This window comes from Dipodomys spectabilis, unplaced genomic scaffold (assembly GCF_019054845.1).
Source record: "Dipodomys spectabilis isolate Male_0828 unplaced genomic scaffold, ASM1905484v1 ptg000157l, whole genome shotgun sequence".
Taxonomy (NCBI): Eukaryota; Metazoa; Chordata; class Mammalia; order Rodentia; family Heteromyidae; genus Dipodomys; species Dipodomys spectabilis.
In genome coordinates, this window is record NW_024870834.1 from 24123778 (window position 1) to 24266060 (window position 142283).

General features: G+C 48.3%; 1 protein-coding gene across 4 annotated transcripts; it reads left to right on the plus strand.

Annotated features, from left to right (window-relative positions):
* Nucleotides 1–4377: 4377 nt before the first annotated feature.
* Nucleotides 4378–107804, plus strand: Actn1 (actinin alpha 1). Of its 4 annotated transcripts, none has more exons than XM_042692546.1 (22): nucleotides 4379–4716; nucleotides 58502–58616; nucleotides 65197–65316; nucleotides 72838–72924; nucleotides 74674–74761; nucleotides 75301–75379; nucleotides 78486–78567; nucleotides 81172–81257; nucleotides 88905–88997; nucleotides 90468–90698; nucleotides 92698–92845; nucleotides 96841–96991; nucleotides 97566–97674; nucleotides 98164–98304; nucleotides 99245–99427; nucleotides 99712–99846; nucleotides 101247–101426; nucleotides 102303–102449; nucleotides 103297–103377; nucleotides 103751–103816; nucleotides 105018–105176; nucleotides 107103–107804. In XM_042692546.1, the coding sequence occupies exons 1-22, from the start codon at nucleotides 4612–4614 to the stop codon at nucleotides 107259–107261; spliced, it is 2745 nt and encodes a 914-aa protein (XP_042548480.1). In that variant the 5' UTR covers nucleotides 4379–4611; the 3' UTR covers nucleotides 107262–107804. The 4 variants fall into 4 exon arrangements, with proteins under 4 accessions (XP_042548479.1, XP_042548480.1, XP_042548478.1 ...); XM_042692544.1 differs by lacking the exon at nucleotides 103751–103816 and having other exon boundaries at nucleotides 4383–4716; nucleotides 107103–107307; nucleotides 107346–107804; XM_042692545.1 differs by lacking the exon at nucleotides 103297–103377 and having other exon boundaries at nucleotides 4378–4716.
* The last annotated feature ends 34479 nt before the right edge of the window (nucleotides 107805–142283 follow it).

The window sequence follows — 142283 nt, forward strand, 5'->3', positions numbered from 1 at the left end:
ACCCCACATGTATATCCAGTCCCCTCCCTAGTGCTGAGGATTAAACTCAGGATCTTATGTATGTAGTCTATCATTCTTCAAGGTGGCCATAACACCCATATGATGTCTATGACATCTGTTCCCATGAAATCAATGCAGTTAAACTTTTTGCTGAATAATGGAATCTGGACGTTTGAAGGGCACTTCAAGATCAGTGTGTTCAGACTCTCATACCTTTCTTTCTGTTCCATCTCAATTGGTTGTACTTTCACTGTTCACCAGATTGCCCAAATTATAAATCCATAAATAAAGCAGTTTTTCAACCTCAGCAGAGAAGATGTATGATTTTCTCTCTGATATTGGTCTTGATCCTCATTGTTTGTTTGTTTGTTTGTTTTTTTGCCAGTTCTGGGGCTTGAACTCAGGGCCTGGGCACTGTCCCTGAGCTGCTGGTTTTTCTTTTTTCTTTTCTTTTTTGTCAGTCATGGGGCTTGAACTCTGGGCCTGGGCACTGTACCTAAGCTCTTTCTTTAGCTCAAAGCTAGCACTCTTACCATTTGAGCCACAGCTCCACTTCCAATTTTCTGGTAGCTAATGGAGATAAGAGTCTCACAGACTTTCCTGCCCGGGCTGGCTTTGAGTAAATAGGATCACAGGTGTGAGCCACCAGCACCTGGCTTCCCTGAGCTTCTTTTGCTCAATGCTAGCCCTCTACCACTTGAGACACAGTGCCACTTCTGGCTTTTTCTGTTTATGTGGTATTGAGGAATCAAACCATCAAACCCAGGGCTTCATGCATGCTAGGCAAGCACTCTACTAATAAGCCACATCCTCAGCCCCACCCACTTCATTGATAGATATTATTGATAGCATATGGATGGGCCATCCATATGATATTTCAGGGCATCTATCTTCCTGTTGTGGGGAGTCTATACTGTTCATTGTGGGATGCCAAACATCATTCTCAATCTCTATGTCTCTCAATTTTATCTCCTAAGAACATCTTTTCCACTCATCTCCATTCCTAAATGGACGGTTGCAACAGTTTTGCAACCTACCATGCACCTTCCAGCCAGCCTGGTCCCTTATCCTCCTTTTCCTGCCCCCATGATGCTCACTTTATTTAGCACAGGCCACCTCTGCAGCCCCATCTCTTGCCCTTCCCAGCCTTGGATTTCTGGTTCAGCCACATGGAGATGCTAGGCATTTTTCTGTATACCACACAGTTTCCTGCCCCTGTTGTTTCATTCCGCCTGGAATATCCTCCCACTCCTTCTCTCTCTGACTCTCATTCCTTAAGGCTCACTCAAGTTTCACCTCCTTCTTTCCCATGCAGCTCAGTGCCCTTTTGTGGCTTAAGATACTCCAGCATCATCCTGCTTTTGTGTCATTGGCTCACATTTTCTTTCTGTGTCTTTCTCTGTATGGGGCAGGGTTTGTGGCTATCTCTTTTCTTTTCCTCCTTTCTGTCTTCCTTCCTTTTTTTCTTTTTCTTTCTTTCTCCTTCTTCTTCCTCTCCTCTTCCTCCTCCTCTTCTTCTGCTGGTCCTGGAGTCTGGGCATGGACTCTGTCCCTGAGCTTCTTTTCTTCAAGGCTAACACGCTACTACTTGAGACTCGGCACCACTTCCAGCCTTTTCTGAGTAGTTTAAGAGTTTCATTGACTTTCCTGCCTAGGCTGGCTTTGAACAGCCATCCTCAGATCTCAGACTCGTGAGTAACTAAGATTATGGGCATGAACCACCAGAGCCTGGCTGCTTTTTTTTTTTTTTTGTCGGTCATGGGGCTTGAACTCTGGGCCTGAATGCTGTCCCTCAGCTCTTCAGCTCAAGGCGATTGCTCTACCACTTGAGCTACAGCACCACTTCCGGTTTTTCTGGTGGTTTATTGGAGATAAGAGTTTCACGGACTTTCCTGCCCAGGCTGGCTTTGAACCTCGATCCTCAGATCTCAGCCTCTTGAGTAACTAGGATTACAGGCGTGAGCCACCAGCGCCCGGCTCCTGGCTGCTTTTTCATCTCTATATTCATAATACCTAGCACCATTCCCTGACACACAGATGGTGCTCAGAAAATATTTATTGAGTGAATGAATAGATACAGCACCATCATTACCCTTTATGTTCGGTTTAGAGCCATAGTTCAGCAGTGGTTATAAAAGAGTCCATAAATCTGCTGTCTCTGGCTCAGAAGCGGTGCTTCCTCAGCCAGGGACTTGTGGAAGGCACAGTGCTGATGTGACACTTGCATAAACGTGTGTGGGTGACTAATGATGCGTGGACCAACACTGCTGATATCTGCTTACACCAGCAGCAGCTGCCTTCTCTTTCCAATCAGAGGCACTCCCCCCCGCCCCCCCCCCCCACACTTTGTCCATCTTGGCCTTTCAAGTGTCCTAATTCACGGCCCTTCATGTCAGTGAACATCTTCCTCTAACTCCTTCACTCACACTGACTGCTGGATGGACAGCTTTCTGGTTTATTTCCCCCTTTACCCAGCCATTCATCCTACAAATACAGTTAGAATCTCCATTTTCACATTTTAGAATCTGCAATTCAAACCCACTAGGGTTAGAAAAATATCCAAGGCTGGAGGAATGTGTTCCTGAACATGTGCACTTCTTCTTCTTGTCCTTATTCACTAAAAGATTAGAGTATAATGAATGGTTCACATGGTATTTATATAACATTGGTATTCTTTTTATGCGTGTATACTGGTACTGTTTCTTTTGGGGGGAGGACTGGAACTCTACTACTTGAGTCACAACTCCCTTCTCTACTTTTAGTTTTGGTGGTTAATTAGTGGTAGGAGTCTTATCACTTTCCTGCCTGGGCTGGCTTTTGAACAGTGATCCTCAGATCTCAGTCTCCTGAGTAGTTCGGATTATCAGTGTGGACACTAGCACCCAGCAACATTAATGATTATAAGTAATCTAGAGATGATAAAGGTACATGCCTATATCCCTATTTTGTGCCATTTTGTATGGGGTATTAACATCTGCAGATTTTATTATCTATGGGGCTCCTAGAACCAATCCTCCTGGATAGCATAGGATGACTATAAATTAAGCTGTACTGTGCTAGGTGTTGAGGACCAAACTGACATATCTATTGTTCATAACATAGTCACTGTTCACGTGTTATGGATCTTCAGGCTCCGTCCCCCACAGAAAAGCCAACCCACACGTGAAGCCTTTCCAGGATCCATCACTGCTAAGCCAACAGGTTTCCACTCTCCTTTTACTAAACCCAAGGAAGTACCAGTTCTGTCAATTTCTCTTCTGATGACCATAGAGGCTTCGTTAGGCCGCGGAGTTCTGAGCCTGCTGTTTCTCGTGGAGTTCAGGTCTTTGTGCCTCAGTTTCTCCATGTGTTAGGTGTATGCAAATGGGAAGGGACTGTGATGTAGGTAGATCACTCAGGGCCTCTCGAGGTTCTGTTTTCTGGATGGTGTCAGTATCTGTAGGAGGGGGAGGAAGGTCATGACCATCCTCCCGAAGGTAGTTCTAGCTGAGCCAGTGGGGACACCGGGAGTCCCCCAGCATAGCCGCCACCACGGAAGCCCTTGGCAGAGCAGTCCCCTAAAACCCAGACAGCTGGCCATAAAGGACCCTGTGGTGGGGCCTCTGAGAACCTTTTGCATCTGCAAGGGCAGGGATCAGCTGGGTCAAGCCGGGCGGGCAGGCGGGGCAGGGGGTGGTGGCAGAGCCAGGAAATTCTCAGGAAATTCCTTTCCACAGCTGCCCTCCCCACCGTGTGTGTGTGTGTGTGTGTGTGTGTGTGTGTGTGTGTGTGTGTGTGTGTGTGTGTGTGTGTGTGTGTGTGTGTTGCCTACCAGGTTCCCTGGGAAAGAAAAAAATAAAATAAAAAAGGAATGATCCTGGGGTCTCCTGAGTCCCTTCCCAGCCGGGCCCAGGGTGTGGGGCGCACGTCGGAACGCAGCCACGCCGGTGGCACCCGAGTTCGGGGCCTTCCCGCCGGTCAGGAGTAGGTCCAATCCCCGGTGAGCGCGCTGCGGCTCGGTCCCCAAGCTCTGGGAGGCGTCCCCCGTCTTTGGTCCCCGTTCAGCTTAAGCCGGTGTCACATGAGCGGCGGGGGAGTGGGAACCCGGGGAGGGGTGGGGGCGTGCGCACCGGGGAGGGGTCCCGCCCCCCGTCCACCTCGATGCACCGCGGCCCGCCTGACGGATGCCAGGAATTCCCAATGAGAGGCGAAGGGGGGGAAGTTTGGGCAACTCGGCCTGGCCAATGGAGAACCTCGGGAGGGCTCTGCCCCTTCCCCCGCCCCGCCCGCCCGCCTGCCCGCCCGCCTCGGCTCCCGCAGCGCCGCGCGCGAGTGGGTCCTCCTCAGTCGCTCAGTGTGCGTGGAGATTAGGTCGGAGCGCCCGCCCCGAGGCCGGCAGCCGTCCCCGAGCTCCCGCCGTCCGCGTCGCCGCCTGCAGCGGCCTCGGCGAGCAGCAGCAGCGGCAGCAGCAGCAGCAGCACCGCGGCGGAACCGGGCGCGGGGGAGCCAGCCCGGCGCCGCCAGCCCAGCCCTGCCCGGCCGACTCCCTGCGCACGCCTGGGCAGCCGCCGCCACTATCGCCCGGAAAGAAGGTGGAGGAGGAAATCCAGTCCCTGGCACGCCAGCACCATCATGGACCATTATGATTCTCAGCAAACCAACGACTACATGCAGCCCGAAGAGGACTGGGACCGGGATCTGCTCCTGGACCCGGCCTGGGAGAAGCAGCAGAGAAAGGTTAGCCAGCGGCTCCCCCTCGGCGCCCGAGCCCCCAGCCGGCTCCCGCGTCGCCCGCGTCGCCCTGGGGCTCCGGGCTCTGAACGGGTTCGGGGCGCGCACGGGCGGAGGCGGGGACGGCGAGGCCACTGAGAGGTGGGGTGTTGGGTTACCGGCGCGGGGAGGAAGGGGAGGGGGCGCCCCAGCCCGCAGCCCGCGAACTGCGAGCCCACGGGGAGGCAGGTTGCCTGGGTGTGTGTGTGGGGGGGGGGCGCCCCACAGGCCGTCCCGGGGTTGCCGCCACCATCCCGGCGCGGGCCGGGATCGGAGGTGGTGCTCTGAGACCCCCCCCCCCCCCCCGGCCTGGTGGCTGCTGGGGATCTATTTCCCCTCCCTTCCCCGCCCCCCTGGCCGCCTCCAGATGGCACACGGCACGGCTGTGCGCTTCCGGGGCCGCCCCGGGCTCTACCTGAGGGGCAGCCACGGGGGACTCTGCCCAGCAGCCCGGATCCCCGGGTGTCCAGAGATCGGGTGTTGGAGGGATTGGCTCCTGCCCATGGGTCTGCCTGAGTGTGGCCGGGGCCCAGAAAGCTAAGGGGGAGGGGGGCCATGGGGGCGGGGTCAGGACAGTGAACCGTTTTTTATTGCTTAATTCAGTGGGTTGCTCGCCGGGAGCTTTGAGTCTGCGTCCCGCTCCACCGACCCCCCTCGCTCTTTTTCCTGGAGAATAGCGAGTTTGGGCAGCTTGGTTGGAGTTGAGGGGCTCTGGAGTGAGGGACGGACTCCGGAGATCTTCGGGGTCCGTCGCTGGGGATATCGGCTTAGCCATAGAGCTGTGCCCCCGGCTCTGTGCGCAGGGTTGGCGCTTCACTACCGGGGCTGGGCTGGGGACCTTGGCGTAGTGGACCGGGCATAGTGGCTAGTGGCAGGAAGAGGCCAGAAACCATCTGATTGGGGAGGGAGGTTGCCCCAATCTTGCCGCGGCTTCCTGCCTGCCTGCTCAGTGAGCCCTTGCCCCAGGCAGCCACGTACCCCGGACCCCCCCCTCCTCGCTCCCATCCGGTTCCTCCCCGTTTCATTACCCCCCCTTCATTTGGAAATGGGGGGGGGGGACAGGATGGCGCGTCCCTCTGGATAGTGCGGTTAGGGCTGGGCTTGAGGGAGAATGCTCATGTCCAAAAATGGTAACATTCATTCCCCTTTTTAAACTTAAAAGGGGGGGAGTTTGAGAGCCGACTGAAGTTTTTTTTTTTTTCCCCATCCTGTATTAGCTCACTCAGGAATCCTAAGGCCTGAAACGATGCCCTTTTTACTCACTTCATCAGACTAGCCTAGGTAATTTAAAACATACGGACAATGGGCTTCCTTAAAGTGGCGACCCAGACCCCTCGACTTCTGCTCTGCCCAGAGGAACACAGCCACATCCACATCTTCAAAGAACTGAATAATTTGTAATGTGGCACTTGTTTAAGCTCACCCTCCTCTTTCTTTTGACCCAGTCTGGTAGAACTAGGGGGACCCTATTGCCACTAGCCCCTCACTGGCTGAATTTATTTCCTAGACCCATTGGACTGTTGGAGAAACTAAAAACTGAGCAATTGGGAGATTCCCAGGGAAGACAAGCAGGAGCTCTTTTATTATGATGATTATGATTATTATTAATTTTTAATTTTAAGGTGAAAATAGCTTTTAAATTAGGTAGGAGGAGTTGGATTAGAATCTGGAAGTCTCCAGACCTCTCATTGGGAGTAGAAGAGACATGCTGGTGGAGAGCCTAACTGTGCCCAGGAAGGCAGGACTGTTGAAGTTGCCCAAGAACCAAACCCCAGGAAGGGCAGTGAGATTCAGCTCCTGGGAAACAGACCTGAGTCCCAGCCTACAAGTAGTTCCCAGCATTACAGAATGAATGAATACACACATGCACTAAATGTATTTGGGAGAACTCTGACTTGGTGGAAACAGGTCATATGGGAAACTTGGCCATCTAGGGGGCAAAATCTAACCGTGAAAAGAGCTGACCATGGCTGATGTGTGCCAGGCTCTGTTCTGATCACGTCTCCTTGATTGTCGCAGTTGTTACTCTCACGGCTCTGTGAGCCAGGCACGGCAAGAAGATGAGGAAACCAGGGCCAGAGAGGGGAAAGTAGCCACCCCTGAGTCCCTGGCTGTGTGTAGTTAGGCTGGTATGAAGCTAGGGGTAGGTGACTTCCACTCACTTGGCCCTCCTTGGTAAAGGAGGCAGCCGAGGCTTGGGCCTGCTATCCTAAGCCAGAGCTTCTTGGGATTGGAGCAACCTACAACTGGTTTTGATAGCAAAGATTGATGTCAACCCCTACACCAGGCTTGACAGCAGAGGGACTGGCAGGCGGCCCTGTGGTTCTGAATTGGAAAATATGATCCAGTTTTTCCCCCTGTTATTCTCTGTTACTTTTTGTGGGCCTCAATTTCTTCATCTCCAGAATTTCTGCCTTTCCTTATTATGTAAGACTTAAAGCAACTTATCATTTTGGGCATTCTCCCTACTGACCAGAAGAGTTGAGTGGACTCAATGGGACTAGGGCAGGAAAGTGGGCAGAGCTGGTCATTTCCAAGGGCAGGGGGAACAGGGGAGAAATGAGGGAGATGGGGAGAAGGATACAGTGTAGCCTTTTTCATGGGGGGTGGGGAGGAGAAGAGCTTACTTTTAACTCTGGTATAACCATGGCTATTTATGGGACTTGCAGCAAGTCATTTACTTCTCTGAGCTTTTAAAAATTAGATGATTTCACAAATGCTTTGTGAGCCGGGACTGAGCCAGGTCCACGTTGTAGGTGTTATAAGAAGGGCACTGAGCAAGATAGACCCTATTCTTAGGTCACTTTCCTTAATTTTCCTTATCTATAAGTGGAATGCATTTCTGCCTTGCCAGTCCCCTAGGGCACTTACAGGTTCCAATCAAATGATGCAGTAGGAAATGCTTCTTTGGTGGAGATAGAGCCTGATGCGGATACAGGTAGAAGTCTGAGCAGGCAGGAGGCATGACTCAAGATGCTGTGTGGGGGTGGCCATGGCTTGTCCCTCTTCAGAGAATGCTTCAGTGCAGAGTTCTTGGAGCTGGTTCCTATGCCTCTAGAGGCAGATGCAGTTATCAGGTGGGTGGGGCATGTGGAGTAAAGGAGACACCTGTTCTTTGCCAGTGTTCACAGGTCAGCCGCTCTTTCCAGGATGATCATAGCTGCCGTTTCATTCCCTCACATAGATCTCACTCACACCTTTACCTATATGTGTATGGATATGAAGGCATCAGGCAGGCTGGAAAGAACATTGACTCGGAGTAGGATCCTGCCTCTATACTTTTTTTCCTCCAGACATGTGATCTCTTTGAGCCATAAATCCTTAGCTATGAAAATGACCTGAGATGTGTAAAATGGTGCTTCTGATGTCGAGTTGTATTTTCTGTCTTTCTTTTCCTGGACATTCTGGTTGAATGTGTATTCCCACAGGTGTCAGTCCTTAGACTTTTTTTTTTTTTTAACATGGAGAAGCTTAATCAATATTTGTTAAGTGAATGGCTGCTGACACAGAGAGCAGCCTTGGCGGGTGAGTGAAGGTGGCTGTGGATAAGTTCCAGATCCTAATTCTGTACCTTTGTCAGACTATGTCCCATGAAGATACCCTGCCTTGTTTATACTCCATTGAGGACGGTGAAACAATTGCTGGAGTTAACCAAGGACCCTGGGCAAGGCGGAGGACTGTAATGTGAGGAGGGCCCACCATGGAAAGCTTATCTGGAAAGGATGCTTTTAAAGCCAGAATGATGAAACTGGAAGGAGGAAAGCATTGGCTCTCCTTTTCTCAGATCCCTCTCTATTCTATACTCCTGCCTGCCTTATCTCAGGCCAAGTGTCAACAGAACTAGGGACCCATTATATCCTGTTTTCTCTCCTGAATTCTTGGTGCGTAGCACACAGCAGGACTGTTTTAGGTGGCCTGGCTAAGAAGTGTCACTGAAAATGGGGTGAATGGAATCATGCATAGTTTGATCCCAACCCTAGGCTGTGGGAAGGAATAGAGGTGATATGCTTAATGCTCCAGATAAGGCACCTGGTCTAGGGGCTGGCTATATCCTGGCTCTAACTTCTGTAGCTAAACATGCCCAGGCACACAAGGGATCAAATCTTGGCTTCCCTGTTGACTGGTTGTGGTGTTTTGGGCAAATCACATTCCCTCTCTGTGCCTGATAATAGCATCAGGAAAATGGGGAGAGTGTTTCCTGCTTGGTATAGGTATGTGGTGTAAATGAAGTACTGTATGAAAAGATAAGACATACCAACTAGCACATGTTTAATGTTCAATAAATGTCAACTGTTTTGGAAGAGCTGGAGTTTCTGTGGCATTTACCCAGTAGGCTTTCAGATAAGACATAATGAGTATGTCAACTCATCTTGGAACAAGCCAGGGTTGTCTAGGGGGTTAGGGGAATTGTGTTGTCCTTGGCCTGTGATTGAGTTCATTTCTGGTTCATTCTGTCATTAACCTCGGATTATTCAGTCTCTGCCTATGCAATGATGTGGACTCCATCATCTACCCTTTCCCTACTTCCTCACTCTCTGGGACCAAAGGAGAGATGTTAAAAGTGCTTAAAAATGGGTCAGCTTGATCCAGGCACTGGAGGCTGACACCTGTAATCCTAGCTACTCAGGAGGCTGAGATCTGAGGATTATGGTTTCAGATCAGGGCAGGAAAGTCCGTGAGACTTTATCTTCAGGAAACTGGAAGTTGTACTGTGGCTTAAAGTGGTAGAGTGCTAGCCTTAAACAAAAAAGCCCCGGCACAGTGCCCAGGCCCTGAGTTCAAGCCCCAGAACAAGCACCCCCCCCAAAAAAAAAAAAAAGAAAAAGAAAAAAAAGGGTCCGCTTGTTATGGTCCAGGGAAAGTATTTATGCAGTGTGAATGGCTCCAAGAGCCAATTACTTTAGGAGTGTCTTCAGCCCCTGATGTTTAGCTGCCCACACTTCCATCAGCTTCCCTCGCCCCACTATACTTGATACAGCTCCTTCCTCTTAAAACCCTGCGCCATGTGGGGGTGTTAAGAACAGGTGCCCACCGCTTGATAAGTGATTGGCCAAGCCTGAGTGAGAAATTGACAAGGAGGGGGAATGCTGAGGCCTTCAGACTGCATGCAGAGACCAGCTGACTCCCGACTAGGCAGGTCTGAGAAGCCTGCCTTGAGATATGAAACAGATTTTCCAGTTTTGAGGAATGTATAGGATCGCCAGGGGCTACCACTGTCCTCAACTGGAGGTGGGTTTGTGGGAGTAAGGGGCTGGCAGGCTCCTGCCTGCTGTGAAGTCACCTTCCTCCTCAAGGTTTGCTGGAGGCTGTTTTCAGGGAGCTGCTGCAAGGCTGCTTCTCCTCCATCTTTTCAAGGAAGGCCTGGGGCTGGGTCCCGGGCCATTGGGCCACAAACCATCCATGTGGCTTGAGGACTTGTCACATAAGCCTTGGTGCTTCCTGTGGGTTTGGACCTAGGATGGGGCAGCTGGAGCCTGAGGCACGAGCTGGCATGGGAAAGCTGCTGGGCAGTTCTAGGAGAGAAGGCTGCTCTTGAGAGTGTAGGAATGTTGAGATGCCCACTGTGAAGCCAGTTGGGCTGTTAATTGAATCCCCTCTTCACCACCACATGCTCTGTTCTCAGTGGGGTCTTGATTACAGGGAGAGTAGATGGATTGAGGACCAGAGTCATACCAGGCTGGATGAGCAATGATCAGGACAATGAGCAAACAGCCAAGGCGGATGCATGCTATAGCTTGTGTAAGGGCAGCAGCAAGCACATGGCCTTGGTAGAGAAGGTGATGCTCCTTCAGTTTGAGCAGAATCTGAAAGGACATTGGGAGGCAGCTCTGCCCGGTGAGGGCAAGACACAGGAGGGTGAGGGGAGAAGCGGGCGGGGAGGTGGGGGCAGAGGGAGGGCAGGACAAAGCCACTGTGAGTCATCGGCTGGGGATGTCCATTGTTCTGTCATTGTGCTTTTTTCTCCTTCATTTGGCTTCTGCTCCTTCTGCATTTTTTTATTTATTTATTTATTTTGTAGGTCGTGGGGCCTGAACTCTGGGCCTGGGCGCTGTCCCTCAGCTCTTCAGCTCAAGGCTAGGGCTCTACCACATGAGCCACAGTGCCACTTCAGGCTTTTTCTGCTTATGTGGTGTTGAGGAATTGAACCCAGGGCCTCACGCATGAGAGGCAAGCACTTTACTACTGAGCCACCTTCCCAGCCCCTATTATTATTATTATTATTACCATTATACTCATAATGGGGCTTGAACTCAGGGCCTGGACACTGTCCCATAACTTTTTTGCTCAAGGATGGCACTTTACCACTACTTCCAGCTCTTTGGTGGTTAGAGATAAGAGTCTCATGGACTCTTCTCTCCAGTCTGGCTTCAAATTGTGATCCTCAGATCTCAGCCTCCTGCGTAGCTAGGATGAACAATATGAACCACCAGTGCCCAGCTTGGCTTCTTCACCCCTTTCTGAGAGGGATGGTCCGTTTATGAGGCAGGTCAGATTCTCAAGGCCCACACTTCTACAGGTATTGTTGGTGTCATCCTAGCTAGTTAGCCCCTCTGAGCTGCCCCCTGGCCCTATCAGCCCTGCTTTTGTCACCGTTTGAGAATGGCCAGTGGCCAAACTTCTCTGCAGGAGAGTTATTCATCAGGGGTCCTGCAGCCCACCAGCTGGTGGTGCTTTGGAGAATTCTAACATATAGTTAGTTTCCCATGGAGGTCACAGGCAAAGGCAGCAGGCAGAGGAAAACCCCTTTAACCTGATTCCCTGGTACTGTTTAGATGGGTCAACTCCAATCTGACTCATTGTTCAGCCCAGGTTTCTGTGTCTCCTGCCTAAGAGCCAGCACCTATCGCTCTAAGCACTTCACCACACCTGGCCCTGGGAGCTGGGCAAGAGCATGGGCATTGGAGGAGGGACCCAGTGCACCATCGAGACTTCCTACCTCTTCCTAGCATAGATATCAAGTCCAAGCTCCCCTAATCCTTCTTTCCCAGCAGTTAGAGGGCTGCTCAGGCCCCCTCTCTCCTCTGCCTTCTATCACGTCCTGCCCTGCCTGGGGCTTATATGGTAAGCTGACTGTGAGTTCAGCCTAGTAATGTGTAGGCCCCCTGGGCCATGTGTGGCAACTTTATGACCCTAACCTGCCCTCACCATGTGTACTATTCATTTAACCCCAGGTGGCTGTAGAGGGGATGGACCAGTGTGTGTACTCAATACTCTCCCAGAAAACTGGCTGTCTTGGTTGTGTGTGTGTGTGTGTGTGTGTGTGTGCGCGCACACGTGTCCTGGGACTTGAACTCAGTGCTTGGGTGCTGTCCCTGAGCTTCTTGGCTCAAGACTAGTATTCTATTACTTGAACTCTATTCCTTTTTTTTTTTGTCATCATGGGGCCTGAACTCTGGGCCTAGGAGCTGTCCCTCAGCTCTTCAGCTCAAGGCTAGTGCCCTACCACTCGAGCCACAGAGCTACTTCTGGCTTTTTCTGCTTATGTGGTGCTGAGGGATCAAATCCAGGGCCTCATGTAAGCGAGGCAAGTGCTCTACCACGGAGCTACCTTCCTAGCCCCTCCATTCCTTTTTTGGGGGGGGGAAGTAATTAACTGGGTATAAGAGACTCATGGACTTTCCTGCTGGCTTTGAACTGGTTTTGAAATTCTCAGATCTCAGCTTCCTGAGTAGCTAGGATTACAGCTATGAGCCCCTGGTATCTGGCCTATTTTTAAGTTTATAACAAAAATAATTCCTCTTCTAATTAAGACGACTCACCCTTTGTGAGCATGTTCTGAGTGCCAGTGGCTGTCCTGAGCGTGGGGATTGGGTGCATGAGCATATCTAACACACTGAGGTGGGCACCAGCGCAGGTCCAGCGCCTGGCAGGACAGGAGGTTTCCAGGATCACACAGCCAGCATGTCGTGGTGCTGGGATCTGAAGCCAGGCCGTCTGGCTCTGACATTTGCACTTCTCACAACTTTTGCTCTGCTGCTTATAAAAACAAATGCCTGTGTGGGTAGGAACATTGAACCAAAGACAAATGTATGCAAACAAAACTCCAGCAATGGAGACGTTCTAGAATTAGATAGTGGAGATGATTGCACAACCTTGCAAATATATTCACAAACCACTGGATTGTATACTTTAAAATGGTGACACTGATGGTATAAGAACACAATTTTGAAAAACTGAAGGTAAGCGTACATCATATAAAGAAGGTGACAATTGCCTGTCATCCCACCTGCCACGCATGAATACTGCTCAGGTGATTTGATGGCACCTGCCATTCCTGCCCTCATTAAGTGTTTTCCCCCTTGTTCCTCTTGCTCACTGTTTAAAGCTAAGGGCCTGGGGTCACTGTGACAGAGGAAAGCTGAGAAGGAAAGTCATTAGGAAGGCAGCTTTCATGAAAATCCTGGTGTCTGATGTGGCCCTTTTCTTGGAAGCTGACTAAGAATAGATGACAGATAAGCACAAGGAACAGAAGGCTGGGGAGGGCGGGGGAGGCGCGCGTGGCTTTCTTCATCTCCCCAAGTCTCAGTTCCTAGGGGAAAGTCCTGGTGACCAAACAGCTAAACTCTGTGGTCCGGGATTGCTTCCCTTCCTGTTCTCCTCAAGGATGGCATTCTTTAGGGTCCAAGGCAGGCATCCAGTGGGGAGGCAGTGGCACCTCTCCCAGCAGGTTGCCTAGCAATAGCAAGAAGGTGACTTAGCCTACTACAGAGGCGGGAGGAGAATAAAAGGCAGCGAGGATGGCAACTGGGTGTAGATACGGAGGATGCTGTTCCCCTGGAAACTGCTGAAACAGCCCGCTTGGTCCTTGGCTACCACGGACCACTTCTGGAGCTGGGATCTGCTGTGCACTGAGAGGGAGTTGGTCAGGGTGGTGGATGCACAGTGTGTCAGCTATGTTCTGGTAGTGACCTCAGTTGACATCACAGCACTCTGGTGAGGGATGTGGGATGATGAACCTTCTTCATAGATCAGAGATACGGAGTAACCTCTTCACAGCAGCACTGAGAAAGAGCTGGAAATGAAGGCAGCTGGTGTACTCCTTTTTTTTTTTTTTGCCAGTCCTGGGGCTTGAACTCAGGGCCTAGGCACTGTCCCTGAGCTGCTTTTGCTCAAGGCTAGTACTCGACCACTTGAGCCACAGTGCTACTTCTGGCTTTTTCTGTTTATGTGGTTCTGAGGAATGGAACCCAGGGCTTCATGCATGCTAGGCAAGCACTACTACTAAGCCACATTCCCAGCCCAGGTGTATTCCTTCCTTAAAAGGAAATGTTGGTTTTAGTTGAGAGCATTTCTAAACTAAGTTACCAAGAGGTAAAGGTAAATGTTTATCTCTGGGAAGGGAAGAGATAAGTCAAGGCAGGCTGGCCAGGAGAGAGATCTATTTTCTATCAACCAATCAGTATTTATTAACAATATCTTGGTTTTTCAAATAAGTAAAAAGACTAATAGTTTTCACACTGATTGGAGGTTAATTGGTTTGGATTACTTTTGTCTGTCCAGTGACTTTATGTGGAAGGACCTTTTAGTTTTTTGTTATTAGAGAGGGAAATTAATACCCAGAGATATATATAATACCCAACTTACCTGGGAGTGACCAGCTAGTACACCTGGGTTATGAATGAAATTAGTCAGATTGACTTCAGAATCCTATTTTTAACCAGAAGTACAAACACAATCATTAAGGAGTTATGATTTTTTTTCTTGACAGTTTAAAATTCTTATTTGCCAACTTTGTGTTTTTCACCAACTCAGAGAGCAGAAACTGCCAAAGGTTTTACAGTCTTTTGCTCTGGTGCTGCTGTCATAGCAGCCAATGTTGGCTCTGTGTGTGTGTGTGTGTGTGTGTGTGTGTGTGTGTGTGTGTGTATGCACGCGTGTGCGTACATGTGTGTGTGCACACGCATATATGTATGTATGTCTGTCGGTACTAGGGGCTTGAACTCAGGGCCTCATGTTCTTGTTTGGCCTTTGTTTTTATTTTTGTTTTTGTTTTTTTTGGGTCCGGTCGTGGGGCCTGAACTCTGGGCCTGGGCACTGTCCCTCAGCTCTTCAGCTCAAGGCTAGCGATCTATCACTTGAGCACAGCGCCACTTCCAGCTTTTTTCTTTTTGCTTATGTGGTGCTGAGGAATCGAACCCAGGGCCTCAGGCATGCAAGGCAAGCGCTCTACCACTGAGCCAACTTCCCAGCCCTGTTTTTGTTTTTTGTTTGCTGGTCTTAAGCAAACTCTGAGCCTGGCACTGTCCCTAAGCTCCTTTTGCTCATGGCTAGCTAGCACTCTCTCACTTGAGCCCTAGCTCCATTTTCAGCTTTTTCTGTGAGTTAGTCTGGCTTTGAACTGCAATCCTTAGATCTTAGCCTCCTGAGTAGTTAGGATTATAGGCATGAGCTAGCAGCACCCAACTCCTTGTTTGGCTTTTTTACTCAAAGTTGGTGATCTACTACTTGAACCATATCTCCACTTCTGGCATTTTGTTGGTTAAGTAGAAATAAGAGTCTCTTGGATTTATCTCCCTAGCCTGGCTTAGAACTTTAATCCTCAGTGTAGCTAGGATAACAGGTATGAGCCCCAGAAGATAGATGCCTCTGTGTGTGTGTGTGTGTGTGTGTGTGTGTGTGTGTGTGGTGTATGTGTACAGTGACTAGGGCTTAAACTTAGAGTTTCATGTTCATGCTCAGCTTTTCACTCAAGGCTGTCGCTCTACCACTTGAGCCATACCTCTGGTTCCCTCTTTTTGTCTTGTTAGATGCTCACTCGGTCCTCTGTGCTTTCCTAGCAGTCCTGATAGCTTACTGTCACTGAAGCTTTCCAACTTCTGGTTTTTGAATACTCTTGCTCTTATATTGGCTGGACACACAACCTGAGATCTTGTTTCATGTTGACTTTTAAATTTCTTATGTCTGCCAGGTGCCAGTAGCTTGTGCCTGTAATCCTAGCTACTCAGGAGGCTGAGATCTGAGGATCACCGTTTGAAGCCAGTCTGGGCAGAAAAGTCCATGAGACTCTTTTCTCCAATAAACTACTTAGAAAAAGCCAGAAGTGGTGCTGTGGCTCAAGTGATAGAGTGCTAGCCTTGAGCACAAAGAGGCTTAGGGACAGCACTCAGGCCCTGAGTTCAAGCTCCAGAACAGGAAAAACAAAAACAACAAACACAATTTTTTTTCTGTCACTTTAATTTTTTTTTTTTTTTGTCGGTCGTGGGGCTTGAACTCTGGGCCTGAGCGCTGTCCCTCAGCTCTTTAGCTCAAGGCTAGCGCTCTACCACTTGAGCTACAGCGCCACTTTCTTTCTGTCACTTAAAAAAAAAATTGGGATAAAACTTGTACCTGCTAAAACTGCCTGCCCAGCTCTACTATCATGGCAGTGGCTGGCTTCTGGGGGAGAGGAAAGATGGAGAGAGTTTAACTGAACGACAAGTCTTAAATATAAGTGAAGCAATAAGAACAACTCAAGATGGTGTATAATCAAGTACTCATTTTGTGATTCATGGTTTTTAGCATTTATGATTTCACATTGATCATTATGTGATTTCTCTCCATTACTCATAATGAGCAAACCTGAGAAGTGGTATGTAAGGTTCAGAAAGGAGACTTGTCAGGGTCTTGGCCACAGTAGAATGGCTTGGAGTTGGTTTGGGCCCATGCCTTTGACTGGGGCTGGAGGGGTGGGGGGGTCTGGAGGCTAAGCCTTTTCAAAGCCACCTTTCTTGCTTGAAAAATGTGGGGAATGGCAATTAGGTTTCTCAGCATTTTTCAATTTGAGGCATCACTGTCAGGAATAGACTTGGATCCCCTGTACATGGAAGAGTCCCTTTGCCCCTGGTGGCTTCTTCCTGGAGGACTCTGCTGCTTTCTTGTTCTCACGTTACTTGCTTCATCCTCTGCTTGGAGAGCCTTCCTTTGTGGTCATCAGGGGAACCAAATAGGCTTTGAACCCCGGCAGCTGGGCTCAGGTTTATTTGGATTTAAAAATCCTGTGCACATGAAAACCACCAAGCTCGTGATTAAGCCTCGAGACTCTTAAGAATGAAAGTAGTGGGGGACAATGGGGCTTTGCTTGGCTTTTTGACACTATGGGGCTAGTCATTTGGGGGCGTACCTGGAGAATAGCCCAGGATGGTCTTGTGAGAGGACGTTCTTGTGTCTTGTCCCCCAACGTTGTGCCAAATGCCAAAGGAAGCAAGCGGCAGGGTGTGAAACCCAAAGACCTCAAAGGTCAGCTGTGGGTAGGAAAGCAGTCAGGTGGGGGAAGGGATCCTTCTTGTCTCTGCTACCTTGTTGTTCCTGTTTCTTGATGATTGGAAGTTATGGGGCTGTTTGGAGCTTGGCCACAGGTCACAGGATTGTCGTTGGAATCCAGGCCAGGACTTGGGAGAGGAACATTTTTATGGGTCTAAAGATTTATTTTTTAAAAGCCATCTGCGAAGCTGGTTATAGTGGATGGGAGTAAGATGGACTGGTGCTTGAGCTCTATTTTCAAGACGTCTGTAGATGAAATGACAGGAGAGGAGGGAACTTCGAGGTGGGTGGCCTTCCTCAGGCGGGTCTCTTGCTGGAACCTGGCTTTCTGTGTTAGACAAGGCACCTCAGGGAGCCTGGGTTGTGGGTGGGAGGGGGTGTGGAAGTCAGGCTCTGCCTCTTCTTCTTGAATCCCATGTGGAGATGTCCACGCATAACAGCTTGTGGGTAGGGGGTAGATAGAGAAGTAGACCTTTTAGTTCTTCTCAGTCCGGGCCCAGCCTGGATAAACAGGATCCCTGCCTCCCCTGTCAGCATGACTGCAGGCCTGCCTGTGTGCCTGCTGCTCCCAGAAGCCCCTCTATTGTTTTTGGCTATGGCCTTAACTTTGGCAGAGGAGCAGTTCCCTTTAAACACTGCAGACGTCCTCCAGATAATACATAATGGCACTTTCCAGTCAAGTTCCCGATATTTCGGAAGGGCCTTTCTTTCCAGGAACCCAAAGTGCTTTTCCAGACTCCTCACTGGGAGTTGGGACGTGGGGGAGGCGGCTTATGAATATGTTTTCCGGGAGGCCGGGAACTGGGGCCAGACCCTGGTTTCCTGCCCTTCATCTGGGTTGCTACTAGCCAGGACTGTTTGGAGGTATCTTTATGCATACAAGGCCCTGAGGCCTCTTTGAGAAATTTAGATTGTTTTTTTCCAGACATAGGTCCAAACCAAAGACCTATCTTCTCTTTTCTCCTTATCTTTTCCTTTCTTTATCCCTCCCCGCCCACCCCGCTACCTCTTTTTCTTTCTTTTATATTATGATGCTGAAGATACAACCTAGGATCCTATATGTACTAGACAAGGGAATGACCACAGAACTCTACTTTAGCCATCTTCTTGCTTTTTTTTTTTTAAGTTAAGCAAACATAAATTTAGAGATTAATCATACATAGTACCCCCGGCCTCCCCCCCACAAATGAAGAATTCTGTTGGGGACTGAGTTTGAGTCTGTCACCTATCCTGACTGAAACTGTTTGTCATAGACAGGGAGACCATGTTGGCATCTGAGGATGCCCAGCTGGGGATCTACCCCTGAGCCTCTTTCCATGGAAGCTACAATTGGGAAGAAGGCTTAGCTTAGGCCTGTCTTGCTAGACCAGGAGCCCTGGCCAGGAATGTGCCAGGGAATGTGCACTGAGCATCCTTTCTTCCCCTGTGCAGCTCCGGTACTGTGCTAGGCCAGGCATACTTTACAGATAGTCCTTCATTCAGTGATCACATCTGTCTGAGACAGCTGGCAAGAGCTGAAGGGCATTTAAGGATGTTTGGAAAGACCTCGAAGGCTCAGGTGGTTACAGCAGGTATCTCTAGACTTTCTGATTTATTTATTTATTTAGTCAGAATCCAGTTACAGCCCAGGCTGGCCTTGAACTCATGTTCCTTCCTGAGGCTGCCATTATAGGCATGCATCACCACCACCACCACCCACTCTTTTCTTTTCTCTTAGCCTTTTTTTTTGTTTGTTTGTTTGTTTTTGGTCAGTTGTGGGGCCTGGGCACTGTCCCTGAGTTTTTTGCTCAAGGCTGGTACTCTACCACTTGAGCCACACCTCTGCTACCAGCTATTTGGTGGCTAATTAGAGATAGGAGTCTCATGGACTTTTCTGCCTGGGCTAGCTTTGAAGTGTGATCCTCAGATTTCATCCTCCTGAATAGCTAGGATTAGAGGTGTGAGTCTCTAGTGCCCAATTTTATGACTTCTTGAAGAAGCAACTATGTAATGACAGCACTACTGTGAGTTTGGGAATGCTTTTGAGTGAATTTATAGTTTATATTTCACAGTGGATTCTTGGAACATTTTGGGAGCTACTGGTAGTCTGCAGGACAGAAGCTGTGCTCTGGCTGTAGGTAGAGTTTAGATGAGGTCAGAGGTGAGAGCCATGGTAAGCCCTCTTGGCCAGTCCCATTCCCAGCAAGGGAGCCAGTGGGGTCACAGCCTTGTCACCCTTGGCCCAGCCTGCTTTCCTTACTCCTGCCTCTTCTTCTCCTGGCTCTTTGCCACTCAGCCATCGCTATTGCCAAATTAGTGCCTGAGCCAGAGGATTGCTGGCGAGAGAGCTGCAAAGGACAGCTGTGTTGGCAAGGCTGCTGGCAGGCCTGGTACAGCCTCTGGGGCACCTCCATGAAGCTCTGAGCACATTTGGAGGAGTCTCAGGGGGCTGTCACTGACCAGTGACCTGAGGCTGCTTGGATGATGTAAGGTGGGCTTTGGGTCCACTGGGCACCTGACGTATTCAGTCCAACTTCCTGGAGACCAGGCCTACTCAGTGGGTATATCCAGCCACAAGTGTAGGCAGTTACAGGTCAGCAGGAGGGGCTTGGCAGGAGCAGTGGAGCTAGGTATCAGTGGTTTGAGTCCTCAAGGGCCACTCTGGAGCGTTCCCAGGCAGAAGTACGGCTGGCTTCATAGATTCAGGAAGGAAGCCAGAGGCAGGGATGAGGCAGACCTTCTCTGATGACCTCAGGCCCTGCCACACTGTGTGGCACCCTTTCCTTGGATATGTGATGTGCAGTGGAGGGAGCCAGCTCCCTTGTAGACAGTCCTGTTTTCTTCTGGCCAGCCCCCTCCTTCAGAGCCCTCTGTTGGGGGGCTGGACATACTGGCCTGTCCCTTACACCCTGACCTTCTCTCCCTGCACAGGGAGATCTTTGCATTTGGTTGGGAGCCCTGCTTCAAAGAACCTTGTAGATTTGGGGATTTCAAAGGAAGTGAAGCCTAGATCTCAGTTTTCCTTCTTCCTCTAGTCTCCCGGCAAGAAATGAGGTTCTCTCCTGAGGGTGGACATTAGTAGCCCTACTTCTTTTTTTTTTTTTAAATTTTTATTATTGTTATAAAGGTGATGTACAGAGGGATTACAGTTACATACATCAGGTAAAGAGTATATTTAGTTTTGGATCCTGTCACCCCTTCCCTTCCTCTCTCCCAGTTTTTCCCTCCCACTCCCATGCACAAGTTGTGTAGTTCATTTTCATTGTATAGAGTTCAGTGATTACCATTGAAGAAGTGTCTCTTTAATTCACAAATTGAGCCAGCATAGTGCATTGTGCATATTGCTGTAGAAATAGCCTAAGCAAAACAAGGGATTCCAGTGAACGCCTCTCCTTTTAGGATGCTCTTCCATGACAGGGATATTTCAAAACCTATTTACTACTGGGTGCCGGTGGCTCACTGCTGTAATTCTAGCTACTCAGGAGGCTGATATCTGAGGACCACAGTTCAAAGCCAACCTCGGCAGGTAAGTCCAGATTCTTTATCTCTAATAAACTACTGAGAAAGCTAGAAGTAAAACTGGGTGCATGATAGCTCATGCCTATAATCCTACCTACTCAAGAGGCTGAGATCTGAGGATCATTGTTCAAAGCCAGATGAGGCAGGAAAGTAAATGAGACTCTTATCTCCAATTAATCACACACAAAAAAGCCAGAAGTGGTACTGTAGCTCAAGTGGTAGAGTGCTAATTTTGAACAAAAGGAACTTAGGGACAATGCTCAGGCCCAGAGTTCTAGGCCCAGGACCTGAAAAAAAAATACAAAACTAGAAGTGGGGATGTGGTTTAAGTGGTAGAGCACTAGCCTTAAGCAAAAGAAGCTTAGGAACAGTGCCTAGTCCTTGAGTTCAAACCCCAGGACTGGACCCCTCTGCCAAAAAAAAAAAAAAGACATCAACTTTCCTATCACCCTAGAGATTAACAAAACCTTCAGCATTTCAAATGATAAAAACCCATAAATACCTTCAAAATGCACTTAGTATATATCTTTAGCTCCCTGCCATGTTAAATATTCTAGAGATGGCATTTCCATGCTTCTCATGAGAGTGGCTCTCCGTTAGCCATCTCATCCTGGGTGGTGTACATCTAGTCAGAATCAGAATCATGGTGTCTCTAGCAGGGCCTTAGTTTATCTGCCTCCTCCTCTCTTTCTCTTGGTACACTGGGGATGGCATTTGGGAGAAGAGTGGCAAGGCTACCCCTTTTAAATGATTAGGGCAGATAGCTGCTTGGCAGAAACTGGTTCTGCTCTCTGGAAACAGTAACTGGTCCTAGATGATGTCCTAGGGCCTCAGGAGACCCCCAGCTCTAGTGTGAGTGCTGTCTATGGCTGCTGTGTTGGTGGATAATTCATATCTTAAGCTGGATCATAGGATGGTAGCAGGATGGAGAAGGGTGACAGGATGATTCTGTCAAGGAGATCGTCTCCAAGGTCGAGTGGGGCCAGTGCTCTAAATACCAGCAGACCCAGACACATTTCCAGGTGACCTTGAGGTTGACCTCTGGGCTTCCCAGCCTGCCTTTGAAGCTAAGTCTTATGTAGGGAGTCTGCAGTATCCTCAGCTTTCAGGAATTTGCTCCCACTCTCTAGGGAGGGCGTGGGTAGGGCCAGGTGAGTGTACTTCCCTTCTAGTGTCTTTGGCCTTGCCTTTTCTGACTCTGGAAATGCCAGCCTTGGGTGTGGCTCTGAGTGGGAAGGCAGGTGTCCCTGGAGGGCAGCACTAGGGAAGGCCTTATTTGGAGTTTGAGAGGCTGCCTAGCTCCACCCCTAAGCCTGGGTGCTCCAGGTGTGGTCTGGGGTGGCTCAGGAAGAGTGGGAGAATATCCTTTTCCCCTGCAAAGTGGATTGCTCATAATTGGCCCTTTGTGTTGGTTTGGCTGAAATCCCAACACTCCCCTAACCCCTCCCACACTGGCCAGGGAATGAAGGTGGCCACCTGCCCTGTGAGCTCAGTAGGTCTGGGGAACTGTGGCCAGAGTCCTGGAGCAACTTTAATCCTGGAATTTGCCTAAGGGTCTGGTGTCAGTAAGCGGCCTGTTTACTTTCAGGGGCCAGCTTTTGTACTTCTCTCCTTTGCACCTATTTGAAACCATCAGATCATAGTATTCCAAGCCACAAGGAACGTCCACCATCATCTAACCCCTACTCTTCCAATGGAGGGACTGAGGTGTATAGTGACACTTAGAGTTGGCTGAGGACACTGCTCCAAGTTCCTTCTTTGTGAGGCTGGCTTTGTAAGGGTCTTTACTCTGCATACACAAAATCCCATTTTCTGAAGTCATTCTGCAGGTGAGTTCTGAAACACCTTTGTGTAGACACATACCTGGCCACTGTGCTGTGAGGGCAGATAAAACCACCTGGCTTCTGGCCAGTGTGTGGGTAGTCCATTTCAGGTGACTTTCCCAGGTAGAAAGTAATGATGGGCAGGTAGACCTCAACACTCTCACCTGCCCTGGGCTGGTTCCCCAGCTTTCCACTGGGGAGGGCAGCAGGGATAGGTAGAAGCAGTGTAGTGCTGAGGCTGTTTGTACACTCTGTTCGTGAATCATAGGAACTACCCTTTGAAGAAAACACTACTTTTGATAATTTTACCTTCACTATACAAAAGCAGTTGGGTGATGAAGTAACTCGCCCCCAAGTCACACAGCTCTTGGTAGGAGCTGGGTGTGGTTCCCAGGGCTGCCCTGCCCAAGCCCGCATAGCTGCCCGCTACCCTGACTGCCTCCCTCTACCAGCTTCTTCCAGCTGGCACTGATCACCAGCTGTCAGCCCTAGCTGGAGCAGGCTCCATTACCCATAGAAGCAAGTTTCCACCCTCCCTGGGCGCCACATACTTCTCTCCTGACTTGCACATTCCAGCACATTCCTGAGGAACCAGGAAGTGGCCTTCTCTGGTTATGGAGACTTAAGTCCCAGCACTGTGTCAGTGGTAGAAGGGTGACTCAGGATCAGCTTAGGGCTTTTTAATTTATCTTTCTGGACTAGAGTCCAGTCTGTTGTTCCAGTGGCAGCCCAACACCACCATCCCCAAGTGTGGTCTGGGAAGTGAGACTCTGCTGGGCCCTCCCTCGAAGCAAGAACAGCTCTCTTTTTTTTCTTCCTGGGAGCTCAGGGCTGGCGCTGCCTTCATTGGCTGCCCTGAGCTGGGCACTTTCCTGGCTGATCCTGGGCCTCCACCGTCTGAAACAGCTGTGGTCTTGTTGCAGGCTGTGTTAGTTACTATTCTACCTTACTCATTTCATCCTACCGTGAGCCAGGGGATTCACCCTGTTCACAGGTGCAGGAATCAAAACCTTGAAAAGTTAAATAGATCAGGGAAGTCATGGGGGACACCATGACGTCCAGAGTGATTGGAAAGCAGCAGCTGGCTCAAAAACCAAAACCCAACTTGCCAGACACCACCATCAATATCCAACATACTTCTCAGCCTCGCCATAGCATCCTGGAGCTGGGAGGGCTGGCTGCTATGTCTCTTTGATGAAGGTGCCTCATGGCCTTTTTGAGAAGAGGTCAGATGGAAAGTGTTCACCAGGCTTTTGGGACCTCTTACATGTGACAGCATGGCTGGGGTTGGAGCTGGGTCAGAAAAGCTCAGGCACGTGGACACTGTGATATAAGAAGGGGAGACAGAAGCCAGCCAGCCCTCTGGGGTATCCAGCCTTACTTCTGTGATTCCTTCAAGTGAGGTTCCAATCCCTGTCATCACTGGACTTGACAGGGACTGGATCTGCTATAGATTACTAACTGGTAATACGCAGTCAGGTGCTGCTGCATGTTTATGTTAATGGTCCAATTGGATTATAATGGAACTAAGAAAATTCCTATTGCCTAGTATTCGTGTGTGTGTGTGTGTGTGTGTGTGTGTGTGTGTGTGTGTGTTCCTATTGCCTAGTATTTGTGTGCGTGTGTGTGTGTGTGTGTGTGTGTGTGTGTGTGTGATTTGTTTGTGTGCACATGTATGCCAGTCCTGGAGCTTGAACTTGGCTTGAACTTGCTGTCCCTCAACATTGAAGCTAAAGCTCCAGTTTGGGTTGTTTGGTGGTTAATTGGACATAAGAGTCTCATGGACATTCTTGCCTAGGCTGACACTGAACCAGATCCTTAGATCTCAGCTTCCTGAGTAGCTAGGATTACAGGCGTGAGCCACTGGTGCCTGGCTTTGCCTAGTATTTATACTGTACCTTTTCTTTTTTTTTTGTCGGTCGTGGGGCTTGAACTCTGGGCCTGAGCGCTGTCCCTCAGCTCTTCAGCTCAAAGCGAGTGCTCTACCACTTGAGCTACAGCGCCACTTCCGGTTTTCTGGTGGTTTATTGGAGATAGGAGTCTCACAGTCTCTCCTGCCCGGGCTGGCTTTGAACTGCGATCCTCAGATCTCAGCCTCCTGAGTAGCTAGGATTACAGGCGTGAGCCACCAGCGCCCGGCAATATACTGTACCTTTTCTGTACACGAATACTTACTGATGTTTTCCAGTTGCCTACAGTATTCAGTACAGTAATATGTGATACAGGTTTGTTACCTGGGAGCAATAATCTTGTACCACCTAGATTTGTGTATGTACACTCTATGAGCCATCTGACAATGCAGGGCTCAATATATCTCCACTGAGATATAGTATAGCTATAGTATGTACATATAGATATAGTATGTGTGTATAGTAGGTATGTATATACATATGGTATATGCTATATAAAGTATGTATATGTAGCTGTATATATTATAGATATAGTATATATATGAGATATAGTATATATATAGGAGATATAGATAATGGATATTTTGATATCTATATTTGTATATCTGTTTATAGATACATTTATATATCTATAAATGTAGATATACATCAGTCTCCACTGCCTGACAATAATAATAATAATAATAATAATGATTCTACTAGCATTCTGGTGCTGTGTGCCTGGTATTGTTCTTAGCCTTTTACAGATAAGCACAGGGGCATGTGCTTTTCACTCAGGAACCCACATAACCCTCACAGCAACTCTAGGAAGTGGAAACTTGTCATTGTGGAACATTGTGGGGAATTAAAAGCGCAGAGAAGTTTAGTTAGTATCTTGCCTAAGATCTTGCAGGTAGTAAGTGACAGGGCTAGGATTTGAATCCATGGTCAATAGGACCATGATTCTCATGAAGACAAGGATCTCAGCCCCGGTCTTCTATTTCTGTCCCCAATGCTGGCATGGTACTGGGTACCTAGTGGACTCTTAGAACAGGGTCTTGGATCCTGCTTCTTGAAGGGAAGTGGGCTGTAAGTTGGAGGGATCCCATCATGGTTCCTGGTGGAGTATGAGGTCCCTTGGGGTAAAGTTCCTTCCTTGTCTTCCTGTAGTTACTTCCTATTTGAAGGGGGAACAGCATGGCTAGTTTGGGGGCTGGGTCATTGCTCAGAAAAGCTCAAGCAGATAGACTCAAATATATAAGTGTAGACAGAAGCCAGTCAGTCTGTCCCAGGAGCGCGGCCTTATCTCTGAGATGTCTTCAAGTGAAGTTTCAGTCCCGTTGTCACCTGGACTGCGAGGGAAGATATCAAGGGCGAGTGGAGTAGGCAGGGCTGGGGAGACTCCCTGCTTTCTGTGTTGGAAGCCCCTCATTGGGAGATCAGCATGGCCTCTATGATACACATATCATTAGATGTTTTAATTCCTAGGAAGGGATAAGGTAGCAGGTAATTTAGAATTTAATAAAGGCATCATTTCATGGAGGAGGCAGATACTTATTTCTCTCTCTATCCACAATGCACATTAGTTTCATGCATGAACGAAATTAAAAACAACCTTACAGGAAATTCATACACAGGAATAGAGCAGATAGTGTTGTGAATTCTTATCCGCCACCCAGCTTTCACAATTAGTAAAAGTTGCTTGTAACGTTTAATCCCCTGGGCTATTACATTGACACTCAGATCAGCGTGCTCATCAGACACGCTAGGAACTTCTCAAGTGAGAAAGGGTAAAGACAGAAGAAGTGGAATTACAGTATGAGTGAAAATTCAGCCTTGTGCTATGCCAGTTGACTTGCTGGCGTTCACCTGATGGTTTGAACTAACTGCATGTGGCCCGCCGGCCAGCTAGCACTACATTCTACAGGCCCAGGGTGGCAGGACGGCATCTGACATAGACATGCAGTTCTCATTCCTGCACTTGTTCCTCCACTCAACTCCTGTTTTATTGTGGCCTGCCTTTTTTTGTCAGATGATATCTCGAGCATACAAGAAAGTAAAACCTTACATGCTTACCGCCTACATATAACAAATACCAGTGTCCACCAAAGGAAACAAGTGCTGGGAAATGTATTGTTAGGTGATCATGTCATTGTGCAAACAGCACAGAGTGTACTTATATAAGCCAAGATGGCTACAGCGTCACTAGGCAATAGGAAATTTTCACCTGTATTGTAATTTTATGGGACCATCATTGTTTATGAGGCCTGTTGTCCCACACATGATAATGAAGTAGAAGGCAGTATTTAGTAACAGCCTGGAGCTGTATCTTCACTTCCAAGCAGGCCAATGGGTGAGGGGCCTATGGGCTGGCACTTTTCCTGTCATTTACAAGCATATCATAGTGAAGGGAGCCCACAGAGAGGCCCCAACCAAGCCTGAGGGATACAGGTACGAGTTCTGAAGGGTGAGCTAAAATCAAATACAGAGGGCTGGGGGCAGGGTATAGCTCAGTGGTAGAGCAGTTGGCTAATATGCATCAGCCTCTGGGTTAGGTCCGCAGCATTGGCGGGGGGAGGGGGGGGGGAATCGAATCTAGAAATAAGTTAGGCCTGATAATGTGTGTCTGTAATCCTAGCACTCAGAGGCCAGGAGAATTGAAGCCAGCCTGGGCTACATAGAGAGAGGGAGGGAAGAGGAAGGAAGAGAAGAGACAGGTAAAGGGGTGGTAGCAAAGGGTGCCTGGCATAGTGTTACCAATGGCAGGAGAAAGGGAGTATGTGCAGCTCTGGGGAGGGGAGGTACTCAAACAGCTGTAGTGGAAGATGTCCAGGGGGAGGCCAATGCACACTGGCTGCTGCGAAAGCAGAGGGACCAACTCTGGTCATTGTCAGGGCAGTAGCAGATGCCAGGATGGTCCTGAAATTTGTACAGCACTTGGCTCTCTGACTTGTACACCACACCTCCTGTTGGGACCAATAGAATCTATGTACATAAACCCATGCATTGGGAGGTGATGGGTGGAGACAGCAGGAAAGGGGTATTTGAAATCAGCCAGGCTAGTTAGAGGCATCCACAGCCTGTCATTTGGAAGAGGGGTGAAATGGAAGATAATAGGACTGTGGAAGCTGTGTGGAGATGGGATCTAGTTCAGAATAGAGGTTCTTTTATTTATTTATTTACTTTGGATGTTGGTGGTCCTGGGGCTTCAGGGCCTGGGTACTATCCTTTTTTTCTACTTCCATGTTTTTGGTGGTTAATTTGATGTAAGAGTCTGATGGATTTTTCTGCATGGGCTGGTTTTGGACTGAGATCCTCAGATCTCAGTCTCTTGAGTAGATAGGGTTACATGTATAAGCCACCAGTGCCCAGCTGGAATAGAAATTCGTGTGTGTGTGTGTGTGCGCGCGCGCGCGCGTGCGTGAGTGTGTGTGTGTATGTGTGTGTGTGCTGGTCCTGGGGCTTGAACTCAGGGCCTGGGCACTGTCCCTGAGCTCCTTTTCCTCAAGGCTTGCACTGTACCACTTGGCCCACAGCGCCACTTCTAGTTTTTCTGTGATTAATTGGAGAGAAGAGTCTCACCGACTTTCCTGCCTAGACTGGCTTCGAACCATAATCCTCATATCTCAGTCTCCTGAGTAACTAGGATTACAGATGTAAGTCACCAGTGCTGGGCTTAGAATAGGAATTCTAATAGTGAACTTTCCAAAGCAAGAGTGAACCAGTAAGGGCAGAGTGGTGTGATCTTGAACGTTACCTAGATACAGGTCCCAAAGCTGGGGTGACATGTGTGCAGGGAAGGGGTTATTTCATGGCCTTCCAAGCCTCTCTTGACTCTGCTTTAAGGGTTTTTTGTTTTGTTTTGTTTTTTTGCCAGTCCTGGGGCTTGAACTCAGGGCCTGGGTGCTGTCCCTGAACCTTTTTGTTCTCAGGGCTAGCGCTCTACTACTTGCGCTACAGCGCCACTTCTGTTGACTCTGTTTTAAGCAGTAGTCTGGCAAGGGCATGTTGAGAGACTGTGGGCACAGGCTCCAAGGAAGGCTGTGGAGGAGGTGCTGGGTGGTTGCCATGGGAACCTTCTCTGCTGTGGGTTTCCATTTGTTAGGATGCTCTGGAATGTAGTGAGCTCATTCCACCTGCAAGGTGATGAGTCAGCCCCTGCTGTCCTGCCAGCTTTCCAAGCCAGGGAACTTGAATGACAGATCTTGCCCCTACCAACCAACTGCCCCATGCTGGATGTGAGCTGTTGTCACCAGAGCAGAGACTAAGCAATAAAAAGGGGCTGCTACCCATTCTGGCAGTACCAGGATTCTAGTTCTAGGGGACCTCTATCCTGTAGGCCAAACTGTAATCCACATAGAGGGGAAGCCTCTGGTGCCTGCCTCTCAGCTCCTGTAGACTGTACTAGCCACAGCTGTGCTGGCCCCGTGTACAGTCAGGGACTATACAGCTGCTGAGAGGGTGAGTTCAGGGGTACCTGGCTCAGGCTTTGAAGAAGAGCTGGCTGTGTGAGTGTATTTTGGCTGTCTGGGAGTTGGTAGGTAGTTTCTGGAGGTGGGTAGCTAAGATTGCAAGAGTGGAAAGCATTTGATCTGCTACAGGACAGCTGAGAACAGCTGGTTGGCTGACGAGGTCCTAGGCATCTAGAAGTCAGGGGTCAGGGCCCATGGCTCCTCCTTTAGGACCCCTGTTTTCTAAAGGGGAGTGCTCAGAACATGTCGGCTGACTAACCAAAGCTCAGAGACTGTAACTCTAGCACTAAGCACCTTACCATTGCCACAGGGTCAGACACTGGGAATCCAAATGGGCCTTCCCAAGCCAGGAGCCAGTAGCTCACACCTGTAATCTTGGCTACTCAAGAGGCTGAATTCTGAGTATCATGGTTCAATGCCAGCCTAGACAGGAAAGTCCACGAGACTCTTATCTCCAATTAACTACCAAAAAGCTGGAAGTGGAGCTGTGGCTTAAGTGGTAGAGTGTTAGCCTTGTCCACAAACGCTAAGGGACAGCACCCAGGACCTGAGTTCAAGACTTAGGACTAGCACACAAAGAAAAGACTAAGCGTCTTCCCCCCCACCCCCCAAGCCTTTTCAGTGTCCTGGGAAAAGCCTGGCTCCTTCTGCTCCCCTGGGAGTGCTGCTGTCCTGGCTCCTGCCTTACTTTCTGGCTTTGCCCATGTGTCTTCCATTTCTGTCTGAGAAGATAAATGACTTCAGTGGAAAAATCACTATCAAACCTCTTTTACCTAAGCAAAACAGCTTCTATTTTTAGAAACTTATTTCTGTTTTTATTGTTAGTCCCTGCGTTATTCTGATAGCGGTAATCATAGTATATATAAAATTTCACTTGGCTTTTTAAAAAGTTCCCCACACTTGGCATTGTACCAAAAAATACTTTTCTAATATAGCTTTGTAGCCTTTAATGTTCCTTCCCTAGAGAAAGAGAGATCCAAGTGTAGAGGTTGTCTCATGAATATATATTTATTTGTGCTTTTGCTGCCTCTTTCCCAAAAGCATTTGAGGCAGACACATAAAAAGTTTCCTGCAGAGCTGTCTTTAAGTTACGAGGCCAGGGTGGGTGAGGCAGTTCAGAAAACAGCTTAACTGCCATCCTGGCACTCTGAAGGCGAAGGCAGGAAGGATATGGAGTTCAAGGCCAGCCTGAACTATACAGTGACCCTGTCCCCTAAAACAAAAATGAGGTGAGTTTGAAAAATAACATGGCTCAGTGGTGGAGCACTTGCCTTGCACGCATGAGGCCCTGGTTTCGATTCCTCAGCACCACATAAGCAGAAAAAGTCAGAAGTGGTACTGTGGCTCAAATGGTAGAGTGCTAGCCTTGAGCTGAAGAGCTGAGGGACAACGCCCAGGCCCAGAGTTCAGGCCCCACGACCGACCAAAAAAAGAAAAAGAAAAAGAAAAAAAAAGAGCATGCTTAAAAAAAATAACGTAATAAATTTTTCTTCTGTGCTTTCTCCTTTCCTTTCCTTTCTTTTCCTTCCTCCCTCCCTCCCTCCCTCCTTCTCTCTCTCTCTCTCTCTTTCTCTCTCTCCCTCCCTCCCTCTCTCCTTCCCTCCCTCCCTGTCTGCCTGCCTTCTTTCCTTCCTTCCTTCCTTCCTTCCTTCCTTCCTTCCTTCCTTCCTTCCTTCCTTCCTTCCTTCCTTCCTTCCTTCCTTCCTTCCTTCCTTCTTCCCTTCCCTGGGGCTTGAACTCAGGGCCTCAGCACTGTCCCTGAGCTGCTTCTGCTCAAGGCTAGCACTCTACCACTTGAGCCACAGCACCACTTCTGGGTTTTTTTTTTTCCCTGTTTATATGGTTTTTCTGTTTATGTGGTACTGAGGAATCAAACCCAGGGCTTCATGCATGCTAGGAAGCACTTTACCACTGAGCCACATTCCCAGCTTCTTTCTTTTTTCTTTCTGTGGTACTAGAAATTGAACCTAGCCTCACATTTGCTACGCCAATGCCCTACCACTTGCTAGGCAATGCCTTCTGCTCCAATCTTTTTGCTTTATTTGTTGTTTAGACAGGATCTTAAGATTAATTTTGCTTAAGTTGGTCTTCAGCTCAATCTTCCTCCTTCTGCATCCTGTATAGCTGGGATTACAGGAATGTATCGCCACTCCTGGTTCTTCCCCTTAGCTTTCTTGAGGTATAATTGGTATTTGAAAATGGTGTGTGTGTGTGTGTGTGTGTGTGTGTGTGTGTGTGTGTGTGTGTGTGTGTGTATATGTGTGTGTGTGTGTGTATGTGTGTGTGTGTGTGTGTGTGTGTGTGTATGTGTGTGTGCACGCTAGGTGAGATGTTACTTGGGTGGCAGTGATAGGAAGATCATAGTCTAAAGGTAGGCTACCTGAAAAACTAGCTAAAAGCTAAAGGTCTGAGGACATGGCTCAACTGGTAGAGCATCTGCCTAGCAAATGAGAGACTCCAGCACTGCCAAAAAAGAAGAAAAAGAAAAGAAATATATATTTAAAGTGTACAGTATACTGATTTCATGAACATAATCAAGGTAATACATCCATCATTTCACAAAGTTATCTTTGTGTATGTAATAAGAACATTAAGCAGTTTGTTCCCAGCAAATTCCAAGTAAACAACCATGGTCACTACTGTGCAATAGACCTCTAGAACATCTTCATATCTTTTATATATTGATTGATTGATTGTGCCATTCCTGGGTCTTGAACTCAGGATCTGGGCACTGTCCCTGAGCGTTTTTGCTTAAGGCTAGTGCTCTATACTTGAGCCACAGCTCTACTTCTAGATTTTTATTTATTTTTGTTAATTAGAGATAGATATCTCAAGGACTTTCCTGGCCAGTCTGGCCTTGAACTGTGATCCTCAGATCTCAGCCTCCTCCTGAGCAGGATTACAGGCGTGAGCCACTGCTTATCAGCCTTAGTTATCTTATAATGAACATTTGTACCCTTTGCCTAATACCTCCATCTCCCCTACTTCCTCACCCTGTATTTCTGTATTTCTATTTCTGTATTTGCTGTATTTCTATTTCAACTTTCAATGCCATGTAGAAGTAAGACCATGCAATATTTGTCCCTTTGTGTCTGACTTATTTCACTTAGTACAATGTTAAAAGTGCTTAATTTTTGCAAGTCAGTGCGACCCTAGTTCTGAGTTTCCTGGCTGTCCAAACAAAAAGGGAAATTGGAAACCAACAGTGTTTATTTCCTAGTATAAGGAAGTATGCCATTTCAGGGGAATGACACTTCGTGAGCCCTAACCACTCAGGAGTTGACCATTTTAGGAGAGTATTTCAGTGGATATACTGTCAACTATTTCCTGGGACACACCGAAACCTTTTCTCTCTATTCTTGGTTCTTAAAATGACTCCCATAAAAGCCAGTGATACGGTGTTAAATCAGGCTTGGCTGAAGGCATTTCCGTGGGGAGCTGGAAGCCGTGAAACCCAGCGCTGCTGTTTCTTGGAGCTGCTTCACATGGTTTTTGTTCGATTGGCCTCTGGCTCTCATTTCCCAAGTTTTTTGAGGCCTTTACTGGACATGGGAGAGCCATAGCTGCTGTTTTGCTATGGAAATGAGAACTTGGTTATCCTACTTCTTAACATGATGTCTGGGTGGGCCAAAGTTGCCTTCTAGCAGCAGTATGTATGGCCACAGGCTCAGCCAGAGAGCTGTCTCTGTGATGGTGTATTTTGTGTTTGCCAGCTTGTGGCTATTGGAGGTAATGCCTCTGTTCCTTTCATGTAGGCATTTCCCTGCATTAAAGGGATCCTCAGGAGCTGGGTTAATTGATGGAAGGAAATAGTCTCTTCTATTTGTTTTTTGACAGGCTGGCCTAGGTTACCCTGAAGTGTCCATCCTCCTGCCACAGCCTCTCTATTGCTAAGATTACAGGCGTATACCACTATATGTAGCTTAGGAGAGGATAATTTCTGAGTTCCTTTTACATATTAATCATTTGCTTCTGAAAGACTGACCAGCGTATTGTGCCACCAGCTATACGTGCCTATTTTCCTAATTGAAAAGAAAAGTAATATTTATGGTAGTAAGTCAGGAAACCACAGTGAAGGATAAAGAAGAAAAGGAGGATTAGCAGAATTTCCACCAGCCTGAGAGTAAGGTAGGAGGTTGGCTACTGAAGTGAACTGGCTATTCCTTGTTAGCCCCACGTGGTGGAGCTTGGGACAGGCCTCGTAGTGGATCCTGGGGCTAAATTTCCTCCATCCCAAACCATCTTCCCAGCCACTGGGCTATCTGACCCTAAGCTTAATATTCTGAGCCCTGTTAACTTTGACCCTGGTATCACATAGTAGGTGGTTTAGAAAATCTTAAGCGGAAAAGGGAAGTGTTAGGTCACTGTTACCTTAGCAGTTCCCTTAATGGCTGCCACAGCCTGGAGAGATCCAGGGGTGTGCAGGGGCGGGAGAAGAGGTCAGGAAGGGTAATGTGTGTCTGATGCCATTTTGCCCAGCACTGGCTCTTGACCACATCCCCCAAGTTCCCATCTCTGTATGCGGTTTGCCTTGAGTCAGAGTATTTGGTAAAACTGAAGGGACATGGGAGAAGTCATAAATGAGAACTGGACTCTGCTGTCTTACTCTTCTTCCTTCTTGGAGCTCACCATGATCTGGGTGCACGCTGGCCAGACACCCTGCTGAAGTCTTGACCCACACTCAGAGCACCATTGCTGGGTTTGCCACTGTCACCCATGCCACCTCAGGTCTGACTGCTTTCCTCAGAAGCTGGGGCAAGAAGCAAAATAAACAAACAAAAAAAAGTAGCCAGGTGGCTCACAGCGCACACCTGTAATCCTAGCTATTCAGGAGGCTGAGATCTGAGGATGGCAGTTCAAAGCCAGCCCAGGCAGCAAAGTCTGTGAGACTTATCTCCAGTGAACCACCAGGACATCAGAAATGGTGCTGTGGCTCAAGTGGTAGAGCACTAGCCTTAAGCTGGAGAGCTCAGGGACAGCGTCCAGGCCCAGAGTTCAGGCCCCATGACCAACAACAAAGAAACAAACAACAATGAAAAAGGTAGCCTGTGCAATTTCTTGTCCTCCAAAGAAGAGTGAAGCCTTGGTTCTTAGGAACTCTGTCAACATCTAAGTGGCCTCAGAGGCCAACGTAGGTGACTGAGCCACTGCAAGGATTTAGCTGCATGGCTGAAGCTTGCTTAGTGCATCGGAGCACCTGCAAGCTCTGGCTGTCACATGCATTTGAATGGGTTCTGGACAGACACTCTCACTGAAAGGCCCCAAGTCTCCTCTGGGAGAAGAGATGAAGACTTGAATGATGGCATCTTAGCATTGTCCAAAGCCCTCTGTCACATGTGAAGCTCAGCTTTCCCAAAGGTTTGGTCTCTAGAGAATGCTCCATGTCCTTATGTTGTGTACCCTCTGGCCTGCCTGTCAGACACATTTGGGAACTGCTTTCCAATTTCCAGGGGCTCTGGATGATTAGGAGTTTATTTACGGGGGACGGGGTGGGGAGAAGCCTGGTTTGGGAATGTATCCTGGGGAGGCAGCAAAAAGGGAAGCCACTGGAATGTCTTGGCAGCTGTTGGAGTGGTTTGGGGAAAGAGCTCCCTACAGGGGCCTCGTCCTGCCTCCAGCTTGTGGCCATGTGCAGGGGCTGGCTTTGATTCATCCTGTCTGCTTTGTTAGACCCCGCTTCTTTTTCCCCTCCCCACCCAGAAAACCACAGTGAATGGTACAAGCCGATCCAGTGAGGATCATTGTGATTGAGAGGCAGAGTGGCCTCTTTGGGAGATGCAGCCTTTGTGTTGTAGTCATTGGAAAGGTTTCCTTGCAGTGAGGACTTGGAGTAGTTCACAAAATATCAACCCTCCTGCTTCAGGCTATCAGTCTCCTATTCTAGGGACTTCACCTTCCCTGGTATGATGATACCAATAGGTGTGTTCATTTTCTGCCTCCTAGATGGGGTGTTTTACTCCAGGGCTATATGCTGTATCCAGATCCACAGATCAGCCCTAAAATCTGCATTTCAGGCAAACCCCTTACTTGATTCTTAGATAAAGCTGGAGAAGTCTAAGGAGGACTCTTCCCTTCCATATGAATGGGATGAGCAGAACTTCCACTGGATAAACTTAAATCCTTCACTTTTGCCTGTTCCTCCTCCAGAACATTCTAATTAAGCTTTGTTTTCTTGTGACTTAGACTCTACATTTACTAGCTGCCCCTAAATGGGAATCAGATATTTCTTTGGCACCTCAAATCCCAATTAGTAAGAGGGAAAAATGAGGAAAGAAGAGGAAATTGTGAGTTTCTTTTGGCTTAGGGGCCAGTGGGCTGGTGGGAATCTGCAAGGCTGCTTTAAAGCAATGTCGCAGTGCTAGCAATGACTATCTTGATGAGTTTTATTCATCTGGGATTAGGAGGGGCTGTCTATACCTGCCTATTAAGCCCACCCTGCCCACTGCTCTCTCCCAGCCTAGCAGTGAACACAAACGTCTGTGTTCTTTGTGACCTGCCCTGCTCTGTTATTTGGCTTCCTCTAGAGAGAAGGCTTTTCCACTCCCCATATCCTGGCCCTGCCCTGCTTCCCTCCCTATCCTACCTTAGTGACCTCTGAACCCCTGGTTCCCACTGAACCAAATTCTGACTGACCATTGTCTGTGTTCTGGCTTCCGTCCCTGTGGCCTGACAGCAGGAGTCAGGTTTGGTCTTAGATTCTGAGACCCGTTTCATCATCATGAGACTGGGTTACTTCAGTTTGGAGGTCTGTCAGCCCAACAAACTCATCCTGTCCCCTTAGCCCAGCTCAGGCAATAGAAGCCTAGAAGACCTGGAGGACTTGGTTTCTCAGATAATCCCTTCATGAGGTCACACTACCACGATTCCAATTTGGGAACTGTAGGTAAAACAACCCTCTAGCTACTTCTGTGCTGAAGTTCACCTTGGGGGGGAATTATAGGAAGGGGGCACAGAGGAGAACAGGGCTGAGGATGCTTAGAGAAGGAGGCTGTTGAGGATAGGAGGGTGTGGAGAGAGAAAGTGGACATCGGGGAGTCCCACAGGTCTACTGGGAACAGAGTGCACTAGGAATGTGAGACTTGGCCAAGGGGACATAGAACTTGGAGCTAAGATTTAAGAAAAGGTTAGCTAGGTGTCAGTAGCTCATGCCTGTAATCCTAGCTACTCAGGAGGCTGAGTTCTGAGGATTGTGTTTCAAAACCAGCCCGGGTAGGAAAGTCCGTAAGATTCTTATCTACAGTAAACAACTGGAAGTGGTGCTATGGCTCAAGTGGTAGAGCGCTAGCCTTGAGCTGAAGAGCTGAGGGACAGCGCCCAGGCCAGAATTCAGCCACAACTGATAAGCTCCCAGGGTCCTAAATCTGGTGATCCAGAGAAGGGAAAATCTTTTTTTTTTTTTTTTTTTGGGTCCGGTCGTGGGGCCTGAACTCTGGGTCTGGGCGCTGTCCCTCAGCTCTTCAGATCAAGGCTAGTGCTCTACCACTTGAGCCACAGCACCACTTCTGGCTTTTTCTTTTTGCTTATGTGGTGCTGAGGAATTGAACCCAGGGCCTCATGCATTCAAGGCAAGCACTCTACCACTGAGCCACCTTCCCAGCCCCGAGAAGGGAAAATCTTTAATCAAAGCAACTTAGCTGAGAATCTGCTTTACAAGGGAGAAACTGATAGTACCAGTGGATGCACTCATATCTAAGGTGCCATGAATTGGAGCAACCTCTGTTTGCACAGTGGCTCTTCTTGTAGCCATCCCTTCAATCCCAACATTCAAATGCAGGACTGAAGCCCAAGGAAACTGTTCACTGCTAGGAAATAATCTGTGCTATCTATAAGAACAAATCAGGATGGGTGCCAGTGGCTCATGCCTGTAATCCTAGCCCCTCAGAAGACTGAGATCTGAGGAACTCGGTTTGAAGCCAGCTCAAGCAGACAAATTGGAGACTTTTATCTCCATTGTGTGTGTGTGTGTGTGTGTGTGTTTGTGTTGCTGTTGGTCATAGGGCTTGAACTTAGGGCCTGGGTACTGTTAATAATACTCTACCACTTTTAGCTATGTTAAGCAGTCTTTAGAAAAGATAATTAGGGAATTTATGCAGGTACAAAATATTCAACAGACTTAAAAATAATTTTAAAGTTGGTGGTAACTGTAAAGCTAGTGTAAATATGCTAGTACAATATGAAAATGGCAGTGTGAAAGGTGTAGGATTAAATGCTGTTGTTTTTTGTTTTGTTTTGGATGGTCCTGGGACTTGAACTTAGGCCCTGGGCACTGTCCCTGAGCCTCTTTGTGCTCAAGGCTAGCACTCTACCACTTGAGCCACAGCTTCACTTCTGGCTTTTTCTGGGTAGTTTATTGGAGATAACAGTCTCATGGACTTTGCTGCCTGGGCTGGCTTTGAACTGTGATCCTCAGATCTCAGCCACCTGGGTAGCTTGGGTTACAGGTGTGAGCTACCAGCTCCTGGTGACTAAATGCCTTTTGAAAAATAGATTTAACATTTTATGGCAAGTATGGAATTTCTGTCGGAAGCATCACCTCTTTTCAAATAGTTTTCTGCTATTGCCTGTTCCTTTACTTGAGTAGTGGCAGCTGGTGAAATTTAAGCATGCATTCTGAGCCCCTCAGCATGGGTTTGAGGGAATACGAAGAATAGAACCTATGGGCAGGAGGTCCAGATGTCCAGATGTCCCTGTGCTGGGCAAACTGACTAGTGCTAGGTACTAACACATGGCCCTGGTGCTGGTGGAGGACACAAGGGCTGCCCCAGAGGGTGGGAGTGGGCAGAGTCTGGACCTTCATCCTGGGTCAGAACAGGTTTTGGGACCAGGAGAGCTTTCCAGACCAGGGATATAATCATCTCAGCATTGACCAGCAGAGCAGTTATAAGATACCTTTTGTTCATTGCCTGAGCTCAGAGTTAAGCAAGATGTCTGATGTTTTACCCTGTCTTCTAGACCCTGGAAACAGGTACCACCCCAGGGGCAAAATCCCCCAAACCACCCCCAGGGTTGCCCTTTCCTTTGGCCACTTCCCCTTTCAAAGCTGTTCCTGTGGACCTGGGTGTCAGACGCTGCTGGTTGCCGCCTTTCCCACTTGCCATTTGGGGGACTTTGACATTTTGTTTAAGTGGGGATGTGATTGAGGGTGTGCGAGGGTGAGAACCAAAGGCTCTGGCTCTTTAAGGCTGGACCTTCCAGTGAATTTTGGCAGAGGAGATACTGAGCGTTTAATTTCAGGGCCAAAGAGTGGAGTGGGGGTTGGAGGGGGGGAGTGCCCAAGCATCTGGTTTGTGTTAAGCCCTTTCCTTAGGAAAGCGCTATGTTTATGGTTAAAACCAGCCGAAATGAGGACGGAGGGGGATGCGGCCTCCTCCTGCCAGGCCGTCAGGCACAGGGGCCATACGTGTAGCTGCCTTCTTGTTTTCTGACCCCATCTGCAGCCTGAGTTAAAGCAGGATGTTTGCTTTCAAACAGTCCTACAGCAGCTGGACTTTGCCAGGCTGAAGCTGTGTCCCTCACAGCTCCAAACTGCCTGGAGTTGGCTGCCTGTCAGCTCATTTGTCTGTGGTCTGCAGGTCCTTAGTGGATCAGGGTGCCGTTGGGTCTAGGCAGGGGCTACAGGAAGCTGCTCCAGCAGGCCTCCCTCCCATGGTCCCCTCCAGGGACTGTGAAAGCTAGAGGGTCCTATGGAGACCAAAGCCAAGTCCCCTCTGCTGGAGACAAAAAGGAGGCCCCGAGAGATGAATGAGTTGCTCCAAGGCCATGGTCAGTGGCATACAACTTTCCCCAACTCTGTTTGGTTTACTGTAGTTGGTGGTTTCTTTCATAGGCTCCTCTTCTGCCTTGATGTTTGGGTTACCCTTCCTGAAGGCTAGCCATGGGGATGTAGATGGAGAGCAGACCTTGAAGGCCTTGCTTGGCCTGGGAGTGGGGGTGGGATGATACAAGTGTTCCAGTGAGAACTGTGACCCCCCCCCCCCCACCCCCCCCAGGAGGCATGCCAGGCTGTTTCTGTTCCCTAAGCTCCTCTCATTTTGAGGCCATGTCTGGTCTTCCTGTGTTCTTTCTCAGTTCCATCCAACTCTGATAGAAGCCTAGAGCTTCAGAGCTGTAAGGGGCCTGAGACAGAGCATCTGCCCCTTCAAGACCAGGGAAGTCAGTGGCAATTGCTACACCAGAGCTCAAATATGCAGGGTGGGTGGGTGGGGAGCGGGGAGACAGAGCTTCTCAGCTCCCTCCATGTTGGGACCTGAGGATGGAGAGCGGGGAAACTCCTGTTGCTATCACTTCCTCTCTGCCTGGCCTGGAGGAGGCTGAGGAGTGTGGCAGAGCAGGCTGAGTAAAAAGACTAGGCCTCTGGGATTGGACCGAGTCATTCTCTTGTGCCTTCCTAGAAAGGGAAAAAGGCCCACTGGCTCCCTTCCTTCCGGGGAAACTGAAGCCTGAGTCACCCTGGAGTCAGGGCCCAGCAAGGGAGCCACTAGTCACCTTTTCTGGCCACGGGGACAGGAATTTCCCTTCTGCCTCACTATTAGGAAAGGCTTGAGCAGTGCTGGGCCCCCACCTCAAGTGTCCCTCTGTGGTTACTGGGGTGTATTTTTGTCCTCTGGGGTAGGTTGGTGTTCATGGGCAAGGCAAGGAGTCAGAGGACCTCACCCTCCTCCAACCCAGCATCCTTAAGCCCATTTATTTGAAATGTTTGGTTTATAGACCCTTCATGTCTGTTTTTTTTTTTCCTCATCAAAGTTTTTCATGCAGCCTGGGCGCCAATCCCTCATGCCTGTAATCCTAGCCTACTCAGGAAGCTGAGGTCTGAAGATATACATATGAAAGCCAGCTGGGGCAGGAAGTCTATGAGATTCTTACCTCCAATTAACCTGCAAAAAGCCAGAAGTGAAGCTATGTGGCTCAAGTGGTAGAGCTCCAGCCGCCTTGGGGGAAAAAGCTAAGGGATAGCACCCAGGTTCTGAGTTCAAGTCCCACAGAAAACACACACACACACACACACACACACACACACACACACACACACACACACACACACACACACACACACACACACACACACACACACACGTTTTCATGCTTACATTATAACAAACCAGGTAGTACTTATTTGTCTCTGCCACATATAAAATTTTGGTGCTGAAAGTACTTAACAGAATTTTCCATTGAGCCAGCGTTTTTTTTTTTTTTTTTGTCGGTCATGGGGCTTGAACTCGGCCTGGGCGCTGTCCCTCAGCTCTTCAGCTCAAGGCTAGCGCTCTACCACTTGAGCCACAGTGCCACTTCCAGTTTTCTGGTGGTTAATTGGAGATAAGAGTCTCACGGATTTTTCTGCCTGTGCTGGCTTTGACCCGTGATTCTCAGATCTCAGCCTCCTGATTAGCTAGGATTACAGGCGTGAGTCATCAGCACCCGGCCTGCACCTGGGTAATTGAACCAGTTTTTAAGTGTGCAGTTCAGTGACATTGATGTGCGACTGTCGCCATTTTCCATCTTCAAAACATTCTTCATCTTGCAGAGCTGAAACTCTACATATGAAATAGCTTTTATTCCTTTTTGTCCCTATCCTTGTAGGCATAAAGACTTTATCTAAATTTAACTACTCTAGGTACCTCACATAAGTGAAATCATACATTATTTGCTCTTTTGTGACTGGCTTTTTCCACTTAGCATGATTTCTTTCAGGTTTGTCCAAGCTGTAACATGTGTCAGCATTTCCTTCCTGTTGAAGGTTGAATAATATTCCCTTGTATGCATGACCGATTTTGTTTATGCATTCATGTGTTGACAGACATTTGGGTTGCTTCCATGTTTTGGGTATGGTGAATAATACTGCTATGAAGTAGGGTATGTAAGTATTGGTGCCTCTGCATCTGTGTGTGTGTGTGTGTGTGTGTGAACTAGCTGTTATATTGACTGGTTGTGCCTCTCGGGTATTTTGAACCTCACAGAAGAAGGCTTTAGATATCATACCTTTCTCCTGCCACAGGGCTATCTGTCTGCAGAGGCCAGCAGGCTAGTCATCTGGGTCCCCAAGAATATACTGTGTTGGGCAATGGCTGCCACACAGCTCTGGGGAAATCTGGAGCTGCAGAGCTAATGAGATGTTCAGAAATATGCTGGTAGAGAGGAGCAGCCTCCCTCCCCTATCCTTTCTGCTTTAGATTTAGGAAAAAGGGGTACTGCCTCCTAGGCATTGTAGGGGAGTGGGGACCCTGAGCTTGCTGCTGCATTTCCTTCCCCCAATTCTTTCTGCCCCTGGGCTGTTTCTCTCTCAGAGACTCTCCTAGAGGTTAGTGTTTGACACATTTTTGGCCAGTGAGTTACAGACACTAATGCAAAACTTCCTAGCTTCCTTTGGAGCAGAGTTCCATCTGTTCTTTGCTAACAGCAGGATCCCCTGTCTTGATTCCAGCTCTCACGGAGTCTGCTGAACCCAGCAGACTGCCCCTGAATCAAGCTGGCCCTAAATACAGGCCACCCAGACCCCAAGCAAGGCAGTGTGGTCTTTGCATGCTTAGGGTATGAGTTCTACCCAGAGCCACATTCCTGATCCCTCCCCCTACAAGCATCTGCATGTGGTCCCCTCTTGGGTGCTCTGTGCTATTTATGAGACGTACAGCTCATTGACTCTGTGTGTGTGTGTGTGTGTGTGTGTGTGTATGTGTGTGTATGTGTGTTTAAAGCTCCCCAAGGGCTGGGAAGGTGGCTCAGTGATAGAGTACTTGCCTTGCATGCATGAGGCCCTGGGTTCGATTCCTCAGCACCATATAAGTAAAAAGAAAAAAGCTGGAAGTAGTGTGTGGCTCAAGTGGTAGAGTGCTAGCCTTGAGCTGAGCTGAGGGACAGCGCCCAGGCCCAGAGTGTAGGCCTCACGACTGGACCCCCAAAAAAAATAAAGAAAAGCTCCCCAAGAGTGGGGATAGTTCTTGTTCTTTCTTGTGGCCTGGTAGTGGGCTGGACTGGTGTTCTATACAGATGTTCTTTGACTGGAGATGTAAACTCATGGTGCATTGAACCACAAACTTACTGAACGCCCTAGCTTAGTATCACAGCACACTGAGGAGCAAAGTTTGTTCCCCTTTGTGACCATGTGACTGGCTTCGCCTCTGTCCTAGTGATAGAAGATAGTGAGAAGAATTGGGATTTGGTGTGAGGGAACGCCTCATACAATTGTAGAGTCAGCAATGTGGAATGGAGGAAAGCCCTTCCATCTTACTGCATCTGAGCCTCATTTTCTTCACCTGTAAAAAGAAAGCAGTCTACCTTGCAGGGTGGTTCGTAGGACTAAATGAAAAGATGGATGTAAAACATTCAGGTTAGTGTTCTGTGCCTGGGGGTTAAGTGGTGGGCAGGTGTGGGTATTTACGTGTGGGTGCACCAAGGATGCTTTTAGCAAACTCTTCTTTCACACAGAAGGTGAAGGGACAAAGACTTCCTGTACATTTCCCTAGCCCATGGTTTGCCCCTGCTCCTGGTCTCAAGACTCACCTGGAGTCCTTGCTCTGGCATCAGTTTATGGGCTTTTCCCCCAGACTCCTGAACCAGAATGAAAGTTGTCAGGGTGGGATCTACATGCTCAACATTTGTGAGCGAGTTTGGGAACCATGGTGGTTATATCATCTGCGCTTCATGGGAACCCATTGGAATGACACAAGGATGGCCCCCTGAAAGTGAGGAGCCCTATTGATAAGAACCTGGAAGGGACTGGCTGGAGCTGCTCAGCTTCCTGGTGATGGGGACCTGAATTAGAACTTAGATCTCCCAGTGCTGAGTTCATTGTACCTACAGTGATTCCACTAGAGCATGGATAAGGTGGGGGTGGAGAGAGGTGGGACTGCAGGAAGGAGGTGAGTGTGCAACACCAAACGCAGAGACAGCCTGAGGGCCCTACACCAGCTTTCAGAAGGACAGATGGTGAGTTGAACCCTGCCCTCCACTGGGACGTGTCCCCAGGTGTACCTTCTGCAGTCCAAGTCCTAGGTAACATGCTGGCTGCTTTCCAGAGCACTTGGGCAGGTATTGTTGGGCTGTGATACAAGTTAGGAAGGCCTGGTTTTAGATGGTACAGGCCAGCTGGATAGAGCTAGCACACTTTCCTAGGGCTGTTAGTGAAAGCCTGTGGGTAGATAGTGTCCATTCCCCCCCCCCCCCCTTTCCATTTTGATTGGTTTGAGGATCCTTCTAGAAATGTGAGCAAATTAAAAAAAAGAAAGAAAGAAAGCAAGAAAGCCGGGTGCTGGTGGCTTACAACTGTAATCCTAGCTACTCAGGAGGCTGAGATCTGAGGATTGCAGTTCAAAGCCAGCCCGAGCAGGAAAGTCTGTGAGATTCTTCTTCTTCTTTTTTTTTTTTGTCGGTTGTGGTGGGGCTTGAACTCTAGGGCCTGGGCGCTGTCCCTCAGCTCTTCAGCTCAAGGCTAGCGCTCTACCACTGGAGCCACAGCGCCACTTCCGGCTTTTTCTGCTTATGTGGTGCTGAGGAATCGAACCCAGGGCCTCATGCATGCAAGGCAGGCGCTCTACCACTGAGCCACCTTCCCAGCCCAGTCTGTGAGATTCTTATCTCCAATTAACCACCAGAAAACTGGAAGTGGTGCTGTGGCTCCAGTGGTAGAGCGCTTGCCTTGAGCTGAAGAGCTCATGGACAGTGCCCAGGTCCAGATTTTAAGCCCTATGTATGACTGACAGAAAGAAAGGGGGGGGGGGAGGAAGGAAGGAAAGAAAGAAAGAAAAAGAAAGAAAGAAAGAGAAAGAAGGAAAGAAAGAAGGAAGGAACCAAACTGTAAGACGCATGGCTCATGTGGTAGAATGCCAGTCAATGAAAGTGTCAGATATTGAGTTTGAGTCCTGGTCTTGGACCGCCCCCCTCACCCCCCCCCCCAAAAAGAAAAGAAAAAAGAAAAGAAAAAGAAAAAGAAAGAAATGTAGTCAAGCTTGACCTGTTCAGATAGGTAACTGAAGAATGGGCATTTGCCCAGGCTGTGGCTGAGCCGGGTTCACTGCCTTGTCTATTTGTTCAATCCTGAGTTGTTTCAGGGTCTTGGAGAAAACCCTGGTTAGGCCTTCTACAGCACCCACCACTTTTTCTAGTGGTTCTGGAGAATGGCCCATCCTCTGCCAGCCCCAGCCTGCAATTTGGGCTGTAGGACAGCAAGGATGTGGAGGGTGGCGGAGCTCTGCCAGGGCTGTAACCCACGGAGGGAACAGGGAAGTCAACACTGCCCAAGGGTATGGTGTTGGGAAGATGGGCTTTGTGGACTGGGTACAGCTTGTGGTGAGCTTTCCTCCACTCCTCACCTGTAAAGGGCACTTCTTTCATGGGTGGCTTGGGAGGACCGAGTTAACATACAGGAGAGCCCTTGAGGGCTGGGAATGTGGCTTAGTGGTAGAGTGCTTGCCTAGCATGCATGAAACCCTGGGTTTGATTTCCTCGTACCACATAAACACAAAAGGCTGGAAGTGGTGCTGTGGCTGAAGTGGTAGGGTGCTAGCTCTGCCAGTGCTTGAGCAAAGAGAAGCTCATGGACAGTGCCCAGGCCCTGAATTCAAGCCCCAGGACTGGTGGGCGGGGCAGGGGGAGAAGGAGAGAGAGAGAGAGAGAGAGAGAGCGCATGCCCTTGAAATTGGGGTCTGGGTACCTAATTCTGAATGCTCCAGCCTCCCCACCACACTGTCAGGTTGGAGCTTTGATGTCTTTCTTTAGCCAGGGTGAGTGGCTGGAGGTGTTTGGGCTGGATGAAGAGAATGGAGTGGACAGTTGCCTGTCAGCAGCTGGCATCTTCCTGTTGAATCCTCTGTTGGCTCAGGTCTGACATCAGGGCGTGGCCCCTGATTTCTGCCTCTCTCCCTGAGTATCTCTGTGGTCCACCCATCTCTCTGCCCCTGCTCCATCTGAGCTAACCTTTGTCTCCACCTCGTTTCTTGGCTGCCTCTGTCCCCCCTGCCTTGCTCTTCCTGAGGCAATCAGAAGTCTCTTTCTTTTCAAGATGCAGGCGTCATTGTGTCCAGTGGCACCTGACTCCCATACCCTCCTCACCACCCCGCCCCTCTTTCATTTTGTCAGCTGAAATCAAACCAAACATCTCCCGTGGCCTCAACTTTCTCAGGGGAAATACTCTTAACATCTTGCAGGCGTCCAGATGCCTGGCATCTGGCCCTGTTCCTCTCCTTCCAGCTCCAAAGGCAGACCTCTGTCCTCCCTAGGGCTTTGTGTATCCTCTGCTTGGGCTGCTCAGTCCTACTGGCCACTCCCTGCACCTGCACAGGCTACCATATAGCTCGGTTTCACCTGGTATCCCGATGTCATTAGTAATAGTCTACCTTCCCTCCCTCCCTCCCTCCCTCCCTTCTTCCTTCCTTCCTTCCTTCCCTCTCTCTCTCTTTTGTGTGTGTGTGTGTGTGTGTGTGTGTGTGTGTGTGTGTGTCTTTCTTTTTCCAAGACATTACACTGGCTAAGCAAGCACTTTGCCACTGAGCTACATCCCAGCCTATTAGTTTTTATTTTCAAGACTATATGGCCCTTGTTCATTTTCATCATGCTGTTACTTCTCAGCCTTAGGAATTCACTGATGTCCAAAGAGCAGAGCAGAGTCAGACACTCACTTCAGAACTAGGTCAGGGCTGGTTTGAGCCTCTTTTCTGGGACTTTCTTCTGTGTGCATTTGAGTTCATTGATTGCCTTTGGTTGCCATTTGGCTCTCAGTCACACTCCAGGCTCCATGACCTAGGACCATGCTCTTTGCCTACCTGGTCACCAGGGAGCCTGGCCCAGAATCAGCACTCAGTAGGAATTAACTGAATGAATGATTTCTGCCCCAGTTTCCTGCCCAGAGCTTGGAGTCTGGGCAGGGCAGGAGGATCGGTGATGACCTGCTGTGAAGGAGACTGCTGACTAGGAGCCAACCCAAGCCCAAACAAGCCCCTTGCTCACACCCTGGCATGCACACCACTGGCTTGGCTGCTCCTTTAATTATTCATTGTCTTTCTCAATAGGCTTTGTGTTCAGAAGCCAAAAGACACAGGAATTCAAACCCTCTTTTCCCCTTTCCAAAGCTGAGACTTAGAAACCCGGCCTGCCCATTCTGTATCCCCGGGGAGCCAGAGGGTCCACAGCCCTCTCCTGATGCTGTGAGTGCTAGAGGTGGTGCTCAGCCCTGTGTCCCTGGTTGCCCTTTGCCAGCTGTCCCCAGGCCTGGCCTAGGGAGTAGCTGAACAGGTCCTCGTGTGGCCTTACACAGGAGTGCATCCGGTGGGTAGAGGGTGCAGGCAGAGCTGGGGATCCAGCTGAGTCTTTATTAGGCTGATGACTTACTTGGAAGAGCTGGAGCTTCAGCCAAAGGATCCAGGCTTTGATGTCCTATAGACCCTACTTCAAACCTCAGTTCTACATTTTGGGTGGCCCTGGGTTGGATCTCCAGCACTGCATGCACACAAAAAAATAACATGAAAACTCAAGCTTCTTTATGAAAGAGTAAGAGGCTGCTTGTTGAGCAGCTTAGCTGAGTTGTGATAATATTAAGTGAATGCTTATCATTTGAGCAGCTGCCAGATCTTACTCCTCTTTCCTCCCTTGGGGTTCCCAAGGTCCTCTTCTCATTCAGAGTCCCTCTGCGCCCCCTCCCCCCCAATCATTTTTGTACCAGTACTAGGCTTGAACTCAGAGCTTGGGTGCTGTCCCTTAGCTTTGTCTACTCAAGGTTAGCATCCTACCTCTTGAGCCACAGCTCCACTTCCAGCATTAAGGATCTCATGGACTTTCCTGTCTAGGCTGGCTTTAAACCACAGTTCCTCAGATCTCCCTGAGTAGCTAGGATTGTAGGTGTGAGGCACCAGTGCCCAGCCTCCTCTTTACTGCACCCTGTTTCCCTCTCAGTTTGGGGGAGGAAGCAGGTACCCCTGAGGAGGGTGTAACCACTCAAGGTATAACCTCTGGCCTTGCCTTGAGCCCCCTGCCCTGCCCTAACCTGCCCTGCTTAGAGATTCTTGGGCTTCCCAGCAGAGCTAAAGGGGCCCAGCCAGATCTGTCTATAACTGTCCTGTGCTCTGAGACCTGCCACACGCATGTTCTCACTCGTCTTCTATGGACCCCCTGGCTGCCCTGCCCCTCCAGCCAGCTGGTCATAACTGAGGTCTTAGCTGTCTGCCTGGTATGCAGGCCTGTTGTGCTGGCTCCTAATATTCCTGAAGGGTGTTGTGGACAGGCTGCTGAGAGGGCAGTGAGGCTGTTATAAGGATTCAGCCCCAGGGCCTTGCATGCACTTTTTGAACATTCTATCACCCAGCTTCACCTCCAGCCCTGTGGGCTTTTTAACTACAGATAAGTGTTGTGAGAATGGAAGTAAGGTAACTGCCTCTGCCCACCAACTCTCCCAGCTCATGGCCTGTGTGCAGGGCTGCTGTGCACCTCATATTTAACCTGCAGTCTTCCCACACTGGACATGCAGACAGTCTCCACTCCTTTCCTCACAACACAAGCATTGCAGCATCTCAGTGAAGACAGTATTCCAACACCTGACACTGTGAGAAGGTCCCAGGCTGTGGGTTGCTGGGGTATAGATATGTACACAGTGAATTGCCTGATAAAGTGTAGGGTCATTGTCTAGGAGAACTGTCATAGTCCACTTGTCCCCCCAAGCTGAGCATGAGGGCTCTTGGCTCCCTTCATTCCACTTGGCATTTCTAAGAGTTGGCCAGTCTGCCAGCTGTAAAAGGATAAATGACTGTTTCATATACAGCAGAGGATGAGCTCTTGAAATGCCTTCCTCTGTTTAGCTCTTCTGAAACCAGAAACTTATTGTTAGGTGTAAGGTAGTCAGTCTAGAGTCATGGCAATCTTCTGCATAAGGTCCCTGCTCCCCAGGGAGTGGAGGCCCCAGGGAGTGGTGGCTTGTGGATATAATCTGTTCGTGCCTCTGTCCCCTTAGGGATGTCTGATCTCACCCTGTGATTGTGTCACTGGTGTGGTTAGGATGTTCTACTTGTGCCTCAACCTCCTACTTTCTGCTTGAGGTGATTTTGGGGTTCTCTGGAGCTTTGAGCTTTCCCTTGGGAGATCATGTGGTGGCGATCCCTTGGGAAGGAGGTGGGTGGCATTTTGGCACTGACTTGGAATCTCTGCTGAGGTTTTATACGTTGTGTCTCTTCGATTGGGTCAGGGAGGCTGGGCAAGGTGCCTGCTGGAGCCTGCTGACCTTCCTACATTCCCATATAGAATCAGGCTAGGTACCAGGGCATCTGTCCCTCAAGATGCCCCTCCCCCCATTCCCTTGCTGTGGTGCTGGGAACATTTAGTACACCAGAGCAACTCTACAGACCCTGGAGTAGTTCCTGTTGTCTCTCTCTCCTTCCCATACAAACCCTTCCTCTTCTTCTTTCATAATGAACTGTAAAATAAACCACATGGGCTAATTAATTGAGGGGTTAGGAATTTTTGCACAGATGTACTCACTGAACATAAGAAAGTTATCATTCCCATTTTACTAGTGAGGAAACTGAGGCTCAAAGGGTTTGTGCAGGTCCTGGGATTAGTAAAGCAGAAGTGCCCATCCTATCATCTTAGCCTAAGTCCAAAGCACTAAGGCCAGATCTTCAGCCCCTTCTGGACACGGTTAGACATATAGCTTTTCTACCTGCCTAGTTCTGTTTTTCCAGTTCCACTCTTTGGTCATTGGGCTGATTAGTGTGAACCTGGACTTCGGGTTCTGGCTAAAGTTCAGGGGCTTTCTGTCCATTACAGAAGTGCCGTGGTCTCTCCCCATTGAGTCTGAACCCTCCAGGAACCCCTTCCTCCCAGGTCCCCAACAGCTGATGGTAGAACTGGTGAGGCATTGCCTCCAGCTATGGCCATTGAGGTTGGAGTTTTCTGGCACTGTGCCAAAGGGTCTCAGTGACCTTGTGTGAAGACTAGGACAGACCAGAGCAGGTGATCCCATCTTGGAGGCCATTTTGCGGCCCAGAGGAGACCTGGACCTTTCCTTCAACTGAGCAGTAACTTTTTTTTTTCTTGCAAATTTATAACAAGTGGTTTGATCCATAGAGAGGAGCTTCCACACAGAGGGTTGAAATCTACGTAACGTTCTCCTCGGTGGTCCGCATAGCACTGTTTGTAAAAGTGACCCCGGACCAAGGATAAGAAACGAACTGGACTTTAATTTTGTTTTGCTTTTCTGAGCTCCTACCACAAGCTGAGTGTCATGCAATTTAGTTCTTTCCACAACCACTGGAGTGGCTTTGACCAGTCCCATTTCACAGATGAGACTATAGAAGCCTTGACATCATACTTGGAGGAGTCAAGTTAGGGGCCAGAGGCTGCCAGACCACAGATGACATCATGTGTGATTAGCAGGCTGGACCTTGTCATCTGGAGAAGTTCTCTGTGGAGTTGGGGACCTGAAGCTCTTAACATCTGTGCCAGAAAAACCAAATGAGCTCACTTTTGTGCGGCTTTTCCTTCTTTGGAGAAAGAATGTACAGGCTGCTCCTGTGAGCCCTAACTCTCCAAGGTCTGTGAGCTGTCAAGTCTGTAGCCAGAATCAGACTCCGGACGCAGGGGGCCAACCTTGGGGACAGCAGTGGGGAAAAGCCAGCCCTGCACTGGCCTCCTGGGGGCCTGAGCCACTCTTCCTTGAGAAGGTCAGCATCTCCCACCTTGTGGTCCTCATCGGACTTGCTTGAGCTCATCCACTTTTCCCCCCAGAGGCTGAGGGTCCAGACCTGCCTTTCAGACTGCTTTCCTCTAATGGGACAAATGGATGGGAGTGGAAGGAGTAAGTCTTGATATATAGGACTGAGTGAGATTCTGGGACATTTTAGATTAGACTTTAAAAAATATATGGATAAGGCTGGGAAGGTGGCTCAGTGGTAGAGCGCTTGCCTTGCATGCATGAGGCCCTGGGTTCAATTCCTCAGCATCACATAAGCAAAAAGAAAAAAGCCGGAAGTGGCGCTGTGGCTCGAGTGGTAGAGTGCTAGCCTTGAGCTGAAGAGCTGAGGGACAGCGCCCAGGCCCAGAGTTCAGACCCCACAACCAGACCCCCCCCAAAAAAATATATATGGATAGCAGAGCATGCCTGTAATCCTAGCTACTCAGGAGGCTGAGATCTGAGGATCACGGTTCAAAGCCAGCCCACGCAAGAAAGTTTGTGACTTATCTCCAGTTAACCGCCAGAAAACCAGAAGTGGAGCTGTAGCTCCAAGTGGTAGACTGTTAGCCTTGAGCACAAAAGTTCAGGGACAGTGCTCAGGCCTTGAGTTCAAGCCCTATGACTGACAAAAGCAAAAACAACAATAACAACAACAACAATAATAAAAACTATCTATCTATCTATCTATCTATCTATCTATCTATCTATCTATCTATCTATCTATCTATCTATCTATCTATCTATCTATCTATCTATCTATCGCTCTAAGAGGACAGACTTGGTTTCTTCTCTGGAATTATTTATCCATCTCACTCTAAAACTGGCTCTGAATTATCCTAAGGCCCACAGATTTCACCTGCATAGGGCAGGAAAGCTGTGCCAGGGTTTTGTGGAGGGTCTGTGATCCTTCTCCATGCATGGTTATGCCAGTCTCCATGGCCCCTGGCTACCCTCTGGGTAGTTGGCATGGTGTGTCTGAAGATGGGCTCTTGGTGACTGGAGGCTGGTCTCAGGGTTTCCTTATCCATGAGAAGGAAATAAGAGGGCTTCTTTCTGGCCAATACTTGGAGCTCTGTGAATGATTAACTTTGATTAATAGAAAAGGATGGGAAGTGACAGCAACGTTTATTGGGTGCCTGCTGTGACCAGGACTTCCTGTTTTGCATCCAGTATCCTCATCTTGACAACAGCCTTGCAAAGTGGTGGTTTTGTTCACCCTATTTGCCCCATTAGGCCTTTGAGTCCTGGACAGGTTAACCAGGATCTCATGGTCAGTGATCTGGCTGGGTTAACTTTTGGTGGTATCTACTGTGGATGTCGCACTGGACAGTCTTTAGGTACAATTTGTTTCTGTCTCATTCTGTGCTGGTATAGGTCTTGTTGCCCCGCCCCTCCCACCTCCCTTTTACAGATGAGGACCCTGAGACTAGAGTGCTGTCCAAGAAGGCAGGCCTAGGCTGGAGTGAAGCCTGGGTCTGTCTATCTGGTGCTCAGCCCCTTTGGGCAAGCCTGACACCTGCACTTAGAGCTTTTGGACCCTGGCCTTTGAGGGTGGGGACCGACTGTGGGAGCACACAGCTTCTTTAGTGGTGGCTCTCAGGTGGGTGGAAGGTACACAGATCTGGGTGGAGATGTTCCGGAGAACTCAGCTTTTCATCTGCGGGGAGCCAGCTGACAGCTTGCTCTCAAAGGCTGGCAGTGGGCCTGGGATAGTTAACCAGATACTGCTGTTTATGTTACCAGTACACTAGGCACCTGAGATCATTTCTGGCCAGGTCTTTGCTTAGACAAACCATGCAGGGACCACACCCTGACCCTCGGTGGGTGGGGCTCCAAAGGACTTCAAGGTGGCCTGAGAGACAGCTCATGCTCCCTGGTTGCTCTGTAGTGACCCTTCCTGTGTCAGCCACTGGATGTGGCAGGGGAGCTGACCCTGAGCACAGATGCTGGCCTGAAGCATGAATACTATGGCAGTGGTCTGGCTCTGACCAGAAGTCCAAGGAATCTGAAGCTCAATCTGATAGATTGAGGGGTGGGGTGGGGGGTACATGCACACACACCAGTACTGGGGCTTACACTCAGGGCCTAGGAACTGTCCCTTAATGCTCAAGGCTAGTGCTCTAGCACTTGAACCACAGCTCCACTTGAGCTTTTAGGTAACTAATTGGAGATAAGAGTTTGATGGACTTTCCTGCCTGGGCTACCTTTAAACCTCCATCCTCAGATCTCAGCTTCCTGAGTAGCTAGGATTACAGGTGTGAGCCATTAGCACCTGGCTGGGTTGTGTTTTTCACTCAATAACTTGAAGAGAAAGCCCTGTACCACTTTGAAGAGGTTCAGAAGCTTCTTTGGCAAGCAGAGGGGGAGGGTTCTGGGACCATGTAGGAGCATGCTGTTCTTTCTGCAATTAACTATTGACCTCTTGGCTACTTGACTGTCTGTGCCTGATCACTGGTGTGTCCTCTGTCCTGGCCCCTAGTTAGAACTTTCTTCATAATGGCACTAGAAATTTCTAAGCCCTTTCTCTGTATCTCATAAACATACCATTTACATATAGTATAAAATTAAAAAGAAAAGGGATTTTATGAAAAGCATATATATATATATATATATTTTTTTTTTTTTTGGTACTGGGCATCGAACCCAGGATTTTGTACTTGGCTAGGCAAGTGCTTTGCCACTGAGCTACATCCCAGTCCGAAAAGCATATTCTCTCCCCACTAATTTGGCCTCCCTCACTGGAGGCAGCCATGGTTCCCAGGTCCTCCTGGGTTGTTCAGGCACACGCTAATATCACACTTCTAAGTACTATCCTGTGAACTAATATTTGGTGTTTGCTATCTTGGGAAGGCCCTGAGCTGGCTAAGACTGAGATAATGGGGCTGCTTTGAGTTTGCTGGAGATAATGACTGTCTGTGGAACTTACCGGCTTTCTGTGACAAGAATCAGAGTCCACTGATTGAAAGAAATTATACAAGAATACCAAGTTTCGCTGTTTGGTTGTTGCATAGACATATTATGAGGGGAATGGGTCCATACTCTACCTGCAAGTCAGAGGGACTGGTTTGGGATAACAGCCTGGAAGGAGTTAACTCACGTGAATTCATAGGCCTACCTGAGCCAGGGCAGTGTCCAGGTTTCCTGACCCATGTCCTTTGAACAATAGGTTACCTGGAAAGACCCAGGGCTGGTGGCCTTGATTCCATCAGAGATGTCTGTGTACGATGTGTCCCATCCTTTGGCTGCTAGAGGGTCGTTGGCTCACACCTTTGTCACTGGGGGCTTTTCTGGAGAGAATCGTGGAGAATCTGGGTCATACCTAGGAGATTAAACATTCAACAGGAGAAGCCTAGCAGGGAGAAGGGCAGACATATCAGCTACAGGGACAGAGACTGGGAGAGGGAAATGGCAGAGGGTCCTGGATAACTTAGTTCCTTCTCGCTATACACCCATGTGTGCATTGTGATACATTTGGTTTTACTTTGTCATTTTTGTGTGATTGCTTCAAGTTTTAAATCTGTAGCATGTACAATTGTGTTCCTGATTTTCTTGTTAATTATATGTAAGCCTTCTCCCATAACATAGGTTCAGAACCCATCATTTTGACCTTGAACTATTCCATTAGGTGAATGAACCATAATTTACTTAGCTGATACCTTATTAATATAATTTGGGGGTATTTCTAATTTTTTTCTCTTAAGTAAGGCTGGAAAAAATATTCTCATATTTACCTAGCCTTTTCCTGTGTGTGTGTGTGTGTGTGTGTGTGTGTGTGTGCACTTGTACTAGGGCTTGAACTCAAGCTCTTCCTTCCTTACAGCTGGTACTACTGTACCACTTGACCCATACTTCCAGTCCAGCATTTTTGAGTCTTGAGGACTTTTCTGCCTGTGCTGACTTCAAACCTCAGTGTACAGCTCTCAGTCTCCTGATTAGCTAAGATTATAGGTGTGTGTTCCCACTGCCCACCATTATTTACCCAGGCTAGAGCCCCAGAGTTGGAGTCCGGAGTTTCTACCTATTTATTCCAATTCACTGTGGCAAGTTGCTTTCTTCTAGTCTTAGGGCAGATCAGCTACACATTAGGAATTGTAGGCTTTGTCTCTGTACCCACTCTAACAGCAGGAATTAGCAGACACTTATTTGCATATGTAATCAATGACATCTTCTTGTTTTAATTCACAAGCCATGGTGCTTTGTGTGTGGCACATGTAATTGCAGTCCCTTGCGGAGTGTACTGGCTGTTTGTTGATCAAGCTCAGATGAGAGGAGTCTCCCCTCCATTCACTACCAGATTCCCAAGATAGCCAATGTCATCAGTGGCCTGCTTAGGAGTCAATATGAGTGTCTGTGAGGTGACTTTTTAGGGCACAAGTTAAATATTTGTGTAACCCGTTTTGTGAAGGGACTTAGGAAGAGTTCATGTTTTCTTGCCAGGGAACCAGATATCAGTGAGTCTGACCTCTTTTTTCTTCTTTTTTGGGGGTGATGTGGTGGCTGTTTTCTGTAGCATCTTTTCTTTAACATTGTAGCAGCACTTAAAGACCAAATGATTTCACTTCTAAGTCCCGATTTCTGGCCTTTCTCCATTGTAGGTGTGGCAGTGAGGGCCTGTGTCCTTGTGTGCAGGCCAGAAAGATGCTTCTATCCCCTGGCTACCTCCCACCCTCCTAGTCTTGTTCTCTTTGCTCTTTGTTCTCTCCCATGCACACTGGTAAACTTGCAAGTGGGCAGCTTCTCATGTGGGTGGGAAACCAAAGGATGGCCCCAGAGGGCCACTGTTTCAGGAAAAATGAGGAGGAGCACATGGGCTTTTCTACTGTTAAATGAGGAGATTGGTACGTCCCTGTAGCGTCATGGATATACAAATGTGTATATATAGGAATCAGAGCATACATGAGGGTCTGTCTAAAGTAAGTGCTCAGGAAACATGATTGATGATTATAGCCTGTGGTATGTGTTGCTTGTCTCAACAGGAGATGACTTTGGGGTGTCTCAGCTTGGGGTAGGGGTGCTAGTGACATCCTGTGAGGCTTGGTAAATCTAATGCATAAGACAATCCTGTTTTGTTGTTGTTGGTTTTGGTCTGTCATGGACTTGAACTCAGGGTCTGAATGCTGCCCTGAGCTTTTTCACTCAAGGCTAGTACTCTACCACTTTGAGCCACAGCATTACTTTTGGTTTTCTGGTGGTAAATTGGAGATGAAAGTCTCATGGATTTTCCTGCCCGGGCTGGCTTTGAATCGAGATCCTCAGATCTCAGCTTCCTGAACAGCTAGGATTACAGGCGTGAGGCTAGCTTCAAGCAGTTTTTTGATCCCCAGTTCCCCATGTACAGAAGTGGAGAGTGCCCTGCTTTGACACAGGTGTGTGTATCTTATTCTGGCTGAACTCCACACAACCTTCATTCGTATTTTCAGGTGTGGCCTGGGATCTTGGAGAATCAGCATCACAGGGGGCCTTTCTCATCAGCTCAGCACTCGGGGCTGCTGAACTCTTCCCCAGCCTTCTCTCTTGCTCCTCCCTTAGCACAGCAAACACACTATGTCTGGCTTGGGGAAAGGGGGTCAACTCAGGCAAAAATGTAATGAGACCCCTCATCTCAACCAATACACCATTCATGATGTTGGTCCGGTTGTGGGGCCTGAACTCTGGGTCTGGGCGCTGTCCCTCAGCTCTTCAGCTCAAGGCTAGTGCTCTACCACTTGAGCCACAGCGCCACGTCCGGCTTTTTTCTTTTTGCTTATATGGTGCTGAGGAATCGAACCCAGGGCCTCAGGCATGCAAGGCAAGCGCTCTACCACTGAGCCACCTTCCCAGCCCTCATGATGTTTCATGTCTATCATCCAGCTACAGGAGACCAGCAGGAGGCTTAGGTTGAATGATTGTAGTCTGAGGCTGACTGCTGGGCAAAAATACCATAAGAGCTTATTTGAAAAATAAAGCTAAAAGGGCTAGGGGCATGGTGACTTCCTAGTAAGTACAAGGCCCTGAGTTCAAACCCTAGTATTGCTCCCTGTGCCCTCCCCCCCCCCCCCAAAAAAAGCGGGGAAGTCAGTGCAAAAAAAAAAAAGCGGGGAAGTCAGTGCATCTGTCCCAGCATGGTCCTGGTGTTTGCTGAGCCCTTTCCTGCAGCAAAGCATGTCCACGGAACACAGCCTCTCTCCTGTCTCCTTGTCAGGCCTGTTGTGAGCCTGAGGGGAGGGTACGGGGGCGGCGGGGGGGGGGGAGGCAGAGGGGACAGAAGATTCCTGGAGCTAGGGGGAACCAGAGGGGGGCCTGGTTGGGGTCAAGAGGTCAGATGTCCCCTCAGTGTTCATGTGAACGAGGCTGGACCCTCAGCCTTCTGGCATAGCACTGCCCACTAGGCTGGGTATTCTAGCAGAGGCCATGAGGCCAGCGCAGAGCTTAGGCTGTTGGTTCTTTCTCCCTACTGGACCCCTGGAGGGCTACTAAGGAGCAGGCACACTCATCTGCTATCTTCCTCTGCTGGGGCCACTGTCAAAATCCTTTTTCTGCACCAGCCACAATTTAGCTTCTGTAGTCACCCTTGAGCACTTGGGGTGGTGGTCCTGGGGTTGGGGTTTGGTGAGTGGAGGCCAAGAAGGGATGTGGGGTACAGAGAATGGAGCCTTTCCAGGCCCAGCTGCAAGTGTGTGTGTGTGTGTGTGTGTGTGTGTGTGTCCTGTTGGTTGGACACTTGGTAAACAGCAGGTTCCTTGTGGATAGTTCTTGGTGAATCCTCTTGACTTTTAGGGAGTGCTGTCTTACTGCTAAGGGAACTGAAGGTTAGGGAGGTTCTTTGGAAGCTCACACAGTTAGCAGTGGTACCGAGATAGGGGTCCGACCCAGAGTCCATCCCAGAGTGCACGCTCAGACCCCCATTTCCTCCCCATGCCTTGGCTTTACTTAAATACGTGGGAGTTGCACAGAGCCATGAACTGCAGGGGGTGGGGGGAAGGGCAGAGGGTTGAGCAAAGCCCATGGCTTTGTCCAGGAGACCTGAGCAAACACAGGTGTGGTTTTGGCTGCGTGCTCCACAGCTTCCCCAGGAAATGGGGCTGGTTGCTTTCGACAGTGCTCTGCCCCTTTCACAAGCCCTGTCTTTCAAAACAGCTCTTCCTCCTCCTCCCTCCCACCCCCTCTTTAAGACCACGTCTATAAACAGGGACGTTTCTTAGTCCCTGCTGGACTCTCCCCAGGAGCCTGGCCCATGGGGCTGAGCAATTTCCTTCAAGACAGTAGGAAGCCTGCAGCACTCTCTGCCCCTGCCTGGCTCCTGGGCCCAACACCAGGAGCCGCTAGAACACGTGCCACCCTGCCCCAGTCCCTCTGCTGGGAGCTGTCTCCCCTGCACACAGCGTCCCCAGAACACCATGTGTCCCCCCCACCCCCCCAGTCATTCAGTGTCACCTGCAAGGGGCCCCCAGCTCTGCCCAAACTCTCACACCCACTAGAATGTTCACTGCCCGGGGCTGTGACTTACGCTGCTTTGCTCACTACTGTAGCCCTGGGACTCTGAGATATGAGTCCTTACCTTCAGAAATGCCCAAGTTTGGGTTTATGGAGCTGACCATAGGCCAGGCAGTGATGAAGTGAAAGTGTGGTGCTGTGTAGTCTGCACCCAACCCCGGCAGTCCTCCTGGAGGAGGTGATGGCATCACTCATTATCCTGAAAGACGAATGTGTGGTCACCAGCAAAATATTCTCAGCTGAGGAATCGGCATATGCCCTGCCTACCTGATCAGTGTGCTCGTCTTCCCAAAGGATTGGGGTGGCACATTAAGGTGAGGCCCCCAAGTAGGGAGGTGTTATAAAATACCATCCTTTCCTCCTCCCATCTCTCCATCCTCCTCCCTCCTGCTTACAGGAGGCTCTTTGCCTTTGCCTATGCATCTAGGCAGCCATTTCTCCCCTCTTAATAAACACTGGGGTACTGATACCCACTCCCGCTCATGACCACTTGACTTTGGACTTCTCCAGACCAAGAGGCAAGAGGCATGGGTTAGGTGATCTTTCCTAGGAGGAGAGTATTTCTAGATATATCTGCGGGAGGTGGCTGCAAACCTTGATTCTCAGATAATGAGTAGCTGGGATTATAGTTGTGAGCCACTAGCAATGGGCTTGCTGCTGCCTTTTTGATAATATGCCACCCATCATTGGACCTTGGCAGGGCAGGTGGAAAGGGCTCTGAACAGCCCTGCTGTGGGTAAGCTGGACGCTGGCATGTAGATAGGTTGTTGGTGCCATCAGGTGCAAAGAAGTCTGGAGCAGTCACAGAAGAGACAAGTACAGCAAAAAAGCCCCCGTTTCTCTGGTTGCTGTGTGCAATGCCAGTTAAAGATAGGATTGGCACAAGTGGAATTAAGCACACACTTTCATTCGTTCCTGTTCTGCATGGAGTCCTTCAAGGCAATAGGAAGCCTGCAGCCCTTCCTAATATGAGCCACCAGGTGGTGCTGCTGACACAGGGCAGCTTGGTTGCTATCCCATCTGATCACCATCTGCTCTGTAGAGAAGGGGAGGGAGTTGATGGTCTGTGTATTTAATTTCCTTCCATTCCCTTTCTGGAATTCTTCCTCATACTTTTGCAACCCACATCCACACATTGGCCACTTGCATTTCTTTCTCTTTTCCTGACACCATGCATCTGAGCTCCATTCCCCCCAAAAAGCCAAATCTTTCCTCTTAGGTAGCTGCCAAGTGCAAGAGGGTTGCATAATCAAATCTACCCAGAAGTATTATTGGGACTTAACATGTCACCTCTGACTCACTCCACCATAACTCTGTGAAGACTGAACCTCATTCACCACAGGGTGGGATTGCCAAGGATGGAATTGTGGTACTTCCAGACTGGAATGATGCTTCGGCAAGAGGGCTGGGAGGGGCTGCATTAGCGGAGGCTGCTGGGCTTTTCCTCCCCTGGTACCTATGTGTGGTGAGCTCCATAGGGAACCTGGGCTGCAGTTCTGATGATGAGGTGAAGGAGACTGGAACAGCCATGCTGGGTGGGTGTCAACCCTCCCTGGCGATGGCAGGGAGACTGCCTAGCACCTCTATAGAACACCTGGAAAGATTCAGGAGGAAGTGGTCTTGGGGAGGCATTGAAGGCCCTGGTGAGGGCCTTGGAGTCCATGTGACTTGACAGGAGACTGACTACTCGCTCATCTTCCCTCTGCCCAGACATTCACAGCATGGTGCAACTCCCACCTCCGGAAGGCCGGGACCCAGATCGAGAATATAGAGGAGGACTTCCGGGATGGCCTGAAACTCATGCTGCTGTTGGAGGTCATCTCAGGTGAGGTGATCCTGGTCCCAGGTTACGGTGATGTGCTCTGGGCTCTGTCCTGGCCCTTCCATTTCTCACTGTCCATGGTCATAACCTGCTTTGGGTATCTTGAACCAAGTGGAGGTGAGGTGGGACTAGAAGGCCTTGGTTTCGTTGTGGACCCTGTGGGTGTCTTGCTCATAGCTGGCACTCTTCCACTTGAGCCACACCTTCAGTTCCACAGGTATGTGAGTGTCTTGGCCAAGCCATTTTGCCTTTCTGTCTCCACATCCAAGATTACAACGAGAGGTTTGGAAGAGTGGTATCTGAGATTCCTTTTTCTTCAAAATGGCAGGAATTGTGGGCAAAAGGGTAACCCTTGGGACCTAGCTTGAAACCTGGCTCCACTACAACCTAGCTGCCAGCCCCTAGGTTGTCCAGATGTCTGCAGGCACAACTCCACTTGAATGTGTATCTTGACTTTCCTGTGGGTGCCTCTCCTTTGCCATCCTTTAAATATTGGTGGTCCCCAAGAGTCTAGCCTTGGTATATATAACGGGGCTACTTTTCAGCTACCCAGCCTTAATACTAGTGAGTCCTAGACCAGATCTCAGCCATGTTTCTCTTGAGTCCCTTCTCTTTTGTTTTTTGGTGTGTGTGTGTGTGTGTGTGTGTGTGTGTGTGTGTGTGTGTGTGTGTGTGTGTGTGTGTGTGTGTGTGTGTGTGTGTGTGTGTGTGTGTGTGTGTGTGTGTGTGTGTGTGTGTGTGTGTGTGTGTGTGTGTGTGTGTGTGTGTGTGTGTGTTTTCAGTCCTGGGGCTTGAACTCAGGGCCTGGACACTGTCCCTGAGTTTCTGCTCGAGGCTAGCACTCTATCACTTGAGCCACAGCATCACTTCTGGCTTTTTCTGTTTATGTGGTACTGAGGAATCGAACCCAGGGCTTCATGCATGTTAGGCAAGCACTCTACCACTTAGCCACATTCCCAGCTCTTGAGTACCCTCTTAGATAATGAACCTAGTATTAATCCTTTTTCAGTTGCTATAACAAAATTCAAGAGGCTGGGTACTTGGGTACTTTTTTTCCTCCCTAAGTCGTGCATTTAGGTCATAGTTTTTTTTTTTTTTTTTGTTGTTGTTGTTTTGGTAGGCTGTGAGGCTTGAACTTGGCCTGGGTGCTGTCCCTAAGCCTCTTTGTGCTCAAGGCTGAGCTCTACCACAGCACCACTTCTGGTTTTTGAGTCGTTTATTGAAGAGAAGAGTCTTACGGGGACTTTTCTGCCCAGGCAGGCTTCAAACCATGATCCTCAGATCTCAGCCTCCTAAGTAGCTAGTATTATAGGTATGAGCCATCGGCCTTCTGCTGTAGCTCATAGTTTTGAAGGTTGAAATTCCAAGGACTAGTGTCTTCATTCGTTTGGGCTCCTTGGCTACCTCATAACATGGAGGGAGGGAGAGACCCTGTGCTAGATAGGAAACTAGAGAGCAAAGAGAGTCTAGGCTGTCTGTTTTATAGCTGTTCATTCATAAGAACTGTGCTATTAAGTGCTTTTGAACACACTGCACCGCCCCCCAATGACCTCACTGGGCCCTCCCCTTAAAAGCCCCTGCCACCTCAACATCATTTCACTGGGTTCAAGCTTCTAACACCCAAACCACCGAGGACAAAACTGCATCCAGGTCTTAGCACAGGGCATGTCCTACCGTGTCCTCAGCATCCTGTAGCTGAGTCCTGGCCCTCACAAACCTCTCTTCCTCTTGAAGCCTTTGCTGTGACCTTGTGACCCTCACTTGAGACCCACAGCTGCCTCTGTCCATTTTGCCGCTGGACATTTGTGTTCTTTTCATTCTGTGTCCTTCACAACCTGACTTTGAGCCTTGGGCACTGTAGTGTCAGCCAGATGCTGGGTCACATCTCTCTATATGCTACCCTCCAAAGGCCTGAGACTCTGTCCCGTCCACCCTGCATTCATCCCCTCAGGGATCGGCCGTCTGCCAACCCAAATATGGTCACACTGTTCCCTGCTCAGCAGCCTGCCGTCCCTCCCCAAGGCTTTCAGCCCCAGTCCGCATTCCTTCGCAGAGCAGCCTGAGGGAGCTGGCACCTGTTTCCTTTTGAATCAACTATTCCCAAAAAGGTAGTAGACCTGAGGCCCTCTGCTACAGTGGTGAGCGCACCCAGATGACATGGACTCTGCTTTCTGAGCCTTTACACATGCTCAGTCCTCTTAAAATAATAGTCCTCCATGCTTCCTTTTCAGGTAAAACCTCTATGCGTGATGAGTGTGTGTGTGTGTATGTGTGTGTGTGTGTGTGTGTGTGTATATATACACATCATGTGACACTGACCATTTTAGTCAGTTGCAAGTACTTACTGTTCAATGGCACAACAGTCATTCACATTGTTGGGCAGCTGCCTACATCATCCATCTCTGGAACTTTCTGGCCTCCCCAGCTGACGCTCTGTCCCTGTTAATGCAAACTCTCCCTTCCCTGGTCCCAGTCCCTGCCGTTGTGATTTCTCTCTCTGATGAAAGATGATGATTTCTCTCTAATGTAAGCAGGTTCATGCAGTGTCTTATTTCACTTAGTGTAACGCTGTTGGGGATCATCTATGTCGTAGTATGTGTCAGAGTTCTTGTTTCAGGCTGAATAGTATTCTGTCGGGTGCATGCACCCCATTTGATTTACCCATTCATCTGCAAATGGATACTTGGGTCACTTCTATCTTTGGAAATTTGAATGTGTAAATAAATAAATTTGAAGGGTTCCTGGAATATGATTCTTTTGGGTATATACCCAGAAGTGGGGTTTTTGGATCATTTGGCAATTCTGGTTTTAAGTTTTAAGGAATTACTATACTATTCTATTCTGCTTTTTAGATTTTTTTTTTCTACTTCCTCCTCCAACCTTCCCCAGCTGAAAACCAGCTAATCAACCAACCTTCCAGTTACTCTTTTTTTTTTTTTTTTTAAGTCATGGGGCTTGAACTCAGGGTCTGGGGCACTGTCCCTGAACTGTTTTTGCTCAAGGTTAGCACTCTACCACTTTGAGCCATTTCTGGTTTTCTGGTGGTTAATTGGAGGTAAGAGTTTGACAGACTTTCCTGCCCAGGCTTGGTTTGAACTGCTATCCTCAGATCTCAGCCTCCTGAGTAGCTAGGATTACAGGTATGAGCCACCAGCACCCAATGTCATTTACTCTTTCATTCTTCACAACTCAGCTTGGGGGTTCCCTCTCAGGAGACTTCCCTGATGTTTCTTCCCAAATCTGATTTGGCTGCCACCTCCCTCCCCCGCCACCTCCCCTCACCCCAGCAGCATCTGCCTTTTCCTTTCTTGTGTCTTTTACTGCCTAGTGCTGCAATCTGCAGCTCATTGTCTTCCCATTCCTTGCTGAGCTCGCATCAGAACTTAGGACTTAGATGACTTAGAACTGGGCATGGCAAGCAAGTGTCAGTCACACCTAGAATAGTAGGATGCTTGCATGCCCAGAGCTGGGCTGCTCTACCAGGTCCCACAGGGTAGCCTGCTGAGCTGCCCAGCCTACACGCACAGGGAGCTCAGCCAGGCCTTTCTGTGAGCGGCACACATCTTTCCCAGAACTGGTGGAGATGGGGTCAGCGAGACCACTGTGCCTCTTCCTCCTTTATCTTGGGAGGTGGCCTGGCTACCAAGGGGTGTGAAGGGGGAAGAGGATGCTGCTGACAAGGCTCTTAAAAGTGTGATCTGGGGTCACTGACCCCAGAATCAGTAGGACTGCTTGTTTCCACACAGACCCTCTCCATCGGAGTTAGATGGGCTGGACATCAGGGCAGCAAGTTCTCCAGGTGATTCCAGGCTGACACAAGCTTGCAAACTGCTAGTCTAGACCCAGGAAAATTTTCCAACCTCTGGTCGCCTAGAAGTCTGGTTTCTACTGTGTGTATAGCTGCCGAGGGGGTGGGGCTCAGGTTTGCAGGAACCCTGGGCTCTTGGGCAAGAGTTCTGCAGTCAGGAAACGGCAAGGTCTGTGTTGAGGAGCGATTCCGAGAAAGTCTTGATTTAATGAGAAAGCAGCTGTGTCTTTCTGGAGCGGAAGGCTGGCCCACCTGCAGCAGGCAGTCTGCTGTCTCCCGGAAGCCGGTGGCTGCTCCTGAGGAGGGCGGCCTGGCCCATGGCCCAGCTGCCAGCCCTGACTCTTCACTGGCCAGCGGTTTCCAGGCTGGGCTGGGGATCACAGCAGGCTCAGGAGGCCTGGGGCTCAGCACCTAGGGTTCTTGACTCCTAAGGGACTCTGAAGTGTTCCCCTCTCCCAGGTGTGACTCTCAAGCCAAGTTGACAGGCCTTTTCCCCTGGACACTTGGTTTTTAATGGGGGATTTGGAAGATTAACTCTTGCCCTACTCCCTCAGCTTCTGCTCTGAAGCTTGAGCAGCAGAAGCCCAGCCCACCCACTTTGTGATAGGAATGTGTGTGTAGGGACTGACTTTGGCAGAGCCCTGGGTACTCACTGGAGACAATATAACAGGGCAGCCCACAGCAGTGGTTCTCAAATAGGGAAGGGGCACTGTAGACATTTCAACACAAAGGAACTTTTTCAAAATACTCTAGAGTGACCTATACTCTCTTCCTGAGTGAAATAGTCTAAGAGTTCAGGGCCTTTGCACATGTGTTCCTTCTGCTTTGGTCATCAGTCCCTGCAATCTTCCTGGCTTTGCACTTTGGGTCTTCCCTAACCATTCCTCAGTTCATTCTTCCCTCCCTTCTTCCTTTCCTTTCGATTCCCTCTCTCTTCCTACCTCCCCCTCATCCTTTTGTTTTTTAGTTTCTGTAATTAAACCCACTTAGATAAGACCTCACATATTTAATACGGTGCATTTACCCCTGTACAAATGGGAAAAAAATAAGTAACATTTCTAGACCCATATGGCTATTAATTTCTTTACAATGCCAACTTAACACGGTGAATGGGATACTTTTTCCAAAGTGGACAGCACAGCTAAAGTTTTCAAAAATTCAAATTATATATATATATATGAGACCAATAATAGCAGTATGTTATACATCAATAGCAGCAACGGCTTTTCCAGGTTCTGCAGTCATCTGAACAAAATTAGACATACAGCACACTCCATGAATAAAAAGGAGAAAAAAGATTTTTTTTAAAAAACCTAGAAAAATGAGAAGTTTTGTTACTGATGTGGTACCTGGCAGCATTTTTTAAAATTAGCTTCTCAATCATCATCTGGAAAGAAAGCATTCTTTTTTTTTTTTTTTTGTCGGCCGTGGGGCTTGAACTCTGGGCCTGGGCGCTGTCCCTCAGCTCTTCAGCTCAAGGCGAGCGCTCTACCACTTGAGCTACAGCGCCACTTCCGGTTTTCTGGTGGTTTATTGGAGATAGGAGTCTCACGGTCTCTCCTGCCCGGGCTGGCTTTGAACCGCGATCCTCAGATCTCAGCCTCCTGAGTAGCTAGGATTACAGGCGTGAGCCACCAGCGCCCGGCAAGAAAGCATTCTTGAGTAACATCATTAAAAACACCTCTGATAAAGCACAGTCACTACTACAGATCATCAAGCAGGTATGATATGGTACTAGAGGATACAATTTTAAAAAGCATTATTCTATTTATTTATTTATTTATGTCGGTCGTGGGGCCTGGACTCTGGGCTGGGCACTCACTGTCTGTCATTCAGCTCTTCAGCTCAAGGCTAGCACTCTACCACTTGAGCCACAGCACCACTTCCAGATTTTTCTGCTTATGTGGCGCTGAGGAATTGAACCCAGGGCCTCATGTGTGGTGAGGCAAACACTCTACCACTGAGCCTCCTTCCCAGCCCTAGAAAGCATTATTGAGACTCAATTCTACTTTTCCAGGAAAGGGCCCAAAGGATGGTATGACACAGCTCTGTAAAGAAATGTGCTTTCTTAGGTAGGCTTTCCTTCCATCACAGTCCTTCCTTTTATCTTTCCTTCCCTCCCTCCTTTCTTCCTTACCTTCCTCCTCTTTTCCCTCTCTCCTTCTTCCCTTTCCTCCCTCCTTCTCTTCCTCCTCCCTCTTCTCTTCCTCCCTCCCTCCTCCCCTCTCCCCTGCCTCTCCTTCTTCTCACTGGTCCCTTTTGTGTTCATTGTATACACTGACTTGTACATTTCCTTATCTAAGGCCAGTCTCTTCCACTGGACTTTCATTACATAAAGACAAGAAATGGTTTCATTCACTCTCACATTCCCTCCCAGCTAATCCTTGGCTTTTGTTAGGGGCTCCATGAATAAGTGTTAAGATGGGAGGGGTGGGTTGTGAGAGGTGGGTGGGCTTGTGAGCATGATGGGGGGGTGACAGTGATGGCGATGCATTGTCCTTATACACTGACGCGTTGAATGGAAACCCTTTGTACAACTACTTTGAAAAATTAGGAATAAACCAATAAGCGTTGAGCGAATGTGTGTGTGTAGCTTTGGACCTGACCCGTGGACAGGAAGAGGGGGTGGCCTCTGCCTCACTCGCTTTCCTTGACAGCGTGACAGCACACAAGCACACACACCTCCAAGGTGTGCCTTCGGTGGGATGGATCGAGAGCGGCCTGGCATCTGAAGGGTTGCATCTCACCTCCTTTTCTTCCCTTTGATCCGATCAGGTGAGCGCTTGGCCAAGCCAGAAAGAGGCAAGATGCGGGTCCACAAGATCTCTAATGTCAACAAGGCCCTAGATTTCATCGCCAGCAAAGGGGTCAAGCTGGTGTCCATCGGAGCCGAAGGTGAGCAAGGCCTTCTGCTGTCCTCGATGTCCTGGCGTCCTGCCCTGACTCCTGGACCTGCACATCTCTGCAGCACATCTCTGCACATCTCTGTCTGGTCAGCCTGTATGCAATTCTTCCCATAACAGCGTTTTCTTTCTTTCTAGTACCTTGCACAACAGAGTCGCACTCTGGAGGGCCACCCTCCTACCTGCTATGTCACTGCCCTTTTCTACCTGTAGGGGCGCTGACTGGAAGCCAGTGAGGTCCCCCAAAGCTCCACAGGCCCTGGGATACTGCTGTTCTCACATGACTAGGGTTTAAACCCGGGTTTTCTACTCCTTGACCACACCCCCAGATTTTTCTGCTTTAGTTATTTTCCAATGAGGTCTTAAGCTTCTTGCCTGAGCTGGCATCAGACACCCATTCTCTTACCTCTATCTCCTGTGCAGCTAGGATTACACACCACTATGCCTAGCTTGTTGGTTGAGATATAAGGATCTTACTAACGTTTTTGCATGTCTGGCCTTAAACTATGATTCTCAAATCTAGTGTCAGCATGCTCTTAACAATAGAAAGAAGGCACCAGGCACTGGTGGCTCCTGCCTGTAATCCTAGCTACTCAGGAGGCTGAGATCTGAGGATCATGATTCAAAAGCTAGCCGGCACAATCCGTGAGACTCTTATTTCCAGGTAACAACAAAAAACCGGTAGTGGAGCTATGGCAATTTTAGGAGCAGCAGCCATGCCCATTGTTCAAGCCTCAGGTCCAGCAAAAAAAGGAAAGAAAAAAAAAAGAAAGAAAGAGAAAGAGCCAGAAATGGAGCTGTAGTTTAAGTGGTACGAATGCCAGCCTTGAGTGAAAAAGCCAAGTGAGAATGTGAGGTCCTGAATTTAAGCCCCACCACCAGCCTGCATGGACACACACACACACACACACACACACACACACACACACACACACACACAAATGAAGGTAGTGTGTATAATATATTGTGGTGTATCTAGAGGGTTAATACTTGAAACAGACCTCTTTATTAATGTGAGCTGTAGACTTAACATGTATTTATTGGGTACCCATTGTTTGATATCAGAGATGGAAAGATGGATACAGCACACTTCCATTCATTCATTCATTCATTCTTGATAGAACACTGAGTATTGAGCTTGCTTGCTCACTGTGGGAAATAGATGCTATGGTCCTCTAGCCCATGATCTCCCTTCATCAGAGATTACAGCTGTTTCTTAAGTGGCCCAGCCAGAACACACTTAAATCTAGTCCTGTGTCACTCTAGAGTGGTCTGTCCTTGGGCAGCACAGAGGCCATAGCAGCAGATCTCTTCTAGATGATGTTTAGAGTCCCCTCCTGCCTAGTGACTGGAGTTGATGCCAATCTATTACATTGAGAAACTGGAACCAAAAGTTCTGCAAAGTACAGCGTATGAAGTGGAGGCCAGCTCACGTTGCTTTTTGTAAGCATTGGAACATGGCCACACCCAGTCATTTACATAGCGTCTGTGGCTGCTCCTGGGTCATGGTGGCTGAGTTCAGTAGGTCCTGCAGAGACCATCAGGCTCTGAGAGCCACAAGCCTTTCCTTGGAAAATAAGTTGGCGGACCCTAGTACTTGAGGAGGCCATGGGCTGTGCCTTAAACTCCTCCCTTTCCCTCTCAGTTGTGTGCTGCTTTGGGGCACATATCCTGCAGGCTGTGGCCCCAACTCCTTACACATGCTTTGTGACTGGGAAAATATTCTTTGTCTCTTAAGAAAAGGACAATATGTTCTGTTAGGGAGGAATAAAGACTTGGCAGGCATTTTTAGGCAGGAGACGCCAAGGAAAATCCCACTGGGATCTGGTGCCAATTCACATGCCCACCAGGCCAGGAGGAAGAGAAGGGGTGTTGCGTGGACTTGGTGGGGACTCTGGAGAGCTCAGGGAGGCTTGTCCTGTAGAGGGGACCATGCTATCTGAGAATAGCTGGTCCGATGCTGTACCATCTTCCAGCTTTTCCAAAGAAGTTGGGAATCCAGAATTGTAGAAAAGACAAAATGAGCAATTAAAATAAACAAGTCCTTTTATTTATTTATTTATTTTATTTTGTCCATCCTGGGGCTTGAACTCAGGACCTGAGCGTTGTTCCTGAGCTTCTTTGCTCAAGACTAGCATACTACCACTTGAGCCCACAGGTCCATTTCCAGCTTTTTTGTGTGTGATTAATTGAAACTAGGAGTCCTGGATTTCCTGCATGTGCTGAGATCCTCGGATCTCAGCCTCCTGAGTAGCTAGGATTACAGGTATGTGCCACCAGAGCCCAGTGAATTGTCAATCTTTTCATCAGACAGAGCTAGCTCTAATGCCCACGCTTAGGCTGCCGGCTGAACTTCTTTCCACACTGCTGGTGTCTGCTGTCTCCCATGAGATCCCCAGCCAGACCTGCATAGGTATAGGTAATTCACCTTATAGTGGATGCAGGTCAGGTCTGTGGCTTCCTCTCAGAGTATCAGATGCCAATGTACTTGATGGGAGAGGTGACCACCATCTCTGCCATGCAAGACACTGAATCTTTGGGGCTCAGCACCGTATCTTGTGTTCTGCTCTGCTGCTCTGTCCTGATCCTCCATACCCAGACCCAGACCTGACTTATGACGTTCCCTTCCTTCCCTGGTAGCCAGTATGTCTGAGGCTTCCTGATGGTGGAAAATCTATCCTGCAAGTAGCCTGCTAGGATGGCTGCTCTGCTGGGTAGGGAGCTAGTTTTAACAAAATGGAATTTACTGCACCAGACACTAAGTAAAAGATACTAGGTCGGTGCCAGGCACTGGTCGCTCACACTTGTAATCCTAGCTACTCAAGAGGCTGCGATCTGAGGATCATGGTTTGAAGCCAGCTGGGGCCAGAAAGTCCCATGAGACTATTATCTCCATTAAACTACAAAACAAAACAAAACAAAAAACAGAAGTAGAGCTATAGCTCAAGTGATAGAGTGTTAGCCTTGAGCATGAAAGCTCAGTGACAGTGCCCAGACCTGGAGATCAAGCCCCAGGAGCAGGGGGGGAAAAAGACACTAGGTTAGATCATTGGAATGAGCTCTTCTGGTGATGGAGCAGGCCATGTTGCCTGCGGTCCTGATGGAGTTATATCTGAAGGCCCCCACCCCCAGGAGCAGCTCTTCCCTCCTCCAGCATTAGAATTATCATGTGATGCAAGGGTGGACTCTAGATGACCCTAAAGGACAGAACTAGGCTTAAAGGGAGACCGTATAGGCCAACTAGACAACATCTTGAGCCTTAGGGAATAGAACTCGAGTTCCAGGAAGGTGATACCAGCCCTGTCCCTGAGGGTGTCCAGGTAGAGGTTGGAGCCTGGGCACTTACAAACATATTGAGGCTGAATGCATCCCTGAGATTTCTCCAGTGATACTTGGTTCTAGAATGTTTAGACTTGGGGGCTTGGAGGCTTGAGTGATCGATGGTTAGGAACCCAAGAGAACTTTTGAATATCTGTAGGCAGGAAAACCTTTGTGTCTGGGTGCCAAGAGACTAGAGATAGTGTCAGTCATTTAGCATCTGGGTGGGAGCAGATGGGGGTGCAGTAGCCCATGCAGAGGTGTAGGAGGTGGTGGTTTCCGGGTTCCTGTTTCCATCATGTGACCCCTGTGCACATCATGCATTAAACTCTGAACCTGGGCAGATGAGGGGAGTGAGGGGAAGCAGTCCCCACTGTGTAGCTCCTCTACATTGCAGTGGATGGCAGCTGTTTATTCCCACACCTGTGGCAGACCTTGTTAACTTCCCTGTGGCTTAGTCCAAGGTGCCCAGTTGTGGGCTTTGTAATCTTCAGTGTGGGCCCAACCTTCTGAGCAGTCCCCTGACAGAGCTGCCTGTAAGCGGGGTGTCTGTGCTGTAATCATAGTGACCTTTAGAAAACATCTCCTGTTTTTTTAGGGGGGCCCTCTTTAGGAGGGTTCCCTCCCTTCCCCCAGGGTGGGATGAAAGTCAGGTAAAATGGGAGCTCTTGGAAAGCATTTCGTTTGTTCTTAGTGCTTCTCTTTCCTGTACTAAAACTGCTTCTTTGTTGTACCTTAGAACTTAGGAAGACATCACTGGGGAGGAGAGGTTCTCTGGAAAAGTAACTAGGACCCCCAAAAGAAGCTTTTGGGGTGGGTAGATTTGCAGGCCCTGAGCTTCCTTGGCCATAGGGAATTTGAGGTGTTTGGCCTTCACCAAGGAGTGAGGCACAGGGGGAGCAATACATAGGCCTTCAGAAAGGCTCAACGCAGTCACCACATGCTCTAAGCTTGCTTGCTTTCCCTTTCTTTTCCCTTTCTTTCTTTCTTTCTTTCTTTCTTTCTTTCTTTCTTTCTTTCTTTCTTTCTTTCTTTCTTTCTTTCTTTCTTTCTTTCTCTCCCTCTCTCTCTCCTTCCTTCCTTCCTTCCTTCCTTCCTTTCTTTCTTTCTTTCTTTCTTTCTTTCTTTCTTTCTTTCTTTCTTTCTTTCTTTCTTTCTTTCTTTCTTTCTTTCTTTCTTTCTCTCTTTCTCTTTCATTCTCTCTCCCTCTCTCTCTTTCTCCCTTTCTTTCTCTTTCTTCTTTCTTTCTTTCTTCCTCTCTCTCTCTCTCTTTCTTTCTTTCTTTTTTTCCTTCCTTCCTTCCTTCCTTCCTTCTTTTCTTTTTTTTTTGTCGGTTGTGGGGCTTGAACTTTGGGCCTGGGCACTGTCCCTGAGCTCTTCAGCTGAAGGCTAGTACTCTACCACTTGAGCTACAGTACCATTTCTGGTTTTCTGGTGGTTAATTGGAGATAAGAGTCTCACAGACTTTTCTGCCCAGACTGGCTTTGAACTGTGATCCTCAGATCTCAGCGTCCTGAGTAACTAGGATTACAGGTGTGAGCTACCAGTGCTCAGCTTTTTTTTTTTTTTCTTGAGAGATTTCTCTTAGAGTTGAAATGCTGTCCATAAAATGTCATTATCAAGATTTTTTTCAAGTCATTAAAAACTCATGAACGCAGTCTTTGCTGGCTGTTTTCTGTTTGAGCACATCCATGCTCTGCCCCATGCCTGGGCCTGCTCTGGGAAAGCCCACTGTGCTCCTAGAGGCCTCTGAACATGCAGTCATTATATTAGTGCCCGCCAGGGTTAATTCATTCATTCATTCATTCATTCACTCACTCAGCAAATACTAGTGGAGAATGTCCTCAGTGCCAGGCACTGCACCGGATACTAAGCAGTGATACAAACCAGGAAAAAGTCCTGACCTTGTGGAGCTGGCGTCCTAGAAGGGAACAGAACGCACATAGTTTCAGCAGCAAAGTCTGTGAGACTCTTATCTCCAATTAACCACTAAAAAGCTAGCCTTGAGCACAAAAGCCTCAGGGATAGTGCCCAGCCCCTGAACTCAAGCACTTGGGTACACACACACACACACACACACACACACACACACACACACACACACCACACACACACCACACACACACAAAACACACACACAAAACACACACACACACACACACTTAAAAAGCCAGTTTATACTTCTAGCTGTAAATCCTGAAAATACTGAGACGTATGCCTGTTTTAGTTTTTTAACTTTGCAAACTTAATCACTGGAAAAATAATCTTATTTCTTTGATTTCAAGCGAGATTAAACATGCTTATTGGTTATTTATAGTTATTGGTTATTTATAGTTCATGTTTTGTGATATGGTGATATGTCTGTTTGTGCCTGTTGCCTATTTACCTACTGAGAACTTAGACTTTTTCTTATCACTTTAAACTCTTTAAGTGTTAGGGATATCAAAGCATTGGAAGCTATAGATAACATGATCATCACTTTATGAACTGATTTTTTTTTTTTGGTGGGTAGGGGCGGGGTTAGAGTTCTGTGTGTTGAACTCAAGGCCTCATGCTCACTAGGCAGATGCTCTCAGTGCTTTGCCTTTTAGTTTGTTTACAGGTAGAGTCTTGCACTTTTTTTTGGGGGGGGGGGGGTGAGGCCAACCTCAGACTGTGATCCTCCTACATCTGCCTCCTACATAGCTAGAATTACAGATGTGAATCACTATGTTTGACTGAAAATAGTTTTATGCTGGATGTGGCTGTCTATATCTTTTTTTTTGTTGTTGTTGTTTGTGGGGCTTGAACTCTGGGCCTGGGCACTGTCCCTCAGCTCTTCAGTTCAAGGCTAGCACTCTGCCATTTGAGCTATAGCACCACTTCCGGTTTTCAGGTGGTTAATTGGAGCTAGGAGTTACACGGACTTCCCTGCCCAATCTGGCTTTGAACCGCAGTCCTCAGATCTCAGCTTCCTGAGTAATTAGGATTACTGGCGTGAGCCACTGGCACCCAGCTAGTGTATATCTTTATAACCCAAGTCTCCAGAATGGGCTAGTGCTCCCCTGGAGCCTGGGGCTCTGTTAGTGGGAAGCACTCTGTCCCATCTGGTGTCCCAAGTGGATACTGGTCTTCCTTCGCCAGTTACCCACACGCAGACTCAGTGGAACTGCTGCTTGCGGGAAGTAGCTCTCTGCTTTGAAACTTGTTGGCTGTAGAGCTGTGTGCAGTTCTGCCCTAGTTTTTGAAGTAGGGGCAAAGATCCTAGAGCAAGGCTTGCCTCACTGGAATCACCATAGTTAGGGATGTAGGGGTACAGATCCTCATGCATGTAGAAGTGACCCCTCTCATGGATCTCCTGCATCTCTCCTAAAAAGGGGAAAATAAGATATTCCTTGGTTTCTTACTCTCGACTGAGCGTACCTTGTAATAGGTCAGCCTTCCCTGGTCTGCTAAGGAATCTCACTGTCCAACCACCAAGACCACAAAGAGCCCTGTGACTTAGGCTCCTTAAAAACAGAACTGATTTATGTTTGTATTTGTGCTTCTAGGCCTGGTATTTAAAAAAAAATAGAATTTACAGCATTTAAGAGTTTAAAAATTACTGCTTGTACCAAAGAGCAGGTTTCTGAGTGAAGAACTTGATGTATAATTAAAAAATAAAATTCTATGTGAGTACCTTAGGAATGGCCTAAGAGAGTTGATTGGGGAGTCCGAGGACCATTCAAGGTGTATTTTATAGAACTGTCAAGTCTGCAGCTCTCTGTGTGGACTGCTGTTCTGAGCATAGTGATTATATAGGACCCAGCTCATGGAGTGGTCCAAAACTGTGGGATGACTTAGAAATCCAGCCCCTCTCATCTGTCAGGCTGATGACACAGTTCAGAGCTTAAGGCACCTCTTCTCTGTGGCCCAAGATAGACTTCTCTCCTAGCATCTAACTGTTGGTTGATAGCACTGACTTAAAAACTTTCTCTTAGGGATTGAGAGGTAGGATGGCTCACAGGTAGAGTGTATACTTAGTATGTTCAAGGCCCTGAGCTCCATCCTCAGCACAAAAATAAAAATAAAAATCTACTCTTTTCCTCTACAAGCTGGATGGAGCTCTGTAGGTTTGGAGGCCTAGGTGTGTGGACATATGCGGGAATTCTGGGGATGGTAATTCTGGCCTCCTGTCATCTGTCCTCACTCACGTAGCCTGCTGTTCTTTCTGTAGAAATCGTGGACGGGAACGTGAAAATGACCTTGGGTATGATCTGGACCATCATCCTTCGCTTTGCCATCCAAGACATCTCTGTGGAAGGTAGGTCTCTGCTGTCTTCCATTCCTCAAGCTTGTTACCATTCCCTGGCCTTCTTCATCTTTCTTCCTCTCCGGGCTCAGCCAGGGAAACTCCTTCTCCTGGGGCAACCATACTGAATCACAGGTCATTTCTGTCCCTAGGCCTCTTGTTCTGGTGTAGGGAAAGAGCTTTTTTCTTTTCTTTCTTTCTTTTTTTTTTTTAATGGAGCTTTTTCCTATGGTTATGTTGGATCAAAACTTAAAGGATACAGGGAAAATAGCCTTGAGGGGAAAGTTAATAGCAGTAAGCATCAACATCATCCAGTAAACAACCTACAGATGTATTATGGCTCCAGACAAACTACCCACTTTGAGGAAGCCCAGAGCTGTGGTGGGAAGTTTATTGGAAACCCCACCACAGTCTTGGTGAGAAAAACAAAGTAGAGATTAGAGACCCAGAGCTGGCCTCAAGTCCATCACTTTGCTCCCACAACACCCTCTAGTGGCAACTCTGTGGATCTGCAGGAGGGCCATAATGATTGGGACGGTCAGTGGTCCTGTACAGCAGTTTTTGAGGCTAATGTTTGATGTGCATGTATATATTGATATTGTATATTGTTGCGAACATGCTAAAACACATGTACAAGAACAAATATTTAAAATATGAAATGGAAATCATGTTTTAAAAATATTTTTGGTTTAGTTTAGTTTTTGTCAGTCATGGGGTTTGAACTATTTGGTTCATTTTAGTGGCATAGAAATCATAAGCAGTTTTATCCAAAGGCATGTCTTGATGTGAACAATGTGGCTCATTTTGTTTTATTATGCAAATTTTAGGTTTTGATACTTTATAATTCAGCACTGAAGTCTAAAGTCTGAAGTTTGAAGTATGGCCCACAATACTCTCTTAAAGTGTGCTTCTTGTTAGTGATAGTGGATATAAATTTGTTTTTCAAATAGTTGTCTTGCTTTTCTTTATTCTTTTGGGTGGAGTTCTTGTTGATTCAAATTGTCCATTTTGTTGTGTTTTTTTTTTTTTAACATGGGAGCTTGAACTCAGTAGCAACACTAGCTGAGACTATTTTTGTATGCTCCTGCCTGAGGTGTTATAATCTTCGTAGGCATATTTTAACATTTTAAAGTCCACTTTGTGAAAATAAAGGAGATCAACCATGAACCCACTTCACTGGGTACCATAACCCGCAATTCATAGACATGACCCCAGGGGGCAGTGCAGTTTGCAGCCTATTGATGCTGAGAGCAACCTGCGTCCCCTGTCATCAGACACCAGTCAGTAAATATAGGCAGCATTATTTATTTAAGTAAACATAAAAACCTGGGTCAGAATCATCACGCTCTTCTCCTGTGCTCTTTGCGCTTTGTAGGTATAATACCATCCTGAGGCTTCTCTGGACCTGTAGATTTTCAAGACTGTTCAGAGTTCTCCCCAGAGCTACCACTTGTTAGAGGTTGCTAACTTTTCTTGTCTTGCTACCACTTCTTTGAATGAAAAGGAGCCTGGACGGTGCTCCAAAAGCTGCTTTTCAAGCAGCTCCTGTCTCTGATTTTCAGTGTCTGATGTGGCTAGATTGAATAACTTCTGAAACTACCAAACAGCCAGGGAGAATAGCCTGGGCTTCTTCCCTCCTTAGCAGCAGGGTTGGACTCTAGACATCACGGTGGTGAGGCCCTTTGTGAGCCAACCTCCCCCCCCGCCCCCCGGCTTCCCCTGGGTCAGCCCATTGACTTCTACCCATCCCCTTCCCCACAGAGACCTCGGCCAAGGAAGGGCTGCTCCTGTGGTGTCAGAGGAAGACGGCCCCTTACAAAAATGTCAACATCCAGAACTTCCACATCAGGTGAGTGTAGGGGCCAGGCCTTCTGCAGCCTCCTTCAGCATCTCCAGGCCCCTTGGCCGGATGATCTCCATTCCAGAACACCATTGGGCCCTCACAGGGAGGAAGTAGCCTTTTAGGGGAAGAGGTGTTGCTGTGCCTTTGGACCTCTTCACCCTCCCCCCAGTACCGTGGCCACATCCACTGCCTGACACCCCTCTGGTTGATGGGTATGGTACTGGAAGAGCTGGAAGGAGAAGGTACTGAGAAATTACAGGCTAGCAAGACCAGGGCTGTAAGCTTGGCGTGGGGAAAGCTGGATGTTCCCAGTTCATCTTAACTGGCCAACCCCATCCCAAGCTTGACCTCAGTGCCTAGGAGTGTGGCAAGCAGAATTTCCATCCTGTCTTCTAAATCCTGCTCCGTGGAGTTAGGGAATCATCCATGGAGTATAAGAGGCCCTAGCTTGCAACGGTGCCCTTGGTTGGTGCTGGGCTGCCTCCTCCACCCCCATGGGGCTCACTCACTAGCGTACCTTGTTCTTTCTCCCTCTTCTCCGGCAGCTGGAAGGACGGCCTTGGCTTCTGTGCCTTGATTCACCGACACCGGCCAGAACTGATTGACTATGGGAAGCTGCGGAAGGTATGTGGGCCTCCACCTCCCGGCCCTCTGGTCTCCGGTGGGTGGGGTAGACTGGGAGAGAGGGCAGGACAGTCTGTCTAGGAAAGTCCAGGCTGAGGGGTTTTGAACCTATACACTAGCCAGTCAAAGCCCTATCTAGAAGTGATAAGAAAAACGCCTTCCCTGTGAGGGTTGCCTCTTTACCCAGCATATATGACATGGTACCCCACACATACAGCCCACCAGATAACTGCCGCTACCAGAGCCGTGGTGGCTGTGTCCTTAGTGTGATGCAGGCTGCGTGGTACTTCTCTCTTCTATTATTCCTGGCTTTCTATGGTGGAGATTTTAGTCCCATGATTTCAAACATTGCATCTCCTAGGAGACACTAATCCAAGGCTTGTTCCTGCCCTGCTGTGCGGTTTCAGGCAGGGTATCCCATCCGTAGGTTTGATTCTCTTGGTTGCTGCTGGGTTACATTTGTGCTCTTGCCATGCTGCTGGCTACATAGCCCACACTGGTCTTTGGGCTCTTGGGCTCAAGGGATTATCCTGCCACAGCTCCTGAGGAGCCTGGGACTGCAGGTGTACACCATCTCGGTAACTTCATTTGTGCAGCTGGCATGGCACTGCTAGGTGGTTTTCTTGAGCAAGTATGTAATGGTGTGTGTGTGTGTGTGTGTGTTTGTGTATGTGTGTCTATGATGAGGAGGCAGGGGCTGTTTCGAGCTTAGCAGTTCTTGGCATCCACACTGGTTAAAAGACATTGGCCTTTCCTCATATCCATCCCAGGGCCAAGAGACCAATGCCCTGCACATCTATGGGAAGGGCACTTGAGCCCTCCTAAACCCCTAATTGGTGATCTGGAATAAAATCAAAATGTCACCTGTCCATAATCAGATCTTGTAGCGAGAGGACTTCTAGGAATGAGGGTCTTGCATTGCTGCACTGCCTTTTGATAGCTGGAAGGCAGTGTGCTCAGGACAGTCCTGCCTGCCTGTGTCCTGGGAAGGGTCTCTGGGCAACCAGTGCCTGAGCAAGGTATACATTATCCATGCTGAGCACCCCTCCATTTGGGGGAGTGTAGTTCACAAGCTGCCACCAAGGACCTGTGAGGAAGAAAGGGACACCTGAAGCTTGGGGCTGGGACCTCTGCCCACCTACAAGGGTCCATCTGCTGAAGGAGAAGAGTTGGTGGCCTGCCTCTGTACGTGGCTCAGTCTAGTCTGTGTGGACATCAAGGCCTAGCTTTCCTCAAGCTAATCTAGGGACAGGGGAGATCCCAGCCTACTAGCTTAGCTGTTTTGCAAAGGAAAACACACACACACACACACACACGCACGCACGCACGCACGCACGCACGCACGCACACACACACACACACACACACACACACACACACAGACTGAGAAGCTATAGCATCCTGAGAGTTGTGTGGCCAAAGTAAGCTTTCCAGGTGGCAGCCTTACATGCCTTCCTGTTGAGTGGCTGGGCTGGGCTGGGCTGGGCTGGCAGGTGTGTCACATCCATGTGCACAGCAAGTTGCCACCTTCCATAGAAAGTGGCACCTATGCTGGCTGAGCCTCTGAAGTCACTCGTCCACTCTGGAGGCTGCAGAAGCTACAAGCCTTTGGGAGACAGGAGTCCAGGAGTGTCTGGCACCCTGCTAGGGTCCCCCCTCAGCCTCTGTTCCTCTCTGTCCATTTTGCCTGTTAGGCGTTCACTCCTTCTCTTCAGCTCAGCACCGTCCATGATGCACAGCCCAGTCCCCGCACAGACTTGAGCCTGGAGAGCTGGGAAAACTTCCCAGAGCCAACTGCAGAGCCAGCTGGTGCTTGAGAGTAGGGGGCTTCCACGGGGAAGTTCCTTCTTCTGGTCCTGGCTTTGTGTGGGGTGGGGGGGAATGCACTTGGAGCCTGCACACTAACCTCAGTTGCACCAGGCCCTCGATGGAAATGACCTTCACTGATGGGTGCTATTTTTTTTTATCAACCTGGCTACTGTCAAGTTCCCAGAAGGACCCCTACCTTGCTCTATTTTGAATAATTTCCTCTGAAAACTGCCAAATGTGTGCATTTATTCCTCTGTTGCTTTGTATTGAGCATACAGGAAAACTGATTTCTGAGCTGTCAAACAAAACTTCTTTGCTGGCTAGGCGCTTGTGGTTCACACCTGTAATCCCTGCTACTCAGGAGGCTGAGATCTGAGGATTGTGGTTCAAAGCCAGCTGGGGCAGGAGACTGTTTGCTCCAATTAACCACCAAAAAGTTGGAAGTAGAGCTGTGGCTTAAGTGGTAGAACACCAGCTTTGAGCAAACAAAAACTAAAGGACAGCTCTCAGGTCCTGCTGGCTCCAAATTGTGATCCTACTGACCTCTGTCCAGGCTTGAGCTCCTGTGCCTGGCCTGTGTTTAGGTCTTTGAGGATCTGCTATAATGGTCTCCACAGCAGCTGCACTGTTTTATATCCCCACCAGTGTTTGCATTATATCCCAATGTGCAGGAATCCCATTTTCCCACAGCCTCATCATTCCCAAGAAGGTGGCAGAGGCACAGGGAATCAGAAGGCTCTGGCTACTTGAAGGAGCTCAGAAACTTCATAGAGCTGGGCACTAGTGGCTCACACCTGTAATCCTAGCTACTCAGGAGGCTGAGATCTGAGGATCGTGGTTCAAAGCCAGCCCAGGCAGGAAAGTCCATGAGACTCTTACCTCCAATGAATCACCAGAAAACCAGAAGTGGAGCTGTAGCTCAAATGGTAAAGTGCTAGCCTTGAGCTGAAGAGCTGAGGGACAGCGCCCAGGCCCAGAGTTCAAGCCCCATGACTGACAAAAAATAAAATAAGCTTCATGGAGCATAGGCTCCTGATTCAGAGCTTCTAACTCAACTCTTGAGTTATGGATGGGGAAACTGAGTCCCACTGGCTGGTAGCAGCATGAATGGTTGCCCTGCTCCCAGCATGCTTTTCTTAGCAATCCTAGCATCAGGCCAGTGTTGCTCACTCTGAATGGAAATTCAAGGAGGAAAGTGATGGGTAGAAAGAAGTACCCCAGCCACTCCAACCAGTTTTGGTGACCATCAGCTGGGTGTCATGCTCTTTGTCATGGCTTTCTCCTCTTCTCCCTCCAGGACGATCCACTCACAAACCTGAATACAGCCTTCGATGTGGCAGAGAAGTACCTGGACATCCCCAAGATGCTGGACGCTGAAGGTAAAGCACTGTCCTTCCGTGCCCCCTGGCTCTTCCCCAAGGCAGAAGGGGGAGGCCTGGTCTGTCTGCTAAACCCCATTTGAAGCCGGGTGCCAGTGGCTCACACCTGTAATCCTAGCTACTCTGTAGGCTGAGGTCTGAGGATCACAGTTCGAAGACAGCCTGTGCAGGAAAGTCCGTGAGACTCTTACCTCCAGTGAACCACCAGAAAACCAGAAGTGGCGCTGTGGTTCGAAGTGGTAGAGTACTAGCCTTAAGTGAAAAAGTTCAGGGACAGCGCCCAGGGTTCAAGCCCCATGCCCCCCTCCCCCCAATTAAACCCCATTTGAGGAGCCTGGGGTCCCTTGCATGCCAGGATTCTGCAGCTCCCTGTGGTTTGGAGGAGAGGAGCTGGCGGGTACGACACCGGGCCTTGGGCCCAGCAGGTACCCGTGGCCTAAGGAAGCTCTCATCTTTGGGGGTCAGGGGGGTGGGTGTGGGAGTGAGTGGGATGCAGTGTTCCCTTTTGACTCAGCTCCTGCCCACCATTTGGGGTGGTAGGGATGGGGTCCTCTGGCTGAGAGGCGCCCTGCAGAGCCTGTCCTCCTAACCCATTGTACTCTGGGGTAGTTGGCAGACCGTAGAACTTAGAACCCTCACCTCCTCTGGCTGTGCTGCTTGTTCTTGCCTCCTTCTAAGTCCTTGTGGTCCTGGGGGCACACCCTTCCCCCCGCTTCTGAGGAGAGAGCCAGAAAGCTCTGGCATGGACTGCCCTGGTGCCCAGCTCCAGCCGGAGGAGGCGGCTCCCACGCTGGGTAGAAGAGGAAGGGACCACATCAGTGAAGGCTTTTCTGCTTCCTTCCCCTCTGCTTCCTGCCCCACCCTGGTGGCTCTCCTCTTCTTTTTTCCTATGTTGATTGAACCATGAACATGCCAGGTGAGGGCTCTACTACCTGAGCTGTATCCCCAGCCCTTTGATTTGATTTCAGTTTTCAAGATAGAATCTTGTGCTAACATTGCCCAGATTGGCTTTGAACTCTATCCTCCTGCCTCCACCTACCACTTAGCTGGGATTACAGGTGTATGCCACCATGCCCAACCCTACTGACATCTTAAAATTGAAAATACCACTAAATTTTTTTTAGCTGGGTGCCAGTGGCTCACCCCTATAATTCTAGCTACTCAGGAGGCTGAGATCTGAGGATTGCAGTTCAAAGCCAGCTCAGGCAGAGAAGTCCCCATGAGATTCTTATCTCCAATTAACCACTCAAAAAGCAGAAGTGACACTGTGGATCAAGTGGTAGAACACTAGCCTTGAGCACAAAGAGGCTCAGGGACAGCACCCAGGCCTTGAGTTCAAACCCTACAGCTAATAAAACAATTTTTTTAAAAATGTGAGCAGAAGTAAGAGAATAGCATAATGAGCTCATATATGGATCATCTAGATAAAATAATTGGGATTTTTTTTCTTTATTGAAATATATTAAATCAGATCTTGGGTACCACTGTCTACTTCCAAATACATACATATATATTTATTTTTTTATTTTTATTTTATTTTTTTGAGCCAGGCACTGTGGCTCACTTCTGTAATCCTAGCTATGCAGGAGACTGAGGTCTGAGGATCTGTTTGAAGTCAGCCCAGGCAGAAAAGTTCATGAGACTCTTATCTCCAGTTAACCACCAGAAAACTCGACGTAGCTCTGTGGCTCAAAATGGTAGGGTGCTAGCATTTAGCAGAAAAGCTCAGGGACAGCGCCCAAGCCCTGAGCTCAAGCCCTATAACGAGCAAAAAATAAAAAGTGAGGGGCTGGGAAGGTGGCTCAGTGGTAGAGCGCTTGTCTTGCATGCTCGAGGCCCTGGGTTCGATTCCTCAGCACCACATAAGCAAAAAGAAAAAAGCTGGAAGTGGCGCTGTGGCTCAAGTGATAGAGCGCTAGCCTTGAGCTGAAGAGCTGAGGGACAGCACCCAGGCCCAGAGTTCAGGCCCCACTACTGGACCCAAAAAAATAAAATAAAATAAAATAAAACCCTGCTTTAAAAAAAAAAATAAAATAAAATAAAAAGTGAAAATAAAAAAATGTATATTTTGAAATCAGTTTTCACATCTAACAAAATGGCAGTCATCCCTTGACTACCTCCAGTTCATAATCAGATCTCTCCCTTGACCTAAAAAGGTGTTTTTTTTTAAATGTGTATGTGTGAGTGTGTGTATGTGTTTGTGCAGGCACACACACGCGTGCATGCACGTGCCAGTACGGAGGCATTTGTGGCAGCACTCAGGGCCTGTCTCTTAGCTGGTATGGGCTGTCCTGCCTGGGCTGGCTTTGAACTGAGGTCCTCAGATCTCAGCCATCTGAGGCACTAGGATTACAGGCAGAAGCCACCAGTACTTACACAACCTTCCTATTCCCTCTGACCCTTTCACTCCTGCCATTGAATGCTTCCCAGCAGAGCATCCCCTATTTCCCCAGCCCTCTACATCCCATGTTCCTGTTGGCAGCCTGGCTCGCTGCTTGGCATTTTTGGTGAGACGAACTCCCAATGTGCAGGACTCTTTCCATCTGTGTATAGGAGGTACTGGGTACTCACCTGCTGGCTCTAACCACAGATCTTTCTTGGCAGACATTGTCGGAACTGCCCGGCCAGATGAGAAAGCCATCATGACTTACGTGTCCAGCTTCTACCATGCCTTCTCTGGAGCGCAGAAGGTACCCGGGGCTCTTGCTCCTTCCAGGCCCAGCATACCTCATGTGGGACCCCACCCATGCCCTCCTGCCCCCCACCTTGCCCCTTTGCAGGCATCTGGACAGTCTGTTCTTATGGGTAGCATTAGCTCTGGTTCTGGAGTGTTCTTGCTCGGCCCTTTTCTCCTGCCTCACCTCTGCTGTCTCTCTCATCTTCTCCTGTTACTGAGATGATGGAAGATGAGCTCACCTCTGGACCAGCTGACTGGGCTAGATAGTGAAGGCTGGGTGCAAGGGCCGTGTGGGCTGCAGCCTGCCAGGCCTCGCTCTGTGGAAGTGATGGGTTTCCCTGGGCTTCCTCCAGAGCATCATCTCGACTCTTCACTTTCCCATTTGTGCAAAGGCATTATAAACCTCCTGTGGGCCACATGATCGTTGCACCACTGGTGTTCTGGGATGTAAGCCAGCACAAGCCCAGGGTGGCGGGGGTGGAGAGAGAGAGGTGGGTAGCTGTGAGTCCTACAAGTGTCCTGGTCCAGGTTTGCTCAGGGAGGGCTGAGGCTAAAAGTCCAGTTGTGCAGGTTGTGTATTGTACAAGGGCCCCATTCACACTACACGCCTTGAAGACTAGAACATGTTCATTCCCAAGCTTAGCTTGGGCAGCAGATGTCCATCCTGCAGTGTCACTCTGACCACACAACATTCACAGCTTTAGTCCGCAGGCCTGTCATGTGCTCTGCATGGCGTCTGAGTGACCATCTACCGTGTCTGATAGATCATCTTGAAGTGCATGATGGGAAGCTCACCTGCCCTTGGCCCTGCCCCCACCCCGTCTCCCTCCCTGATCTCCCTCCCTTCCCCCATGCGGTCCCCCTCTCTCTGCTCCCTCCCTTCTCTGCTGTCTGTTTTGCCTCTTTGTCCATTCCACCATTACAGCTGTTCGGGTTTGTGCTGTGCTGTGCTGTGCTGCTACTTTCTCCTCTCAACCTCTTCTCCTTCTCTGTGCAGATATGTAGGCCCGCTAAGGCCGGAGGGGAGGCCATGTGACCTCATGTTTCATGTCACTGCCGCGCCTTCTCGGTGCGCAGAAGGTGAGCTCACCCTTGGCCTCGCCCACTCTCCCTGCCACACTCTGGCTGATCTCTTCCATCCTCGCTGGGCACTCCAGCCCTAGGCGCGGGGTGCTAGGAAGGATGGCAAAGCCCTTCTACCTCCATCAGGGGATAGGATGCTCTCTGAGCCCTGGCCAGGACACTTGAAGATGCCAGAAAAGCCCAGCCTCAGACTGGCCTCCTGTGCCTCTATGTTTATGCACTGGGCACAGCAGATCTCATGACATGAAGGGTGCTGTGGTCCCAGCCTCTTCCCAGGACCCTGCACAGGATCCCATATCCCAAGGTGCACAACTTTTGACCTTGCTTCCTGGCTGTTCCCTTAACTATCCAGGGACCCTACTGCTCTGTCTCTTCCTCCTCCTGCCTGAGCTAGGCCAGGTCCTTAAATTCAACTTGCAGCCAGGGCAAGGAGAAGGCTTCCGACTCCTCCCTGGTGTCCAGGCCAGATCCCTGCCTGATGCTACTCAGCCAGGGCAACTGTGGATCACTGTACAGGTTGCATACTGTGTGAGTGCCATGTGTACCACAGTTCAGTGCAGCTTCAAATACTACTAAAATGCCTGCTAAAAATAAACAAAGCAATACTGCTGGCGCTGATAGCTCATGCCTATGAGCCTAGCTGCTTAGGAAGCTGAGATCTGAGGATCACAATTCAGAGTCAGCCTGGGCAGGAAAGTCCGTGAGACTCTTATTTCCAATTAACCACCAAAAGGCTGGAAGTGGAACTGTGACTTAAGTGGTAGAAAGCTAGCCTTGAGCACAATAGCTCAGCGACAGCTGAGTTCAAGACCCAGGACTGGCACAACCACGCACAAAAAAAAGCAATGTAGTATTTTCTCAGATGAAGTCCTTTTAGGAATAGGTACCATTAAATAATAACAGAGACTCCCAGATGGGCCATTTGTAGCCCCATTCCTTGCTGGAAAGGTACCTCAGACCCTTTGGCCACTGATGACAGCTGGAGATAAACCCAGCCTGGAGGCCTCCAGCTGCCCGGGCCCCTTCCAGCCCTTCCTGGCCTGCCTCCTGCTTTGTCTGTCCCCTATATGCGCTGCTCTCTCACTGGCTTCCTCAGACCCCCACCCCACCCAGGAGCTGAGCAGCATGTGTGCTTGCCCTGGTAGGGCCCCCAGCCTGGTGGCCACCCAGAGTGCACCTGCCCACAGCTCCAGCCAGGCTGGCTCTGCTATGGCCTTTCCTCTCTGTCTGACTCTCCCCCCTCCTCTTTGTCCCCCTTTCCTTCAGGGGTTCTATCCTGGCTGACGACATTGCTCAGAAGGGGTGTGTTGAGTATACTGGGGAAAGTGCATGCATGTGTGTGGTGTGGTGTGTGTGGAGGGGGTGTGGCGATGGTGGCGTAGGGGTGCGTGTGGCAGCTTTCTCTCCCTCCAAAATCCCCTTGCCATCCCCCTCCCCCCGCCCTCTTCCCTCTTACTCATCCCTGCTGCAACCATTTCATGCTTTTGTCCGCATCTCAGGACAGGGTCACCATCTGGGTATGATAGGGGTGTTGGTGGGGGGGGGGGGACTCCTCTCCAGCCCTTTGGGTGGTAGGTCGGGAGCCTTCTACAGAGCTACCCGGCCACCTCTGAGGTGACTGCTTAGAGCGAGCAGGCTGGGGAAGAGCTAGGGAGGAGCTCTTCTGCCCTAGTCTCTTCTTGTCTCTTCTTGTCTTGATCATCCCCGGGAAAGTCACCGGAAGTCTTCCAAAACTCATTCACAGCCCTCCTCCCTCCACACCCGTTGCTGTTCACGTGGGACAGTGGCACCAGCTAGGCTTCGGCTGGCACACACAGGCACATGTATACAAGCACGTGGGCACATGTTTGTTGATGGCTTGGCCTCTTCTCAGCTGCTTTTGTTTCTCATTCTCTGACAGTCCCTCCCCCCCGCCCCCCCCATAGAGGTTTAGAATGAGGAGAGAGCAATAGGTTTTGTTCCTGTGGTTTGTGCTTTGAAATTCCTGATCTCTTAGGAACAGCTTCGGCGCTGTCTTGACCGAACTCTGCTATGGGTGTCCCTGCCTACTTTAGGGTTCAATGGGGCTGCACACACATCCATCCAGTGAACCCCTAGTCATTACTTGGTCTACTTCCATGGTCCTTCTGTTGCTGCCCTGGGAATTCAGGTCCACCCAGAAGATACCCAGAAGAGCCCCAGAGACACGGAAGCAGCAGATGTGAACAGAGCTGCTCTACTGAGGCTGTGTACAATGCCAGGGGGCTTTTTGCTGGGCTGCAGTCTTGAGCTCTGGGGGAATATTGAGGCAGAGAAATGCTCAGAGAGGGATAAACAGTGGGTGTCAACAAAGGAGCTACATGCAGAAATCATGAGACCAAGGTGCAAGAGATGAAGCCTGTGACACGAGAGCAAGCCATTGTTGCCAGGCTGCTGTGTTGCAGGGAGTCGTGAGAAACTGAGGCACAGCTAGAGAGGATGCTGTGGATCTACTTGTCAGTTCCTCCTGCCCACTCACCTTAAGAAAGCACTGCAGCCGGGATTCTTGCCAACCGGAGGCCAACCTGGGCTCATGGCAGCTGGGGCACGGGTTTAGTTGCCAGCCCACGACAAGAGGCGAGACTAGGTAGCGAGGGGCTATGGGAGGAAGGAAATTTTTGGCTAAAACTGTCAGCAGTGAGATCCTTGTGGCGTTCATATGAATCTGTGGGTTGTGTGGGGTAGAGCCATAGGACCTTGATGTCACCTTAATGCGTGCCAGCCCTGTCTGCACCATACCTATTCTAAGTAATGTGGTGCTGGTCTTAAGGATAGCAGTTTGGCCTGGGACAATGGATTAAGTACTTCAGGGATAATAAACCATAACTTATAAAAATAACAACAGAAACAAAAATTGCACGTTCCATTGTGTAATGCAATTGAAAAGTAGGTCACCAAGGCACATGAAAATACAAAAATCGTGGAACATGAAACTCACATTTCTCGTGGTCATTTCCTTTGACACCTGGAAATAAAGCACCTTGGCCTGTTTTAAGGCTATTTTCTCAGCCCCTTGACGCAGCTATGCTTAGGTCACGTGGTCTCATGCCACTTTTGTCCACATCCGAAAGGCCTGGCCGTCTGGCTCTCCTTAGGTCCCAGCATGGCCCATCTCTTTTGGAAAGAACCTGGGGCTAGGGTTGGGGCTTGCCTGAGTTTTCTTTTGAGGTTCTTTGTAGTTCTGTCTTTCTGGGCCAAGTCTCTAAGCTACAGTCTTTCTGTGGTCTCATGTGGACTTGTGGTTCTGGTGCTGGCTCCTCATTCTCCCGCAGGGTCTAGCATTCAGTTGTGAGAGGGCAAAGCTAGAAAGCCAAACACCTGGGTTTCCTGGGTGGAGTGGCATTCCCCTCCCCTTCCTCTAGTATCTGTAAATTAGTCCAGTTGCTTCTTCCAGAGCTGACTTGTCTCACCACTTGGGCTGAGGGTTGGGGGTGAGTAGGCCCCTCTTCTTAAAGTGGCCACAGAGAAATCTGTTTACCCAGCCCCCTAGCAGGCTTTCTCAGGGGTGTACCCTATGAGAGGGAGTTGAGAGAGAGAGCGTATGGGAGGAACAGAGTTCTAGGGAATCTGCCCCTTGTTTGTCTTTAAGCAGCAAGTCTGCCTTGCAGTTAGTTACCTGCTGCCCCCTGAGGCACTCCAGCCTGGAGGTGCATTTGCAGCAAACCCTTTATTTAAAAAGCACCCTTTGGTGACTTGTTATTCCCAATAGCAGATCTGGGGTTACACTGGCTAAGTTTTCAGTCTTTGTGGCCTGCTGAGGCCAGCCCAGGAGAGGCAGGCAGAGATGCGGACTTGGAAACAAGTAGATGTCCCACAGGAAATCTCCTCAAGACACCCTCAGGATCCTTGATCCTAAACAGTCAACAGTCAGCGGGGAAGGGTGGGGGCCGCTGGGCCCTTAAGCCCACAGGACCCACCTAGTCTACCAGTTTGAATGCACACATCAAAGTTTATGGCCCAGGGTCTTAGGAATGAGGTTGAGGTGAGCCTTACCCATAGAAATCACAGCAGCCTGCAGACTGCTGCATGGAGGCTCACGCCTATAATCCTAGCTACCCAGGAGGCTGAGAGATCTGAGGATCACAGTTTGAAACCAGCCTGAGCAGGAAAGTCCAGGAGACTCTTTTTTTTTTTTTTTTTTCATTAATGAATAGAACAGGTATTTATTGAGACTTCAATAGATGTTTAATCATAACTCACTTTGTTACACTTATCAAAAGTATGTTTATCTGTAACTTGCAAGAAAATAAGCACAGGCATTTCAGGATTTTACTCACGTTCACATTGCAAATATATGAAGAGAAGGGACATAAATTTAAAACACAATATAAAAAGAATCTGCCTCTTTGTCTAGATCATTTGACATTTTTCTCCTTAACTCCTTGATGAATAGCTAATGTCTGTCTGAGAGTAGATCTAAGACATTGCTAAGGATCACTTTTTTTTTTTTTTCAGGCGTAGGGCCTGAACTTGGCCTGGGTGCTGTCCCTCAGCTCTTCAGCTCAAGGCTAGTGCTCTACCACGTGAGCCACAGCACCACTTCTGGCTTTTTCTGCTTATGTGGTGAGTCCATGAGACTCTTATCTCCAATCTACCACCTAAAAGCCAGAGGCAGAGCTGTGACTCAACTGGTAGAACACTAGCCTTGAGCAAAAAAGCTCAAGGATAGGAAGTGAGGCTGTGGCTCAAGTGGTAGAGCGTTAGCCTTGAGCTGAAGAGCTGAGGGACAGTGCCCAGGCCCAGAGTCCAAGCTCCACCACCGACAAAAAAAAAAAAAAAGAAAAAAAAAGAAAAAGAAAAAGCTCAGAAACAGCACTCAGGTTTTGAGTTCAAGCCTAAGGACCAGCACCAATAAATAAATACATATTAAAAAATAATAATAAAATCATAGCAGCAGCTGCTGCTTCCTGCTTATAATAAAGGCCACCCATGGTTCTTTGCTGCTTGTAAGCATGTTGGTTCCCCGGGGTCTGGCATCTCCTGCTTCTCACATAAATGCCATCCCAGTAGAGAACACATTTTCTCTTCATGGTCCCCTGTTTGAACCTGCAGTGGATGTAATCTGAGTGACTTCTGGCAGATTGTCAGCCTCTTGGGGGCACATCTGCTTGGTTCACATGATGTCAATTTCCAGCTGGGTGCACCAGGCTCTGAGGAAGGAATTTGGTTACCCTGTGGTTACTCAGAGGTCCTCCAGAGTGTCAATCAGTCAGGAGTTGTGTGTGCAAGTCTGGAGGCCGTGGCATCTCCAGGGCAGAGCTGAGTTGGGAGCAGGGGGTGAGGGCCTGTAGATGTGTTCCTTGCCTCTGTTTCTTGAGACCTGGAACTTGAAATTCCCACCCCCTTCTTAGGTTCTCTGGGAGGCCCATCCAGATGGGATGCCCTGTGGGGTACATTCTTCTTGACTTTGCAGTTCAAGGGATCTTTAGAATGATCTCATTCTGCCCCAAAACAGTCACCCAGAAGGCATGTGATTTGGTGGGCATGTATCTTCTTTGAAAAGTTCTTGGGAATAAAACTAAAACATTTAAATCTACTTAGTCATCCCTTCCAGTTCTCAGGAAGTTCTTTCTCATCCGTGACCTCAGTTGGTCTTGTTCCAGTTGAAACCCATTTTGTCTTGTTCACCTAGAGGTTGTCTTCCTCTGCCGAAACCAGATATTCTTTATCGTCTACAAGTTGCCTATCTGTATTGCAGATTGTATCCTTTCTACCCTGTGGTCTCCAAAGGGATCCTTATTTATTTCCCCTTGGCAGAGGGTTAGGATATGTACAAAGACCCATCTGACCTTCAGAGCAAGGTGGATTTGAGAGTGTTAGTCCACTAGGCTCTGCCCAGTCAGGGAAGACTGTGCTCTTGGCTCTGTAGGCATTTGTTGGCTGGTTGCATTTCTCCATGTCTTCTTTTCTCTCACTGCTGGGGCTGTCCATCTCTGGCCTCTGCTTGCCCAGCATTTGGTACCCAGCGTGAGCTTGGCTGTCCCAGTGGTGGTGCCCAGGAGATGCTGAGCTTCCTGGGCTTCTGGCCCACGAGAGTGTGATCCTTAAGTTGTGTCCCCAGTACACTGCGCCGTCCTTTATTTTCTCTAAAGTTTCTAGGCTTTGAGCCTAGAAATGGTTCTGCAGGTAGCCTCCGAGACTCTGACAGACTCCCAGCTTTGAATTCCCACATCTTGAAAGATTCTAACCAATCCAGCCTGAGGTCCTGAGCCTTGAGATTCTAGGAATTCCAGGATGGCCATGGGTTTCCATTCCTCTCCCCCCCCCTCCCAGCAGAGCATTTGGATGACAATCAGTTATTGGATTTGTTTCTCCTTGACAGGCATGTTGGGAAGTCAAAGCCCTTCTTCTCTAGGCCTTTAGTGAGACTCATTTGGCCCATGAGACCCAGCCAGGGACTAGCAAAGGAGTTGGTGAGGAGAGGGAGGAGAGAGTCTTGAGAGTGCCTTCTAACCATGGAGAGCTGCAGGGTGTGGGAGGGGCTCTGTCAGCACTGGTGTGTTCAGGTGCCCCTGCTGCTGGGGTACATGGGTTGTAACTGTCTCTGTCTTGTTGCCAGGCGGAAACTGCAGCCAATCGCATCTGCAAAGTGTTGGCCGTCAACCAGGAGAATGAACAGCTTATGGAAGACTATGAGAAGCTGGCCAGCGATGTGAGTACCCCTGGGTTTTTCTTGCCTGGTTCCCGCAAGACCTTGCACCCCATCCTGAGACAAATAGTCCAGGCAGTACTTCCAAACCCCTCTGGACACAGAATTATGGCTAGGTGTAGTTAACACTCCCACTGCATTTAATGTGGGCAGCTTAGGTTCTGCTCTGCCTCTCCTAGAAATAGGGAGATGGAAGGCAGAGGGCCCTGTCTGGGCTACGCTGAGCCTGGGAAACCCCTTTACTTTTCTCTCTCTCTTTTTGTCAGTCATGGAGCTTGAACCCAGGGCCTGGGTACTACCCTTGAGCTCCTTTGAGCCACAGCTCCATTTCCGGTTTTTAGGTGGTTAACTGGAGGTAAGAGTCTCACAGATTTTCCTGCCAGGGCTGGCTTTGAACTGCAATCGTCAGGTCTCAGCCTCCTGAGTAAATAAGATTACAGATGTGAGCCACCAGCACCCAGCTTAGCTTCCCTTCACTTTTCTAACTCATGTCATTTTTTTTTTTTACTTGACAAATGAGATCTGAGCCAGGGAATCTCAAAGGCTTTCCCCTGGTATACTGCTGCTGTATGAGCATTGCTTGAATTAGAACAGGGCTGTGTCTGGTATGGAGATGGTGTGGGCTGCGGCTCAGCTTGGTGTTGTAGCCAGACTGCCGGGGTCAGGATGGGACAGGGCTGAGTTTGCTATTCTGCCATTGGCTTTGTTTGGGTTATGATTCCACTTGCTACTTTTTGAAGAGAATTCAGTTTCTTAAACTGTACAGATAGAGCCTAGTGCCCAGGCTTAAATCCCTGCTAGGTCATGGCAGCAAGACACATGACCTGACAGATCACAACACCTAAACCCTATGGGATTCCTGTGGTTATTGGGAAGTTAATTCACAGGACAGGCCTGGCACCACACAGGTGTTGCATGTTCCTTTGATTCACCTTTGCTGCAGGCAAACAATCCAGGCGCTTCCCTGTCCTGGGCTCCAGGCATCTCTGTTCCAAAATTCAACCTGTATTCCTTTCAGCCAAGAACCTACATTTCTAAGAACATGAGGAAACCAAGGCCCACTCAGTTAGTAGGACCTAGGCTACAGCTCAGGGCTTCTGCCTCTTGGTGGACAATGGCTCTGTGGTCCTTCCTCTGGGAGGGTAGAGAGGCTTAGTGAAGTTGGCTCTGAGTTGAGTTGTCATATACTGGTAACTAAGCATCATGGAGCGTGTGGCTTTTGGAGGCTTAGTGATATTCACTCTAAGTTCCATACTCTAGGAGCTAGGCATCATAGAGCCATGGCTTTTGGAAGAAGCACCTTGGAGCCAGTCTGTCAGTAGTTGTCTAGGGATGTCCCTGGATAGTAGTGGGTAGGGAGTGTGATTTCAGGGGACCCTGTGCAGGAAGGGCATGCTGGGGTGGGGCGGGGAGGAAATGCCCTTGCACACTTCCCCCTTGGATACACTTACCGCTCTGCCTACACCACCCTAGCTGTTGGAGTGGATCCGCCGCACCATCCCGTGGCTAGAAAATCGTGTGCCGGAGAACACCATGCATGCCATGCAGCAGAAGCTGGAGGACTTCCGTGACTACCGGCGCCTGCACAAGCCACCCAAAGTGCAGGAGAAATGTCAGCTGGAGATCAACTTCAACACGCTGCAGACCAAGCTGCGCCTCAGCAACCGACCTGCCTTCATGCCCTCTGAGGGCAGGATGGTCTCGGTGAGTGCCACATGGGGTCTAGGCTCCTAACCCGGCCTGGCTTGCCTTCATCCCTGAGTGTCTCCTGACCAGACCAAATGCAGCCTCATGGGCATGGGTCAGGGAGTGAGACTAGTGCTCCGCCCACCCAGGCTGCTCCAAAATCATTTCTTCCTGCCACATATCACCCAGCTTGGCCTCAGCAGCTCTCCTGAATGAGTGCGGCTCATTCACCCAGGTTAACTCATAGAACCCAGAACCCACTTACCTTGTTCATCCTTGTTCTGGTTTCCTGGCTGGTTCTGTGGCCTCTGCCACACCTGCACCATTCTGGGTCTGGCTTTCTCTTCCAACTCGAAGACATCCTAGCCACCAGCCCAGCTTTCTTTTTACTTCCCCCCGCCCTTTCCACCCCCCTCCCAGCATGGGGCTTGAACTCTGGGCCTGGCTGCTGTCCCTGAGTTCTTCAGCTCAAGGCTAGTGCTCTACCAATTTGAGCCACAGTGCCATTTCTGGTTTTTTGGTAGATTATTGGAGATAAGAGTCTCACAGAGTTTCCTGCCCCGGCTGGCTTTGAGCCATGATCCTCAGATCTCGGCCTCCTGAGTAGCTAGGATTACAGGTCTAAGCAACTAGTGCCCTGCCTGCCAATGTCTTAAAACTTTTTGAAAAAGCTTTTTAGTTTTTCTGTATAAATGTAATTTTAAGGGAGTTTTTTTAATTCTTAAATTTTTACTGTAAAGTTGATGTACAGAGGGGTTACAGTTATAGATCAGGTCATGAGTACATCTCTTTTTGACCAGTGTTTTCCCGTCCCTTATTTTCACCCATTCTCTCACCCCCCCACACCCCCAGGTAAGGGAATCTTAAGGTAGGTTTTATTTAATTGACTTAATACAATAATTTTTTTTTGCCTAGCTTAACAATTTATTTTTAGCTTTTTAAATTGTTATAAAGGTGCTATACAGAGGGGTTACAGTTACATAAGTCAGATAAAGAGTATAGTTCTTTTTGGATTATGTCACTCCTTCCCTGGCAACAGTATTTGTAAAACCCTAATATTTTGTTGTAGCCAGCTTTCTATTTCATGAAATATCCTTGTGTCCCTTTTTACATCCTTGGGACTTGGGGAAAATTTTAGAAGCCAGAAAGAAACATACAGAAGGAGATGGAACAAATTCACTGTGGCAGAAGCTTTTATCCTTTCACAGGAAAAATCACGAGAATGTTCAGGCGTCTTGTGTGACACTAGAGACAAGCAAAAACCCAGACAGGAGCAAAAAACCAGGCAGGAGCAGTATCTGGGAAGCTTGAAAGGAAAGAAAGGCCTTTGGTATCATGTGTGGTTTGGAAATCTAGTCCTCAGGTTCTCAGGCTGAGTTGGTAGCTTTTATGCAACCAGAACCACTGTTAGCCAGAGTGCTTTTGAGGAAGAGAAGTACCCTGCCATGGGACAGGTGCAGTCTGGGCCCATAGAGGGATAGATGGCACGCAGGTTTTCTTCTCCAGTTGCGCCACAAGATTATACTAACTGCAAGGATGACCTTGCCCGGTAAGTGTGCTTATCTGTCCTGTCACAATCATAGCTCCCTCACCCAGGCTACTTCACAGAACCCAGAGGCCTGAAACCAGTGCCCACTTCCTCTGTCATACTTGCTTTGGCTTCCTGGCTGGCCCTGTGGCCTCCGGGATGAACCAGGGGTCGGTCAGAAGCTCTTCCTGTCTGGTCACAGAGGGTCTTGAATTCTTACCCTATAGAGCTTCACAGTCAGATCCTCATAGCTTGGTGGGGCATGTGGATGCAGGCCCTCTCTCTGCCCTAGATGCCTGCCTCCTGAGAGCCCAGGGAAATGCCAGGGGACACAGTAGAAGCTCAGAGGTAGAGTGAAACTTTTGGCTGGGAGCTGAGATTGGGAAGAAATTCTCCCTCAAATCTGAAGTACCTGCAGGGTTCCCAGGGCCAGGTGGCTAGGAGTTAGGCCCAAGCCAGACCCTTACCCTCTACCTACCATCGCCACAGGACATCAACAATGCTTGGGGCTGCCTGGAACAGGCGGAAAAGGGCTATGAGGAATGGCTTCTGAATGAGATCCGGAGGCTAGAGCGGCTCGACCACCTGGCAGAGAAGTTCCGGCAGAAGGCCTCCATCCACGAGGCTTGGACAGATGGTGAGGCCACCCAGCCCGCACCACCCCAAGAGTTCTGGCTGTCAATCTTCCCAACCCCTGGCCACAATTCCTTCTCTGGCCTTCTATTGGTTTTACCTTGCCTCTCAGTAGTTCTCTGGCATCAGGTAGGTTTGTTAGCCATTGCATTATCTCAGTATCCTTATCTTCTACGTTTATTATTGCACATTTCTTAGACATTTAAGAGAACTGAATCAGTAAGGCCATGGGAAGGGCGAGTTCTGGCATCGTGTAGTGCTGGGTAAGGTTAGTCTTTAATTATTCTTGTCTCTGTCAGTTTCCTTCTCCACAGACAATGGGGGTGGTGGGTTTGAATCCTGCTACCAAGAAGCAGTGTAAATGTTCACTGGTGACCTTACCTTGGCTTGTTTCCAAATCTATGTATTAGTTAACTGCGGCTGCTGTAACAAATGACCACACACTTGGTGGCTTAAAGCAACAGAAATTTATCCTCACCGTGCAGGAAGCCAGGCATCTAGACTGAATGTCAGCGGGGCTGATTTCTCTAGAGGTTCAGCAGGGAGATGATCCCTGCTTCTTCCTGACTTCGGGTAGAACTGTGGGAACCCAACTACATTATCCAACCCTCTGCCTCCCTTCTTACAAGCCTTATTCTCTCCTGTCTTTATCTCTCCTCCTGCTAATAAGGACCACTCAAAAGATTTAGCCCCTCCCATTCTGGTTTAACTTCATTTTACCTGATTACCTTAGGAAAAACTATTCCTAATAAGGTTATATTCCATGGTCCCCAGTTGAAATGAGTTTTATTTGTGGAAGAGGGTTGAATCTATTTTTTGGCCAGTACTACCTCATTACACCATGGTTGGAAGGCTTAAAAATCAGAGAACAAGCCAGGCTCCAGTGGCTCATGCCTGTAATCCTGGCTAACTCAGGAAAGATTATGGTTTGATGTTCATGAGACCTTACCTCAAAAAGAGCCAGCATCAAACAAGGCTGGACAATTGAAAAAACAGTGTAGCAGCAAGAAAGACTAAATATATCAAATGTGAGATCTGAGGGAGCACTCGTCCTAAGAGGAATCTGAACCCAATCCCTAGTCCACTTTTTTACCATAAATACTCATGCCCAGATAGGAGCATTTATTTGTTTATTATTTTGTGCCTGTACTGGTACTTGAATGCAGGACCTGGGCACTGTCCCTTAGCTATTTCACTCAAGAATAGCACTCCACCGCTTGAACAACACTTCCGCTTCCAGTTTTTCTGGTGGTTAACTGGACATGAGAGTCTCAGAGACTGTTGTCAGTGTTTAGTGCCTGGCAGATGACATACACTCAGTATAGGGCAGCCCTTGGCCTTTTTCTCTGCTTCCTGTCTGCTTTCTGGCCTCCAGGTACAGGGAACCAAAGCCTGCCTTTCCTTTCTTTCCTTCCTTCCTTCCTTCCTTCCTTCCTTCCTTCCTTCCTTCCTTCCTTCCTTCCTTCCTTCCTTCCTTCCTTCCTTCCTTCCTTCCTTCCTTCCTTCCTTCCTTCCTTTTTCTTTTTGTCAGCCGTGGGGCTTAAACTCTGGGTCTGGACAATGTCCCTCAGCTCTTCAGCTCAAGGCTAGCGCTCTACCACTTGAGCCATAGCTCCACTTCCTGTTTTCTGGTGGCTAATTGAAGAGTCTCACAGACTTTTCTGCCTGGGCAGCTTTCAAACCACGATCCTCAGATCTCAGCTTCCTGAGTAGCTAGGATTACAGGCGTGAGCCACTGGCGCCCGGTCCAAAGCCTTTCTTTACATTAGAACCTGTGTCTTCTTAATCTGACTTTCAGGCATTCGGGCTATATATTACATCTTATTGTCAGCTGGCATTAACTCTGAAGAGAGGCATTCATACTTGGGATGTTCTTGACCTCACAATCTAAGCTAGTAGCAGGGAGGGAGGGGCCTTGCTAGCTCTATCAGCTGGAGGCCAAATTAGCTAATAGAGAACCCTGAGCTTGAGACACGCCCCCCCCCTTCCCTAATTTAGCCCTGTTTTGTGTTTGTCTGACTTTAGGCTGGAGATAAACAGAAAGGACCTGTGGCTGTTTGGGAATGGCCTGGCTTGATATAAGGATTGGCATGCCATTGGCTCTTGACTAGAGGGGGTGGGTATAGCACCCTATTTAAGTGCCTGTGCAGGTGTAGATGGAGACGGTCCTGGTTCGCCCACTAGGTGCTGTAGGGATTCTCTCCTGGGTCAGGGACAGCTCACAGCCATGTACAGAGCAAAGGATGTCCCCCACTTCTCCCAGTTTGCAAGCCACCAGCAAGAGCATGAGGAACCCTAGCATTCAGCACAGGCTCAGAGCGGAGCAGTTTGGCTACCCAACTTCATACCTAATGAGTTCATTATATTTGAATGGAAAAACTATTTCCTGAGACTAAGGAATTAACCCTAAATATGGAGAAATCATGTGCCAAGAGACATTGGTGGTAAGAAATGTACCATCATGCAAGCCAAGGGTCCTGCGTGTCCTACAGTAGGTCTGTGAGTGGTTCTGTCCTGGAGGTAAAGCCTGGTAAAGTCCTCTCTCCATATCTGTGGGTTATACATCTCTGGATTCTACCAACCACAGATCAAAATATTCAGACAAAAGGGAATGGCATCTGTGCTGAATGTATGTATAGACTTTTTTTTCTTGTCATTATTCTCTAAACAACATAATCTTAACATTTTCATTGTATTAGGCATTGTACGTTATCTAGGGATGGTTGAAAGCATATGAGTGGGTTATATGCAAATATTTCAGAGACTTGCATATCTTCAGATTTTGGCATCCTTGAGAATCCTGAAATGAATTTCCTAAAGATACACCAATGAAAGACTTTACATAGGAAGACAATGGATCCAAATAGAAATTTCAGGAATATACTGCTAGCTGGTTGCCAGTGGCTCATGCTGGTAACAGTAGCTACTCAAGAGGCTGAGATCTGAGGATCATGGCTCAAAGCCAGCCATGGCAGAAAAAGTTCATGAGCCACTTATCTTCATTAACCACCAAATGGCCAGAAGTGGCAGTATGGTTCAAGTGGTAGAGAGCCAGTGGAGACGCTAAGGAACAGTGTTCAGGCCCTGAGTTCAAGCCCTGATACTAGCACACACACAAGCATGCACTGCTAAATACTTTAAAACAATTTATGTATATATAATGTGTTAATATCCATACAGGGAAAAACTAAATACAAGTAAGTAGACAAGTAAGCTTATTTATTATCATCTCTTTTATATAAATATGTCTTACTTATTATGCTGATTTAAAGAAAAAACAATAGGGGGAAAGAAAAATGGCTTGAAGCTCAGCAGCTCTTTTCTGGCAGTCTGAGCAACCCCAGGGTTGACGCTGAAAGTGGAAATGAGAACCAGCTCAGCTAGCTCCTTCCCTGTGCCTGTCATAAAGCAGCTGAGGAGCTTTGATCGTTTCTCATCCCTGCTTTCCTCCTGTAGAAAGAGATCCAAGAAATGCAAGCGTCTTGCTCTAAAGAGAAAGGGTTGTGCATCTAATGGTCAGAGAAGGTTCTAGAAGGTTTAGATGCACCCAACTGTCTGGACTGCTCTGAGAGTTAACTGGGGAGGGGCTCCCTGCAGGGCAGTTTGAAGCCAGCCACATAGTGACTGGAGGAATGCTGGTGTGCTTGGCAAGTTTTTCCCCTAAGTATGTCATGGAGTGTAGCTGGCTGTGCGTCCTGCGAATGCTTGTATCGCAAATGCTGTGTTCTTTACCTTCCCCTGTATTCCTGCCTAGCCTTCATTCATAACTGCTCTAAGTGCTCTGGAGATGCTCCATGGGGAGTGGTAATTTCCTCCTCACTTACCATGACTAGATGTCCAGCCACACATCTGCTTTCTCACACCGGGGATCACAGTCTGGAGGATATACCTCTATGGGAAGCAACCCCAGAAGTGGAGTCCTGGGGCCTTGAGGGGTGGGTGGCTAGGTCCAAGAAGATCCCGTTTCCTACTCAGCTGTGATCCCATCTCTGCTTCCAGGCAAAGAGGCCATGCTGCGGCAGAAGGATTATGAGACGGCCACCCTGTCAGAGATCAAGGCCCTGCTCAAGAAGCACGAGGCCTTCGAGAGTGACCTAGCTGCTCACCAAGATCGTGTGGAACAGATTGCCGCCATCGCACAGGAGCTCAAGTAGGCCCGCCCCAGTGTCCCCCCTCCCCTGACAACCCCCCCCCCCCCCCCCCCGCGCCATCCTTTGGTGCCAAGAGTGAGGGCCTGGGGCCTGGCTTTGTCAGCTACTGTTGTAGTGGGGATGGGAAATGGTACCCAAACAGGAAGTGAGTCATATGGAAGACAAGGAATGTCCCTTTTAGGGAGAAAGGAGCTAGGACTACGCCATTCCTGTTACAGACCTTGGGTCTTCATCGTCATTAAGGCAGATCAAGCCTTGGTTCTGGATGCTACACTTTTTCATAGACCTGAGGGTTCCCTGTCATTGAGCATCAGGGTCAAGGCCAGCCTCACCTCCAGCGTTGGTTGGAGGCAAGGGGCATCAGAGAAGAATGGCTGCCTTCAGTCTCCCACCTCAGGTCTCCTCAAAGACAAGGAGGTGGGACTGCAAGTCATGCAGATGGAAACACCCCTGACTCTTCCAGCACCAGTAGTGATCCCCAGCCCACCCCACCCATGGAAAGGGAGATCAGTCTCCATAATCAGCCTGTGTCATGCATCACCTGACTCCTTGTCTTTCCTTCCCCAACCCCAGTGAGCTGGACTATTACGACTCACCCAGTGTTAACGCTCGTTGTCAAAAGATCTGTGACCAGTGGGACAATCTGGGGGCCCTGACTCAGAAGCGGAGGGAAGCTCTAGAGGTAAGGGCCCTGGAGAGAGCAGGGCTGTGTGCATGGATGCACGCATGTATGTATGTGCGCAGGCATCTTCCTCCTCCTTAGTTCTCTTTGCTTTAAAGGTCTGCAAGGTTCCCTGGATCCATCCCCACCCTGGCCTAACTGGGAGACTCACTTTGGCACAGGCCCTCGTGGAGATGCTCCTTTTGTGCCCTAATGGTGTCTCGTCCTCTTTAGTGTTTGTGGCATCTCAGCACCTAACAGCCCAACCCCAGCTATTTGAGAACTTATCTGGGCTACAAATCAGACTCTGTGGGGGCCAGGCCAAGTGATTTCATTGTGAGGTGATCCATCACCTGAACACTGAACCAGTGCCCTTGTGGAACTGGTTCTTTCTGCTTTAGTCCACTGCTTCCAGACCAGGACCCCTTGGGGTTGGCCTGGAGGCTTATGATGGAGGTGGGAGGTCGCTCTGAATATCACTCTGTTAAACGCCTGCTTGGCAACTTCCAGCGGACAGAGAAGCTACTGGAGACCATTGACCAGCTGTACTTGGAGTACGCCAAGCGGGCTGCACCTTTCAACAACTGGATGGAAGGGGCCATGGAAGACCTTCAGGACACTTTCATTGTGCACACCATTGAGGAGATCCAGGTGAGCCAGTCATATCCCCCAGCCCCTGCGCTGGATCACATTCCTGTAGGATTGCCCTGTAGGGTAGACTGAGGAAGATCATCTGAAACCTTTGATTTGATTTAGTCTGACCAAGTAGTTTGACCAAATGGTAAAGACATTTATGGTCCTGTCCCCTGCTACTCTTCATCCCCTCCCCTCCAACTCCCTTCAACAAGTATAAGCTATATGGCCACATAGTCAACATATTTATTTGCACCTTCTTCTCTACACCCTTCTTTTGTTGTTGCTTATAAAAAGTAGTTTGATTATATCCCAGGTCTTTGACTTTTAACATTAATCTCGGAACTCACTAGACACTTTGTTGAAAGTCAACTATGCAACTTGTGGGTGGGGATAGAAGGGGAAAACTAGGAGAGGGCCAGGGAAGGGATGACATTGTCCAAAAAGAAATGTACTCTTTACCTGACTTACGAAACCATAATTCATCTGTATATCACTTTTATAATAACAATTAGAAAAACATGAATCCTGGAGTTCATTTTATATCAAAATGAGCTCCTTCCTTTATCTTCGATGTAACTACGGGGTATTAGATTCAGAAGGTTGTGCAGAGTGCTCCCATGGCCAGTATTGACCCAGAGGTCATCTAGAGCTTCCCTGGTCCCCCTGTGGGATGGTGAACATCCCAGGGAGATGGCTGTCAATCTCACCAGCTCCAGGGATGCAGCCATTGTACTGCTAGCCCTGTCTTCTCCTTCCTGTAGCTGCCCTGCCTTAGTTCTCAGCTGGGAGAATCTGAGTTGATGCCTCTGGCTCTCCCATTGGTGTGGGACTTTGCATCCTTTGTCCTGTGATCTTCTACCTGGGACCTCTAGGGCTCCCGTTGCTTATCTTACCCAAGGAAAGCACCAGCCCCACTGAGTATCTATCTTTGTCCTGTATCTCTGTGTCTCTTCAGGGACTGACCACAGCCCATGAGCAGTTCAAGGCCACCCTTCCCGATGCTGACAAGGAACGCCTGGCCATCCTGGGTATCCACAACGAGGTGTCCAAGATTGTCCAGACTTATCATGTCAACATGGCGGGCACCAATCCCTATACAAGCATCGCACCTCAGGAGATCAATGGCAAATGGGACCATGTGAGTGGAAGGACTGGGCTGAAGGGCACAGGCTGAGCCATTGGATATTTGATAAGGACGAAGAGTTTTGTTTGTTTTCATTGATTTTCATGGATTTCATTTACTTCATTATCATGTAGTAAAACATGACCCAAATAATGCATGAATTGCTGGATGAGGTCAGCATCTTTGCTATTGTTCTGGTTTTGACCCACCCCTCCCTTTCATGGCTCTTCATTTCTTCATTGGCCTCATGAGGAGCCATCTGGCCTATCCCCAAGGTCTCATGATTGTTCCTGCCCCAGGTTCGGCAGCTGGTGCCGCGGAGAGACCAGGCTCTGACGGAAGAGCATGCCCGCCAGCAGCACAATGAGAGGCTACGCAAACAGTTTGGAGCCCAGGCCAATGTCATTGGGCCCTGGATCCAGACCAAAATGGAGGTGAGTCCCCTTGTGAGAAGTATTTGCTTTCCCATTTCTCCTTAGTGCCATCTGTGCCAGGCAGGTCAACTATCTCCCCTGGGGCAGGAACCCCAACTCAGTCACCTGTGGCAGTATGAGAAAAGCATTGTCTACTACAAGCCCCTGATTAGGGGATGCCCTCTGGTGGGGTGTGGAGGCTTGTGCAGGGAAAGCTTGATCCTGATGTCTGATTGGGAGCAAAGATAGACAGGAGGGCATTTCTATGGAGCTACATATACATATACATATACGTAAGAAAATCCCACAGGATGACCAGCTCCTGAATGCCTGGGTCAGCTTCATTAACCCTTTGGCTTGCTGCGTTCGCCAGGTATTCCTGCCTCCATTATTGTCCACTGGCAAAGGGCCATGAGTATGATCTTGCCAGAAAGAGAGCCGAGCCATCCCCAGTGAAATGCAGAATTTTTTTGGCTGAATTGTTTAGGCTAGATGTTGGGGTTCATAGAGGATTAGCTTGATTGGAATGTGGTTTTGAGATTTTTTTTTTCCCGATCATGGGGCTTGTACCCTGGGCCTGGGCACTGTCCCTCAGCTCTTCAGCTCAAGGCTAGTGCTCTACCACTTGAGCCACAGTATCACTTCTGGTTTTCTGGTGGTTTATTGGAGATAAGATCTCACAGAGACTGGTCTCTGGTCTCTGCATGGGCTGGCTTTGAACCATGATCCTCAGATGGGCATGAGCTACCAGCGCCCAGCTAAATCTTTGAGATTCTTAAGGCCAGAGACCAGGTCAAGTTCCTGGTACTGTATGCACCCCTTCCTTTGCCCCCAAGACACTGTGCTTAGTTGATATTCAATATCAAATCAGGGCTGACTTGAATGGACAGAAATGGTTTTACACACAAGCGCTCCTTACAATGGGTGAATGACAGGTGGAAATAGACATTAGGTCGGACCTCTGGGGAGGGATGGAACTTGGATAGGCATCTTAGGAGTCAAAAGAGCAGAGTGTAGCTTCTGAAGAGGTAAGCCAGGCATTCTGAGGGTGTGGCAATCCTGGTTCAGTGGGCACCAGGAAGGCCCTCATGGGAGGAAATAACTGAGAGCAAGGCTTGGAGTGGGAGCTTGAATGGGAAGCAAGTGACCCAGCATCTCCTTGCTGAGTCTAACCTAAGGGATGGCAGAGCTCTGATGCAATGATAATGCTTATTATATACTTTTAGGATGCTATTTCCATACCAAGATGCACCCATGCTAGCTGTGTATCCTTCATTCCCAGTGCTGGCCTCCCTAGGGCTGAGATAGAAACCCAGAATCACCAAGCGTGTGGGAGAAAGGTGGGGGTAACTAATGACCTGGAGGGCTTTAATTCTATGGAAGAGAGAGGTCTGACAAGGTGCCGCTTTCTGGACGAGCAGGAGATTGGCAGGATCTCTATCGAGATGCACGGGACCTTGGAGGACCAGCTCAATCACCTGCGGCAGTACGAGAAGAGCATCGTCAACTACAAGCCAAAGATCGACCAGCTGGAGGGCGACCACCAGTTGATCCAGGAGGCGCTCATCTTCGACAACAAGCACACCAACTACACCATGGAGGTGGGTGGGGCTAGCCCCAGTTCTCGGAGGAGAGGCGGGCATCCCCTTCTGCCCTCCACCCGAGCTGGGGTGAGGGTTGTTACCCATCTCCCCAAGGAATCTGGTCCTAGCAGAAGATGAATGCTCACTTCTCTGCATCCCTGAAGCTCTGTGTCTTCAATCTGCAGGGCTTTCTGGGTACCCCAGGAGCTCCTTGAAAAATGAATTCACGTGGGCCCCAGCTACAAAATTTGACTCCCTAATTCTCAATGTTTCACAAACCTCCCCAGCAATTCCGATGCTGGTGGACTCCTCCAAGTCTCAGCGGAATGGGCACCTGCCTTTCAAAGACTACAGCCATTCATCTCTTACTGATGGTACCTTCTCAAAAAAGTGTCCTTAGGTGATTTTCTGACACCCCAGTGACACACTGTTACGGCTACAATGTCACTCAGTGGTTCCTGGGACCACCTTGGTGTATTTGGCCTTTCATTGGCTAGGAGGCCATTATGTGGCACATGGCTGTACTTGTTTTGACTTGTATGTGTAGGTATGCACGTTCATGTGTGGCTGTGGGGTGGGATGTTCAAGGAATCACACGTTTTGTCTTTTGCTCTTTCCCACTATCAGATCTACCTCCCTTTCTTATCAGACCCCCATTGGCAAGTCCTGGTCTCAATGTTGTTCCAGGCGGAGACCAACACCCAACCCCCTTTATCCTCCGGGTCCTTCTGACCTGGTAAGGTGTCCTTGCTCCTTACGCTGCTGATACTATGGCTCCAGACAGAAGGCTGAGTTTGATTGCTTTGACTGCTCATAACAGTCAAAAGAAAGGAATGGGCAGGGACAACTTAGAGCCCAGGCCTGATACCCCACCAACCTCGCCCCTACCTCTAGCACATCCGCGTGGGCTGGGAGCAGCTTCTCACCACCATTGCCAGGACCATCAATGAGGTGGAGAACCAGATCCTGACCCGAGATGCCAAGGGCATCAGCCAGGAGCAGATGAATGAGTTCCGGGCCTCCTTCAATCACTTTGACCGGGTGAGAGCCCCACTCCTTTCTCAGAGCAGCTCCCAGCCCCTGACCCAGGGCCCTGGAGGGCACCGCCCAGGGTGTGGGCCACTATGCTGGGCCTAGGTTCTTGGGGCCTGCTCTGACTCAGTGCACCTCAGAGTCAGGCTTTCTGAGCTAGCCTTGGAAAGCCATCCTGGTGTCCCCTAAGCCTCCCTGCTTTCCTGGGGAGAGTGCTAATGTCATTGGTGGGAAGAGGGCCTTTGACCCTTAACCCTTCCTCTCCTCCCATGAGGACTCAACCCTTGGAGAAGAGGCTACCAAAGTCTCAGCTGGAGGCCTCTGCCTCTGGCTGTCCCCATTGCCCCAAGACAGAGAAGCAGAGGCCTGTGTCCCATCTCGATTCTGGGGGATGGGGCTGTCCTTTCCCAGTTCCCTGGGATGTAGGGCAGCCGTAAGGGTGGGGAGCATGGGGTCAGGTGCTGCCTCCCACCTGCCTGCTCACTGCCCTCCAGGCACCTGGGTGGGTGGAGCCCTTGGGGACACTGGGGTGGCCTAGGACCCCTCTGGGGGAGCTTCTCACCCTCCTGGTTCATTGTGCACCCCTGTGGCCCTGCTTCCCGAAGCAGGGCTGTGTGTGCCAGGGACAGGGTCCCCTTGTGGAAGCTCGTCCGTGTGTCTAACCGTGTACACTTTTATTTCCCTCCTCCCCCATCCTCCACCCTCCACCCTCTCCACCCGCATGCCTTGTTGTTCCTGTGTCTCCTCCACACACACCACTCTCCCCCTGGGGCATGGCCCACCCCGTCCCCCACCCCTCACGGCCTCCACCTCCCTGGCACCGCATGGCTCGCTGCCTGGCGCACCACGGCCCCAGGATCACTCCGGCACGCTGGGTCCCGAGGAGTTCAAAGCCTGCCTCATCAGCTTGGGTTATGATATTGGCAACGACCCCCAGGTACTCACCTCCTGCATGGAGCACGCTCAGAGGTGGCCTCTGGGGCGAGAAATAACGCGTTTCTTCTTTTTCTCTTTTCTCCCTGTCTGGATCTTCCTGTCCCTCCTTCCTGTGGGCCATGGGGCTCGTCTCCTGCTGTCCCTGCCTCCTCTGTGTTGGGCTCCTCCGTCCTCTACTCCAACCTTTGACATCTCCCGCTCCGCTTCCCCCTTTCTGTGGCCATGTTTCTCCTACATTCCTCTGCCCTTCCTCACCTCCAATCATAACCTTCCTTTTCCTTTCCATCTGTGCCCTGTCTTCCTGGTCCCGGGATGGCTCTTCCTCTTCCTCCTCCCTGTCTGTTCCTCCTGTGCCTTGTGACACTGGCTCACAGAAGAAGACAGGCATGATGGACACGGATGATTTCCGCGCCTGCCTGATCTCCATGGGTTACAACATGGTAACGTAAACCCCACCCTCCTGGCCTTAACCTGCCCTGGCCAGGAGACAGCCAGCACACAGAAGAGGCCAAGTCTTTAGTAATGGGGGGCCCAAGCCCTCTGCCTAAGGCTTCCTTCCCCAGAGGAGCGTCAAGTATCCTTCCCTGGGAAAAGCCAGGCCAAGCCAAGGGTCTGTGTAGTTGGATGACTCAGAGTTCTTTGCCTTCGTCTTTGTTCCTGCTCGTCCTCTGTTATTTATTATGGCAACTGGGCTTTGTTATTTTTTGTGTGGGTACCTGGTCTGTGCCTGAGGCAAGCAGGAAGCATTGATGGATGCTCCCACTATATGCTTGGCTCGACCTCATCTTACATGAGGCATGGAAGTTTAGATTTTTTTCCTCTGTCCTGATGATGACTCCAACCAAGTCTGCACTCTGCCACTATCCCAGGCTCCTCTCTAACCTTTTCCATGTGGCCTCTGTCATCCGGCTTTCTGGGCAGGCAGATAACTCCAGACATGGTGACAAGGGCAGAGCTTACTTGCAGAGTCCTACCTTTTTAGTTTGGATTGTGATATAGGTAACAACCCCAAGTCCTCTCCTCCTACATGAAGCACAAGGCAGGGCCAAGGGCTTGTGCTAGGCAATATCAATTTAGGAATTAGCAACACACTGCCATCGCCAGCTTGTGACCTCAGATACAAAGTGAGAAGAGCCCTGAAGGACCAGCGTTAAGGATTAAACAAAGGACCTTAACACAGTACTGTGCACGTGTCTGGCACTTAGAAAATACAGAGTTGTAGAGAAACCATAGATTCTGGAGCCAGACTTCCTGAGGTCAAATTCTGCTTACTTAGCCTGAATAGGCCTCGGACTTCCTATCCGTGCACAGAAATGATAAGATTTTATATGGTAGTGGTAAGGATTAAATGTATAAAATATGTAGCATACTATATATGCTGTGTGGATGTTAGCCATTGTTATTACAATTAGTAGCAGTGTTCTTTTTTCTAAGGAGAACCCAGATAACCTATAATGGGTGGGCTTAACCCTTGGGCATATGAGTATTAAGTCTCTTGTCATATCCTCAGGGAAAGCCAGGTTAGGTCATTGGCTATTGTATGTTCCTCTTCTAAACAACATGCTACCCAGGGGTTTGAGGTCCACCTGAGATTCTCAGCAGGCCATGGACTGACAGGCCTGGCTTGGCTGTTCCCTCTAGGGAGAGGCAGAATTTGCCCGCATCATGAGCATTGTGGACCCCAACCGACTAGGGGTAGTGACATTCCAAGCCTTCATTGACTTCATGTCCCGAGAGACTGCCGACACAGATACTGCAGATCAAGTCATGGCGTCCTTCAAGATCCTGGCTGGGGACAAGGTGAGCACTGTGCTGGGGGTGACAGGCACTGACTAGACTTTGATCTGGAGGAGACAAGGCCAAAGTGTGAGCACTTCAACCATCCTTTCTTCCCAGACCCCATTGGGTCTCCCATGGCTATGAGCCTCTACCTGTTTACTTATTTCTATAAGGCCTTGGGCTCAGCTAAGGAGTTAGGACATAGTATTAGCTTAAGGGGGCTCCTACAAGTTGGCAAGCTGCAAGTCAGAGAGGGGCCCTTGTGATGGTTTGGGGGCAATGGAGTAGGTTGGGGGGTAGAGCTGGATAATGGAAAAGTCTATCTGAAGACATCTAGGTCTTGGCCATTAAATCCTCCTGGGGCACAGGCATAGAATGCTGGTGATTAGCAGGATGAGGATGGAGAGAAGTAGGGAACATCTCACTTTTCTATCCCAAGAAGTAGACTGCTTCAGCTTCCCAAACCTTCCAGATAATACCCTCTAACTCCATGCCTGGCAGTAGGAAAATAGGCAGGGTACAGAGGGGCTGTCTCCATGGAGGCCAGAAGCTCAGCCTTGACATCGGTGGACCTTGATGTCACTCATACTCACTGCCATCTTTAGTCCTGGGGTTTGGAGGGATTTTCAGGAACCACAGATTCCCCCTAAATATTAAGAAAAGATTCAAGGAGGATCCAGAGAATATTTACAGTGGAGGGAATGCCTGAGGGCTGGGTTTCCTTTCTGTAAAATTTGTAGGGGAACCTTTATGTCATCTCTGCTTCAAAACTGAAATGAAAAGGCAAAACCCAGTAGGGAGCATAACTTCTGAAATATCTCAATCTATAAAGGAGTAAAGATAAAGCGATGAAGGGGGTCTCTGAAAGTCTAACTTAAGTACAAGGACCCTCTCCTTAGAGCGAGGGCACCTTGGAGCTGGTAAGATCTTCAGAAAACATCTGACTAATTTTGTAGGAGGAGAACATAGGCCCAGAAAGGCCTAACTTCCAGGTGACGAGAAGGCAGCCCTATTCTTCCTCACACCCATTTTCAGGGAACTCGGGGATAGGCTGTGGAACTACCCTGTGGTGCAGAGCTGGGTGAAGGCTCTTGGACCCTTGAGCTCCTGTATGAAGCAGCTTCCACACACCTCTCAAGTAGAGGCAGCAGGGAAGGCAGAAAACAACCCAGGCTGGGAGCTTAGTGAGTTAGAACAAGGTTGACACTTTGGCTGCTAGCCAAGGTGCTGTGTGTAGTAGTGATTCTCATACTGGACACCCATCTTAACCTTGTTGACACTCCTTAAAGATAGTGATGTAGGCCTCCACAGAGTCCAATGAGTGGGTCTGGAGAATGCCAGGAATCTATATGTCCCTTTATTGTTCCTGTTGAAAATGCATGTTTAGTGCAGATGAGTGAGGAGCATAACAAATATAGGACAAATATAGAATATAGGAGGCCAGGTGTGGGTGGCTAACACCTGTAATCCTAGCTACTAAGGAGGCTGAGATCTGAGGATCACGGTTTGAAGCCAGCCCAGGCAGGAAAGGCTGTGAGCCTCTTATCTCCTATTAGCCACCAGAAAAACAGAAGTGGCACTATGGCTCCAAGTAGTAGGGCTCTAGCCTTGAGTTGAAGAGCTCAGGGACAGCACCCAAGCCCAGAGTTCAAGCCCCCAAACAAAACAAAACAAAACTAGAGTAATCATGTGAAATTATTTTGTGAAGGCTGTACAATAGGCGTCAATTTAAAAAGAAATTATTTTTAAAAATACGTTCGTGTGTGTGCGCATGCGTGCCTGGGTGCATGCATAGATCCAAAGGCCCCGCGGGAAGGGAAGTTGCGACACCCTGGGTCCCTAACGTGCAGAGCAAGTTTAGCTTGGCCGGGTTTTGCGGCACTGCCGCACGGTGTCGCTTTACGGCCGCTGCTGGCTTTGCGACCGGTGGCCATGCTATCTCCACAGAACTACATCACAGAGGATGAGCTGCGCCGGGAGCTGCCGCCGGACCAGGCTGAATACTGCATCGCACGAATGGCGCCTTATGCAGGTCCTGATTCCGTGCCCGGTGCCCTGGATTACATGTCCTTCTCCACGGCGCTGTACGGCGAGAGTGATCTCTAACCTGCCCCTCGCGCTTGCGCACTCGCGCCCCGCTGCCTCGGCCGTCGCGTCTGCCGCCCAGGTTCGGGGTTTCCCACAGGGCCTCCCGTGGGACGCGCATGCGCAGGGACCCACGCGGCCTCCAGCCACCTTACCCGCCAAGGGACAGTTTACAAAAATATTTTCTGCAAAAAAAAAAAAAAAGAAAAAAACTACATTAAAAAAGTACAAAAAAACCACACCAAAAAAAAAAAACCTACATATTTTATTATAGAAAAAAAAGTATTTTTTTCTCTACCAGACTTACACGGAAAAGAGGAAAAATTATTTGCACCGAGATGTCGTTTTGTCGTGACAGTAGGAAAATAACCAAGCACAAAGTTATATTCCATTCTTTCTGCTGATTTTTCTTCTGTTCCATCTGCTGTATTCATCTTTCTGATCTCATGTCCACTAGGTGGGGGATGGGGGTGGGTCTTGTCGGAAGGCACATGGGTGCATGTGTGTTTGCTAGCTCACTTGTCCATGGAAATATTTTATGATATTAAAGGAAATCTTTTGAAATGGCTGTTTTATAAGGAAGTTAATTTGTGTGGCTTATTTTTAAATCTCAGAGGGGTGGCTAGCCTATCAGAACATACTTAAATCTTAGCCAGGCACTTTTAGCCAGGTGCAGTAGCTCATGCCTGTAATCCTAGAGCTACACAGGAAGTTGAAATGTGAGGATCACAGTTGGAAGCCAGCCTGGGCAGGAAGTCTGTGAGACACATCTCCAATTAAGCACCAAAAAGCCAAACATGGAGGTGTGGCTCAAGTGGTAGATGGCTAGCCTTGAGTGGAAAAAGCTAAGGGACAGTTCCCTTGAACTGTGTCCTTGATCCTGAGATCAAGCTCTAGTATTGGCACACTATAGATAGCCTATTAAAAAATAGGACACACTCATGTAATCCTAGCTACTCAGAAGGCTGAAATATAAGGCTAGCCCTTCAAGTCCAAGTGAAACTATGAATCTCCAGTTAACCACTGGAAAGCTGGAAGTGAAGCTGTCACTTAGTGGTAGGGCACTAGCCTTGAAAAAAGAGCTCAGGGACGGCAACTAGGCCCTGAGTTCAAGCCCTACGACTGCACCCCCCCCCCAAAAAAAAAGGACACATTTAGAGCTCTTTGATACCTTTGATACTGCATGGCATTGATTGTATAAAACCACTGCTCTCATTGCAACTCTTGCTTGCTCCTTGCTTGCTCTTTCCCAGCCATGGGAGTGTGGTTTTTTGAGCCTGATGGGTTCAGTCTTCTTACGCCTGTTTCTCCATTGTAAAAAGGAAAAGGTGGCTTGCTCACAGGACTTAAGTTCATAATGAAGTCATGAATGTGTGATGAGAAGCTCTGCATTCGTTTGTCCTTGGTGGCTTCGAATGACTCTCTGTGACTTCTGGATGTAGCCTAGTCTTTTTTTTGCTGCAGGAGCTGCTTGAGTTGCCTGTCACCTTACCCCTTCCTCTTTACAATGTCCCACAGGGGCTGGGGGTGTGGCTCCATGGTAGGGTAGGGTGTGTGACCATCATGTGTGAGGTTGAGGCCCAGAGCCCAGTCTCCAGTCCCACTGCGAGCAGCTGTCCAGCATCGCCTGCTTGTTGGAAATGCAGAGTTTCAGGTCCTGTCCCAGCCATATGGAATCAGTCCAAGTGCTTTGAAAGATTCCCCAGGTGATTTGTGCTTTCCCCATTTTCTTTTCCTTTTCTGTCCCCTCCCTGAGGCCTCTATGAAAAGTAGCGGGCAATGAAGAGAGTCATGAGAACTGCAGACTGTGGTACAGAACTGTAACTTAGCATTGGTGTTGGGGGGTGGGGGTGTCCTGGAATTTAGGTAGAGTTTAAGCCCATGATCGCCTTTTAAAAGTATGGTAAACTAGCAGGCACTGGTGGTTCATGCTTGTAACCCTAGCTACTCAGGAGGCCAGCCTGGGCAGGAGAATCCACGAGACTTTTCTCTAATTAACCACCAAAAAGCCAGAAGTGGAGCTGTGGCTCAAGTGGTAGAGGGCTAGCCTTGAGAAAAAAAAATTTTTACTCAGGGACAGTGTCCAGGCCATGAATTCAAGCCCCAGGACCCATACCAAATAAACTAGCTGGGTGCTGATGGCTCATTCCTGTAATCATAGCTACTCTGGAAGCTGAGATCTGAGGATTGAGGTTTGAAGCTCTCTCAGGCAGACAAATCTGAGATATTCATATCTCCATCTAACCAGCAAAATGCCAGAAGTGGAGGTATGGCTCAAATGGTAGAGCACCAGTCTTGAGCAGAAAAAGCCAAGAGACAGCTCAAGGCCCTGAGTTCAAGCCACAGTATCAGCATACACGCACATTAGAAACAACAACAAATGATAAGCCGTGCTCTGCAGTTTCTTTACAAATGATATGCTGTGCTCTGCAGCTTCTTTTCTAACTGGGGCTAGTCATGCTAATATAACATAGTGCTCAGAGAACACTAGTGCATAGGTGTTAGCTATGACCAGTCCAATTTTAGCTTTGTGGGGATCCAATCTTAAAAATAGAATTCCTAATAAGATCTGCCCCCTCAATTATGAGGACTAAGACTAAGAACTTCCATGGCTGGGATGAGGAGTGACAATCTTCATTTTGAGGTCCTCTTATTTAGGGATGAGTTCAGTGAGTTTCTGGGATGCTATCAGCCCTGGGAACGACAGAAGGGGCTTTAGTGAGGAAGGGGCTCAATAGTGAGGAATAGAACCCACAGTGTGATGCATGCTAGGCAAGCACCCTGCCACTGAGCTACACTTCAGCCCTTAAAACCTAGATTAGGGGCCGGACACTGGTAGCTCTCGCCTGTAATCCTAGCTACTCAGGAGGCTGAGATTTGAGTTCACAGACAACCCAGGCAGGAAAGCCCACGAGACTCATCTCCAATTAACCACCAGAAAACTGGAAGTGGCCCTGTGGCTAAAACAGTAGAGCGCTCGCCTTGAGCTGAAGAGCCGAGGGACAGCGCTCAAGCCCAGAGTTCAAGCCCCACAACTGAAAAAACAAACAAAAAAACCCCAAAAACCCTAGATTAGGGTTGTCAAGCACATGTTGTATAATAGAACAATTTTTTTCTGTAAAAGTCAAAACAAGTTCACAGACTGTTCCCCCAGAGCAATTAACCCCATTTTCAAACTTCATTAAATTCCATTAAACATGGTAAACTGTATTTACAAGCCTTCCTAATTCTCTCTAGGACATGGAATTCACAACTCAGGCATTTTCAAATCCAAGCAGTGGCATCTTGCTCAGCACAAAGCAATTGCAAATGTCCATGTGGTAAACCAAGGCCCGCAGAGCAATCTTCTTTTAAAAATTATTATTACCACAGAACATTCTAATGCAATTTACCAACCAGCAATTCCCTTCCACCTCCGAAATTAAAGTCACGTGTCTGATCTCAGTGACACATTTCAGACCAAAACCACAAAGCTAATATAGGCAAGATTCCCTTAGGTGTTCATTCTCTTAAATTAATCTATAGATTGTCACAATGGGTATTCAACTGAACATTGCTAATGTATTAGTACCAAGTTTATCTGCTTATTTTTTTAAACAGATTTTTAAACCCTTTACTACTTGCTGCTGGCTTTGGGGAATCGGGCTGTCAGAACTGGGATTATATAGTAACAGGGGTTGTGACACACAATGAGGAGGCTTCTCCCTTCCAAGGCCTTCCACGCAAGTTCACTCAAGGTCAGCTCAGTGTTACCTGTCATAGATTCCGCTCTGGCACCAGGGGCCCAGAGTCTGTGCCTACCATCAGGCCAGCATCACTGTCACTAAGTGATGGTGTAGATGCGTTCCCTACCTGACCCAGCGGCCAGATGGTTGTCCTTGCACCAGTGGAGTGAGTTCTTCCTACCTCTGTGGACCATGCACTTCTTTTGTATTTTAATCTACCTCCTTCCTGACACTCTAGAGCTGCTTGACAGACTCATGAAGGTGCATCTATGTAAGCAGCATCTCCCACCACCACTGCCGCCCTGTTAATTCCTTCCCTAAACTTTCATCATTCTTCCGAGTACCCAGCTCCATCTCTGAACTAGCTCAGACCTGGCTCATGGACCTGGATTAATGCCCACACAGTGCAGTCACGTGGCTAGAGAGTTGCCAGGTGGGCTAGCTTTCCATTGATCCAGAGATCACAGTTGATAAAGTAGACAGATTTGGTCCATGGCCTCAGAGATTGTGGGCCACAGTCACTTGGCCTTGTTGCCTTTGGACCTGTGTGGCGAGGCGGGACATTCTGGGGAGCATGTAGCACAGGGCTGGCTGGTCTACCTCATGGCTGCTGGGCGGCAAAGATGAAGGGGCACACCCAGCTGGGTGGGGGCAGCACCCCACTTTCCCCTCCACCCAAGGCGCACTGTGGTTTTGAAAGACACTGGAACTCTTCACTGCTTTCCTTAGATCATTTGGGGAGCCTGAGTTGTGGCTGTCAGTGCTACTTCCTGTATTTTAGCGAAATCAAGTTCAAAAGCTGGCTCACACTGGGGCACAGGAACCCGAACCACCGGCATCACTGCGGGGTCCCCTGGGAATACAAACAAATAGCTAGCTGGGCTTTGGTGACTTACACCTATGATCCTAACTACTCCCGGAGCTGAGACCTGAGGATCATGGTTCGAAGCCAGCCCAAGTGGGAAAGTCTGTGAGACTCTTATCTCCAACGAACCCACAAAAAGCTGAAAGAGCTGTGGCTAAGTGGTAGAGTGCCAGTCTTCAGTGGAAAAACTCAGGGGCCTAGGACCTGAGTTCAAGACCCAGTACCAGCAAAACAAAAAACCAACGCTGCCTCCAGTGTGGTGGCAGCCATTTGTTCCTCATTTTGATGTTAACCTACATAGGGGCCAATCTCTGTTATCTGTGGAATACTAAATACAGTAAGAAGTCCATGTTGAAAGTAACATTTACAATACAATAGAACTCCTTATGCTACTATGCAGCACCCTTTGAGAAGACATTTCAACAAACATTTCTATTTTCGCAATAGGTTGTGGGAAATTGTGCTTTTATTTCAATATGAAAAAAATTTAATATGAAGTGATCTTACTGGATGGGTTGAGTATTTTCTGCACACTGGATACTCATATGGAACGTCTTCCATCCTGTGATAAAGGTCAGAAAAAAAATAGAAAAGCTGCAAATGGAGAGGAAAGTATCTGATTGCCAGAGTCATAAAGCCCAAGGCTTAGGGGATGCTGGTTTTCCTTTCCAACATGATCTCCATTTCCTCCTTACAACTCACAAAATTGTAAGGAGATATTTGTAGGGACTTTCCTTTTTCTCTAAACTGAAGTCCTTTCTCTCCTGAGTTTACTTTTCTATGAAGGATTTTATTGGCTCACTTCCTACCATATGCCATCAATGAACTTCTCTATTGGCCTTGTTAATTCTTTTTGCATTTCAGCTGTAATGTCCTGCTTCAATCTGCCATTGTCCAAACTTCTCCCAAGTACAGGGGAAAATGCTTTTTTAACCTTAAAAATTAGATAGGTGGATGCTGCCCTCCAGTGGCCAAATGTGCCATTACAGCATTTTATAGTGGGGCCTGTTGGGAAGGGGGGAGGGGGGGGAGGGGGGGGAGGGATGGTGAGGGACTTACATTGCGGTGCAGAGGTACAGAAGAAGCAACTAAGCACATTTGGTTGGGAAAAAACAATAGCTAACATTTGTCGAGCATTAACTTCAATCAGCCTAACTCTTAATCAATGTACGTGCCTCTAATCTTTGTCCATACTATTAGTACCACCATTTTATTTCTGTAAAAGTGTTTGAATATAAGTTCACTAGCAGATATTACATCAAAAGTCACTTACCTGGATCCAAAGAACTGTTTCCGAAAATTCAAAGGCTTGCTGAGAGTGTGGCTTGGTGGTAGAGTGTGTGTCTAGCATGCGTGAAGCCCTGGGTTTGATTCCTCAGTACCACATACATAGAAAAAGCTGGAAGTGGCTCTGTGGCTCAAGTAGTAGAGTGCTAGCCTTGAGCAAAAGAGGCTCAGAGACAGTGCCCAGGCCCTGAGTTTAAGGCCCAGGACTGGAAAAAAAGAAAAAAGCATTTGTAATTAGATTTTTAACAATAAGATAAAACTAATTGCCACAGCCCTCAAAGTCGTGTAGTTCTAACAAGAGCTAGAAATGACCCCTGCATGCATAGTGTCACTTAAAACAAAGTTCACGAAAATACAACACACTTATATGAACATATCAGTGGCAAACATCATTGGCTTCCAAATAACTGACACTTAAAGGAATTTCCAGTCAAAACACAATCACAGGGGCTTTCATTCAATAAAGGATAAGTCTATAAAGAGACCCTGAATCCTTAAGTACTTGTAATATGATGTCAGTATCACCATTTAAAAAAGAAACAGTATGGCAAAGCTTTGAGTGAATTGGTCTTAAAAGGCCAAAGACAACTGTCCCTTGGATATTCTGAGTGAGACAGGAAGCACTGTAAGCTCAACTTTGAGAAGCATTGAAGTCTCATCACTACTAGGAAAGAGAATTTGTCAGGCTTCCAAGAAGAACTTTTGGATAAACACATACTCTGATTTAGTTAATTCCACATGCAAGCCTTTTTTGTTGTTGTTTCAGTTCATTATGAGGCCTTGCATGGCCTTGTGTTCTCACCCAGCTTTCTTGCTCACAGCTGATATTCTACCTACCACTCGACCCGTGCCTCTAGTTTGGGCTTTTTGCTGGTTGGAGATGAGTCCCAGGGACTTTCCTGTATGAGCTGGCTTAGAAGTGAGATCTTCTAGATCTCAGCCTCCTGAGTAGTTAGGATTACAGGTGGGAGCCACCGGCGCCCAGCCATATACAAACATTTTAATAGGTTTCTCACATGCACATACTCACTTCCTTCCCTTGGTGGCTCTTTGAAGTGGAGCGTCCCCAATTTGTAGCTGTGGTACCTGGGTCTGATCTCTCCTTTTTTTCTTTTAACTTGTGGTCCTGTACCCACTTGTGTTCCCCATTTCATTGTGAATTCCCATGGGTCTCCCGTGGGAATCACACCTCCATGACAGCAGGGGGCTTTGTGCTGCCTGGCCAGGGTCAGAGTCTGCACACCAGTGTCTGTGGAGCTGAAACACCTCTCTTCTGTGAATAGGCTGGGGTGAGAAGGGCCCGCTGCCCAGGTGTTGCTGGGGCAGCAATCCAGGTATCCGGAGCAGCTGACTCCTGGGGAATCAGAAAGGGGAGGTGCGGTACTGAATGGGTTGTTGGGAGCTGAGTCCTGGCCACCACGGAACTGTTTTCCTAGGGACTCACAGGAGTCTATCAATCAGTACACATCCTCTACAGGGAAGGGGTTCCATAAAGGTAAGCCCAGAGTCCTGCCAGCGCCCCAGGATCCAGGGTCCTGCAAAGACTCTGAGGAGGGCTGGTGGGGAGACCACCCACAATCAGGCCCCCAACTGCCTTGCACACAGGGAACTTTTGGCCAGCCTTCCAGCTGATCAGTGGCACTGAGAGAAGATGGGAAAGCTCCTGGCCGGGGGCCACAAGACTGCTGGTTTCCCAGACTCCAAGGCTTTGAGGTCTTCGAGGCTTCTGTTTGCACCTTCAGGGATTTGGAGGGGAAAAGACATGGGAGAGTTGTTCAACCATGCCTGAGGAACAATGGCTGAGCCCTCTCAGCCGTGACGGGAAGAGGTTGTTGGCTCTATGGCAGAGCCCTCCGTGGCAGAGGGAAGAATGTGTTATCTACCTTTGTCCTTAGCTCTAGGAGCTCTAGGCCTTTAACCTTCATGACCACAGGTGAGGTTTCCGTGAAGTTTTTTATGTGTTGCTGGAAGGAAGGGCAGTTTGGTCAGGGACACCTTGCTGTTGTTTGGGGAAGCCAAGCAGGAGCACCAACCGTGTGTTTTCAATCTGTGTGTGTGTGTGTGTGTGTGTGTGTGTGTGTGTGTGTGTGTGTTTGTGTGTGTTGGGAGGGGGGGGTCTTTGGCAATTGCCAGGCTGTATAAGTTTTACTTCCATCCTTGGAAGCTGAGGATGAATTCTGGGGCTGGGGCCGGGGTCGGAGGTCGGCTGCGGTGGGTTTAAGGTTTGCTTTGAAACAAGGGTAGGCCCCTCGCTTTCCTCACAGTCACTAGGTAGTGCCTCTTCACTCCCCACCCCAAAACCCAGGAAGCCTTTTCCCAAGCATGCTCCCATCGGTCCCAAGATCCCCTTGGTACTATTTTGTATGGGAATTTTTTTTTGTTTGCTTGAAGCAAGGTTTACTTTTATGATAATATATTCTCTTTTTCTTTTTTTTTAAGAAGATAACAACTTGGATAAATCTCAGAAAAACGGGTTTGAAGGAAGAAAAAGTATCCGTTACACACCCTTCGTAGGCTCATGGCTAAGACCCTATAGCAAAAGACAGACTAACAAGGGATTTTCTAAACAAACTTTCTCAGAATCGACTTTGGGAAATTCTAACTTGTACGTTTAGCCTAGTTTTAGTCTATTAAAATCTCTATTTTTTTTTTTTTTTTGAGGCAAGGTCTCACTGTGTAGCTGAGGCTGTTTGTTCTCCTACATTCTGAGAGTACAGGCCTGTACTACCACACTCAGCTCCAAGCTGATTCTGAGAGGTATGACATGTAGGGATGAGAAGAAGCGAAGCCTTACCATGTCAAGGCCACAGCTAATACCCCACCATAAAAGACAGATTAGCAGGAGAACAGCATGAACAGTTTATTGAATCAGTTTTTTTTGTTTTTTGGTTTTTTTTTTGGTCAGTCGTGGGGCTTGAACTCTGGGCTTGGGCGCTGTCCCTGCACTCTTCAGCTCAAGATGAGTGCTCTATCGCTTGAACCATGGCGCCACTTTTGGTTTTCTAGTAGTTTTATTAGAGATAAGAGTCTCACAGACTTTCCTGCCTGGGCTGGCTTTGAACCATGATCCTCAGATCTCAGCCTCCTAAGTAGCTAGGATTACAGGCGTGAGCCACCAGCACCCGGCTCTTGAATCAGTTATTTTTTTTTTTGGGTGGGGGGGAAGGGGTCAGGTCGTGGGGCCTGAACTCTGGGCCTGGGCACTGTCCCTCAGCTCTTCAGCTCAAGGCTAGCGTTCTACCACTTGAGCCACAGCGCCACTTCCGGCTTTTTTCTTTTTGCTTATGTGGTGCTGAGGAATCAAACCCAGGGCCTCACGCATGCAAGGCAAGCGCTCTGCCACTGAGCCACCTTCCCAGCCCCATCTTGAATCAGTTTTATATGACATGAGAACCTTCAGAAATGAAGATGCATAGACCCCTTGGAAGCTGTGTATTTCTATGCCTAGGTTTGATTAAGTGGGTACTCATGCTGGAGAATGCCTGGATAAAAGACGGATATGACTTTAGGGTATTGTGGTAGTCAGTGTCCTATCACTGTGACAGAAGACGTGAGCTAAGCAACTTACAAGGAGGAAGGATTTATTTGGAACTTAGTGTTAGCACTTTCACTCCATGATTGCTTGTCCCTGCTGTTTGGGGCCTGCAGTAGCAGCACAGCACATCATACAGAGGCCACAAGGAAGACAATCTGCTCACTTCACCGAGGCGGGGAAGCAATGTGAGTGTGGGAGGGATTGGGTCCCTAGGGACCTAACTTCCTCCCCCTAAGCTCCACCTCCTAAAGGTTCCACCCCAGGCTGGTGACCAAGTCTTTAACAAGGTCCAAACTAAAGTCACACACTGGGGAGACTTAGCAAGGCCCACATGCCCTAAGACAGGTCCGGGAGGGGTCAAATGACAGGAGCTTCTGTAGCTCCCTGTGCTCCAGAATAGAGTGGAGATTGAGACTTCTGGGAGGTGATGGGAACACAAGTCACAGGGAGGAGGAAGGGAGGGAGTCAAGGTATCTTTGTTATGCAGACAACTTCTCTAAGGAAGTGAAAGTTGTCTGCAGCAGCACCATCCTTGATACTCCATTCCTGGGGTTCCCAAGGAGCAGACGCTGTTCTCTCCATAGGATGGGTTTGTCTGTGTCATCCTGTTCACCTGTGTGCAGCTTTCCTCTTTTTGTTTGTAATGATGATGTGTTTGGTGATGCCACCCCCTCTGAGATTTTGTTCATCAGTGGAAGAAGGATCTTAGAGCTGGGGAAATGACTGACTGACAACTCTGTGACAAGTACTCTACCCTTGGTACATGTCCTCCTTAGGGAAGCAGCCCTGGCTGAGGTAGACCCTTCTGCTGCTGGTGGTCCAGCATGGATGTGACCACCATGCCTGAGGCTCATCCAGAGTTTGAGTGAGTACTGTGGGCTCAGGCCATTTGCCCAGCTCCCAAGGGTGCTCACCCTTGACAAATTATTTCAGTGCTTCTTTTTTAATCTGTCGTGGAGCTTCCACTCGGAGCTTGTGAACTGTCCCTCAGCAGTTTTTGCTCAAGACTGGTGCTCTACCACTTTGGGCCGCAGCACCACTTCCGATTTCCTGGTGGTTAGGTGGAGAAAAGGATCTCATGGACTTTCCTGCCTGAGCTGGCTTGGAACTGCCAGCCTGCTGAGTAGCTGGGATTTACATCTGGCTTAGTTCTCTAACTTTTAATTTGCTGATTGGTTGAGTGGCTGGTGGAAGAGGACAGAATGCCACGTGCATCTCAGTAAATGCTCCTCATCCCCAAGCCCCAGGCCAGCATCCTTGCACAGCATCTCCACTTGGCATCTGAGGCATCCCCCTGTATCCGTTCTCAAGCTTTTCTTTTGATTCTGTGGAGTTTCTGAATTATGGTTAAATATATAACTAGATACAACATCAAGTTTCTATTTTAATCATTTTGGGGGTGTACAGTGGGTGGGTGTTAAGTAGTCCTTTAAGACAGAATGATGTGAAGATAATATGTACCTTCATATTATACAACCATCACCACCATCTTCTCCAGAAGGTTTGCATAGTCCCAATCTGAAGCACCAACTGCCCTGGTTCTCATCACAGGTCCACTCTTCAGAGGCTCACATCTTTGTTGAGTACCGGAGACTGAGAGAGGCACCGTGGTACTGTGAGGCCGGCCATCAGGGAAGTGTTCCCTGGGCACAGGCCAGGGCTACAGAGCCTGGGAACACTGACGGCTGCCTGGAGGCGGCCTCTCAGCAGAGGCTCAAGACCTCGAACATAAACTTATGCCACCAGGCTTGGCAGGGAGAAATTGAACTCACATAGATCCACCAGAACAAAGCCAGGGCATGGGGTGAGGAGAAGGAGAAAGAAATGCCCCTCTGCCTCTTTAAGGTACAGAAACTCTGATTTAACCTGTTGTCCCCCCAGGCTGGAACCCAAATAGGCCTTCCCAGTTGCTTCTGTTGTTGCTGCTTTGAAATTGGGAGGCTACCGTGCCAGCCAGTTCCAGTCTGCTGAGAGACCTTGCAATTACTGTCTTTCCCCCAAACTACCACCTTGGGGAAAAGCTTCAGCCTCCCTTACCCCAGGGCCTGGGGTGGGCGGAGGAACAGGCTTGGCCAGTAAAAACCTCAGTAGGCCTGGAAAGGCAACAGGAAACCACAGCTAGGGCTGGGGAGGGATGGAGGGAGGGAGGGAGAGATCCTGGAGGCCAAGTTTACTGACCTGCTATGGGACCAGGTGGGCTGTAGCTGAGAACGGAGGCTTTTTAGAAGTGGAATAGTTATGTTGTCCACAAGGACAGAATATAACAGAGTGCAGCAGACTGGGTGGATTATAAATAACAGATTTTCCTGCTCACAGTTCTGGAAGCTGGAAGTCCAAGGTCAAGACACTGGCTGTTTTGGTGTGCGGTGAAGGTCCTCGTGCATGTTCATAGATGGAGCCTTCTTTCTCTGTGTTCTTCTTATCAGACAGAAGGAATGGGGGTGGTCTCTACAGCCTCTTTTATATTATATTGTATTATTTGTTACATATATATTATTGTAAAGATACTGTACAGAGGGGTTATAGTTACACGAGCAAGGTAATGAGTCCATTTCCTATCAAGCATTGTTACCCCCTCCTTCTTCCTACCATTTCTTTTCTCCGCACCTCCCCAACTCCTCCCTTCCCCGCCAAAGTTGTAAAGTTCATTTTTCAACATAGTGTCATTATTTTGTTTTTGCTGTGCTTCCAATCACACCCTGAAAAGCCCAACCTCTAAATTGTTAACATATATTAATTGAACGAAGGAATTCTATTGTGATATTTTGACACATATATTTCAATCAAATGTACCTCCTCTATTACTCTTTCTTAATTTAAATTTTATTGTAAAGGTGATGTACAGAGGGGTTATGACAGGTAATGAGTACATTTCTTTTTGGACAGTATCACCTCCTCCCTCATTTTTTCCCAGTTTTTCCCCTCCCAACCCGCCTTCCCCCCAAGTTGTATAGTTCATTTCCAAAATAGTGTCTAGTGAGTATCACTGCTGAATTGGTTCACCCTTTGTCCCACTGTTTCTGTGCTTCCCCTTCCCCTCCCCAAATCAGATAAACTTATGTGCAAGACAAAGGGTACAGAAATAAAAAACAGTAACAGAGGGAATAAACTGAAGGGGAAAAGAAAAGAAGAAGAAGCAACTGCAAACAGTACAATCAAAAGAAAACTTGTTTCCATTTCTTGGAGTTCATTTCTCTAAGTATCATTTTATATGGTCATATGCACATACCTATTGAGTCCTTGTGATCCTCTCCTAAGAATAACCTCCATTGTTGTTGTTAGTCATAGGGCCTGAACTCTAGGCCTGGGCACTGTCCCTCAGCTCTTCAGCTCAAGGCTAGCACTCTACCACTTGAGCCACAATGCCACTTCTGGCGTTTTCTGCTTATGTGGTGCTGAGGAATCGAACCCACGGCCTCATGCATGCAAAGCAAACACTACCACTAAGCCACCTTCCCAGCCCCTAAGAATGTTTATAATGCTGTTTAATCATGTCCAAGTGAGGCATCTGGGTTGATTCCAGATCTTAGCTATGTAAACAATGCTTAGCTAAGGTAAACATGGTTGTGCTGGTGGTTTTGGTGCAGGCTGGTTTGTGGTCATTTGAGTAAATGCCCAGGAGTGGGAATGCTGGGTCATAGAGAAACTCTATGTTAAGCTTTTGAGGAACCTCCATACTGCTTTCCAGCGTGGATGAACAAATTTACATTCCCACCAAAGTGTGGTAGCATTCCCTTTTGGCCACATCCTTGCTGGCATCTGTTATTATTAGTTTTCTTGATAATGGCTATTCTAACTGGAGTGAAGTAGAATCACAGTGTCATCTTGATTCATATTTCTTGTATGGCCAAAGATGTTGAACATCTCTTCATGTGTTTATTGGCCACTCTTATTTCCTCTTAGGAGAAGTCTCTCTTTAAGTCTTTAGCCCACTTATTAATAGAGTTACAGTTTCTTTGAGGATTTGTTTTTGGAGGGTTTAATTTTTTGAGTTCTAAGTATATTTTAGATATGAGGCCCTTATCTGATGCCTAGCTAGTAAAGAACTTCTCCTATTCTGTGGACTTTCTATTTATCTTGCTAACTATGTCTTTTGCCATGCAGAAATTTGTCAGTTTGATGCAATCCCATTTATCCAGTCTTTCTTTGATTTGTTGTGAGTCTGAATCTTTACTTGAGAAGTTTCCAAATGTGCCAAGGCCCTAGTGTTCCCCCTATCTCTTCCTATAATATTTTCTGGTCTTGCCTTGTGGTCTTTGATCCATTTGAAATTGATTCTGGTGCAGGGTGATATATAAGGAGCTAACTTCAGTTTGTTGCATGTGTATAGCCAGTTCTGCCAGCACCAAGCTGTCTTTCTTCCATCCTGTGTTTTTGGCTTCTTTATCAAAGATTAGGTATATGTCTGTGGGCTCATTTCTGGGTCTTCTATTCCAGACCTATTCTTGTGCCAGTACCAAGTTGTTGTTGTTGTTTTTGTTGTTTGGTAGGCCTGAACTCTGGGCCTGGGCACTGTCCTCAGTTCTTCAGCTCAAGGTTAGCACTCTACCACTGAGCCATAGCTCTACTTCCAGTTTTTTTCTGCTTATGTGGTGCTAAGGAATCGAACCCAGGGCCTCATGCATGCAAAGCAAGCACTTTTACACCTGAGCCACCTTTCCCAGCCCCAAGTTGTTTTTATTACTATGGCTTTGTACCTCTATTACTCTTTTTTAAAACAGTTTTGATGGGTTTCGTTATTTTATGTTCATCCATGCATGTAAAATACTTTTGTCATATTTATTCACTGTTCACCCTCTCCTTTTGGCCTCTTTATTCACAGTGATTCCTGTCCCCAAAGATTCCCCATTCACACTGCATCATTCATTTTTTTCCCCTTAGGTCTAGAGTTCACATATGAGAAGAAAACATGTGATATCTGTCTTCCTCAGTCTGCCTTGTTTTTTTAGTTCCATCCACTTTCCTGTAAATGACAATTTCACTCTCCATCATGTTTCTATACCACATTTTCTGAGGTGTCTCTAGGTTGATTCCCAGGTTTGGCTATTGTGAATAATGCTGAGTACAGTAATCTAGTTTGACAGTTATTTTCTTTCAAGGCTTAAAATACACCAAATCCATGACCTTCTTGCTTTTAAAGTTTCTGCTGAGAAGTGCAATTATTCTTTATAGATGACTTTATACTTCTCTTTTGCAGCTTTCAATGTTCCTTCCTTAATCTATATGTCTAAAGTTTTAGCTATGATATGACAAATAGAGATTCTTTTCTGATCTTACCTGTTTGGAGATCTAAAAGCCTCCTGTGCCTGGATTGACATCTCTTTCTCAAGGTTAGTGAAGGTTTTTTTTTTTTTTTTTTGCCATTATATTATTGAATGTGTTTTCTATGCCTTTATATTGCATCTTTCTTCTTCTATGCCTATGATTCACATATTGAGTCTTTTAATGATTTCCTAGAGGTCTTGTATGGTCTACTCATACTTACTTAATTTTCTTTCTTTTATCTTTGCCTGCATACTTGAATACATCTAACTTATCTTCAAGCCCCAATCATCTGTCTTCAGTATGATCCAGTATGGAGAGGATGTCAACTGAGATTTGCATTTGACTTACTGAGTTTTTGTTCCAAAATTCAAACTTTATTTTTTGAATTTTTCTTGCATGAGCTACCTTGGTTTCTTTATTTCATTCAGCTATTGGTTTAAGTTTTCTTGAAATCCGTCAAGGCATTTATGTTCTTTTTAATTTCATTAATCATTCTTATAATTAAAAAATTACTTGAGATCTCTTCCAATGTTGCTCTAATTAGTGCTTCTTACTGAGGAGTTGTTGAGTTTTGGAACAATCATGTTGCCTTGCTTTTTCATAGTTCTAGTGTTTCTGCATTGGGAATTGTACATCTGAAGACAAGTATTGGTTGGAAGTTTTAATCACCTGCCTTTCAGTCAGGCAGGATACTGTAGTCTCAGGCAGGATACTGTAATGGCCATGTTAAGGTGCCCTACTTTTCACTTCCAGCCTGGAGTCATGGCTCAGCATCCAAGCATTTCTATATATGTTAGCACTCTTCATTTTGAGATGAATCAGCTGGAGTGTCTTATAGAAGCATTAGTTTTTCTGCTTCTGGGCTATTTTCACTGTAGAAGCTTCCCTTCTTGGTGTACAGGGAGCTGCTGCTAGCCACAGGCAGCTTTTTAGCCTATGTATGGGCCAGCTAGGTTCCCACTTGCCTTATCAGCTCATCCAAGACAATGGCTGGCCCCCAAGTATATTTGAGAATGGGATGGGTAAATAGCATATTGAGTTCTGCTAGCAAGGGGGAGAACTAAGGGACCTATGCACTCAGCTTGGTGGTTTTGGTGCTTTCATACCCCCATCTACAAGTTCACCTTCCTGTTGTAAAGAGGAGTCTGTGGAAATCGTGTGATTCATGAAGACTGAAGTATGAAGGCATAGGGCCTTCAGACCCACCTGGCTGGGATGTAGTTTCTGTGCTTCCAGACCCTGCCTAGCAGTTCACCTCCATGAGTGGGGGGTGGGGATGTCACATGATTCAGAAAGTCTGGATTAGACTCACCTGGAAGCTATCATATATAGCTAGGAGACAGTACTTGGCAGCTTAATACAGAGCCACAGGCTCAAGGTCCCATTTTTGTCTGAACCCTCAGGTGGAGAAAGTGTGGGGCCTCTGACAACCACATCCTTCACTGCTAGAGCTCCCTGATGCTTGAACATTTGTGATGTGGAGAATGTTACTTAGCCTCTTTCCTCATTTGTAATATAGGGAAATTGTAGTTGCATGATGATGTGTGTTAATTGGCCAACATAGTGCCTGAAGTTTAGGTAAGGCTCATTAAAGAGTATTGTATTTTGTTGAACCTAATATGACATTAATTCTGTTTTCTGTTTATTGGGACCAGGTCTCATTATGTAGTTCAGGTTGGCCTTGAGTTCACTATCCAGGCTATCCTTAAACACATGATCTTTTGTCTCAGCCTCCCAAATGCTGGGATTCTCACTGTGCACCACCATGTTCAGCTTCATGTCACAAACTGTAAGACACATCGTTATGTTTTTTTCACATTTTGAAAGACAGAGAAAGAGAGAGAAAAAGGAAGAACAAAAGAAGAGAGAGAGGAAAAAAAGGAAAGAGAGAGAGAAAGTAAAGAAAGCCATGCTCTGGTGGCTCACACCTGTAATTCTAGCTATTCAGGAGGCTGAGATTTGAGTACTGCAGTTTGAGCCAGCCCAGGCAGGAAAGTCTATGAAACTCTTATCTCCAATTAATCACAGAAAAAGCCAGAAGTGGTTCTTAAGTGGTAGAGTTCTAGCCTTGAGCAAAAGGAGCTTAGGGACAGTGCTCAGGCCCAGAGTTCAAGGCCCAGGACTGGGAAGGAAGGAAAAGAAGAAATAAAGAAAGAAGAAAGAGAAAGGAAGAAGGAAACAAGGAAACAAAGAAAGAAAAGGAAGGAAGAAGAAAAGGAAGGAAGGAAGGAAGGAAGGATGGAAGGAAGGAAGGAAGGAAGGAAGGAAGGAAGGAAGGAAGGAAGGAAGGAAGGAAGGAAGGAGTGAGCCAAGGCCTGTGCTACCAATAGCCACCATCCATATGCTGGTGAGCTACATGCAGACAGCACTGGAAATGTGATGAATCCAAGTTAAGCTGCGTTATAGTACCTGCAAAACAGGCCAGATTTCAAGGACTTAGAATGAAAAAAAAGTTCAATATCTCAATAAATGTATTAAAAATTACCTTAGGACCAGCCACCAATGGCTCATGCTTGTAATCCTCACTATTTGAGTGGCTGAGAGCTGGAAGATCAAAGTTCAAAACAGCCTGGGCAGAAAACTCCTCAAGACTCCATCTCCAAAATAATCAGCAAAAAGCCAAGTTAGAGGCATGGCTCAAGTGGTAGAACAACAAGCAAGCTGAGTGACTGCAAGGCCCTGAGTTCAAACCAGTAAAGCAAAAAAAAATTTTTTTTAATCTTAATACTTTTTAATGTCATGCTAGAATGACAATATTTTGGATATACTGGGTTCAATAAAACATGTTAAAATTAATTTTACCTGATCCCTTCCTCATGTTGAAGATACTATAGGAAAATTTAGAAAAATATATGTTCCTCCATCATGATGTAGTTGCAGGACAAACCATTCATGCCCTACTGGCAATTGAAGGTACGAGTGCTCATATGTTTCCTTTCCTCTTGTCCCCTCTCTTCATCCTGTACCAGGCTCTTGAACTCAGAGTCTTGCCCACTTACTTGGCATTCTCGCTCAAGGGTAATGTTCTACTACTTGAGCCATACCACCACTTCTGGGGGTTTGTTGATTAATTGGAGATAGTCCCAGATACTCTTCTGCCTGGGCTGGAAGAAAGGAAGGAAAGAAGGAAGGAAAGAAAGATCTCAGCCTCCTGAGAACACTGGGAAAACCATTAGCAAACAGCAAGGGACAACTATCTGGTTCTCTTTCATATTTTTTCATATTCTTTTTCCATTATTTTTTCTTACATGGGGGAGATCAGGATCTGTTTGAGATTTCTGTTTTTTTTTTCTTGTATTAACTAGGCTACAGAGGAAATCCTTGTGCATCTGCTGTTATAGACATGAACATCATTGTGATGGCAGAGTACATGGCCAGTAATGAGGTTGCTACACTAATGAGTATAACTTCAGAGTCTTAAAATGACTCTGAACTTCGGTAGGTGACTATCTCTATGATAGAGAAGTTCTATTTGGTGAAGGATGAGTCTTAGGTAATCTGAAAGGATGAAAGCTGAACCACCTAATTTAACCTGACTATGTGTGTATATGTGTGTGTGAGAGAGAGAGTGAGTAGAGAAGGGTAATAACTTTGCTCACCCACCATAAGGATTGCAGTGTATATTGCCCTATAACAAACGGGTATGTTATCAAGAGGAAAGCATGGCACGTTGGCTTAATCCAAGTTCTTACATGACACTGGGGCCCCCAGGAACAAAGCCTGGAAGGCCCCAGGTATCTGCTCATCTTTGAGCTTAGGTTTCATGAAGAATGGATGGTTTTGCTGAAATGTGACTGGACAAAAGGTGTAATGGGACCTGTGTGGCCTGTTTGTCCAGATTCTTTGCCTCTCTCTGCAGCATTCCTCGTGCCTGGGATGGAGCCTTTGGGGGAGAAAAAGGGGTGGGACCCAGGAGGGTAGAAGTGCAGAGACACCTGGCTTTGAAGGCCTTTCAGTCTCCTGTAGTTGAAAGTACACAACATGCCAGGATGCTGTATTTGATTTCATTTTCCCAGCCCCAACATGTGTACACAGAAACTCCACTGAATTTTTCCCTTGTTTGTAAACTGTGCCTAGTACGCTCCACCCTGGACATCACACAATTTATATACATGGAAGTTGGTACCTTGGACACGACTGTTGACATGGGGATTTTTAAGTGAGAAATGCAGACTTTGAGTGGGAGACAGAACACTTGATCTAGACCTTGCTTCTGCCCTAAGTGTGCCGTGCAGGGCCCACCTCCCTCCCTGATGTTGCTGCTGTACACCAGGAGGTGGCGCTGGGGCTCTCCAGTGCCCCCAGCCATGACACTGGACTACATATAGTAAACCCAGATGGGACCCTGAACATATAATTTTCAAACCTCTTGTTCCACCACACGGGAAACCTCTGAGGATTTGCTTCTGGGAAGAGCAATTAGCCTAACCTCTTAGGAAGATAAATGGCAATGCTGAGCTTGTCTGGGAAAATAAAATATCTTCCCAAGAGCCATCTTAGCAAGGTTGGAGAAAAACCACCAAAGAGCTTGTGGGAGGAAGGTGTGTGTGTGTGTGTGTGTGTGTGTGTGTGAGAGAGAGAGAGAGAGAGAGACAGACAGACAGAGAGAGAAAGAGAGAGAGAGAGAGTCACTGAAGATGAAGCTATGACAAGACAGGCCTCATCCTGCAGGGCAGGAGGCAGCGGTGACTTAGCTCTGAGGGACTTTGGTTTGGGGGGGGGAGTGAAGCTTTGACAAAGGTCTCTTCCAGGCTAGGGGGCCCAGAATGTTCCTGGAGATACTGGTTCTTCTAGGCTGGGGACAGGAATAAGCTGGAGCAGAGGACATGACCTGGTGAAAATAGGCGACAGGGATGATTTGTAGAGGTCACGCGAGGGGGTGGGGTGGGAGGCTAGGTACCTATGTGAAGGGGAGTGAGGCATTGCACCCCATTTACAGATGCAGCTGGAGGTGCTCAGGTGCAGGGCTGTGCTGGGAGAAGGAAAGGAAGAATGGAGTGGGGGAGAAACAATGCTAAGGTGGGCTGTGCATGGGCCCAGAAGAGAGGAGTGCACAGCATGAGGCCATTCTTCCAAGCTGGCAAGGGGAGAAATGGTGGGAAGGAAGACAAAGAGGTGAGGTAAAAGAGTCTAAGTCCTTGCCATGCCAGGTGGGGCCCCAAAACCAGAGCAGCCACACCTGGAAACTTGTGAGCAATGCGGAATCTCTGGTCCATACAGGGAATCTGCATCTCGTCAGACTGTCACGCTGAGCTGTTCTCATGTGAAAGTTTGAGACACGCGGTTCTGAGCCTTCACTCAAGGGAGAAAATCACACTGGTGCAGCCAGAGAGGCAGCAACAGAAGCTGTGAGGGCCTTCAGTCCCCCAAGACCTCCACATGCAACTTACCAACTGGCATTTCCTATCTGTTCACCCTTTCCCCCCTTTGAAGTACAACTCACAGTGAAATATACATAGGAATGGTACCTTCTAGTTTTAACAACTGCACCTACCAAAGCTCATACAGCACTCAGTGTATAAAATACCCCCCAGCAACTCAGAAAGCTCCCTCCTGCCTTTTCCAGGCCGACCTCACCCGTCTCCAGCAGCAACTGCTCTGCTGGTCTCCCACCATAGATTAGTTGGATACGTTTAGAACTCTAGATAAATGGTGTCATACAATGGAGGCCCGCGTCTAACTCAGCAGTGTTTTGCAGTACATCCATATGATGTGCATCACTCATCTGTCTCTTTTACCACTGCCTAGTATTCCATTGTGTAGGCATACCCCCATTGCTTACCCAGATGGCTGTTTCTGATTTTTGTCATTGTGAGTAAGGCTGTTTTGAGTAATCCTGTGTAATTCCTTTTGTGAATGTATGTTTACATTTTCCTTAGGTACAGATCTAGAAGTGGAATTGTTAGATCATAAGGTGGTTGTATGGTTAACTTTAAAAGAAAATATTCCTCTAGGCTGGGCTCAGCAGCTCCTGCCTATAATCTTAGCTATACACAAAGTAGAGATTGAAAGGATTATAGTTCAAAGCCAGCCTGAATGAAACATTTTTTTTTTTTTGTCAGTCGTGGGGCTTGAACTCTGGGCCTGGGCGCTGTCCCTCAGCTCTTCAGCTCAAGGCCAGCGCTCTACCACTTGAGCTACAGCGCCACTTCCAGTTTTCTGGTGGTTTTATTGGAGATAGGAGTCTCACGGTCTCTCCTGCCCGGGCTGGCTTTGAACCTCGATCCTCAGATCTCAGCCTCCTGAGTAGCTAGGATTATAGGCGTGAGCCACCAGCGCCCGGCTGAATGAAACATTTGAAAAACCTTATGTCAAGCAATAAAAGTTGGGCCTAGTGATAATGTGCCTGACATCCCAGCTACATGTGGGTAGGAGGATCACAAGCCAGGCTGGCCCAGATATAAACTTGATCCCCTATGTGGAAAACAATGTAGAAAGGACTGTCAGTGTGGTTCAAGTGGTAGATCATGTGCCAACCAAGTATGAGTGAGACCGAGTTTAAGCCCTAAAAATTAAGAAAGAAAAAAATAAACACATTTCCAGAGTGGCTGTACCATTTTGTACTTTTACCAACAGTATTAGTTAGCTGTGACTGCCAAAACAAGTCCAGAACAGAGAAGGGGCGGGTATGAGGCGGCCTGCGTGGGGAGGAAGATGTAGACAGAGCCAGACAGAGAGCAAACTCTTCAGTTTCTCCTCTTCGTCATCGTCTTCGTTGGTGGTGGTGGGTCTTAAACTCTGGGCCTGGGCGCTATCCCTCAGCTCCTCAGCTCAAAGTGAGTGCTCTACCACTTGAGCCACAGTCCCACTTCTGGTTTTCTGAGTGGTTTATTGGAGATAAGAGTCTCACAGACTTTCCTGCCCAGGCTGGCTTTGAACCACGATCCTCAGATCTAGGCCTCCTGAGTAGCTAGGATTACGGGTGTGAGCCACCAATGCCTGGCCAGTTTCTCTTCTTTTTAAGCCTTCTCTTCTTTCAAGTCCACCATTTCTATCAGATTAGACCAGCAATTATGACTTCAGCTGCCTTTAACTTAAATAATTTCATCTTAATACAGCCCCCTTGGGGGCTAGGCTCCAACACAGGAGTTGGGAGAATTGAGGAACACATTTACTCCATAACTCCAACAATATCTGGAAATTCCAGCCAATATCTTTGCTAAGATTTTATTTTATCAAGTCTTTTTTGTTGTTGTTGATGGTGGTCGTGGGGCTTGAACTCAGGGCCTAGACACTGTCCCTGAGCTTCTTTTGCTCAAGCTAACACTCTACCACTTGAGCCACAGCGACACTTCTGGCTTATTCTGTTTATGTGGTACTAAGGAACTGAACCCAGGACTTCATGCATGCTAGGCAAACATTCTACCAATAAGCCACATTCTTAGTCTTCAAGTCTTTTAATTTTACTTATTATTATTTTTTTTTTTTGGTTGGTTGTAGGGCTTAAACTCTGGGCCTGGGCACTGTTCCTCAGCTCAAGGTTAACACTCTACCACTTGAGCCATAGTGCCACTTCAGGTTTTCTGAGTGGTTTATTGGAGATAAGAGTCTCATGACCTTTCCTGCCAAGGCTGGCTTTGAACCACCATCCTCAGATCTCAGCCTCCTGAGTAACTCAGATTACAGGCATGAATCACCATACCCAGCTTTAATTTTACTTATTCTTATGGATCTCATTGTGCTTTTATTTTGTATTCCAATGACTGATAATATTGCTGATTCTTTTAAGTTGTGATAAACACATAACATTTGTGATCCTCGCCATTTTAGTGTTCAGTTCTGGTGGATTGCTGGTGGCTCACGTCTGCAGTCCTAGCTACTCAGGAGACTGAGATCGAAGGATCATGGTTCAAAGCCAGCCCAGGCAGGAAAGTCCGTGAGACTCATCTCCAATAAACCACTAGAAAACCAGAAGTGGAGCTGTGGCTCAAGTGGTAGAGTGTTTGCATTGAGCTGAAGAGCTTCAAGTTCAGCACCTAGGCCCCACAACCTACAAAAAACAAAAGCAAAAACAAATAATAGCCATTGTATACCAAGTGTTTTTCAGGAATTCCATAAATACTTTATTAGTTCCTAGAACTTTGACTTGCAAATGTTGTCTCCCATATGTATATTGCCTTTTTATTTTGGTGCTGGTCCTGGGGCTTGAACTCAGAGCCTGAGCACTGTCCCTGAGCTTTTTTTTTCTCTCAATAATAGTGCTCTACCACTTGAGCCACAGCTCTATTTCTTCCTTTTTATTTTTTGGTAGTTAATTGAAGATAAGAGTCTCATGGACTCTGCTGTCCTGGCTGGCTTTGAACCGTGATCCTCAGATCTCAGCCTCCTGAGTAGCTAGAATTATAGCCATGAGCCACCAGCACCTGGCTTCAGTGTTATTGTTGTTGTTGTTTTTCAGTATTAGTATTTGAACTCAGGGATTTTATTTGCTTGGCAAATTGCTCTACCACTTGAGTCGATCTCCAGTCCTTCTATTTAGTATTGACAGAATTTATTCATTTTATCTGGGTGTTGATTTATTGGTATATAATCATTCCTAGTACTCTCTTTAAAATCCTTTTTATATGCATGGAATTTGTAGTAAAATGACGTGCATTTATGATTTCAGTGATCTACTTTTTCCTCTTTTTTTTCTTAGCTCTGCAATAAATTTTGCTGATCTTTTCAAGGAACCAACTTTTGTTTTCACTCTTTTTTTTTTATTCTCTATTTCCATTATCTCTAATCTTTATTATTTCTTTTTTTTTTCTTTCTGTTGGGTTTAGTTTGTTCTCTTTTTAATAACTTAAGTTGTAAAGTTAGGTTGTTGATTTAAGATCTTGTTTTTTTACTTCTTACATTTTTTACTGTCACCCCCCGAATATGGAACCTAATATTCTTTTCAAACAAAGTAATAGGGAGCAGCAGATGCTGGCATGCTGCTTTCCTCTGATAGTTCCCTGTCTCTGTAAAGGCCAAATAAGAAAATAATAGTTACCTGTTGGCTTTTTCCTAAGTTTCAAGGAGCTAACCTCATTGCAGGAAGAGAGGCTGACATCTGTCAACGCATCTCCACAGTCTTTGATTACCCGCCATTGTCTTTTACTTGACTCCATTACACAGAGAATCATTTATAAGCCATTATCCATGTTCCCAGGCCATCGTATGCTCTTCCTGCCCACCACCTTCCTCTGAAATTTTCACCTCAAAGTCATCTACACTGCCCCCCCACGATTTTTCATCTTCCCTTTAGAAACAGGGGTCAATATAGTAAGTATCTAAATCATATCAGGATGTGGCCTCCATAGGAGTAATATGCTTGGATGCCTTTTCTCCATTTTAATCTGTCTTCATCAGTTTCTTCTGACAGAGGGGAAGTCTCCCTTTAATCCTACCCTATCATGCCCTCCTTTCCATCTCACAACTTTTGCTGGATTGTGTTTTCCTTTTCTCCAGTCTATAGGTATCTTCCCATTTTCCTTGTGATTTCTTCTCGTAGCCACCGGTAAGTTAAGAGCACGTTGTTGAATTGCCACAAATGTATGAACTTTCCAGCAACACTCTTGTCCACGGATTGCTAACATCAACAGTTTTGTAGTTGACAGATGATAGGTATCATTTTAAATGTATCTACAAGTATTTTTCTGATCTCCTGTATCTTTTGTATGGGAGTACACTTGTATGATATGGATTTAAAGTGAGCCTTATCTTGGTGTTGGTTTTAGTTGGGGTTGAAGGCTGTAGATAAGTCACATGGGCAGATGCCCACACGGGGCAGGTGTGATCGCAAATGCAGCAAGGGGAAAAGTCCTTTGCAAAGTATAACAAGATAAGGAAAGTTTTATCTATATAAACTTAATAAAGTTTTATCAAGATAAGGACCCTTTTATTATGGAGGGGAGGTCCTTCCCCTCCTTCTTCCCTGTAGGGCAGTCTCTGGTAGGAGCAGGGGACAGGAGAGAAAAGACTGCCCCTTTGGCAAGAGACAGCCTCTCTTGTTAAAATCTGAGTCCTTGAAGTGTTGTGCTGAGAAAACAGCACCAGTCTGAGCTGGGTGCCAGTGGCTCATGCCTGTAATCCTAGCTACTCAGGAGGCTGAGATCTGAGGATCATGGTTCAAAGCCAGCCAGGCAGGAAAGGCCATGAGACTCTTATCTCCAATTAACCTCCCGAAGACCAGAAATGGCGCTGTGTCTCAAGTGGTAGAGCTCTCACCTTGAGCTGAAGAGCTAAGGGACAGTGCCCTGGCCCAGAGTTCAAGCACCATGACCAACCAAAAACAAAAGTACCAGTCTGGCATTGCACTTGAGTTGAGATCCAAGTTCTACTCATCACTCTTTGCACTTCAGTAAGCTCTCCTTTCATGTGTAAATTAGAAATAATAACACTGTGAGGATTAAAAAAATAACCCTTCTTCTTGATGTAGACTAATGTGATTTGCAGAAGGCTATGCAGAGAGCGCTGTCCTGGTTGTGCAGTCTTTGGGTAACATTTTGATCCAAATCCTACCTTCCCTCCCTCCCTTTATGTTGTATTTCCTCTCTCCTCTTTTTCATCTCCTCTTCTTCCTTTCTCTACTCCTATCCTTCCTCCTTTTCCTTCGTTTTGGAGATTGAAGATCTCTTATAGATGTAGAGCTCCTAGACCTTCTAGGTTGTTGGAGTTGACCTGATGCTCTGCTCTTGGAAGTTTTGGTTTGTGGGGAAGGCGGCTCTACTTGGCCTATACCAAGGGCAATCACTAGAGGGAAGGGCATCCAGCCTGAAGTATTCTACCTCACAGTTGCCATAATCTCAGCTAACTTCTTGCAACATTTCCCTGGATGGATGGCAAACTCCAAAAGGTCCCTATTTGGGAACAAGATAATAAGCATAGTTTGTCTTAGAGCAAGGTGGTAAGATCATTTGTCCTTACCTGGGTTGCAGCAATCTTGCTCAGGAAGGTCAAAGAAGACAATGTTCTTGGGCTGGGAAGGTGGCTCAGTGGTAGAGTGCTTGCCTTGCATGCATGAGGCCCTGGGTTCGATTCCCCAGCACCACATAAGCAGAAAAAGCCAGAAGTGGCGCTGTGGCTCAAGTGGTAGAGTGCTAGCCTTGAGCTGAAGAGCTGAGGGACAGCCTCCAGACCTAGAGTTCAAGCCCAGGACTGGCAAAAAAAAAGACAATGTTCTTCTGTCCTTCTGGCCTCTTGGGTTTCCCCTGAGTTGACACCTCACCACTTACTAGTAGATTTCTATGCACTCCACTGGCTCAAAGAGGTCCTTCAGGCCCTCATTTGCTTCCTTGGACCGTATGATGCAGTCCCACCCCTAACAACTCATCCTGAGGAGGAGCTGTGACCAGTTGAGTCACAGAGCCACATCTGACTCTGAGGTGTTGGGGCTCAGGACACAAAACCCCAAATGTAAGTCAGGAAGACTAGAATATGCTATCCCCAAATATTTTCTGGCATGTACGATTTTGTTGATCTTTTCAAAGAACCAACTTTTGTTTTCACTTGTTTTTCTTGGGTATTTTGAGCCAATTATTTGGATAGGCTATAGGCAATGAAGTAGCTGCATCTTTCTGTACAAAAACAAAAACATAACTACAACTGTAAAGTAAATATATTAGTAAGTTACCTGTATCTGGAAGGGACCGGCCACACAACTTCAATACTTGAGAGGCTTTCTGGAAATAAGACAATCTTTATTCTCCAGGAAATCTCCCTACATTCTCTGTCACTTATGTCCCTTTTGCCCAATCTCCATTAGCCCCTGAGCTCAGAACGCTAGGTGAACTCCAATCTTCTGACCTTTCTTAAGTCTTATATTTTATGAGACTGTATACTTATGTAATTCATTATGACGTTTCTACTGGTTGTCTTCTGTCAGTTTAATCTATGGCCTAGCTAAAGAGCCTAGAAGGGTGGAAGGGAGCCATGTTTATTCCTGTACAAGAATTCTCTTGCCTTTCTCTGTCCCAAAGTGGAATGGAATCTGGGACTTGTTCTCCAGTGACACATTGGCAAGTGCTTGCTCATTTTGTCTCAGCTGGGTGGGGGATGCCTGGAGTTTCTCAGTGTACCCTTCATCTCACAGAATTGCTTCTGACTTGGTCCCGTTATTTTCCCATTGAGCTTCATGGAAGGTGTAATAGTGGGCCCACAGGCCTGTCAGTGTCTCTGTCATTAAGATACCAAGATTCACAGGCCCATAGGAAAGCAACAGCCTCATTCTCACCCCTTTTTTTGTCCTATTAGCCCCACTCCTCAGTCCAGAAACCAATGAGCCCTCCCTGGCAGTGGCAATGACCCTCTGGGGAGCCACTCCATGCTACCATTCTCTTAGGTAAACAGGACCTGGGCACTGACCCTCTGGGGCTCAGTGGCTAGTGTACAGGGGTACGCTGCTGGCCAGGCCTCCCTGCCTTCACAGGTCAGCTGTTGGGACCTCTTGGCCACCCCACTCCCACCTCAGGTATAGCCAATGGTTCTCTTTCTCCACTTTTCCTCCCAGTGGGGGTCAGCTGGTCAATACCAGGTTCCTCTTAAGCAATGTAGCTCTCAAAAGTCTACCAATGATTGACTAGGCCCTAGTCCAGAGCCTGCAGGGACTTTGGGGCCTCAGATCTCTTCTTCTGAAGGATTCTTTCCAGGGGGAAGACAGCTGAGGGGTACTCATGGCAGGTCAGCATCCTAAAAGGAATACCCAACTTCTGAAAGACCATATTCTGCCTTCCATCCAGAGGCCATTTGCCAGAGACACTGCGTATCTTTCCAGTTGAGCTCTTTTGTTACCCTTTCCTTTGTTTACAAGTTCACTAGTTTGCGTATGCATATGCTGATCCACTCACAGATCCACTCACTGATTCCCCAGGGATCCACTCTCTGATCCATTCGTGTGATCTACTCACTGATCCAACCCTTCATCCGCTCATGGATCCACTCACCCAGTCCCTCATGGAGCGAGTCACCTACTTGTGGTTCACTGATCTACTCACTTGCTCACTCACAGATCACTCCTCTTGCTGAACCACTAACTGGTTCAATCCTCTGCTTGGCCCCTGTGGGGAAGTGGATGTACTTTACTACCTTCCTGCACACAATGAAGCTTTAAGTAGGTAGCAAGGGCAAAGACTTTGAAATTACTACCTTTCCATTACTCTGGGACAAAGTGACTTTTTTCTAAGTTTACTCTGTGTTAGGTCTGCCCAGGAAAAGGGCCACTTTTCTCCATGCAAGTCTGCACATAGACTCCCCACCCCCATTTGGCTTTTCATGCAGGCTCCCTAGAAGCCCTCCCCCTCCCCCCACCCACAGGTAACTGGCCCACCTGGGGCAGTTACCTCTCCTTTCTCTGAGGTCACATCCTGGACTGCTTCATAACACCTCTTTGGACCATGGGAGGTTCTGAGATTCTGAGGTCATGTCCACAGGGGCTGTGGCCACGCCTCCTCCTTGTCCTTTTCCTACATTACCCCAGTCTCTGCAGAAGTCTCCCCTTCTCCCCTTCTCTATCTACATGCCTCCATCTTCTGATGTTAGGCAGTTTATTCTCCCTCCCCCCCCCCCATAAATCTATTCTCATGTGGTGATTTCCTTTGGGCTAAACTTACACCTCCTTTCTGTTAGTCTTGTGAGAATTGTTTTTCTGAAAAGTTCCTGCTTTGGTCAGGTGGCTTGACCCATGCTAATTACATTTTAGTTACATACATCATTTTCCTGAGCACTTTAATTACAAACATCCTGTCAGAAGCTCTTTGGATATTAGTTTCATCCTGTTAATGAAGGCACATCCTCTTGCAGATTGTGAATCTGAGCTTAGCCAATAGGAGCAGAGGGGCGGGGCCTGCTGGGTTGGGGCTAAAAAGGGAGCAGCCTGCCTGCTTTGTGTGCTTGCTTGCCAGGTTTTTGGCTGATGGTGCGGTCTTCTGCAGAAGTAAACCTTGCCTTGTCGAATTTTCTTATTCCTATACAACATCCTGAGCTATTTCTAACAACTCCAAGTCAGAATAGGACATATTCAATCAACCCCTCACTTCCTGGCCAGAGCATCCAATTACATTTTATCAGAAAGTTTAGGGCAGCTAAACAGCCTTAGTCCTTACATCTGGAAAGAGGAGAATTCAGAAAAGACACACAACTTTTTTTTTTTAGAGTGAGCTTGTGGCATAGATATGCCATGAGAAGACAAGACTTCAGCCCATATGTACCATCTGGTGCCATCTTCCCCATAGTAGAGATTAACCTCAGGTTACAGAGGGGGGAATTGGAGTTCTTGAAGGCTGCTTTCTGATTGGTGGGTCTCCTTGGTGCTTCCCAAGTGGCCCGCATGCTAATGACTTGACTGTTCCTCACTTCCTCATTTTTTGTGCTCACTTCTTCATTCTTTTGTAGGCTCCTGCCTCTATTTTCTTGTTAGGCAGATTTGGGTTTATCAGCTTATCCTGGCCATCTGAAAGTTGTATAAGCCTCAGTTTCCTCTGCCTGCTTCTGTTCTTGCCAAATAAGAGGGACCAGATATGAATCCTGAAGAAACTATTTTCTGGTCACCTGGCTATGGGCATATGTCTCTATAGTCTTTGTGAGCCTTAGGTCCTCTCCTGTGAAGCAGGGAGTCCATGTTTGTTCCTCTAGAGTGGTTATCACGCTGGCTTCAGAATGAGTGCAGGTGAAGTGCTCCAGCCAGAGCTGTGTACATGGGGCTTTCAGCAACTATGTCCCAGCTGTGGAGATGATACTTGGCCTCGTTTTTCACAGCTACCTTATCTGACCCACAGCTGGCCTGGGCTAGGCAGAGGCTCATTCCTGCCTCTCAACTAGGTTATGTCTCCCACATCTACACATGAAATGGAGAAGATAATCAGCTACCTTCCCACACAGCCCTTCCTTCTGCCTGCTTCCTGGCAGGGCAACCTGGGGTCTCCTTAGGTCAGCCTAGACATCCGGAACAGGACCCAGCTTGCTACCCTGCCTGCCAGGGCAGATCTCCATGACAATCATAGGGGTAGGAACAGGCCTAGAGGGGGTCTCTTCCATGTTGGTTAGAACCTAGTCAGTTATGGTCCTACCCACTAGGGCTGCATTGGGGATTGTTCTCTCCACACCAGGGAGCCCCCTGGGGCAGGAAGTGCTTCTTCACATTGGAAAGGCTGAGCTGGGCAGGGGAGGGTGAGGCTACAACATGGCTGGATGGGAGCTGTGAGTTGAGGATCTTGCATACCACAGAGCTTCAGGGGGTCTTGCAGGAACACAAATGCTAGCCTTCTTGGGGGAAGGGGGTGCAGTTGGGGGAGGGGGTCTGTAGAACTGATGGTGTGGACCAGGCCAGAATGCACATTCTCTCAGCAGCCACTTGGGGGACTGTCACCAGCGCAATCCCAGTGGTTAAAAAAAGTGCACATTGGGCTAGGTGCCAGTGGCTCACAGTTGTCATCCTAACTACTCAGGAGGCTAAGATCTGAGGATCACAGTTCAAACCCAGCCCGGGCAGGAAAGTCAGTGAGACTTATCTCCAATTAACCACTAGAAAACCAGAAATGGAGCTGTGGCTCAAGTGGTAGAGTGCTTGCCTTGACCTGAAGAGCTCAGGACAGTGCCCAGGCCCAGAGTTCAAACCTCATGACCCACCCCCCCCAAAAAAAAAATGCACATTGGAACTGGAGGAATAGGAGTCTTGAGCGTCAAAAGCCAAGTAAGAATACAGTGCAAGGCCATCCATGAGTTCAAGCCCCAGTTCTGGCACAAAAAGAAAAAAAGAAAGGAAAAGATAGCTACTCAGGAGGCTGACGTCTGAGGATTGCGGTTCAAAGCCAGCCCGAGCAGGAAAGTCTGTGAGACTCTTATCACCAATAAACCACTAGAAAACTGAAAGTGGCACTGTGGCTCAAGAGGTAGAGCGCTTGCCTTGAGCTGAAGAGAGCAGGGACAGCGCCCAGGCCCAGAGTTCAAGCCCCACGACCAACCAAAAAAAAAAAAGGATAAAGAAACACACATCACCTAGTCAGCAGGTGCCTAGGAATTACTCTGGCACGGGGGTGGGGGGGGAGGGACTGCTGGGGGGAGGGGGGAGATGTTGCTGTGGTGTGGCCTAGTAGGTTTGTGTGGCCCCTTACCCTCCCTGTGTCCTGGCTGATGATACCTCCTGCATCCTGGCTAGGGGTACAGGGGTGTGTGTGTGTTTGGCCCCTCCTCCATACTCACATGGGCCTGATTCACTGAGACGCGCTTCGGTGGAGAGGGGATACTATAAGCTGGAGGTGAGCTCCGTGGTGAGTTGCCTGCGAACACCCACATCTAAGTGCACAAGACAGAACAGAGGGAAGGGGCCATGTTTCCCCAGGTGGACCTAACAATTGTATTTAGCCGTACTGGAATTTGAACTTGGAGCCTCCTGCTTACTAGGCAGGTGTTCTACCACTTGGACCATGCCTCCAGCTCTTTCTGCTTTGATTATATTTCAGCAAGAGTCTGAACTGGGGCCATTCTTAGACTAAGATCCTCCTACCTAAGTCCTTCCAAGTAGCTAGACTCACAGGCATATAACACCGTTCTCCCAACTTGTTGGTGGGGATAGAGTCTTGCTGAGTTTTTACCCAGGCTGCCCTTGAACTTTGACTCCTAATCTCCACTTCCCCTCTGTAGCTGAGATCATAGGCATGAACCACCACGTCCAGCTCAATATGTAGTTTTTCTTTTAAAAATAGGGTCTGAGTGTGTAAGCCCAAGTTGGCCACCAACTTAAGAACCAACTTCCTCAGCCTCCTGAGAGTGCTGGGATTACAGGTATGTCCAACCACACTTGGGTTATCTCCCTTTTTTTGTCTCTGGGCCCTCTGCCTGTGCTGAGGCTGGGGTACAGAAGAGCTTCTCCTGCCTCAGCCGCCTTGACATGACACCCCTGTTCCCCAGAGCTCAGGCTGGGTGCTGACTCTAGCCAGTTCCCTGGCCCAGCACCCACGGTCTGCCTGGGGGTGGCTCTTCCTGTCAGAGGTGGGGCTCTGAGGTAGAGGCTGTATGTGGCCTGGCATGGTGAGGAGTCTGGCCTCCGATGGCCTCCACTGCTCTTCTGGGGACAACTGTCTGGGGTCAGCACTTCTGACCTGACCACCCAGTTGTCATGAAGATTCCACTGAGGAGGGGGCTCTGTACCTACCCTCTGGCCCTGCCTGCGTCAGGGTGACTGGAAGGCCACTTTGCCCACACCTGGGATCTTGTGCTGGAGAAATGACCCTGGGAGACAGTAGGTCAGTGCTTGGAGAGCCAGCATCTGCTCCAGTGGCCTCCTCCCTCCTGCACAGCTGTGGGGTGCAGGTTTGCACACTGATGGCTCCACACTGCGGGCTCAGCCTGGGATCAGGTCTTGGCTCTGTCATGGATTAGCCTCGACCTTTGGATGTTGTCTGTTGGCCTTGAGTCTTTGTCCTCATCTGTGACATGGGTGTGCTTACGTACAATGGAACATTACTCAGCTGTAAAAAAGCAAGTCAATAAGGAGGGGTGAAACCACATAAGCAACCTTAAAAACACTGTTCTGCCAGGCACTGCTGGCTCACGCCTGTAATCCTAGTTACTCAGGAGGCTGAGATCTGAGGATCGAGGTTTAAACCCAGTCCCATCAGGAAAGTCCATGAGACTTATCTTCAATAAACCACTCAGAAAACTGGAAGTGGCACTGTGGCTTAAGTGGTAAAGGGCTAGCCTTGAGCTGAATTGTTGAGGGATAGCGCCCAAGCCCAGAGTTCAAACCCCATGACTGACCAAAAAAAAAAAAAAAAAGCAGACACAAATAGTCTGGGTCCATGAAGTGTGTAAACCAGCTAAACTCATGGAGACTGGAAGTAGATGGGAGTTCCCAGGGTCTGGAGGAGGAGACAAGGGAGCATGGGGTTCCTTCTGAAGAGATAACAATATTTGGGATTTGATAGAAAGTGGGGGGGAAGGTTCCCTAACACTGAGAAAAGGCCACTGAACTATTCACTTTGGGATGATTCATTTTATGTTCCATGAATCTCCCCTCCAAACAACAAAAGAGGGTTGCTACTGAGAGAGCAGGTGAGTGGAAGAGAAGGCTGGGAGGGCGCCGTGTGGACAGGAACATGATGGCAGGCATGGAAGCGGGAAGGCCGTGGTGGTTGGCCAGCTCTCCATCTCACCGGGCCTCAGACTACAGAAGCCAAAACCCCAGTAGAGATGGGGTGCTGGGGCTGGGCACATCCTTAACCAGAGACAGAAGAGACTTTAGTGGCTGCTTCACTGTCATGGGTCAAGATTTCTGGGTAAAGACAGGGGCCTCTAGCCCTGTTCTGTTTCTTTAGGAGAGGTGGTGTGAGGGGGAAGTCCTAGGGTTTGAACTCAGGACCTTGTGCTTGCTAGGCTGGCACTCTACCACTGAGCCACACACCTTCAGCTCTTCTCTGTTGGTTATGGGGCTTGAAATCAGGGCCTGGGTGCTATTCCTGAGCTTTTACCCTCAAGGCTAGCACTCTACCACTTTGAGCCACAGTACCACTTCCTGTTTTCTGGTGGTTGATTGGACTTTCCGGCCAGGGCTGACTTTGAACCATGATCCTCAGCTCTCAGCCTACTGAGTAGATAGGATTACAGGCCTAAGACACCAGGGCCTGGCTTTTTAGCTCCTTTTTGGGAGGTTGTAGGGACTATTTTTATTGTTGTTGGTGGTGGTGGTTGTGGGGCCTGAACTCTGGGCCTAGGCACTGTCCCTAAGCTCTTCAGCTCAAGGCTAGCGCTCTGCCACTTGAGCCACAGCGCCACTTCTGGTTTCTTCTGCTTATGTGGTGCTGAGGAATCAAACCCAGGGCCTCATGCATGCAAAGCAAGCGCTCTACCACTGAGCCACCTTCCCAGCCCCCATAGAGGAGGGGACTCTTTTTGAGATAGGGTCTTCCTGCCCAGGTATGCACTTAGACCTAGAGTCATCTATTTGAAGCTTCTTGTGGTTGCTGAGAGGACAAGTGTATGACACCACACCCAACTTCTTCCACTGTGATGTAATCTTGTGGACGTTACTGCCCAGGCTGCCTCAGAACCCTGATCCTCCCAATTTCAGCCTCCTACAGAGCTTAAAGTGACAGAGGTATGCTACTGTGCCCAGCTATGGATTGAAAGATTCTTGCAATCATGTCTGCCTGGTCCAGCCTCAAACTCTGATCCACTCCCTCTCAGCCTCCCAAGTCACTAGGATCACAGGCATGACCCACTGGTACCTAGCTTTGCTGTCTCTTCATCTCCCATCCCTGCCTCTGCATGACTCCGCCTGCTCATCTCCCTGCTCAGAGTATTGTGACCACAGTGTGTGTGTGACATGAGATCCCTGCCACTGTCCCAGGGAGCTGGGAGGGCCGGTGAGCTACTGTTTACAATCAAGCAGTTACGCCATGTGCTGGGTTCATCAGTGTATTTCTAGCATCCTGGGGCCTGGCACCTGAGAGGCACTTAATAAATATCTACCAAATGAGCAAATGAGTGAAGCCTCCTCATTTGCATAGTGGATGCCAGCTTCCGCCATACTAAGCACAGTTATTATCTATCCCCAGTTAGCAGATGAGGCCTCGGGTCATGGAACACCAATGCAGAGCTGGAATTTTGAGTTGGCCGCCCAGCCTTAGAGCCCCTGCGTTGACCCACTCCACCTTCAGCCCTCTGCAGCCCGGTCTCCTAACACCCCAGAGCTTTTTCTCAGGCTCCCTTTCCTGAGAACCTTTGTCATAAAGAAGGCGAGGCCTGGCCTGGCCTGCCTCTCTGCCCTTGGGCCTTCCTCACCCAAGGGAGCCTCAGTTATAAATACCAGGTCACACCTTCAGCTCCTATTCAGCACCTTTCATCTAGGGGTGCTCCTGGCTATTGAGAGGCTAATTAGCTGCTCCCTGGGAAGAGTGAGTAAGAGCTGACATCCCAGAAGCTAATGAGGCCTGGGGCTGGTCCTCCTGGGGAGAAAGAAGTGGGTGTACCATCTCCTTGGGCCCCCCACCCTTCCATGGTCTTTGTCACAGAACCTCCACACAAGAGTCCCTGTTCTGTAGCTGATAATGAAGGACAGTATTTCTTGAGAACCAGTAAGCGAGGCTCCGCCCATCAGTTCTATGTGCCCACATGCACATGCGCACAGCACTGGGGCTGTTGTGAAATGGTAACCATGAGGGAGTCCTGCTGCTCCCTGGCAGGAGCCAGTGGCCCCGTGTGGCCTCTGAGAAAGCCCTTGATAAGTAGGAGCTCTGTGCTTCCTCTTCAGTGACCTGGTGAGGCAGGCAAGCTGCCATTCCCATTTTTCAGACGCAGTAACTGAGGTGCAGAGAGGTTAAGTCACTCACTGGAGACTACCCAGTGTCCAAGCAAAGCTTGGCTGGCTTCAATCTAATGCTATCCTTAGTTTTCCAGCTGTTGGGGGG

Bases quoted from the DNA above. Each gene is read 5' to 3' on its own strand.
- Actn1 (XM_042692546.1), top strand. From the start codon at position 4,612: ATGGACCATTATGATTCTCAGCAAACCAACGACTACATGCAGCCCGAA. The intron at 97,675-98,163 runs GTAAGGGCCCTG...GGCAACTTCCAG, and splicing joins AGCGGAGGGAAGCTCTAGAG to CGGACAGAGAAGCTACTGGA. The intron at 101,427-102,302 runs GTGGGTGGGGCT...CCCTACCTCTAG, and splicing joins ACACCAACTACACCATGGAG to CACATCCGCGTGGGCTGGGA.